General features: G+C 43.2%; 2 protein-coding genes across 5 annotated transcripts; one reads left to right on the top strand and one right to left on the bottom strand.

The window, feature by feature from the left end:
• Nucleotides 1–9,185: 9,185 nt before the first annotated feature.
• Nucleotides 9,186–60,179, top strand: LOC134344581 (F-box/LRR-repeat protein 6-like). Of its 3 annotated transcripts, none has more exons than XM_063044642.1 (10): nt 9,186–9,270; nt 12,992–13,573; nt 16,152–16,310; nt 19,524–19,587; nt 35,396–35,527; nt 44,827–44,934; nt 47,869–47,982; nt 50,839–51,070; nt 52,752–52,992; nt 56,431–60,179. In XM_063044642.1, the coding sequence occupies exons 2-10, from the start codon at nt 13,086–13,088 to the stop codon at nt 56,579–56,581; spliced, it is 1,689 nt and encodes a 562-aa protein (XP_062900712.1). In that variant the 5' UTR covers nt 9,186–9,270; nt 12,992–13,085; the 3' UTR covers nt 56,582–60,179. The 3 variants fall into 3 exon arrangements, with proteins under 3 accessions (XP_062900712.1, XP_062900713.1, XP_062900714.1); XM_063044643.1 differs by having other exon boundaries at nt 9,188–9,236; XM_063044644.1 differs by having other exon boundaries at nt 9,194–9,275.
• A 61-nt stretch (nt 60,180–60,240) lies between these two features.
• Nucleotides 60,241–102,593, bottom strand: LOC134344580 (sphingomyelin phosphodiesterase 5-like). 2 transcript variants are annotated; one of them, XM_063044640.1, is made up of 8 exons: nt 102,458–102,593; nt 96,990–98,276; nt 86,798–86,873; nt 83,999–84,139; nt 78,250–78,339; nt 77,044–77,107; nt 72,951–73,110; nt 60,241–64,359 (listed from the first exon to the last, which is right to left on the bottom strand). In XM_063044640.1, exons 2-8 carry the CDS (start codon nt 98,118–98,120, stop codon nt 64,237–64,239), a joined length of 1,785 nt encoding a protein of 594 aa, XP_062900710.1. In that variant the 5' UTR covers nt 98,121–98,276; nt 102,458–102,593; the 3' UTR covers nt 60,241–64,236. The 2 variants fall into 2 exon arrangements, with proteins under 2 accessions (XP_062900710.1, XP_062900711.1); XM_063044641.1 differs by lacking the exons at nt 60,241–64,359; nt 72,951–73,110; nt 77,044–77,107 and adding an exon at nt 77,120–78,169.
• Nucleotides 102,594–121,741: the final 19,148 nt, after the last annotated feature.

Below are 121,741 nucleotides of genomic sequence, written 5' to 3'. Positions count from 1 at the left end.
AGAAGATCGAGGGCTTGTGAAGTGTTGTGGATGTAGGTGGGAAAGGACTGAACCTTCTCTGTCCAGCAAGCTGCAGAAAGGAGGAATGACAAATCACAGGCTGTAATGAAAGATCTTTAAGAAAAAAATCTCTGTCATCTTTGGCGCAGGTGTGACCTGTACAAAAAGGACGGGTTACACTTAAATCCTAGGGGGACCAATATCCTGGCAGGGAGATTAGCGGGGGCTACTGAGGTGACTTTAAACTAGAATGGTTGGGGGGTGGGAATCAAATTAAAGAGGCTAGGTGTGAGGAGGTTAGTTCACAACAGAGGGATGGGAACCAGTGCAGAGAGACAGAGGGGTGTAAAGTGAGCGTAGAAGCAAAAAGTACAAAGGGGAAAAGTAAAAGTGGCAGGCCGACAAATCCAGGGCAAGCATTAAAAAGGGCTAAGAGAGTTGTAAAAGAGCGCCTGAAGGCTTTATGTGTCAATGCAAGGAGCATTCGTAATAAGGTGGATGAATTGAAAGTGCAGATTGTTATTAATGATTATGATATAGTTGGGATCACAGAGACATGGCTCCAGGGTGACCAGGGATGGGAGCTCAACGTTCAGGGATATTCAATATTCAGGAGGGATAGACATGAAGGAAGGGGAGGTGGGGTGGCGTTGCTGGTTAAAAAAGAGATTAACGCAATAGAAAGGAAGGACATAAGCCGGGAAGATGTGGAATCGATATGGGTAGAGCTGCATAACACTAAGGGGCAGAAGACGCTGGTGGGAGTTGTGTACAGGCCACCTAACAGTAGTAGTGAGGTCGGAGATGGTATTAAACAGGAAATTAGAAATGTGTGCAATAAAGGAACAGCAGTTATAATGGGTGACTTCAATCTACATGTAGACTGGATGAACCAAATTGGTAAAGGTGCTGAGGAAGAGGATTTCTTGGAATGTATGCGGGATGGTTTTTTGAACCAACATGTCGAGGAACCGACTAGAGAGCAGGCTATTCTAGACTGGGTTTTGAGCAATGAGGAAGGGTTAATTAGCGATCTTGTCGTGAGAGGCCCCTTGGGTAAGAGTGACCATAATATGGTGGAATTCTTCATTAACATGGAGAGTGACATAGTTAATTCAGAAACAAAGGTTCTGAACTTAAAGAGGGGTAACTTTGAAGGTATGAGTCGTGAATTAGCTAAGATAGACTGGCAAATGACACTTAAAGGATTGACGGTGGATATGCAATGGCAGGCATTTAAAGGTTGCATGGATGAACTACAACAATTGTTCATCCCAGTTTGGCAAAAGAATAAATCAAGGAAGGTAGTGCACCCGTGGCTGACAAGAGAAATTAGGGATAGTATCAATTCCAAAGAAGTAGCATACAAATTAGCCAGAGAAAGTGGCTCACCTGAGGACTGGGAGAAATTCAGAGTTCAGCAGAGGAGGACAAAGGGCTTAATTAGGAAGGGGAAAAAAGATTATGAGAGAAAACTGGCAGAGAACATAAAAACGGACTGTAAAAGCTTTTATAGATATGTAAAAAGGAAAAGACTGATAAAGACAAATGTTTCTGTCTTCACTAAGGAGGACATAAATAATCTTCCAGAAATAGTAAGGGACAGAGGGTCCAGTGAGATGGAGGAACTGAGCGAAATACATGTTAGTAGGGAAGTGGTGTTAGGTAAATTGAAGGGATTGAAGGCAGATAAATCCCCAGAGCCAGATGGTCTGCATCCCAGAGTGCTTAAGGAAGTAGCCCAAGAAATAGTGGATGCATTAGTGATAATTTTTCAAAACTCGTTAGATTCTGGACTAGTTCCTGAGGATTGGAGGGTGGCTAATGTAACCCCACTTTTTAAAAAAGGAGGGAGAGAGAAACCGGGGAATTATAGGCCGGTTAGCCTAACGTCGGTGGTGGGGAAACTGCTGGAGTCAGTTATCAAGGATGTGATAACAGCACATTTGGAAAGCGGTGAAATGATCGGACAAAGTCAGCATGGATTTGTGAAAGGAAAATCATGTCTGACGAATCTCATAGAATTTTTTGAGGATGTAACTAGTAGAGTGGATAGGGGAGAACCAGTGGATGTGGTATATTTGGATTTTCAAAAGGCTTTTGACAAGGTCCCACACAGGAGATTAGTGTGCAAACTTAAAGCACACGGTATTGGGGGTAAGGTATTGGTGTGGGCGGAGAATTGGTTAGCAGACAGGAAGCAAAGAGTGGGAATAAACGGGACCTTTTCAGAATGGCAGGCGGTGACTAGTGGGGTACCGCAAGGCTCAGTGCTGGGACCCCAGTTGTTTACAATATATATTAATGACTTGGATGAGGGAATTAAATGCAGCATCTCCAAGTTTGCGGATGACACGAAGCTGGGTGGCAGTGTTAGCAGTGGGGAGGATGCTAAGAGGATGCAGGGTGACTTGGATAGGTTGGGTGAGTGGGCAAACTCATGGCAGATGCAATTTAATGTGGATAAATGTGAAGTTATCCACTTTGGTGGCAAAAATAGGAAAACAGATTATTATCTGAATGGTGGCCGATTAGGAAAAGGGGAGGTGCAACGAGACCTGGGTGTCATTATACACCAGTCATTGAAAGTGGGCATGCAGGTACAGCAGGTGGTGAAAAAGGCGAACGGTATGCTGGCATTTATAGCGAGAGGATTCGAGTACAGGAGCAGGGAGGTACTACTGCAGTTGTACAAGGCCTTGGTGAGACCACACCTGGAGTATTGTGTGCAGTTTTGGTCCCCTAATCTGAGGAAAGACATCTTTGCCATAGAGGGAGTACAAAGAAGGTTCACCAGATTGATTCCTGGGATGGCAGGTCTTTCATATGAAGAAAGACTGGATGAACTGGGCTTGTACTCGTTGGAATTTAGAAGATTGAGGGGGGTTCTGATTGAAACGTATAAGATCCTAAAGGGATTGGACAGGCTAGATGCGGGAAGATTGTTCCCGATGTTGGGGAGGTCCAGAACGAGGGGTCACAGTTTGAGGATAGAGGGGAAGCCTTTTAGGACCGAGATTAGGAAAAACTTCTTCACACAGAGAGTGGTGAATCTGTGGAATTCTCTGCCACAGCAAACTGTTGAGGCCAGTTCATTAGCTATGTTTAAAAGGAAGTTAGATATGGCCCTTGTGGCTACAGGGGTCAGGGGGTATGGAGGGAAGGCTGGGTTCTGAGTTGGATGATCAGCCATGATCATAATAAATGGCGGTGCAGGCTCGAAGGGCCGAATGGCCTACTCCTGCACCTATTTTCTATGTTTCTATGTTTCTATCTTGACTTGTTCATACCAACCAATATATATATTCAAGCTAATCCCATTTCTCATCACTTTTTAAAAGTATGTTTTTAAAATAAATAACTGTTAGTAATTCCATGGGGAGGACATACAGAGACTCATTACAGAGGACGCTGAGATTGAATTCCGGTGCCCCAGGGTGTAATAGTATTGCGCTAATAACTACACGAGTCTACATCCCTCTAAATTCCTGACATCTGTATACCTGTCCACATCGTTCTTAAATGTACCTAATGTCTTTGCCTCATCCACTGACTCTGGTAACTGGTTCTACAAGACGTTCTGTAAATTCATATTAATACACACAAAATGCTGAAGGAACTCACAGGTCAGGCAGCATCCATGGAGAGGAATAAACAGCCGATGTTTCAGGCGGAGACCCTTCATCGGATTGGAAAGGAAGGGGAAAGGAACCAGAATAAATGAGTAGATGGGTGGAAAAGGTAAAGGGCTGGAGAGGAAGGAATCTGATAGGAGAGGAGAATGGACCATGGGAGAAAGGGAAGGAGGAGGGGACCCAGAGGGAGATGGGGAGAATAGAATGGGTGAGAAGGGAACCAGAATGGGGAATGGAAAAATAGTGCAGGTGGAGGAAGGAGAAATTCACCTCCCAGCTTCTTACTTCATCCCTCCTCCTCCACCCACCTACCTTACCCCTCACCCGGCTTCTTCCGGTCAGCCAGCCTGTCCTCCTTCCCCTCCACCCACCTTATTATTCTGGCTTCTTTCCCCTTCCATTCCAATGCTGACGAAGGGTCTCGGCCTGAAACACTGACTGTTCATTCCTCTCCGTACCTGCTGAGTTTCTCCAGCATAGTCTGTGTCATTATATCTACAGTACTACCTCTTGTATAACAAAAAAGTTTCCCCTCAGGTTCTTATTAATCGGTTTTCCTCTAACTTTAAAACTATGTTTTTGATTAGCCAACCCTGGAAAAAACAGAATGCTCACCCTATCTATGTCCCTCCTGATTTTTTTTTATACCTCTTTGTGATCACCCCTCAGTCTTATGCTCCGAGGAGTAAAGGCCCAGCCTATCTAAGCTCTCCCTATAATTCAGTCCCTCTTGTACAGGAAACATCTTTTAAAATCTTTTTGTGAACTCTTTCCAGCTTAATAATTCTTTCCTCTAAAAGGGTGACCAAAACTGAGGCTTCACCAAATTCTTCAATTGCAACATAACCTGCCAATTTCTATATTCATTTATTGTCATAGAAAACTTCAGCACAGAAACAGGCCCTTCTGCCCATCCAGTCTATGCTGAACCATTTAAATTTCCTCGACCCATCGACCTGCACTCGGACCATAGGCCTCCATACCCCTCCCAACTACCTACCTATCTAAACCTCTTAAATGATGAAATCAAAGTCACATCCACCACTTGTGCTGCCAGCTCATTCCACACTCTCACTACCTCTGAGTGAAGAAGTTTCCCCTCATGTTCCCCTTAAACATTTTACCTTTCACTCTTAACCCATGACCTCTAGTTGTAGTCTCACCAATTTTATTCTATTTTTATTCATTTTTAGATATACACGTCGTTGGATTCTGATGTTTTTCATCCAAGGTTCTTTGAAGTTTTATGTCTCTTTCTCATAAGACAGAGGCATAAAACTGCAATTGCCTGCAAGAAAATGAATCTCGAGATTGGTATATGCTGACATATATGTACTTTGATGAAAAATTTACTTTGAACTTTGAACTTCTTTCTTCACAATTATTTTATTGTGCTAATAGAACAAAGGGAATCAGAAATGTAGAGAGTCGAAGTCCAGTAGCTAAGAACAAAATAGAAAAAGAAAACATGTTTAGCCGTTCTTATACCCATTGATAAGAAATATTCCATTCAAATTTGTAAATAGGAGTTAGTCAATCTGATAGTCCCTGTCCAAATAATTCAATACCAGAGAAGCTTCTAGAATCATTCAAAGAACTGTAACCACTGGGGGACACGCTGAACAATTGCATATGCAACTATGACCACTAGGAAACATAGCATGTACAAAGAGTTTATTTATTCAGAGATACAGCATGGAGTAAGCTCTTCTGGCCACTCTGACTTCTTCCACGAAGCCTATGTCTAATCCAATTTACTACCTCATCTTGAATGCCCAGCGACTGTGTACATACATCTATTGATGCTTCTGGACACATCTTCAGTGATGTTCCTGGAATCATCGGGTGTTTCGGGTCTTTCAACATCATACAACCTCCTCCAGGTGACCCAGCCGGGGCTGATCAGACCCCAGCTTGTGTCCAGATGGCTAGCTACTTATGACTCCATGGCTCCCCTCTTTTGAGCCACAGCCATCTTGAGGCCCTCTCTGCTGCATTCAGCATTTTGGGCGTCAAGGGAGAGGGGAAGAGGAGAGCCATCCGCAGTACCACCGATGCGGCAGAGAGGGCCTCAACACGGCTGTGGCTCAAAAGAGGGGAGCCATGGAGTCATAAGTAGCTAGCCATCTGGACAGAAGCTGGGGTCTGATCAGCCTATGTCTAATCCAATTTACTACCTCATCTTGAATGCCCAGCGACTGAACCTTCTTGACCAGCCTCCCGTGTGGGAACTTGTCAAGTATCTGGTACTAAATTCCATGTAGACAACATCCACTGCCTTGCTGTCATCTAATTTCCTGGTAACTTCCTTGAAAAACTCTGTAAGATTGGTTAGATATGAACTGCCATGCACGAAGCCATGCCGACTATCCTTAATCAGTCCACGTCTATGCAAATAGTCATATATCTTGTCCCCTAAAATGACTTCCAATAACTTTCTCACAACTGATGTCAGTTAAATTTTAGAGCTTTTCTTAAACTATGGAACAACATTGGCTATCCTCCAATCCTCTGACAGATCCACACCTGTCACTCAGGATGATTTAAATACCCAATCAAAACTTTTCCATGGACGGCTTCCAGACCGTTCGGGCTGATCGGAAGTGCACTGAGATCCGTAAGTGTAAAGGAGTTGGGGGTTTACTGTTCTGGTTAACAATGGATGGTGCAATCCTGGTCATATTTTGATCGAGGAACGTGTTTGTAGACCGGATATTGAACTTTTTGCTGATGGACTCCAGCCATATTCCACCCAGATACAACACTGGGCGTCACGGGAGGTTGTTCCTGCCTGTGGCCATCGAACTTTGCAGCTCCTCCTGTGGAGGGTCAGACACCCTGAGCCAATAGGCTGGTCCTGGACTTATTTCCATCTGGCATGGTTTGCATATTGTTGTTTGATTGTTGGTGGTTTTTGTATTGCTATATTTATGCTCTATTCTTGGTTGGTGCACTGTAACGAAACCCAATTTCCCTCGGGATCAATAAAGTATATCTATCTATCTATCTATATCTCTGCTAGGGTGCTGGTAATTTCTGCACTTGCCTCCTGCAGGTTCTGAGGGAAGATCTTGTCAGGCCCTGGGGATTTATCCACCCTAATTTGCCTGAAAACACTTCCTCCTCTATAGACTCCATGCAGCTGGTGCCGCTTTGCCTCACTTAGGTGTCCAACTCCTGAGTAAATACAGATGCAAAAAATTAATTTATGATCTCCCCATCTCTTTGGGCTCCATGCATGGATTACCACTCTGGTCTTCCAGAGGACCAGTTTTGTCCTTTGCAATCCTTTTGCTCTTGACATAACTGTAGAAACCCTTAGATTCTCCTTCACCTTGTCTGCTGGGGGAAACCTCATCAGGAATTACTTTCCCGATTTCTTTCTTAAGTGTTCTCTTGTATTTTTTGTACTCCATAAACATCTCATTTGTTCCTACTTGCCTGCACCTGCAATGCACCTCCCTTTTTTCTCTTAACTAGGGCCTCAATATCTTTTGAAAACCAAGGTTCCCTACACCTGTTTTATTCTGACAGGCGCATACAAGTTTTGTGGTCTTAAGTTTTCACTTTTGAAGGCCTCCCTCTCACCAAGTACACCTTTGCCAGAAAACAGCCTGTCCCAATCCACATTTGCCAGATCCTTCCTGACAGCATCAAAATTGTCCTTTGTCCAATTTAGAATCTCACCTGCGGACCAGACCTATTTTTTCCCATATTTGTTTTGAAACTAATGGCATTGTGATCATTAGATGCAAAGCGTTCCCCTACACAAACTCCCTGTCATTCCCTAATAGCAGATCAAGTATCTCACACTCTCAGGACTTCTACGCACTGATGAAGGAAACTTTCCTGAGCACATATGGCAAACTCTATCCAGTTAGTGCTTTTACAGTATGGGAGTCCCAGTCAATATGCGGAAAGTTAAAATCACCTAATATAACAACCTTATTATTCTTGCAACAGTCTGTGACCTCTTTACAAATCTGTTCTTCTAAATCCCTCAGACTGTTGGGTGGTCTGTAATATAGCCTATTAACATGGTCATAACCAATTTCCCCCGGGATTAATAAAGTATGACTATGACTATACTTGTCTTATTTCTCATTTCCACCCTTAACACCTCACTGGACAAGTTCTCCAGCACTGCCGTGACACTTCCCCTGGCTAGTACTGCTACCACTCCCCCTTTAATCCCTCCTGTCTGTCGCATCTGAAACAACTGAACCCCAGAATATTGAGCCATCAGTCCTGCCCTACTAGTAACCAAGTCTCACTAATGGCCACAATGTCATAATTCCAGGTGTTGATCCATGCACTGAGCTCATCTGCCTTCCCTACGGTACTTCTTGCATTGAAGTATGTGCGGCTTAGGACTGTAGTTGCACCATGCTCAACCTTTTGATTCCTGACTTAGTCTGATGTATTATCAACATCTGTCTCCCCAGCCTCTCCACTATCTGTTCTGGCACTCTGGTTCCCATTCCCCTGCAACTCCTCTTCATAATTGTATCACTTTGTTGGGAGCACCAGATCCATAATATCATAATTCAAATTTAAGTTCAATTTCAATTTATTGTTATTCAACTGTACACCTGTATACTGACAAACAAAACAACATTCCTCCAGACCAAACTGTACACCATACATATCATTCACACATAAAGTTCTATAACCACAAATAAATTAACAAACAATAAGGCACGTGTATATGCAATTCAAAAAGTGAACAGTATAATGTTACTTGCGTTTTATTTATATGTGATGTGGCAGAGAATTCAGTAGTCTCATGGCTAGGAGGAAGAAGCTGTTTCCCATCCCTTACAGTCCTTGTCCAATGCTACTGTACCTCCTGCCTGATGGTAAGGGTTCAAAGAGACTGTTGGAGGGATTCCATAATTTCATGCAACATTTATGTTTGTAATCTAGCGTGCTGCTGCTGCTGCTGCAAAAAGCTATTTGTCATGGTATTTATACCTTGGGTATGTGTGTTTATGACAATAAACGAACTGGGAGATTCTCATTTGATGCCCCCCCCCCAATAATGAGAACTGGATGTTGCTATTACAAATTTAGGACAGCTAGAATCCGTTACCAAATCTCTAAAGAGTATTAAGTACAATGAAACAATAAATTAAATAGTAAAGTTTTAATAATTTACAGCCGAGATGATAAAAAAATGCCTCTAGCAGTGGCGGTTTATGCAAATGAGCAGTGCAATAAAAAAAATAAACGTCAGAGTTTTGCTTTGTGTCACGCATGTAACGCAAATTGAAAATAACACATATTTTTTAAAAGCATCTTCAAAATTAAAAATCTGCCAGTTTGAAAAGGAAGTCGCTTGCCCCCTCCCCTTTTCAAGATTACTGTTCGAGGAGGCGTCGCAGGTGTCAACCCCACTTGATTGCGAGCGGCGCCGGCGTCTTGTGATTGACGTGAGCGTTGGACCAATAGATGTGCAGGACCGTAGTTCCCTCTTCGTGGAGCTGTGGTGGACAGAGCCAATTGGCTTGAGGTGTGGGCGGATCCTAGCGCCAGCTATCAGGTTAGTGTGAGAGGCGGCTTGCGGCGGGAAGTATGGCGGCGTCTGAGGGAATGAGCGGAGTGAGTGCGGGATGAGAGGGACGGCGGTCGGAGGGTGAGGTTCGGACGGCAGCGGAGGAGGAGGAGCGCGGCGGCGGTAGTCTTAGAGAAGTGGGCGGTGCCTGTAAAGTCAAGTCTTTGTTGCCATGGTTACTGCTTCCGACTTCGGCCCAGCTGGGAGTCGTCGTCCCGTGACCTCTCACCCCCCCCCATATCACTTCATTCACCCGTGACCCTCTCACTCTCCACTTCTTGAATCAGGTTTAATGTCACTGGCATATGTTGTCTTACTGCAGCAGTGCATTGCAATACATTGCAAAGAAAGACGGAAAAGTAGGGAGGTAGTTCATTGCCTATTCAGAAGTGCGATGGCATTGGGGAAGAGGGCACGTCCTGGGTGCTGGGAGTCCTTAATCATGGATGCTGCCTTTCTGAGGCATCACCTTTTGAATCAGAATTCAGAATCAGGTTTAATATCACCAGCACATGTCGTGAAATTTGTTAATTTTACGGCAGTAGTACAATGTTATATGTGATAAATGTAACAAAAACAATTACAGTGAGTACATATGTATATTAAATAGTTAAACAGAAATAAGTAGTAGTGAGGTAGTACTCTTGATAGAGCTGGCTGAGTTTACCACTTTATATAGCCTTTTCCAATCTTGTTCAGCTAGTTCCACACTCTCTATCCTCTAAGTGAATTAGTTCCTCCTCAGGTTTCCTTTAAACATTTCACCTTTTACTCTTAACCCATGACCTCTAGTTGTAGTCTCATCTAACCTTGGACAAAGCCTGCTTGCATATACCCTATCTATAATCCCTCATAATTTTGTATACTTCTATCAAATCTCCTTTCGTTCTCTTACACTGTTGGAAATAAAGCTGTAACCTATTCAATCTTTCCTTATAACTCAGGTCCTCAAGTCCCAGCAACATCCATGTAAATTTTCCCCGAATTCTTTCAATCTTGTTGATATTTTCTCTGTAGGTAGGTGACCAGAACTGCACACAATACTCCAAATTAGGCCTCACCAACATCTTATTTCTTTGTGACACTCAGTGGCCATAAGTACACCTGTACACCTGCACACCTGCACGTTAATGCTAATATCTAATTGGCCAATCATGTGGCAACAACTCAATGAATGAAAGTGCACAGACATGGTCAAGAGGTTCAGTTGTTGTTCAGACCGAACTTCAGAATGGGAAAGAAATGTGATCTAAGTGACTTTGACCATGGAATGATTGTTGGTGCCAGACGGGGTGGTTTGAGTAACTCAGAAACTGTTGATCTCCTGGGATTTTCACACATAACATTCTCCAGAGTTTATAGAGAATGGTCTGAAAAACCAAAAAGCATACAGTGAACGGCAGTTCTGTAAGTGAAAATGCTTTGTTAATGATAGAGGTCAGAGGAGAACGGCTAGACTGGTTCAAACTGACTGTGAGGCAATAGTAACTCAAATAATCACGTGTTACCACAGTGGCATGCGGCAGTCTGCTGGAGAAGTTCAGTTGGTTGAACAGTATCTGTGGCTAGGGGATTGGTGAGGAATTGGGTCGAGACATCACCAATTCCTCACCACCCCTCCCCCTCCCCCCACTGGGATGCTGCTTGACCTGCTAAGTTCCTCCAGCAGATTGTTTGTTGCTCCGGGTTCCAGCACCCGTTGTTTCTAGCGTATCCAGTAAATTCTTTAGTGGTTGGGAGCTCTTTTGCTGATGGTGTGGAATGGGCCCTTCAAGCCACACCACCTCTTTAACTCCCACAATCCCAATTGAACCCGAAACTAATCACTTGGCAAGTTACAATGACCATTTAACCTACCCAGTATGTCTTTGGACTGAGGAAGGACACTTGGGGAGAACCCACACATTCCATATGTGGGACGTACAGAGACTGCGTATGGATGATGCTGGATTTGAACGTTGAACTCCGACACCCTGAGCTGCCAGAGCTTTGTGCTAATCGCTACACCACTGTGGCATCCAAGTATACTGAGTATATTTCTGTATGTGTGTAGTCTTCTGTTGCTATAGTACATCCACTTTGAGGTTCAATGAGTTGCGTGTTTGGAGACACTCTTCAGCACACCACTGTTGTAATGCGTGGTTATTTCAGTTACTGTTGCCTTCCTGTCGGCTTGAACCAGTCTGGCCATTTGCCGGGCAAGACACACTAAACATTCAGTAAACCCTTCAAGTTATACTCTGTTACTACTATTTGTGCACAAGGCCCTCTCTTCCTGCAGCATACTTCCACTTCCCGTGGTACCATCTGTGATTTGGCTCACAGTGACCCAAAGAGCAAAAGGAGAGCGGTTGCTTTCGGTGTGCTAGATTTAAACTCCAATGAAGCCACGGGGGAGTGGCTTTTGATGATCAAGTAACATGGACACTCACTGCAACAGCATTGTAGTTGGCACATATACTGTGGGCCGAAGGGCCGTTCTATATACAGGTGTCCCCCACTTTTCGAATATTCGCTTTACGAAACCTCGCTGTCACGAAAGACCTACATTAGTTACCTGTTTTCGCTAAGAGAAGGTGTTTTCACTGTTAGGAAAAAAGGCAGCGCGCGAAAAAACCAGCGCACGCCCCAAGCAGCCAAGCTGCTCCCCCGGAATGGCATTCTAGCCGGCATTGCTTAAACATGTGCCTGTGAGCAGCCATTAGCAAGATGAGTTCTAAGGTATCGGAAAAGCCTAAAAGAGCTCGTAAGGGTGTTACACTTAGCGTAAAACTGGACATAATTAAGTGTTTCGATCGTGGTGAACGAAGTAAGGACAAAGTGAGTTTGGCTTGTGGAAGCTGACGAAGATGATGTTGAAGAGGTTTTGGCATCCCATGACCAAGAACTGATAGATGAAGAGCTGATGCAATTGGAAGAAGAAAGGATAACAATCGAAACCGAATGCAGTAGCGAACGGACCAAAAGTGAAGTCGTCCAGGAACTGAAAATGAAGCAACTGCATGAGATTTTCGCTGCAATGATTGCAGAAAAGTACGACTTTAATTTTGAAAGGGTACGTAGGTTTAGGGCATATTTGCAGGATGGTTTGAGTGCTTACAAAGAACTGTATGATAGAAAAATGTGCGAGGCTAAGCAGTCAAGCATACTGTCGTTTTTCAAACCTTCCACATCAACCACAGCAGACAACAAACCTCGACCTTCGACATCGAGGCAGGAAGAAGATGACCTGCCTGGCCTGATGTATGCAGACAACGATGAGATGACACTCCAGTGTCCCACCACCCTAACCCCCGGGACATGGACCGATACATTGCTGCAGAGAATGCAGTGGTAGCCGGGACGGACCCAACACATCTCTAAGGAAAAAGCAGAAATAAACAAGCTAATTAATTAGGTGCCACCCGGCACGTAAATGTCGGCCCAGATCAAAGGTGATTGCCGATTTTCGCTACGGAGAACAGTGCAGCAATGACCGTAGAAAAGTATGTCTACTTTATATAGGCTGTGTGTTTATCATATCATTACTGCTTTTACTATATGTTACTGTTATTTTAGGTTTTATGTGTTACTTGGCATGATTTGGTAGGTTTTTTTTGGGTCTGTGAACGCTCACAAATTTTTCCCATATAAATAAATGGTAATTGCTTCTTCACTTTACGACATTCCAGCTTACGAACCGTTTCATAGCAACGCTCTACCTTTGGATGGTGGGGGAAACGTGTACTATTTTACCTCACTGCCACAGGTGAGATTTCAGTCAGCAAACGGTGAAATGATGATTTTATTTTTCTTTCTCTAGTGACACTGTGACGTTCCTCTTTGTGCTTTTACTGTTGGATAAGGACTCGTCCAGCCAAAGCATTTCATGAGGAGGACTGAGAGGGGACACCCTGATGGAAGGCTCTTCGTCTCCCCACACCTCCAGGCAGGCATCTCGCAAACGGGAACGGAGTGTGGAAAGCCGGGGTGGATCACGCAGCCGGGTGACGGCCAAGCCAGCGAAGAAGATGCGGCGGACAGCGCAGTGGAATGCCGCTAACTACACGGTCCATGAGACCGACAGTGACATGCTCCTGATCATTTCCAATGAGGGCAAGGTGCAGAGGAGGCCCAGGCCCAGAAAGCCAAGGGGCAAGAGGAACAACTGCCGGCTCAGCAAGAAGCCCAGTGCTCATGCGGCGAATCCCTCTCTGCCCAAAACGAAGATGAGGGGCACCAGCTCCGAACGTGCTGAAGGTCAGCACAGCGCAACAGATCCAGAAGCAAAGGGCCAGAAAGAAGAGGAGGTTGACCGGTGGGGCCAAAAGCTTCCGATTGAAGTGTTGGTTCATATCTTCCATTACGCGGTGTCATCCGGTGGAGCTGTACCATTTCTCTGCAGGTGAGGGGCCAAGGTGGGAGAGGGTGCAGAGGAGATTTACTGGGTTGCTGCCTAGATTAGAAAGCATGTCTTATAAGGATAGGCTGAGTGAACTAGGGCTTTTCTCTTAGAGTGAGGTGACTTGATAGAGGTGTATAAGATGATAAGAGGCATAAATTGAGTGGATAACCAGAGATTTTTTTCTCAGGGCCAAAATGGTGAATATGAGATGGCGTAGTTTTAAAGTGATTGGAAGGAAGTATCGGGGTAGTTCAGAGGTAGGCTTTTTACTTGGAGTGGTAGATGCATGGATATGTGGGTGGCAGTAGAGGCAGATGCATTAGAAATGTTTAGAGTGTAGAGAAAATTTGCAAAGATGTTGCCAGGACTTGAGGACCTGAGTTATGGGGAAAGGTTAAACAGGTTAGGACTTTATTCTCCAGAGCAGGGGTGGCCAACCCTTTGACATTCCATGCGTCAATTTTTTCACGCATGAGTTCAGATGCGATATTTTCACGCACGAGGTCAGATGCGATATTTTCACGCACGAGGTCAGATGCGATTTTTTTTCACGCACGAGGTCAGATGCGATTTTTTTTCACGTACGAGTTTAGATGCGATTTTTATTCACGCATGAATTCAGATGCGATATTTTCATGCACGAGGGTACAAGAGTTGTATGGCGCATCTGAACTCATGAGTGAAAAAATTGACGTGTGGAATGTAAAAGGTTGGCCACCCCTGCTCTAGAGCGTAGGAGAATGAGGGGAGATTTGATAGAGGTATACAAAATTATGAGTGTTATAGATGGGGTAAATGTAAGCAGGCTGTTTGCACTGAGGTTGGGTGAGACTAGAATTAGAGGTTAAGGGTGAAAGGTGAAATGTTTAAGGGGAACGTGAGGAGGAACTTCACACAGAAGGTGGTGAAAGTGTGGAACAAACTGCCAGTGCAAGTGGTAGATGTGGGTTCAAACTCAACACCTAAGAGAAATTTGGATAAGTACATGATTGGGAGGGGGATGGATGGTTATAGTCTGGGTCCAGGTCGATGGACTAGGCAGATTAGTTTGGCATGGACTAGGTGGGCTGAATGGCCCATTTCTGTGCTGTAGTGTTATATGACTCTGACTCTCAACTCTTAGGTACATGGATGACATAAAAATGGAGGATTATTGGGAGGGAAGGGTTAGATTGATCTTAGCACAACATTGTGGGCCAAAGGGTCTGTACTGTGGTATACTGTTCTATGTTCTGTGTTGAGGTATTGATGTGAATGTGTGGTGACTAGTGGCATGTGAGCGTAGGGCTGATGAAAGTGGGATTTGGAGATGGATGGACACAGGAATGGAGGGTGGGGTGGCAACTAGTTCCCATGGGAGGTGGATGGTGATGAGTGCAGAATTTAGACAAGGACAGGAATTTTGTCCCAATGTCTGTGCTAATCATTAAACAGCCATTGATGCCAATCCCACACCCAATCCTATTTCATTCTCCCTGCACTCCCATTAGCTCCCCTTCGATTCCACCACTCACCTACAGTATACATTGGGGACCTCACTCCATTCGCCAAAAGCAGAAATTGCTGGTGACCAACCATTTTAATTCCTATCCCTATTCCTGTTCTGACGTGTGCCACAATGAGGCCACTCTCAGGGTGGAGGAGGTCTGGAGCCTCCAACCTGATGGCATGAACATCAATTTCTCCTTCTGTAATTTTTTTTCCATATTTTTTTCTTTTCCCCTCTCCCTTCCCTCTTCTATACCCAACTCTGGCCCCTTACCTCTTCTCACCTACCTATCACCTCCTCCTTCCCTTTCTCCTGTGGTCCACTGTCCTCTCCTATCAGATTTCTGCTTCTCCAGTTCTTCACCTTTCCCACCCACTGGGCTTCATCTATTACCTTCTAGCTTGTCCTCCCTTCTCTCCCTGCCACCTTCTTATTCTGGCGTCTTCCCCCTTCCTTTTCAGTCCTGATGAAGGGTCTTAGCCCAAAATGTCACATATGTTCATTTCCATAGATGTTTCCTGCTGAGTTCCTCCAGCATTTGGTGTGTGGTGCTCCAGGTTTATACTAGTTGATTAACCCTTTGGGTGTTCTGTACTGTCAGTGAACTTGGGAGTACTCTGGATTTGGGAGGTGGGAGGATCATGAGAGAGCTCGAGGTTGGATGTTGGAGGTGGGATAATGATTTTAAATTTTTGTTTCATACAGTTGGATAGAACAAGAATGAGAGTGACAGACTGGATATATGCGGCATGGTAGTGTGGTTAGCGCAGTGCTTTACAGCGCCAGCAGTCGGGATTCGGTTCCCATCACTGTCTGCAAGGAGCTTGTACATTCTCCGTGTGACTGTGTGTTTCCTCTAGGTGTTCCACTTCCCTTCCCCATTCCAAAGATGTACAGGTTAGAGTTAGTAAGCTATGGGCATGCTCTGTTGGCACTGGAAGTGTGCGACATTTGTAGGCCACACCTTTTCCTTGGACTGTGTTAGCTGTTTCAATGCATTTCGATTTACATGTGACAGTTAAAGCTGATCTCTATCTTTTGGCTGAGGTGTTCTTTTGACCTGATCTTTCATCCTGCATTTTGAAACAGAGTGGCTCGAGTGTGTCAGCTGTGGAATGGAGCCGCTGAGAACCCCAGACTGTGGCGCAGGGTTACCATCTCTCACTGCTGGGCCAGTCCTGGAAAGAAACTGCAGCCTGTGGTTCAGCGAAAAATCCAGAACACATTAAGCTGGCTGACAGAGAACAGGTTTGTTAAGGCGAAAGGGTCCAGTGTTGTCATTAGTGGGGTCGACAGGACTGGTTGGGATTGTCAGAGCTGATGTATTTTCAGCCGGGGGGCATAAGTGAGGGCTCTGATGTACCATGAACAGAGATGAAATGGTCTGTCTCTGAATGGACTTAAACTTCAGGAGAAGATCTGCAAGTCTGCAGAGTAATCGAGTCATACCCCACGAGGGTATAGAGGATGTCTTTAAAGGGCAATGCGGCATCAGTCATTTAGGACCGCCGTCTCCCAGGACATGCCTTCTTCTCATTCCTACCATCAGGGAGGAGGTACAGGAGCCTGAAGACACATATTCGATGTTTCAGGAACAGCTTCTTCTCTGCCATCCAGTTTCTGAATGGACAGTGAACACAAACTCACTATTTTTTTCTTTTTCCTTTGCTCCCTTTTTGTATTACTTAATTTGTTTTATGTACAGTATATATTTCATATTGTAATTTATTATGTATTGCATTGTGCTGCTGCCGCAAAACAACATATTTCACAAACACAAAATAATCTGTAGATGCTGGGATCAAAGCAACACTCACAACACGCTGGAGGAACTCAACAGGTTGGGCAGCATCTGTGGAAACGATGAGTCGACGCTTTGGGCTGGAACCCTTCGTCAGGACTGTAGAGGGAAGGGGCAGAGGCCCTATAAAGAAGGTGGAAGGAGGGTGGGAAGGAGAAGGCTGGTAGGTTCCAGGTGAAAAACCAGTAAGGGGAAAGATAAAGGGGTGGGGGAGGGGAGGCAGGGAGGGGGTAGGCAGGAAAGGTGAAGAAGGAATGGGAAATTACAATGGGTAGTAGAAGGAGGCGGAACCATGAGGGAAGTGATAGGCAGCTGGGGGAGGGGGCAGAGTGAAATAGGGATAGGGGAAGGGAGGGGGAGGGAATTACCGGAAGTTGAAGAATTCTATGTTGATACCAAGGGGCTGGGGACTACCTAGACGGTATATGAGGTGTTGCTCCTCTAATCTGAGTTTAGCCTCATCATGGCAGTAGAGGAGACCAGGTGTCATGAGGCTAAACTCAGGTTGGAGGAACAACACCTCATATACCGTCTAGGTAGTCTCCAGCCCCTTGGTATGAACATAAAATTCTCCAACTTCCGGTAATTCCCTTCCCCTCCCTTCCCCATCCCTATTTCACTCTGCCCCCTCCCCCAGCTGCCTATCACCTCCCTCATGGTTTCGCCTCCTTCTACTACCTATTGTGTTTTCTCTGATTCCTCCTTCACCTTTCCTCCCCCACCCCTTTATCTTCCCCCTTACTGGTTTTTCACCTGGAACCTACCAGCCTTCTCCTTCCCAACCTCCCCCCACCTTCTTTATAGGGCCTCTGCTCCTTCCCTCTTCAGTCCTGACGAAGGGTTCCGGCCCGAAACGTCGACTCATCGTTTCCATGGATGCTGCTGGACCTGCTGAGTTCCTCCAGTGTGTTGTGAACATATTTCACAACATATATATGTGATATTAAACCTGATTCTGAAAGCCATAGGACACAGGAGCAGAATTGGCCATTCAGCCCATCCAGCCTTGTCCGCCATTCCATCATGGCTGATCATTCCATCCCTCTCAATCGCATTCGCCTTCCTTCTCACCTTAACCTTTGACATCCTTACTGATCAAGATCCTATCAGCCTCCACTTTAATATACTCTGTGCAATGACTTGGCCTCAGCAGCTGTCAGTGGAAATGCAGATTCACCACCCTCTGGCTAAAGAAATTCGCCCTCATCTCTGTTCTAAACTCCCCACCATAGGAAACATCCTCTCACATCCAGTCTATGTAGGGCTTTCAATATTTGGTAAGTTTCAGTTAGATTCCCCCTCATTCTTCTAAACTCCAGTGAGTACCGACCCAGAGCCCTCAAACATTCATACGGTATTTTAAACATAATCCTATGGCCCACTGGGTCTGCACCTATTTTTATATTTTTACCTGCACCTGTTTTATTCTCTCCTTATTCCTATCAACCCTCTTACCTAGATTCTACCTCTGTAAGTAAGTAATGGCTCAGTCTGTCTAAGTAGACAATGGATGCGCCCGGTTTAGGACTCTACTGGGTGTGGAACAGTGTCGGCTGTGGCTGAATAAGCCGATTCTTGAGCGGCAGTCCTTGGCGCAGCTGCTGCACACGAAGGCCTCCCGTGTTGGTTTTGCTGCTTTGCAGCAGCACCGGAGTGACATCTCCGGGGCGCAGACCTGGGCGATGAAACTGGAGATCCTGGGCTGCCCAGACATCAAGATCCCCCTCTCAGCCTCGCAGATGTGGTCCAAAGGAATGGGAAGCTTGGCTACAGGAGCTGCCGGGTGGTGACGTGATACGTCATCCAACCGCCTTAGGGGCTCCACTCCGGATTTGTGTAGGGTTTACTCCTTAGCCTTCTCTTCTCCCGAAGATACCCACAAGGCAATGGGATCGGTTACCCTGGATAGGGGCCCATACCGGGTACTATCAGCTGGAGCCAGCTGAGCCCAGGACCCATGTAATTCAGGGTCGTCACGCCCTGTAGTAGCACATATGGAGCCACTACCCACTACCCACATTGTGTAAGAGACACAATAGCAAAGGTCGTTTGGCCCACTGAGTCCTTGCCGATCCATTTTTTGATTCTCCCTGCCCAAGATTCCACCACTCGCCAATCACCCCACCAACCTCCATGTCTTTGGGATGCAGCCTGGCACATCATGGAAACTAGCCTCCCTCCATGGACTTGCTGATTTGATAAAGCGGCTAGCATAATCAATGACCAACCCCCCCCCCCTCGGCAGACATTCTCTCTTCTTCCCTTTCCCATTGGGCAGAAGATGCAAAAACCTGGAAACACGTACCACCAAGCTCAAGGACAGCTTCTATCCCACTGTTATAAGCTATGGAGGCCAATTTATTGGGTATATTTAAGGCAGAGGTTCATGGGTACCTAACTAGTAAAGGCATCAAAGGTTACGGGGAGAAGGCAGGATTGAAAGGGAAAATAAATGGCAGAATGGCCTAATTCTGCTCCTACGTCTGGCGGAGTGATAGCTTGCTGTGCTACCCAAGTTGATAAGAAACATGCGGTGAAACGAGTTTAATGTGTAGATAGTTATTGGTTCTCTGAATTCGGGTTCCTTTCCTGCTATAGAGGAAGGGAACAGAGAGAGAAGTTGCCAACTGATCTGTGTTGATGTGCTTGTTTACACACAGGTTTTCACAACTTCGTGAGTTCTCTCTCTGCCACTGGAACAACCTAGTGAGTTACACCCTGAAGGTAAGCCAGTAACTTCCTCTCCTGTCACATCAGCAGCACCACTTTGTTTCAGTTCGGCTCCTTAGAACTTATTATTAAAGTACCTATATGTCATCATAATTTTTTTTATTGAGATAAAACATGGAACAGTCCCTTCATTGAAAAACCCGCACGTGACAGAAATGGACAAACAACCAGTGTGCAAAACACAATAAGTTGTGCGAATCTGAAATAAAAGAAAAAACAAATGAGCAATAAATATTAAGAATATAAGTTGTATAGTCCTTAAAACTGAGTTCATGGGTTGTGGGAAAAGTTCAATGTTGGGGTAAGTGAAATTGAGTTGAAGTTAACCTCTCTGGTTCAAGAGCCTGGTGGCTGAGGGGTAATAACTGTTCCTGAACCTGGTGGTGTGGGTTCTAAGGCTCCTGTACCACCTTACTGATGGTAGCAGACCATGACCTCAGAATCAGAATCAGTTTTAATATCACAGGCATATGTCATGAAATTTGTTAATTTCGTGGCAGCAGTACAGTGCAATATGTGATAAATATTGCAAATAAAAACAATTACAGTAAGTGTATATACAGTGCCTATAAAAACTATTCATCCCCCTTGGAAGTCTTCATGTTTTATTGTTTTAGAACATTGAATCTCCGTGGATTTAGTTTGGCTTTTTTGACACTGATCAACAGAAAAAGACACTTGCGTTTCAAAGGGAAAACAGATCTCTACAAAGTGATTTAAATTAATTACAAATATAAAACACAAAATAATTGATTGCATAAGTATTCACCTCTTTTAGTATGCCACACCAAATCATCACTGGTGCAGCCAATTGGTTTTAGGAGTCAATTAATTAGTTAAATGGAGATCATTGTGTGCAGTCAAGGTGTTTCAATTGATTGTAGTAAAAATACACCTGTATCTGGAAGGTCCAACTGCTGGTGAGGCAGTATCCTAAGAAAAACCATACCACGAAGGCAAAAGGAACACTTGAAGCAACTCCACAAAAAGTTTATAAGAAGCACAAGTCAGGAAATTGATACAAGAAAATTTCCAAGTCACTGAATTTCTCTTGAAGTACAGTTAATTCTATCATCAAGAAATGGAAAGAATATGGCACAGCTGTAAATCTGCCTAGAGCAGGCCATCCTCAAAAACTGGGTGACTGTGCAAGAGGGGTACTGGTGAGGGAGGCCACCAAGAGATCTATGACAACTCTGGTGGAGTTACAAGCTTCTATGGTTGAGATGGGAGAGTCTGCACCTACAACTGTTGGTCGTGTGCTCATCCAGTCACAGCTTTATGGGAGAGTGGCAAACGGAAAGCTACTGTTGAAAGAAACTCACATGAAATCTCAGCTAGAGTTTGCCAGAAGGCTTGTGGGAGTCTGAAGTCAGCTGGAAGAAAGTTCTATGATCTGATTAAACCAAATTTGAGCTTTATGGTCATCAGACTTGCCATTTTAATAGTAAGATTCTTGGCAGTGTGGAGGATCAGCGAGATCTTGGGGTCCGTGTCCATAGAACTCTCAAAGATGCTGCGCAGGTTGACAGTGTTGTTAAGAAGGTATATGTTGTGTTGGCCTTCATCAACTGTGGGATTGAGTTTAAGAGCCGTGAGGTAATGTTACAGCTATACAAAACCTTAGTTAGACCCCACTTAGAGTACTGTGTTCAGTTCTGGTCACCTCCTTGCAGGAGGGATGTGGATACTGTAGACAGAGAGTGTAGAGAACATTTACAAGGATGTTGCCTGGATTGGAGAGCATGCCTTATGAGAATGGGTTGAGTGAACTTGTCCTTGTAGCGACGGAGGATGAGAGGTGACCTGATAGAGACGTATAAGATGACGAGAGGCATTGATCGTGTGGGTAGCCAGAGGCTTTTTCCCAGGGCTGAAATGGCTAACACGAGGAGGCATAGTTTTAAGTTGCTTAGAAGTAGGTACAAGGGGGATGTCAGAGGTAAGTTTTTCCACACACACAGTGGTGGGTGTGTAGAATGCACTGCCAGCGACGGTTGTAGGGGTGGATACAATAGGGTCTTTTGAAAGACTCTCGGATAGATAAATGGAGTTTAGAAAAATAGAGGGCTATGCAGAAGGGAAATTGTAGGCAGTTTCAAGAGTAGGTTACATGGTCGGCACAATATTATGGGCCAAAGAGCCTGTAACGTGCAGTAGATTTCTATGTTCTTGTTCATGCTAGAATCATTCCTGTCATACACATGCTCGTAGCTTGTTAAGCAGCCTCATGTGTGGCACCTTGTCAAAGGCCTTCTGAACATCTAACTACACAACATGAACAGTGAAGACATGCAGAACATTTATTCAGTTCATCCCCTATTACTATCATTTCAGCATTGTTTTCCAGCAGTCCGATATCCACTCTCACCTCTCTTTTACACTTTATGTATCTGAAGAAATATTTAGTATCCTCTTTAATATTATTGGCTGGCTTACTTTTGTATTCCATCTTTACCTGTTATTGCCACCAAAGGTACATCTACTAAATACTGACTTGAAAGAGGTGAATACTTATGCAATCAATTATTTTGTGTTTTATATTTGCAATTAATTTAGATCGCTTTGTAGAAATCTGCTTTCACTTTGACACAAAGGTGTCTTTCTCTGTTGATCAGTGTCAAGAAAGCCAGATTAAATCCACTATGATTCAATGTTGTAAAACTAAAACATGAAAACTTCCAAGGGGGTGTGAATAGTTTTTATAGGTACTGTATGTATATTAAATAGTTAAATTAAATAAGTAATGCAAAAACAGAAATTTTAATAAGTAGTGTGGTAGTGTTCGTGGGTTCAATGTCCATTCAGGAATCAGATGACAGAGGGGAAAAAGCTGTTATACCACCAGGTTCAGGAACAGCTACTACTCCTCAACAATCAGGCTTTTGAACGAAAGGAGGTAACTACACTCATTTAAGGACTCTTTTGTCTTCTTATTTCATGCTTATTATTTATTGCTATTTATTCATATCTGCACTTACGCAGTTTGTTGTCCATTGACCCTGTTCACAGTTACTGTTCTATAGATTTGCTAAGTATGCTCACAGAAAGAGAATCTCAGGTTGTATTCCGGTGGCCCAATCAGCGGCAGGAGCAGGCCACAGCGACGTGGTTTGTCACAGGTCAGCAACGCTTGTTTAAAGGGGGAGCTTTGTGGTATTCAGGGTCATTCTGGTGGCACAATCAGTGGCAGGAGCAGGCCACAGCAGCAAGGTTTCTCGCAGTTTAAAAGTACAAAAGGGATGGCCATTGTTGGGGCAGAGTAGGCCAGTGGTGAGAGTAGGAGTGTCAGGCTTTGGCTCAAAGAGGCATTGGCTCTGGGTAAGCTTCTGTTAAGGTTCCCTTTTTTCTCTCTCGTTGTATCTAGTGTGGTAAATGGCTGTTGTGTGTTCTCCATACTGGATATTGGTGAGACTGTGTTAAGTATCTGGAGCAGCAGCTGGATGTCCTTCAGCTTGTACAGTGGAGTGGGGAGATAACTGATCGGAGGTACAGAGAAGTAGTCACCCCTAAGTTGCAGGAGGTGAGTAGCTGGGTGATTGTCAGCAGAAATGGAAATGTAAATAGGCAGTTAGTGCAGAGCACCCCTGTGGCTATTCCCCTCAAAAGTAAGTATACTGTTGTGGGGTATGACCTCCTAGGGGAATGCCACTGCAGGTTACTGGTACTGAGCATGGGTCTGTGACACAGAAGGGAAGGAGGGAGAAAAGGGGTGCGGTAGTGATAGGGGAGTCAATAGTCAGTGGAACAGACAGGAGATTCTGTGGACGTGTATGGGATACCCGAATGGTATGTTGCCTCCCAGGTGCCAGGGCCAGGGATGTCTCAGATCGCGTCCACAACGTTTTGGAGGGGGAGGGAGGGCAGCCAGATATCTTGGTACATACTGGTACCAATGATATAGGAAGGAAAAGCAAAGGGGTCCTGAAAAGAGAATTTGGAGAGCCAGGCAGAAAGGTAGCCAGCGACATGCTAAAGGTAGATAAGGGTAGAGAAGGGATAATTTGGCAGAATAATGTGTGGCTGAGATGCTGGTGCAGTGGGACAGGGCTTCAGGTTCTTGGATCATTGGGATCTCCTGGGGGAGGTATGACCTGTCGAAAGTGATGGGTTGCACTTGAACCCAAGGGGGACCGATATTCTCACGGGCAAATTTGCTAGAGCTGTTGGGGAGGGTTTTATCTAATCTGACGGGGGGGGGTGGAACTGGAGTGAAGGGACTCAGGATAAGAAGGATGGTAAAAAAGCAAAGATTGCTGTCAGACTTAAGATAGGGCAGGTAGATGATAGGACAAAATTGTAGCTAGCAGAGTGAGTACCAGTGCATTAGGGATGCAGAATCAAGAAGGGTAGCAAATACAGTACTCAAAGTGTTGTATCTCAATGCACGGAGTATAAGAATTTAGGTGGATGATCCAGTTACAGTATTACAAATTGTCAGGTATGATGTGGACATCACTGAATTGTGGTTAAAGGGAGCAGAATAGCCAAAGTTACACGTTGTATCGGAGGGATAGGAAGGTAGGCAGAGGGGATGGCATGGCTCTGCTGGTAAAGAATGGCATCAAATCAGTAGAAAGATGTAACATAGGATCAGAAGACGTTGAATCCTTGTAGGTTGAGTTAAGAAACTGCTACGGTAAAATGACCCTCATGGCAGTTATGTACAAGCCTCCCAATAGTAGCTGGGATCTGCACCACAGATTACAACAAGAAATTGAAAAGGCATGTCAAAAGGGCAATGTTACGATAGTCATGGGAAATTTCAACATGCAGGTCGATTGGGAGAATCAGGTTGGTAATGGATCTTGAGAGTGAGTTTGTTGAATGTCTATGAGATGACTTTTTAGAGCAGTTTGTCATTGAGCCTACTAGGAGATCAGCTATACTGGTTTGGGTGTTATGTAATTAACCGGAAGTGATTAGGGAGCTTAAGGTAAAAGAACCCTGAAGCGACAGTGATCACAATATGATAGAGTTCAACTTGAAATTTGATAGGGAGAAAGTGAAGTCTGACGTAGCAGTTGAGTAAAGAAAATTACAGGGGTATGAAAGAGGAGTTGGCCAAAGTAAATTGGAAGGAGCTGCTGGCAGGGATGTCAGCAGAGCAGCACTGGCGTGAGTTTTTGGGAAAAATGAAGAAGGTGCAGGATAGATGAATTTCAAAAACAAAGAAATACTCAAATGCCAATATAGTACAACGGTGGCTGACAAGGGAGGTCAAAGCTAATGTAAAAGCAAGAGGGATTGCATACAGCAAAGCAAAATTAGCAAGTAGACAGAGGATTGGAAAGCTTTTTAAAAACCTACAGAGGGAAACTAAAAGAATCATTAGGAGGGAAAAGTTGAAATATGAAAGCAAGCTAGAAAATTCAAAAATCTGAGATGCAAAGGGACTTGGGAGTCTGTGCAGAGCACCGTAAAGGTTAACTTGCAGGTTTCAGTTGGTGGTGAGGAAGGCAAATGCAATGTTAGTATACATTTCAAGAGGTCTAGAATACAAAAGCAAGATGTGGTGCTGAGGACTCACCTTGAGTACTGTGAACAGTTTGGGGCTCCTCATCTAAGAAATGATGTCCTGGCATTGGAGAGGGTTCAGAGGAGGTTCACAAGGACGATTCTGGGAATAAAAGTGTTATTTTACAAGGAAAGTTTGATGGCTCTGGGTCTGTACTTGCTGGCATTTAGAAGGATGAGGGGGATCTCATTGAAACCTTTGGAATGTTGAAAGGCCTAGACAGACTGGATGTGGAAAGGATGTTTCCCATGGTGGGGGACTCTAGGACAAGAGGGCATAGGCTCAGGATAGAGGGGGGTCCATTTAAAACAGTGCTGCAGAGAAATTTCTTGAGCCAGAGGGCGGTGAAGTTGTGGAATTTGTTACCGCAGGTAGCTGGGGAGGCCAGATTGTTGGGTGTATTTAAGGCAGAGCTTGATAGGTTCGTGATTGGACACAGCATTTATGACTACGGGAAGAAGGCCGGGAAGTGGGGCTGAGGAGGGGGAAGAAAAGGATCAGCCGTGACTGAATGGTGGAACAAACTCGATGGGCCAAATGGCCTATTTGTGCTCTTATGTCTTATAGTATGTGATGGCATATATTAACTCTGATAGTAAATTTTACTTTGAACTTTGAATTTTGTTCCTGAATCATTGATTGTGTGCATTCAGGCTTCTGTACCTCCTTCCTGATGGTAGCAATGAGAAGAGAGCATGTCCTGGGTGGTGGGAATCCTTAATTATGGATACTGTCTTTCTGAGGCAGCGTCCTTAAAGATGTCTTGGATACTATGCAGGCTAGTACCCATGATGGAGCTGACTAATTTTACAGCTCTCTGCAGTTTACTTCGATTTTCATTTTTAAATCTTTTTTATTAATTATTATTGAAGATCAATGAAAAAAAAATTAAAGTAATCAAGTCAACATGTCAATATGTACAATAAGAAATTAAATTACCAAATAGCTGATTAACAAAGCTAAACAATATATCAATAATAAGTGTTGAGAATGTTTTTTGGAAAAAAGAAAGAAAAAAGAACCCCCACGAACTAAAACAAAAAAAACCCTGCTAACGAAAATAAACGAAAAGAAAAAAAACTCATTGGGAGCACAACCCCGGAGCTATACGCCATATAAGCTTCCATAAAAGAAAAACATCAATCTGTCAACTCAAATCTATTTAAACAAGAATCAGAAGGAAACCATCTTAATTAACTCAAATCAGATGATTGAAGCGGGCAAAAGAACTCCACCTTTTCTCAAAGTCAAATCGAGGATCAAAAGTTCAACTTCTGATTTTCTCCAAGCTAAGACCTGAGGGAACCATTGTATCAAAGTGGGAGCAGAGGCATCTTTCCATTTCAATAAAGTAGCCCTTCTGGCCAATAATGTAACAAATGCAATTACAGGTTGGTCTGATATAGAAATACCATGAATATATTGATGGATTATACTGAACAAAACTGTGAATTTATTAGGTTGTAAATTAATTTTTAAAGCTTTAGAAATTGTAGAGAAAATAGATTTCCAAAACTGTTTCAATACAGAACACGACCAAAACATAGGTGTCAATGTAGCTGTCTCGGGTTTACATCTATCACACTAACTATCAACATTAGGAAACATTTTAGACAGTCTCTCCTTTGTCAAAGAGTAACGATGTACAATTTTAAATTGAATTAAAGAGTGACTGGCACAAATCGAAGAAGAATTAACCAACTTCAAAATTCACAACCAATCCTCTGTTATCAAGGTCATGTTAAGCTCTCTTTCCCAATCTTGCTTAATCTTAAGTGAAGGGTAATTATACTGTTGTAACAGTAAATTATAAATTTTCCCAATAAAACCTTTCACTAAAGGATTCATTTTTAACATAATGTCTACCAGGTCAGAATCCTGTATATATGGAAAATTACTTAAATATTCTTGTAAGAAATGTCTGACCTGAAGATATTGCAAGAAATGTGAGTACAAGAGAGAGTAACACACATCAAAATTGCTGGTGAATGCAGCAGGCCAGGCAGCATCCCTAGGAAGAGGTACAGTCGACGTTTCGGGCCGAGATGTCGACTGTACCTCTTCCTGGAGATGCTGCCTGGCCTGCTGTGGTCACCAGCAACTTTGATGTGTGTTGCTTGAATTTCCAACATCTACAGAATTCCTCGTGTTCACGAGAGAGAGTATTTAGTTACTAATTTCTCAAAAGACATCAATTGGCCTTCTTGGAACAGATCCATGAAGAAATAGACTCCTTTATTCCTCCAAAGAAAAAAGGCAGGATCACTTAATGAGGGTTTAAATAAATAATTTCGATAAATTAAACCAAGAAGGTTAAATTTTTTGAGATTAAAAAAATTACGTAACTGGTACCAAATTCGTAACAACTTGCTCAATCATAGGATATAAATTTAGATTAGAAATTCTGGCCAGTTGTACAGGTGAAGAAGCTCCTAATAACGAGGTTAAGTAAAATTGTCTCACAGCTTTCAATTCCAAATCAGCCAAAGGTGGTCGTTCATTTTTATCAACGCAATATAGCCAGGGACACATATAAAGTATATTAACAGCCCAATAGTACATTCTTAAATTGGGCAGAGCAAGACCTCCATCCTTTTTTAATTTTTGTAAATGATATTTTCCAAATAAAAGATGAAGTAATAGAATCAACCTGATCAAAAAATTTCTTAGTTAAAAAAATAGGAATATTTTGAAATACATAAAAATTTTGGTAAAATCATCATTTTAACTGCATGAATTTGGCTAGCTAATGAAAGTGTAAATGGATTCCATCTACAAAATAATTGCTTCATAAAATCCACTAAAGGAGCCAAGTTAGCTCTATAAAGGTCTCTGTGATTTTTAGTGATGATAATACATAAATATTTAAGGGAGTCCGTAACTTTAAAAGGAATGTCATCATATATAGAAGCAGAATCATTTAGAGGAAATAATTCACTTTTATGAAGGTTTAATTTATATCCCGAAAACTTTCCAAATTCATTTAATAATTTCAATAAACTATGAATGGATTCTTCAGGATTTGAAACATAAACTAAAAGATCATCAGCATAAAGGGAGATCTTATGAATAGTCCCATTTATGGAAATTCCATGGATATCTTTAGCTTCACGAAGTGCAATGGCCAAGGGTTCCGGCTCCGAATTAAGTAACAGTGGACTTAACAGACATCCTTGTCTCGTACCCCGCGAGAGTCGAAAAAAAGGAGATCCGCAATTATTAGTAATAACAGTAGCAATAGGGCTTTTATATATCATTCTAATCCACTTATTAAAGTTAGTGCCAGAGTAGAATTTCTCTAAAAGGTTCAATAAATATTTCCATTCAACTCTCAAATGCCTTTTCAGCATCAAGAGAAACAACATATTGGGGAGTCTTAGAAAGGGGTGAGTATATAACATTTAACAGTCTCCGAGTATTAGAGAAGGAATAACGGCCTTTTATAAAACCTGTTTGGTCCTGAGAGATAATTTTAGCTGGAATATTCTCCAGTCGATTAGCCATTATTTTTGAAAGAATTTTAGCATCCACATTTAATAATGAAATAGGTCTATATGAAGCGTAGTCAGTAGGGTCTTTATCTTTCTTAAGAATTAAAGAAATAGAAGCTTCATAAAATGTGGGAGGTAACTCTCCTATCAAAAAAGACTCTTTGTGTTTCCAACATGTATGGAGAAAGCAATTTTTCAAATTTTTTATAAAATCCTACAGAATAATCATCAAATCCAGGAGCTTTACCACATTGCATTGAAAGAATAGCTTTCTGAATTTCTTTTTCAGTAATAGGAGTATCAAGAGTTTATTGATCTTCAAAAGAAATTCTAGGAAAATCAATCTTTTGCCAAAAGGCAAACACGAGGAAATCTGCAGATGGTGGAATTTCAAGAAACACACATAAAAGTTGCTGGTGAACGCAGTCCTGACGAAGGGTCTCGGCCAGATGCTGCCTGGCCTGCTGCGTTCACCAGCAACTTTTATGTGTGTTTTTTGTAAAAAGGCATTCATCTTAGAAGGATCAACTAGAAACTGAGATTTATAAACTTCAATGTAAAAGTCTTGAAAAATTTTATTAATGTCTTCATAATTTCAAGCTAAACTACTGTCTCCCTTACAAATTTTTAAAATTTGTCTTTTAGCTCTAGCTGTTTTTAATTAAGATGCTCATAGCTTATTTTCCAAGATTGGACTCATAAGCCACTTGAGAGCCCATAAGTAGATCAACAGAACGAAGACCATCATCCTCAACCTCGAGGGATAACCACGACGAATAGCTTATTATTTTTATCTCCAAACACATAAAATTGACTTTTCAATTTAAGCAAATTTCTTTCAATAGGATAAGTTAATAGTAAATTATATTGTGATGAGTTCAACCCTTTGTTTAAATAAATCAGTGTTAGGAGAGATTGCATAAATATTATCCAAATCTTTAATTTGTTTTGAAATCTTATCTAACTCTATTTTTGTCTGTTTCTTAAGCTTAGCTAAATAGGAGATTATCTGACCTCACAAATATGCTTTAAATGTATCCCATATAATCAATTTCGACACATCTCCCGTATTGTTAAAAAGAAAAAAATCTTTTATCTGAGTCTCAATAAATTTGACAAAGTCCAAACTTTGTAATAAATTTTCTGGAAAACGCCAAGGCAGGCTTGCAATACCAACATCATTCAATTCAAAAGCTAAGCTTAAAGGCTCATGATCCGAAACAATCATAGCATCATATTCGCATTTCTGGACTTCGGACAAAAATCAGAAATCAGCTATAAAATAATCGATTCTCAAATATTTTTTGTGAACATGTGAATAAAAGGAATAATCTCTGTCATTAGGATGTAGATGTCTCCAAATTTTGACCAGACCATAACCGATTAAAAAAGAGTTAATAAGTGATGCTGAATAACTTGGAAGCCGCTGATTGGTTGAACTCTTGTCAATCAAAGGATTTAAACAACAGTTAAAATCACCACTCATTAACAACATATATTCATTTAAATCTGGCAATAAACCAAATACGTTTTTAAAAAAAAGGATCATGTACATTAGATTAACCAGGACAATTTTTCTATTACAAATTGTTCCTTTGACAATTAAAAATCTACCATTAGTATCTGACACAATGTCTTCTTGGATAAATAAAATATTAGGTTTATTAAAAATAGATACTCCCTTTGTTTTATTTTGACGAGTAGCATGATATTGAAGGCACTTCCACATTTAAAAAAAACTATTTTGATCGCCCATTCTGATATGCGTTTCTTGCACAAAGTCAGAATGCCCTCCACGGTACATCTGTACTGGATGGTGAAGTTGCAGTGAGGGAATCTGAAATTGGTGGGGTTGGTAAGTCATGGGCATGCTCTGATCTTGCTGGAGATGTGGTGACACTTGCTGGATGCCCCCAGCACGTGCTCGGACTATGTTGGCCATTGATGCAAATGACACATTTCAGGTACTAGGATGAGCTTTATTTGTCACATGTACATTGAAACAGTGAAATGCGATACTTGCATTTGATGTACGTTTCAATGTACATGTGATAGACAAATGAAACTAATCTTGAAATATAGATGTGTTGTTGAGAATTAACTTTGAGTTCATTGTCAAATGTACATGCCTGTACAGGTGCAATAAAAAACAGAACAGCACCACAGTCACATAGCATCACATAAAGAGTGCTTACAATTAAATCATAAACTGCTCAATTTTTAGAAGAAAGAACTCAATTAAAACAAAAAGAAGTCCTTTTTATTGCAAAGTGGTCAGTATTGTAATGATTAGGCTTGAGCTAGATGTTTAAGAACCGAATGGTCTAAAGGAATTAGCTGTTCTTGAACCTACGGGAAGGGTTTGTCTGATGGAGAGCACTTGGTAAATGCACTCCGTACATATGCACATTTATAAACATACAAACATTACTTTGTCATGCTGTTGTTAAGGTGCTGAGAGTGCGCACCTCAGTGTCTCCCCCCCCCCAGTATATTCTAGTAAAGGGTTGGCTTTATGGTGCCCTTCCCACCATACACTGTGGAATATTCTATTTCTTTGGTAATGGGGATATGAAAATATGTATATGTTGTTTGTATACTGTATTTAAGGTAGCTACTTCTTATTTTGTAATATGATTGTAACTACATTGTGGGTGCATCATATTTTAATTCAAAGTTCAAAGTAAAATTTATTTCAGAGCACATTCAATCCTGAGATTCTTTCTCTGCAGGCATACTTAGCAAACCTATAGAATGGTATCTGAGTGTAGTTATTCCCTTGCAAGTCCTGAGGTGCTTCTACCTTCTACCTGATGGCAGTAGTGAGAAAAGAGCATGGTCTGGGTGGTGAGGATCTTTGATGATAGATGCTGCTTTTCTATGGCAGCGTTTCATGTAGATGTGCTCAATGGTTGGGAGGGTTTTACCCATGATGTACTGGGCTGAATCCACTACCTTTTGTAGGATTTTCTGCTGAATTAAAGATGGTATGTCCCTGTGTCTAAAAAAAATAACGGAGCTGATTGCTGTCAGTAGCTGGAAGAGATCGAGCTGCTAGGAGTTCACACTGAAAATAGTATGGAGCTATTCTGGTAGATATCTTTTGTAAATATTGGCAGATTTCTTTTCGTGATTTTTATAAGTTTGATTTTTTTTTTGATGCACCAAGTAAACACCCTGGCACAAAAGTGCTAAGCAACTCCAGCCATCTTTTCTTTAGTCAAAACCCACATATACGTAACAGTTTGTGTTCAGTTCTAGTTGCTTCATCGTAGGAAGGATGTGGAAGCTTTAGAGAGGGTACAGAAGAGATTTACCAGAATACTGCCTGGGTTAGAGAACTTGTCTTATGAAAATAGATTGACTGAGAAAGGGTGATGAATCTGTGGAATTTGTTGCCACTGACAGCTGTGCAGGCCAGTTCATTGGGTTTATTTAAAGCAGAGGTTGATAGGTTCTTGATCAGTCAGGGTGTCAAAGGTTATGGGCAGAAGGCAGCAGAATGAGGTTGAGAGGGATAATAAATCAGCCATTATGGACTGCTAGAGCAGATTCGATGGGCCGATTGGCCTAATTCTTCATCTGTGTCTTATGTTTGTACTGTTAAATGTACCAAATGTACCTTCCTCTGCCAACACCCCAGCAGTGTGTTCCACGCATCTGCCACTCTTTGTAACCACAAACAACAGAAAGTTTGCAGATGCTGGAAATCCAAAGTAATACACACATAATGCTGGAGGAACTCAGCAGGGCTAGGCAGCATCTATGGAAAAAAGTGAACAGTTACAGTTTCAGGCCGAGAATATGAAGGGTCTCAGCCAAAAGGTTGACTGTTCACTCATTTCCTTAGATGCTGCCTGGCCTGCTGAGTTCCTCCAGCATTCTGTGTGTGTCACTCCCTGTGTAAGAAACCTACCTCTGACATCCATCCTATACCTTAAAATTGTGCCCCCTGATATTAGCCATTTCTACCCTAGGAAAAAGTATGTGGGTGCCCACTTGACTTATACTTCTTGTATATTTGAAGTTTTCTCTTGTTGTACCTCAATACGCTGTTAAGTGAATTGATCTGTATGAACAGTACGCAGGATACGTTTTTTACTGTACCGTACCTTGGATGTGTTCAGTAAGTGGAAGGCCTTCAAAGGCGAAATTCTGAGAGTGCAGAGTTTGCATGTTCCTGCCAGGATTAAAGGCAAAGTTAACAGGCACAGGGAACCTTGGTTTTCAAGGGATATTGGCGATCTGGTTAAGAAAGAGAGGTGTATAGCAGGTATAGGCAACAAAGAACAAATGAGGAAGAGTATAGAAAATGTAAGAAAATACGAAAGAAGGAAATCAGGAAGGCAAAAAGAAGACATGAGGTTGCTTTGGCAGATAGTGTGAAGGTAAACCAGAAGGGTTTCTACAAGTATATTAAGAGTAAAAGGATAGTAAGGGATAAAATTAGTCCCCTAGAAGATCAGAGTGGTCGTCTATGTGTGGAGCCTCATGAGATGGGGGGATCTTAAACAGTTTTTTGGCATCAGTATTTACTCAGGAAACTGGCATAGCGTATATGGAAGGAAGGGAAACAAGCAGTAGTGTCATAGAACATATAGAGATTAAAGAGGAGGAGGTGCTTGCTGCCTTACAGCGAATAAAGGTAGATAAATCCCCCGGGCCTGACATGATATTTCCTTGGACCTTGAGAGAGACTAGTGTAGAAATTGCAGGGGCCCTGGCAGGAATATTTAAAATGTCCTTAGCCACGGGTGCGGTGCCGGAGGATTGGCAGGTAGCTCATGTTGTTCCGTTGTTTAAAAAAGGCTCCAAAAGTAAACTGGGTAATTACAGGCTGGTAAGCCTGACATCAGTAGTAGGTAAATTATTGGAAGGTGTTCTGAGAGATCAGATATACAAGTATTTGGACAGCCAAGGGCTGATTAAGGATAGTCAGCATGGCTTTGTGTGTGTTTAACGAATCTTGTAGAGTTTTTCGAGGAGGTTACCAAGAAGGTAGATGAAGGAAAGGTTGTGGATGTTGTCTACATGGACTTTAGTAAGGCCTTTGACAAGGTCCCACATGGGAGGTTAGTTCAGAAGGTTCAGACACTAGGTAAGCATGGAAAGGTCTGTGTGGGAGAAGACAGAGAGTGGTAGTGGATGATTGCTTCTCAGACTGGAGGCCTGTGACTAGTGGTATGCCTCAGGGATCTGTGCTGGGACCATTGTTGTTTGTTGTCTATATCAATGATCTAGATGATAATATGGTAAATTGGATCAGCAAGTTTGCCGATGACACTAAGATTGGAAGCGTTGTGGACAGCGAAGAAGGCTTTCAAAGTTTGTAGAGGGATCTGGACCAACTGGAAAAATGGGCCAGAAAATGGCAGATGGAATTTAATGCAGACAAGTGTGAGGTGTTGCATTTTGGAAGGACAAATCAGGGTAGGACATACACAGTAAATGGTAGGGCACTGAGGAGTGTGGAGAAACGAAGAGATCTGGGAGTTCAGATGCATAATTCCCTGAAAGTGGCGTCACAGGTAGACAGGGTTGTAAAGAAGGCTTTTGGCATCCTGGCATTCATAAATCAAAGTATTGAGTATAGGAGTTGGGATGTTATGGTGTGGTTGTATAAGACATTGGTGAGGCCAAATTTGGAGTATTGTGTGCAGTTCTGCTCACCTAACTATAGGAAGGATATCAGTAAGATTGAAAGAGTGCAGAGAAGATTTACTAGGATGTTACTGGGTCTTCAGGAGTTGAGTTACTGGGAAAGATTGAACAGGTTAGGACCTTATTCCTTGGAGTGTAGAAGAATGAGGGGGGATTTGATAGAGGTTTACAAAATTATGAGGGGTATAGACAGAGTAAATGTGAGTAGGCTCTTTCCACTTAGATTAGGAGAGATAAATACGAGAGGACATGGCTTTAGGGTGAAAGGGGAAAGGTTTAGGGGGAACATTAAGGGGAACTTCTTCACTCAGAGAGTGGTGGGAGTGTGGAACGAGCTGCCATCTGATGTGGTAAATGCGAGCTCACTCTTAAGTTTTAAGAATAAATTGGATAGATACATGGATGGGAGAGGTTTGGAGGGTTATGGACTGGGTGCAGGTCAATGGGACTAGTGGAATAAAGTTTCGGCACAGACTAGAAGGGCCGAATGGCCTTTTTTCTGTGCTGTAGTGTTCTATGATTCTATGGAAACTGTGACAATAATAAACCAAGTTACCAATTTAAATTTCCTTCCATTCTTTTTGTTCCAAGGAGACAGGACCAGCTTCTCCAGTCTGATGTTGTCACTGAAATCTCTCGTTCATGGAGACTCCAGTAAATCTGTTTTATGCACTCTAATTCTGTTTGATTTGAGAGCAGTGTTGAGTTCAATGTAAATTTATTTTCAATGTACTTGTCCTATCCTGAGAGTCATTTTCTTGCAGGCATTCACAGTAGAACAAAGAATACAATCAATCTATTTACATCGGACATGTTATGTATTTATATTGATTGTGTTTTTTTATCCTATTGAGTTATTTTTGTTCTGCATCGGATCCAGAGTAACAATTACTTCATTCTTCTTTACATTTGTCTACTGGAAATGACATTAAACATTTCGAATCTGAAAGTACAATCGAATCAATGAAAAATTACACACAAAGGCAGACAAACAACTAATGCACAAAAGACAAAGTGCAAGTACTAATAATAAATAAATAAATAAACAAGCAATGCTGATAACATGAGTTGTACTTAAGATGTAGAGACTAAGTTATTCCATTGTTCTTAGAATATCACCATCTCTCCCCAGGCTGTCGCTGAGTCCTGTCCTCACTTAACCTCCTTGCGACTGACCAACTGTAATGGTGTCTCATCCGATGTCTTTGAAGCGCTGGCTACCCATTCCCAGAAGCTGGAAAGTCTGAATCTACAGCATTCAGTGGTAAGACGTTTGAAAGTTTTTGCAGCTGAGTTGTGAATGAATTCCCCGGTTATTTATTTAGAGATACAGTGCAAAACAGGTCCTTCCACCCAATGAACCATGCCACTTAGCAAGCTATAGACCATAAGATCTAGGAGCAGAGTTAGGCTGTTCGGCCCATCGAGTCTGCCCTGCCATTCAATTATGGGCTGATCCAATTCTTCCAGTTATCCCCCCTCCATTGCCTTCTCCCCATACCCTTTGATGCCTTGGCTAATCAAGAACATATCTATCTCTGCCTTAAATACACCCAATGACTTGGTCTCCACAGCCTCTCTTGGCAACAAATTCCACAGATTTACCACCCTCTGACTAAAGTAATTTCTCTGCATCACTGTTTTAAATGGATGTCCTTCAATCCTGAAGTTAAGCCCTCTTGTCCTAGACTCCCCTACCATGGGAAATAACTTTGTCATATCTAATCTGTTCAGGTCCTTTAACGTTCGGAATGTTTCTATGAGATCCCCCCTCATTCTCCTGAACTCCAGGGAGTACAGCCCAAGAGCTGCTAGACATGCCTCATAAGGTATCCCTTTCATTCCTGGAATCATTCTCGTGAATCTTCTCTGAACCTTCTCCAATGTCAGTATATCCTTTCTAAAATAAGCAGCCCAAAACTGCATACAATACTCCAAGTGTGGTCTCATGAGTGCCTTATAGAGCCTCAATATCACATCCCTGCTCTTATATTCTCTACCTCTAGAAATGAATGCCAACATTGCATTCGCCTTCTTCACAACCAACTCAACCTGGAGGTTAACCTTTAGAGTATCCTGCACAAGGACTCCCAAGCCCCTTTGTATGTCTGCATTTTGAATTCTCTCCCCATCTAAATAATAGTTTGCCTGTTTGTTTCTTCCATCAAAGTGCATGACCATACACTTTCCAATGCTGTATTTCATTTGCCACTTCTTTGCCCTTACCCCTAAACTATCTAAGTCTCTCTGTTTCTTCAAGACTACCTGCTCCTCCACCTATCTTTGCATCATCGGCAAATTTAGCCACAAATCCATTAATCCCATAGTCCAAATCATTGACATACATCGTAAAAAGCAGCAGTCCCAACATCGACCCCTGTGGAACTCCATTGGTAACCGGCAGCCAGCCAGAATAGGATCCTTTTATTCCCACTGTCTGTTTTCTGCCGATCAGCCAATGCTCCTCCCATGTTAGTAACTTCCCTGTAATTCCATGGGCTCTTATCTTGCTAAGCAGCCTCAAGTGTGGCACCTTGTCAAAGGCCTTCTGAAAATCCAAGTACACCACATCTACTGCATCTCCTTTCTCTACCCTGCTTGTAATTTCGTCAAAAAATTGTAGTAGGTTTGTAAGGCAGGATTTTCCTTTCAGGAAACCATGCTGGCTTTGGCCTATCTTGTCATGTGCCTCCAGGTACTCCATAATCTCATCCCTCACAATCGATTCCAACAACCTTCCAACCACTGATGTCAGGCTAACAGATCTAAGGTTACTCTCTGCTGCCTCCCACCCTTCTTAAATAGCAGAGTAACATTTGCAATTTTCCAGTCGTCCGGTACAATGCCAGAATCTATTCGATTCTTGAAAGATCATTGTTAATGCCTGTGCAATCTTTGCAGCTACTTCCTTCAGAATCCATCAGGTCCAGGAGATTTATCCACCCTCAGACCATTAAGCTTCCTGAGCACTTTCTCAGTCGTAATTTTCACTGCACATACTTCACTTCCCTGACACTCCTGAATGTCTGGTATACTGCAGATATCTTCCACTGGGAAGACTGTTGCAAAATATGCATTCAGTTCCTTTGTGTCTCTCATTACAATATCTCCAGCATCATTTTCTAATTGGTCCTATATCTACCCTTGACTCTCTTTTACCCTTTATATACTTCAAAAAGCTTTCAGTATCTTCTTTGATATTAGTTGCCAGCTTCCTTTCCTAATTCATCTTTTCCTTCCGAATGATCTCCTTAGTGTCCTTCTGCAAGTTTTTAAAAGCTTCCCAATCCTCTATCTTCCCACTAGCTTTGGCTTCCTTGTATGCCGTCTCTTTTGCTTTTACTTTGGCTCTGACTTCACTTGTCAGCCATGATAGTGTCCTCCTTCCATTTGAAAATTTCTTCTTATTTGGGATATTTCTGTCTTGCACTTCCTTCATTTTTCACAGAAACTCCAGCCATTGCTGCTCTGCTGTCCTTCCTGCTAGGTCACCCAGAGCTTTCGGGACAATAAATGTTATATTTTACTGAAACAATAACAGAAATTCCTCCTTAGAACACCTGGAGAATAAAGATGCATACGTAAGCCTCCTTTTCATTGACTACAGCTCTGCCTTTATTACCATCATTCCAAATAAACTGATTCCTAAGCTCCGGAACCTGGGCCTTAGCACTCAGATCTGCAGCTGGATCTTCAACTTCCTCCCAGACAGGACCCAGGCTGTAAAAATAGGAGACAAGCTCTCCTCTACAATCACTCTGAGCACCAGTGCCCCACAAGTCTGTGTACTCAGCCCCCTGCTGTACTCACTGTTCACCCATGATTGTGTAGCCAAGTTTCCATCAAACTCAATATATAAGTTTGCTGATGACATAACAATTGTAGGCCGTATCTCGGGTAATGATGAGTTTGAGTACAGAGAGGAAATTAAGAACCTGGTGGCATGGTGCGAAGACAATAACCTATCCCTCAATGTCAGCAAGACGAAGGAATTGGTTGTTGACTTCAGGAGGAGTAGCGGACTGCATGACCCAATTTGCATTGGTGGTGCCCAAGTGGAACAGGTCAAAAGCTTTAAGTTCCTCGGGGTCAATATCACAAATGACCTGACTTGGTCCAACCAAGCAGAGTTCACTGCCGAGAAGGCCCACCAGCACCTTCCTGAGAAAACTAAAGAAATTTGGCCTGTCCCCTAAAACCCTCACTAAGTTTTATAGATGCACCGTAGAAAGCATTCTTCTAGGGTGCATCACAACCTGGTATGGAAGCTGTCCTGTCTAAGACCGAAAGAAGCTGCAGAAGATCGTGAACATGGCACAGCACATCACACAAACCAATCTTCCGTCCTTGGACTCACTTTACACCGCACGCTGTCGGAGCAGTGCTGCCAGGCTAATCAAGGACACGACCCACCCAGCCAACACACTTTTCGTCCCTCTTCCCTCCGGGAGAAGGTTCAGGAGCTTGAAGACTCGTACGGCCAGATTTGGGAACAGCTTCTTTCCAACTGTGATAAGATTGCTGAACGGATCCTGACCTGGAACTGGGCCGTACCCTCCAAATATCCGGACCTGCCTCTCGGTTTTTTTGCACTACATTACTTCTCATTTTTCTATTTTCTATTTATGACTTATAATTTAAATTTTTAATATTTACTAATTTCTACTATTTTTAATATTTAATATTTGTAATCCAGGGAGCGGGAAGTGCAGAATCAAATATCGCAGTGATGATTGTACGTTCTAGTATCAATTGTTTGGCGACAATAAAGTATAAATAGTTGGAGGTATTTCATATATAGAATGAGGCAATTTGACCCATTGAGTCAATGCCAGCTCTCAGAACAATCCCATTCTCCCCGCCCCTCATTTCCCTGTAACCTCTTTTCCCTCATCAAAATCCAGAAGTCAAAAGTTTATGGTGAGAAGGGAAAGGGGGCTGAGGGACGACTTCATGGCAAGGATCTTGTATATATGGAACGAGCTCCCAGAGAAAGTGGTTGAGGCAGGTACATTAGCAACAATTAAAGGACATTAAAATTACAGGGGAGGGGATGCCAGAAGTAGTCTTTTTTTTTACATGGAGTGTGTGGACGTGTGAACATGTTGCCAGGAGTGGTGGTAGAGCCAGATACATCAGAGATACTTAACAGATTCTTAGATAGGCACATTTGATAAAAAATGGAGAGCTGTGTGCGAGGGAAGGGTTAGATTGATCTTGGAGTAGGTTAAAAGGTCAGCACATTGTGGGCTGAAGGGCCAGCGCTTTACTGTTCTGTGTTCAAAAGTGCATAGATAGGAAAGGTTTAGAGCAGAGGTTCCCAGCCTGGGGTCCACGGGCGCCTTTGTTAATAGTATTGGTCCGTGGTATTAAAAAATTTGTCAACCCCATCTATTCGGGCATAGTAGTTTAGTGAAAGTGGCTCCGAGGTAGTGTTTTATCCTGTGTGTGGAATGTCGGAAGACTGGGAGACCTCTCGTCTCCCAGCTGAACACATATGCTCCAGGTGCACCAAGTCGCAGCGCTGAGAGAACGTGCTAAGTAACTGGAGCTGCATCTCGATGACCTTTGACTCATACGGGAGAATGAGGAGGTGATGGACAGGAGCCTACAGGGAGGTAGTCACCCCTAGGTTGCCAGGAGACAGGTAACTGGGTGAAAGTCAGGAGAAGGAGGGGAAATACACAGCCAGTGCAGAGTACACCTGTAGCCATTCTCCTCAATAATAAGTATATAACTTCAGATATTATTGAGGGGGATGACCTGCTGGGGGGAGCCACAGTGACTGGGTGAAGAGGTGAAGAGGACTGCAGTGCTGATAGATTCCATACATAGTGAGAGGAACAGAGACGAGATTCTGTGGCTGTGATGGAGACACCTAGATGGGATGGAGCCAGGTTCAGGGATGTCTCGGATTGGCTCTAATAGCATTCTCAAGAGTGAAGGTGAGCACCCTGAAGTCTTGGTACAATGACATGGGTAGATAAGTTGAGAGGTCCTGAAGAGAGATTTTAGGAAGCTAGGTAGAAAGCTGAAAAACAGGACCTCCAGGGTAGTAATCTCTAGATTCCCGTCTGTGCCATGTGCCAGTGAGGTTAAGAATAGGATGATTTGGCAAGTGAATGCGTGGCTGAGGAACTGGTGCAGGGGGCGGGGTTCTGACTTGTGGATCATTGAGATTTCTTCTGGGGAAGATGCAATCTGTACAAAAGGGATGGGTTACAGCTGAACCCGAGGAGTCCGATACCCTTGTGGCACCTTTGCTAGAGTTGTTCAGGAGGGTTTAAACTAATTTGGCAGCAGAACGGGAACCGGAGTGATAGTGCTGAGGATGAGGTGGTTGGTTTACAAACAAAGGCAATGTGTACTGAGATTCCTAGCAAGGAGAGGCTGGTGATAGGCCAAATTGCTGTTAACAGGATGAGTTGCAATGTAAAAGGCGGACAGAATCGAAAAGGGTGAATACAGGACTGAAGGTGTTTTATCTGAATGCACGCAGTATATGGAATAAGGTAGATGAACTTGTAGCACAGTTACAGATTGACATGTATAATGTTTTAGGCATCACTGAATCATAGCTGAAAGAAGATTATAGCTGGGAACTTAATATCCAAGGATACACATTGTTTCGAAAGGATGGGCAAGAAGGCAGAGGGGGTGGCATTGCTCTGCTGGTAAAAAATCAAATCAAATCATTTGAAAGAGGTGACATAGGGTCAGAAGGTTTAAAATCTTTGTGGATAGAACTAAGGAACTACAAGGGTAAAAAGACTGTGATGGGAGTTATATGCAGACCTCAAACAGAAGTATGGATGTGGTCTACAATTTATAACGGGAGATAGAAAATGAATGCCAAGGGCAACATTACAATAGGAATGGGGGATTTCAGTATGCAAGTAGATTGGGAAAATCAGGCTGGTGCTAGATCCCAAGAGGGGGAATTTCTAGAATGCCAATGAGATGGCTTTTTAGAGCAATTGGTGATTGCTATTCTGGACTGGGTGTTGTGCAATTAACCAGTAGTGATTAGAGAGCTTGAGGTAAAAGGACTGTGAGGGGAAAGTGATCATAATATAATTGAATTCATGCTGAAATTTCAGAACGAGAAGCTAAAGTCAGATGTATCAGTATGACAGTGGAGTAAAGGAATTTACAGAGGCATGAAGGAGGAGTTGGCCAGAATTGATTGGAAAAGAACACTGGCAGGGATGATGGCAGATCAGTAATGGCTGGAATTTCTGAAAGCAATTCAGAAGGCACAGGATATGTCCATCCCAAAGAGAAAGAAGTATTCGAAAGGAAAAATGACACAACCGTGGTTAACAAGAGAACTTAAAGCCAACATAAAAGCCAAAGCGAGGGCATATAATAGAACAAAAATTAGTGGGAAGTTAGAGGATTGGGAAGCTTTTAAAAACCAACAAAAGGCAACTAAAAAGACATTAAAAAGGTAAAGATGGAATCAGAAAGTATGCTAGCCAATATTAATTAAAGAGGTTACCAAAGATTCTTCAGATGCATAAAGTGTAAACGGGTGGGAAGAGTGGATATCAGAGCGCTGGAAGAATGTTGCTGGAGAGGTAGTAATGGGGGACAAAGAAATGGTGGACAAACTGAATAATTATTTTCCATCCGTCTACACTGTGGAAGACACTAGCAGTGTGGTAGAAATTCCAGGAGTCAGGGTTCATAAAGTATGTGAAATTACCATAACTAGAGAGAAGGTTCTTGGGAAACAGAAAGGTCTGAAGGTAGATTAAGTCACCTGGACCAGATGGTATACACCAAGGGTTCTGAAAGAGTTGGCTGAAGTGATTGTGAAGGAATTACTAATGTTCTTTAAAGAATCACTAGATTCTGGAATGGTTCCGGATGACTGGAAAATTGCAACGTCACTGCACTCTTCAAGAAGGGAGGGAGGCAGAAGAAGGAAATAATAGGTCCGTTAGTCTGACCTCAGTGGTTGGGAAAATGTTGGAATTGATTGTTAAGGATTTGGTTTTGGGGTACTTGGAGCATATGATAATAAGCTGTAGTCGGCGTGGTTTCTTCAAGGGAAAACCTTGCCTGACAAATCTGTTGAATTCTTTGAAGAACTAATAAGCAGGATAGGTGTGGGCATGTGGCCAAGTGGTTAAGGCATTGGACTAGCCATCTGAAGGTCGTGAATTCGAGTCCTAGCCGAGGGAACGTGTTGTGTCCTTGAGCAAGGCACTTAATCACACATTGCTCTGCGACAACACTGATGCCAAGCTGTATGGGTCCTAATGTTCTTCCCTTGGACAACGTCGGTGTCGTGGAGAGGGGAGACTTGCAGCATGGGCAACTGCTGGTCTTCCATACAACCTTGCCCAGGCCTGCACCCTGGAGAGTGAAGACTTTCCAGGCGCAGATCCATGGTCTCGCAAGACTAACGGATGCTTTTAAAAAAGCAGGATAGACAAAGGGGAATCGATTGATGTTGTGCACCTGGATTTTTAGAAGGCCTTTAACAAGGTGCCACACGTGAGGCTGCTTAACTAGCTACAAACCCATGGTACTACAGAAAAGATTCTAGCATAGATAAGATAGTGGCTGATAGGCAGGAGGCAAAAAGTGGGAATGAAGGGAGCCTTTTCTGGTTGGCTGCTGGTGAATAGTTGTGTTCCAAAGGGATCTCTGTGGGGACTGATTCTTTTTACGTTATATGTCAATGATTTGGATGATGGAATTGATGGCTTTGTTGCAAAGTTTGCAGATGATTTGAAGATAGGTGGATGGGCAGATAGTTTTGAGGAAGAAGAGAGAGTACAGAAGGACTTAGACAGATTAGGAGAATGGGCAAAGAAATGGCAGATGGAATACAATGTTGGAAACTGTATGGTCAGGCACATTGGTAGAAGAAATGAAAGGGTTGACTGTTTTCTAAATGGAGAGAAAATACAGAAATCTGAGGTGCAAAGGGACTTGGGAGTCCAAGTGCAGGATTCCGTAAAGGTTAATTTGCAGGTTGAGTCTGTGCTGAGGAAGGCAAATGCAACGTTAGATTAGATTATGAGGACACACAGTCCTCTTTTATTGTCATTTAGTAATGCATGCATTAAGAAATGATAAAATGTTCCTCCAGAATGATATCACAAGAAACAGAAGACAAACCAAGACTAAAAAAACTGACAAAAACCACATAATTATAACATATGGTTACAACAGTGCAAAGCAATACAGTAATTTGATAAAGAACAGACCATGGGCACGGTATAAAAAAGTCTCAAAGTCTCTCGAAAGTCCCATCATCTCACGCATACAGTAGAAGGAAGAAAAACTCTTCCTGCCATGAGCTTCCAGCGCCGCAAACTTGCCGATGCAGCACCCTGGAAGCACCCGACCACAGCTGACTCTTGAGTCCATCTGAAAACTTTGAGCCTCTGACCAGCCCTCTGACACCAAGCACCATCTGTGCTGAGCGCTTCGACCCCGTTCCTGGCAACAGGCAATAGGCAAAGCCAAGGATTTGGGGCCTTCTCCTCTTGATCGCACAGTAGCAACGGCAGCAAAGCAGGCATTTCAGAAGTTTCTCCAGATGTTCCTCCATGCTTCTCACATCTGTCTCCATCAAATCAGGATTGTGCATGGTACCTATTTAACAAATACGATATCATTTCGGAGTGGCCGCGCGCACTGCATCGTGCTGCCATCTTCTCCTCCCCATGATGCAACGTTAGCATTCATTTCAAGAGGATTAGAATATGAAAGCCAGGATATAATGCTGAGACTTCATAAAGCACTGGTAAGGCCTCACTTGGGGTATTGTGGCAGTTCTGAGCCCCTTATCTTAGAAAGGATGTGCTGAAACTGCAGAGGATTCAAAGGAAGTTCATGATAATGGTTCCAGGATTGAATGGCTTGTCATATGAAGAGTGTTTGATGGCTCTGGGCCTGTATTCACTAGAATTCAGAAGAATGGGGGTGACCCCATTGAAATCTACCGAACAGTGAAAGGCTTTGATAGAGTGGATGTGTTAAGGATATTTCCGATGGTGGGAGAGTCTAAGACCAGAGAACACAGCCTCAGAATAGAGGGGTGTCTGTTTAGAACGGAGACGAGGAGGAATTTCTTCAGACGGAGTGGTGATTCTATAGAATTCTTCGCCATAGGCAGCTCTGGAGACCAAGTCTTCATGTATATTTGAGGCAGAGTCTGATAGATTCTTGATTGGTCAATGCATGAAGGGATACAGGGAAGCAGGAGATTGATGCTGAAAGGGAAAATGGATCAGCTATGATGAAATGGTGGAGCAGACTTTATGGGCCAAGTGGCCGAATTCTGTTCCTATATCTTATGGTGTTATGCAAATTGTGCTATGATGAGGACAGAGTTAAATTGGGGGTCGCTGGCACTGTGGCTCAAATGGCCGGAAGGGCATGTTCTGAGGGATGTGGAAGCCAAGACGTGAACTAAAATTGAAGTACAATTAGCCATGATCTCATTGATCTTCTGATCCTAGGTCTTACAAACGTAAAGAGGGGTTGACAGGTCCTGATTGATTGACTTTTGACTTGACTAACTCTGACCTTTCTTTGCAGGTTGACACAGCAGCAGTAGTCAGTTTTCTGGAGGCAGCAGGTTCAAACCTCAGACAGCTCTGTGTGACGTACAGCAGTCGCCTGCACACCATCTTCAATGCCATTATGGTAAGATTAACTGGTGCTCAGGGGGTGGGCAATGGGATGGAGATGCGGGATCCTATTATAATTGGGTTGTGGCATGGGAAGGGATGACCTGAGAGGACACTGGGGTCTCCTGTCTCTCCCCGCCCACCCCCCCCCATTTGTGACATTTACTAGGAGTGTTGCAGGTGAAGGGCCCAAAGTATTGTTGAGGTTCTCCACCACCCATCCCACAATCTCTTTGACCCACTACCATCAGGAAGGAGGTACAGGAGCATCAGGATTAGTGCTGCCATGCTGCCAGACTGGGTAACTGCTTCTTTCCTCAGGCTGAGAGACTAATGAATACCCTGCCACCACTGAGCTTTTGTCACTAGGACAGAGAGTGGTTTACTGATTACTGTTTACTTGTGCTGCATACTACAGTCATTTTAAATTATATTTGCACTTATTTATGGTAATATTTTGTATGCTATGTGTGTGTGTTTGTGTGTGAAATGTTTTGTGGGTACACCATGGTCGCGATGCCTCAAAAAGGTGGCATCCATCATTAAAGAGCCCCATCACCCAGCATATACCCTCTTCTCATTACTACCATTAGGAAGGAGGTACAGGAGCCTTAAGAAACACACTCAATGTTTTAGGGTCAGCTTCTTCTCCTCCACTATCAGATTTCTGAACAGTCCATGAGCAATACCTCAACATTACCTATAAATATTCTTCTTATGATTTACAGTATACAGTATTTTATGTATTGCACTGTACTGCTAACCACAAAACAAATTTCACAACATGTGTCAGTGATAATAAACCTGGTTCTAGAATACCGTATCCAACTCTGGTCACCTGCTGTTAGGAAATTTGTGAATGTTCTGTAGCGACCTCCAAGCCACACTCCATCCTGATCTGGAGATAACATTACCATTCCTTCAGTGTCACTGGGTCAAAGTCCTGGACCTCCCTCCCTAACAGCAGTGTGGGTGTATTCACATCTCAGGGACTGCAACAATTCAAGAAGGCCACTCACCTCCTTGAAGGCAACCAGGGACAGGTAATTAAACGCTGGCTCAACCTGTGAAGCCCACATCTCTTCAAGATTCAAGTTCAAGTTTAATTGTAATTTATGTCTATAGCCAAACAAAACAGCATTTCTCTGGAACCTAGATGCAAAGCATAGTACCAACAGTCACACAGCAGAAGGCACATATTGCACATGTAATTACATTATCAGTAAATCATACAGTTACACAAAAACATATATAGCCCAAGCCCCTGGGTGTCATGGCCTGTCGAATGATGGTGCATGGGATGTTGTCCTGGAGCCACGTTTCCGCAAGAACAGCCCACAGCAGTTGCACGTGTCACACACGTGCAGCTGCAGATGAATGCAGTTCACTGAGCCAACCCTGGAGGGCAGCACTGACAGGAGGGGCCAGCCCCCAACCCAGCACAATTTCAAAGTTATTTATTGTAATTTTTCATTATGAGTGCAAAGGAAAACAAAATAATTGTTACTCCAGATCTGATGCAGCATATTTTTAAAAAAAGCATAAAACACAGATATAAGTGTAAAAACAATCCTAAAAACTTATGTACAAGTTTGATTGTCGCCAAATATATGAGCTTGTTCCTTTTATTGTTTGCACTATTTATTTATTTTTGTTATTTATATATTTTTAAATGTTTTTACACTGTACTGCTGTTCCAAACCAATAAATTTCACATCGGATAAGACTTAGGAGCAGAACTAGGCCATTTGGCCCATCGCAGGTGCTGTGGCATTCCATCATGGCTGATTTATTATCCCTCTCAACCCCGTTCTCCTGCTTTCTCCTCATAACCTCTGAGTCAAGGCATCAAGAGCCTACCAACCTCTGCTTTACTTAAGCCCCAACACCCCTACTGGGGCAGAGGCCACTGACAGTAGCTCGCCAGAGTCCTCTGTCCTGCCTCTTGGTTTATCCTTCCTGTCCCAGGGATGGTGTCTTTCGAGCTTCTGCTGGTGTTTCAGTAGCATTGCTTTTCCCCCCACAGGATGGGTTTGCTGGCCCCATGCCCAACCCTCCTCCTTTTGCGGTCGGCTTGGGACAGTCGTGGTGGAGTTCGCTTCGACTTTAAATATACCCAATTATTAGGCCTCTACAGCCATCTGTGGCAATGAATTCCACAGACTCATTACCCTCTGACTAAAGAAATTCCTCCTCATCTCTGTACTAAGTAGATGTCCCTCTATATTGAGGTTGTGCCCTTAAGTCCTACACTCCCCCATTATAGGAAACGTGTTAGTGATAATAATCTGATTCTGATATATAGAATCTTATTCAAATGACTTCAGAGGAGAATTTCATTTATATGATCAGTTCAAAGTAAACTTATTATCAAAGTACATATATATATATATATATATATATATATATATCATCATATACGACCCTGAGATTAATTTTCTTGCAGGCATTCACAGTAGATACAAAGAAAAAAAATAATATATATCAAAAATGTGAGATGAGAAGTCCTTGAAAGTGAGTCCATAGGTTGAAGGGACAGTTCACTATTGGCATGAGTGAAGTTATCCCCTTTGGTTCAAGAGCTTTATTGATGGTTGAGGGGTAATAACTGTTCCTGAACTTGTGGTGAAGATCCTGAGGTTCCTGTAACTCCTTCCTGATGGCAGCAGCAAGAAGAGAGCATGTCCTGGATGGTAGGGGTCCCTGATGATGGATGGTGGTTCCCTGCGATAGCGCTCTGTGGAGACGTGCTCAGTGGTGGCAAGGGCTTTACCTGTGATGGACTGTCTTTGTAGAGTTACTCGAGTCGAGTTTTGATATAGGTGACATCCAAGCTTCCAATTAGCTGACTGTCACCATGTTCTGTTTGATGTCTGTACGCAGCTGGTTGGTATTTGGTCCAGTTTGCTAACAGTTTCATTCACCTAATCTGTGTGCTCCTGTCTCCTAGGCTGGCTGCTGCACTGAACTCAGACTACTGGAGGTCAACACCGAGATCAAGCAGACTAACCCCTACTTCCAGTTTTGCATTGAGATGCTACAGGCTGGCTGCCCCAAACTACAGGTACCTGGGGTGTCGTGGGTGATGGCACTGTAATGTAGCGGTTAGTGTAATGTAATTACAATGCTCGTGACTCGGGTTCAATTCCCACTGCTGTCTGTATGGAGTTTCTGTAGCAGTGTGGGTTTCCTCCCATGTTCTAAAGACTTGTGGGTTAGTGGGTTAATTAGTCACAGGAGTGTAATTGGGTGGTGTGGGCTTGTGTTAAGGTGCTTTATTTCTAAATGAAAATGAAATTACTGCCTGTCTATTGAGCTCTCTTTCAGTGACCCTTCATTCATAAAGAATACCCTTGCCTGTCCATTCACATTCCACCTGCAAAGGCTGAGGGGAGACCTATAGAAACAAAAGATTCTGCAAGTGCTAGAAATCTTGAGCAATACAAAGGATATGCTGGAGGAACTCAGCAGGTCAGGCAGTATCTATGGAGGGGAATACAAAGATAACATTTTGGCTGAGACCCCCCTCATCTGATGAAACGTTGATCATTTATTCTGCTCTGTTGATGCTGCCTGACCCTTTGAGTTCCTCCAGCATTTTGCGTGTGTTGGAAGTTACAACAATTACAAGGGGTATACAGTATATATAGGGTAGACATCCTCCCCCCGCCCCTGCATAGAAATGTCAAATACCACCAGTTCAGGAACAGTTATTAGCCCTCAACCATCAGGCTGTTGATCCGAAGGGGATAACTTCACTCGACTTCACTCACCCCATCATTGAACTATTCCCAATATCTGTGGACTCACTTTCAAGGATTCTTCACCTCATATTCTCAATATTTATTGCTTATTTATTTATATTATTATTTATTACTATTACTTAAAAAAAATTTTGTGTTTGTTGTCTTGTGTGCAATTTTTCATTGATTCTATCGTGTTTCTTTGTATTTACTGTGAAGTGCCTGCAAGAAAATGAATCTCATGGTTATATATGGTGACATAAATGAAATTTGATAATAAATTTACTTTGAACTTTTCTATGGCTTTAAGGGTGAGAGGGGCAATTTAAAGGAGATATATAGAGTTATATTTTTTTACTCAGATAGAGGGTGCCTGGAAGTGGCTGCCGAGGGTGGTGGGGGAAGCAGGTACGGTAGTGGTGATTTAGACAGGCACACAAACCAGGTAAGAATGGAGAGATACTGAGCACATGCAGGCAGATAGAAGATAGACCGGTATTTCATAGTACTGGTCCTCCACCAGAAACATTTAATTGGCATCATTGGCTGTAAGGCTTGTACCCATGCTATGCTATCCTGTGCTGTAGAAAGGCATAGAGTCACAAAGCATGGGAGCAGGCCATTCAGCCCACCATGTGGACTAGTGGGCATCCATCTGTTAGTACCATCTTCCAACACTCGGCTCGTAGCCTGGGTAATTCAGGTGCTCAAGCCCTGCACTATGTAGAAGTCACCATCTATATTAGCTTGTCTCTCTACGATGCTGTAAGACCATAAATAAGTCTCATGAGCAGAATTAGGTAATTCAGCCCATCGAGTCTATTCTGCCATTCATTCATGGCTGATTTATTTTCCCTCTCAAACCCAGTCTCTTGCCTTCTCCCCGTAACCTTTGACACCCTGAATAATTAAGTAACTATCAACTTCCACTTTAAATATACCCAATGACTTAACCTACATAGCCTTCTGTGGTAGTGAATCCACAGGTTGACCACACTCTGGCTAAAGAAATTCCACCTCTTCTCTGTTCTGAAGGGTCTTCCCTCTTCCCTGAGCGTGCCCTGGACCGTTCCACCTCTGGAAACATCCTCTGCACTTTCACTCCATCAAGGCCTTTCAATACGATGGGTTTCAATGAGATCCCTCCCCTAATTATTTCAAATCCCAGCAAGTACAGGTCCAAAGTCTTCAAACACTTCTTGTACATTAACTCATTCATTACTGAGATAATTCTCGTGAACCTGCTCTGGAGCCCCTCCAGTGCCAGCACATCCTTTCTCAGATAAGGGGCCCAAAACTGACCTCAGGATTACACCCTTACTTTTATATTCTAGTCCTCTTGAAATGAATGCTAACATTGTATTTGCCTTCCTCACCACCTATTCAACCTGCAAGTAAACCTTTAGGGAAACCTGCACAAGGAATCCCAAGTCTCTTCACACCTTTGATTTTTCAATTTTCTTTCCAGTTAGAAAATAGTCTACACCTTTGTTCCTTCTATCAAAGTGCATGGCCATACACTTCCCTGCCCTATATTCCATCTGCCACGTATTTGCCCATTCTCCTAATCTGTCTAGGTCCTTCTGCAGGCTCCCTGCTTCCTCAACACTACTTGCCCCTGTGCCTATCTTGGTATCGTCCACAAATTTGGCCACAAAGTGATCAATTCCGTCATACAGTTTAACATATAATACGAAAAGAAGCAGTTCTAGCACAGACCTCTGTGGAACACCACAAGTCAATGGCAGCCAACCAGAAAAGGCCCCCTTTATTCCCACTCTTTGCATCCTGCCAGTCAGCCACTGCTCTATCCATGCTACTATATTTCCTGTAACACCGTTAACAGTCTCAATGACTCATTATGTTTAGTTTAATTTGGTATTGTGGTTGTCACAGCCATGACAGCTAAAGGGTTTGTGCCCATGCTGTGTTGTTCTACGTTGTAGAAAAGCATCAAATCACTGTGCATTGAAGGAGGCCATTCGGCCCATGTACTGATCAGGAGGGCACCCATTGTGTTACTGCCATTTTGCAGCACTTGGCTTGTGGTTTTCTATGCTAGGGTGACTCAGGTGCTCAAATCCTTTGTAACGTAGAAGTTACTGTCTGTGTTAACTTGCCTCTCTGCAGTAAACCAGCCACTGCCAGCCCTTAACCAATTGTGTCGTTTGGCGCAGGTTCTGAGACTGCTGAATCTGACCTGGTTCCCAAGGGCTTGCACAATGGTCGTTTCCCCTGAGGTTGGCTTCTCTGAGCTGGAGGAGCTGTGCCTGGCCACCTCGTCCTTCTCGCTGGTCACAGATGAGGTTCTGGTAAAGCTGCTGCACCTGTCGACCAAGCTGCGGACCTTGGACCTCCGAGGTTGCTATCGGATCACATCGGGGTCACTACAGCTTCTGCCCTGCCAAGGTAAGGAGAACTGTCTCTCTCTCCTCATCCTCTGTTTGATTCCTCTCTGAGGATTTGTGTGTCATGAGAGACCTTTATAAAAATGTAAGAAACAATTATTTGGTCTCAAATATGTCAAATCGTCAGTGAGTGCACTGAGGTAAAACAATAACAGTTCAGCATAAAGAGTCATGGTTCCAGAACACATTCCACACTATCAGGAAAGCTCACCGACTTTCTGAGGAGGCTGACGAGAGCTGCAGTATGCACATCTATACTCACGTCATTCTCCAGATGCATCATTGTGTGGTGTGGAAACTGCACTGCTGCAGGCAGAAGGGTTCTGCAACCAGTAGTCAAAACTGCCCAGCGCATCACTGGCACCATCAAGGGCATGTATATAGAAAGGGTTAGTAACTTCATGAAGGCTCCCACCCACCCTGCTCATGGACTGTTTGTCCCACTCCCATCAGGGACGAAGCTACGCAGCATCCACGCCAGGACCACTAGACTCAAAAACAGTTACTTTCCCCAAGCAGTAAAGCCAATCAACACCTCCACTCACCAATCCACCCCTCCACACCCCCCGATCACCACTACTTTATCATATCCTGTTGTCACTCACCTTGTTTACAGACAGTGCTGTGTCTGGCACAATTTTATGGGCATGCATTTAATCTATGTATTTATATTTATTGTAGTTTTTTTATTATTGTGTTCTTTATCTTAGAGTTTTTTCATGTGTGTAATGGAAATGACATTAAACAATCTGGAATCTTGAAAAGCTACAGGGAAAAGCAGGTAAACAATAAAGCCAAGAGATCACAACGAGGTAGATTGTGAGGTCAATTGTCTATATCTTATTGTACAAGGGAGTCCATTCAGGACAGTGGGATAGAAGCTGTCCTTGAGCCTGTTGGTATGTGCTTTCAGGCTAGTGGAAGAGGGGAGAAGAGGGAATGCCTGGAGTGGGTGGTGTCTTTCATTATGCTGGCAGCAAGAAGTGCGGACAGAGTCCACGGAAGGGAGGCTGCTTTCCATGATATGCTCAGCTGTATCCACAACTCTCTGCACTTTCTTGCAGCCATGGGCTCAAGACAGCTTCTACCCTGCAGTATTAAGACTATTAAATGGTTGCATAGTGCGATAAGATGAACTCTTGACCTCAATCTATTTCGTTATGGTCTTGCACCTTATTGTCTAGCTGCACTGCACTTCCTCTAAATGCAAGACTTATTCTGCATTCTGTTGCTGTTTTCCATTGTTCTCCCTCAAGGCACTGTGTAACTAAATGATCTGCATGAACAGGAGACAAGCTTTCACTGTACCTCAGTACATGTGGCAATAATAAACCAATTCCAGTACAGGTGGGGAGAGCAATCATATGGAAAGTTGGATCTTGCTGAATGGTGGAACAGACTTGAAGGGCTGAATGGCCTATCCCTGACAATCTTATAGTATCTGAAGCTAATGAGCCAAAAAGATTTCTTATGAAGCTCAGCAGGTCAGGCAGCACGTATGGAAAGGAGTCAACAGTCAACGTTTTGGGCCAAGACCCTTCCCGAAATGTTGACTATTCCTCTCCTTAGATGTTGCTTGACCTGCTGAGTTCCTCCAGCATATTGTGTTTGTTGCGCTGGGTTTCCAGCATCTATAAAACCTCTTGGGTTCTTACGAAGCTGTCTGCTTGCTCCATCACCAGACCTCTCGCGGTTGTTCCTGGGGCTATACTGCAGCACCACCACGCTACTGCTGGCTAAGCAGGGCTCACAGCAAATAGCTCTGAAGTGGAGACACTCTTTGGAGGAGCTGGACATCACTGGTCAGTGCTACAAAGAGAAGGACCTTGAGCTGGCCATGGGGATCCTGGCAGGGACTGAGGGCAATGTCATCCTGCGCTCTCTCAACCTGGCTGGGACAAAAGTCACCCTGGATGCTATCAGGTACTCATCAGTGTGATCTCACCCTTGCTATCTTGTGCATCTGAAGTGTGAACAGACCAATTAATATCACATAGACTACAGAACACCACAGCACACTACAGGCCCTTCAGCCCATGATGTGGTGTGGCTTTTTAATGTGCTTTTTAAGATCAATCTAATCCTTCCATATAGCCCTCCATTTTTAAACATAGAACATAGAAGAGTACAACACAGGAAAAGGCACTTCAGCCCACAATGTTTTGCCAAACCAGCTAAAAAAACAAATCAAAAACGCCTAAACACTAATCCCTCCATCTTCCTCGTATCCCATGTGCCTATCCAAACATCTCTTAGAAGTCTCTAATGTATTTGCTTCTGCCACCATACCAGGCAGCACATTCCAGGCATCTACCACTCTGAGTAAAAAATCTTACCCCTCACATCCGGTTTGAAACTACCCCCCTCACCTTCAAGGCATGTCCTCTAGTATTAGACATTTCAATTCTGAGAAACAGATGCTCTCTTTCTACTCTATTTAAGTCTCTTATAATCTTATAAACCTCTATCAGATCTCCTCTCAGCCTCTGCCGCTCCAGAGAAAACAACCCAAGTTTATCCAGCCTCTCAAGGTAGCACATGCCCTCTAAACCAGGCAACATCCTGGTAAACATCGTCTACACCCTTTCCAAAGCCTCAACATCCTTCCTATAGTGGGGCGAACAGAATTGTATGCAATACTCCATGTGGCCTATCCAGAGTTTTATAAAGTTACAACATAACCTCTTGACTTTTGAACTCAGTGCCTTGACTAATAGAAGCAAGCGTTCCATAAGCCGCCTTAATCACTGTAATTGACCTGTGTAGCTTAATTCTATATTCTCACTGTGTAGGACCTGTTCCCCCTTTCTGCCAATGTAATTGGTGCCATTATGCTCTGGCTGTTCACCCTCCCCATTGAGAATAACCTGCAGGTGCTCTGATATGTCCTGGACCCTAGCACCCAGGAGGCAGCACACCATCTTGGTGTTTCTTTTGAAGCCACAGAATCTCCTTTCTGTCCCCCTAACTAGTGAGTCCGCTGTAACTACTGCACTGCCTGACTTGACACTTCTCTGTTAAGCCTCAGAGCCGGCTACACACCCACCAGCCTGGCTGCTGCTGCTGTGCCCCAATGCATGTGTCTTTCCCCCACCCCCACCCCCTTGCAGTATCCAAATAGGTATACTTGTTGCTGAGGGCAATGCCCACAGGGAATCTCTGCACAAACTTCTTAATCCTGTTACTCCTCATGGTGGTTACCCATCTACTGTCTGAAGACTGTACTCTGAGTGTGACTACCTCTTCAAGAGTCTCATCTGTAATATCTTCAGCCTCCCAAATCATCCCAAGAACATCTAACTCCCGATCCAGCTCTTTGGCCCAGTCAGTTAGGCACCGAAGTTGGGTGCACTTCCTGTAGGTGTAGTCATCAGGGAAACTGTCAGGTATCCTGAATACCCACATCTAACAGGAGAAGCATTGCATCCTGACTCCTCTATACTAAAGAAAAGGCTATCTCTTCTTATCTGTGCCTCCGCCCGTGTACGCCAAAAACTGTTAAGCCAAAGCCTTCTTATCACTGGCATACTGGCATTTCTGCTTGACCCTTGATTTTATTTGCAGCTGAGTTTTGGCCTCCGACACCAACACTTACCACGGCTGCACTGCCAAGAAAGACCGGCCTTACCCGAATATGCTCTTTTTATACTCTTTTTCTCTCTATCTCTCCTGACTTCTGTAGGGCTCTGACACCGACACTCACACTCAATGCGCCTGAGCCACCAACATTTTTTTTCTTTCATTCATGTGGCTATCTTAGAGGCTCTTAAATTCCCAAATGTATCTGCCTCTACCATCACCCCACCACCCCTGGCAGTGTACTCCATGCACCCACCACTCTGTTTTTAAAAAAAACTTAGCCCTGACATTCCCCAATACTTTTCTCCGATCACCTTAAAATTATGCCTCCTCACATTAGCCATGTCCACCCTGGGAAAGGGTCTCTGGCTGTCCACTCGATCTACATCTCGTATCATCTGGTACACTTTAATTAGGTCACTTCTCATCCTCATTTGCTCCAAGCTCGCTGAACCTTGCCTCGTGTGACATGCTCTCTAATCTAGACAGTATCCTAGTAAATCTCCTCTGCACCCTCTTTAAAGCTTCCACATCCTTCCTATACTGAGGCACCCAGAACTGAACACAATACTCTCAAGTGTGGTCTAATCAAAGTTCTAAGTAAATTTATTATCAAAGTACATATATATACCATATATAACCCTCAGATTCATTCTCAGTAAATCCAATAACCATAATAGATTCAATGAAAGACCACACCAACAGGATGGACAAACAGTGTTTAAAAGGCAAATACAAAAAGGAAATAATAATAAATATCGAGAACATGAGATGAAGAGTCCTTGAAAGTGAGTCATAAGTTATGGAAACAGGTCAGTGTTGGGGTGAGTGAAGTTATCTCCTCTGGTTCAAGAGCCTGATGGTTGAGGGGCAGTAACTATTTCTGAACCTGGTGGAGTGAGTCCTGAGGCTCCTGTACCACGTTCCTGATGGCAGCAGTGAGAACAGAGCATGGCCTGGGTGGCAGCAGTCCTTGATGGGTACTGCTTTCCTGCAACAGCGCTCTGTGTAGATGTACTCAGTGGTTGGGAGGGCCATACCCCTGATGGACTGGGCCATATCCACTACCTACTGTGGGATTTTCCACGCAAGGGCGTTCCATACCAGCCTGTGATGCAGCCAGTCAATATACTCTCCACTGCACATCTATGCCAAATGTTTGCAAACTTCTAAGTGGAGGTACTGCCGTGCTTTCTATGTAATGGCATTTACATACTACTTTTAATGAGATCTCCCCTCATTCTTCTAATCTCCAGCTAGTACAGCCATCAAACACTCCCAATACATTAATCCTTTCATTTCCAGGATCATTCTCCTAAACCTCCGCTGGACCCTCTTCAATGCCAGCACATCCTTTCTTAGATAAGAGGCTAAAACCGCTCACAATACTCCAAGTGCAGTCTGACCAATGCCTTATAAACCTCAGCATTACATCCTTGCTTTTTATATTCTAGTCCTCTCTTAATGAATGTTAACATTGCATTTGCCTTCTTTATGGTCTTTGGATATTTCGCTATACATGTGACAAATAAAGTTAATCTTTTCTTAACTCAGTTCAAAGGTCAAGTTTAATGTCCGAGAAATGTATACAGTATACATCCTGAAATGCTTTTTCATCATAAAAGCATTCAGTCTAATTATATCTTCCTTTCCATGCAGAATCTTTGAAAGCAGAGCCTGCCTTTAGTAGCTGTTCATTACTGCAGTTCTCTCAGGAAATTTTTGTTTGTTGCTTTAGGTCTGTGGAGAGAGGTTTGATTTTTCTTTTTCTCTGTTCTCCAGGGTGGTGGTGAGCAGCTGCTCACAACTCAGCTACCTGAACCTCACATCCTGTCGCTGTCTGCCCCGGGGCCTAAAGCGCATCTACCGAGGCCAGGATGAGATCAGCCAGTTCATCAACCGCCTGCTGAGCCGCAGCGTGGGAGAGCAGTGACCCACTGGGGACCACAGGCCGCGGGGGGAGGCTGACAGCTAAATGCTCTGCTCATGAGACACCAGGAACAGCTGCAGCCCAATGGTAGAAACAAAGGGCGGTGTAATAGGCTTGCCTTCGTAAAGCTTTTATGTCTGGCTCCTTCCTTAAAGTTCAAAGCACAATCGATAAATAAAGCAAAAAAATATATCAACTGCACTGTGCCGGGGCCTGGGACTGCTGAGATGTATTGTAGGTCAGCTAACGCGTCGTACAGATTGGAACTGACCTGGGCTGCGGTCTGCAGCATTTATTGTTCCAAACCGAGCCTGGGCTGAAGTCAGTTTGCTGCAAAATACTCAGAAGAGTTACTGATTCCTGATCTACATCTTGAGCAGACCACAGGATGTGCTCTGAGCCTGCAGTTTGAAGGTGCCTTGTGAGGGAGCTGGGCAGACGTTGCATGCAGATGCAATTCATAAAGGAAGCTTGGGCAAGTCGGATATTAAGGGGAACAGGTTTGGGCAGTTGAGGGTTTCCTGAGGCAATACGTGATCACGAACTGCAGCGTGATGGTGAGAGGTGAACTCCCGCTCTTAGATCAGGGAACTGGTTCACGCTCCATTAGTCACTAAATGTAAACTAAGCCTTGACTGTGGAGAGTAGCCACCTGTATATAGTTATAAACAGTTTGGTCTAGGCACTGAGGAGATAAAAAATCTATTGCCTTAAGGTTATTCCATTTCCTTTACATTCCCCCAACCCCAGCATCATACAGTGTTGCAGTCCACTGTCCAAGGTGCTCTGATGGTTTTCTAGGTTGTGCCTTAGCTAGGTGGGTCTTTTAATTTTACTTCCTCGTAAGGAACTTGTTGGTTGCTCTTTTTCTTGGAGCATGCCCGTAATTGCTCACTTATTAGTGTTTGTTTTTTAAGATAGTCTGTGTGGTGCCACATGATGCAGTTTCTTACTTCCATGCGTTGTGTAGAACTTGCCCCACTGTCTTCTCGTTGATATACTGATTAAGGACCTAGTCAAAGGAACTGGTTCCAAATGTCCTAATGGTTGAGTATTGGGATTCACTATTAATGTTCAGTGAAATAACATAGAAAAGCACAGCACAGCACAGGACAGGCCTTTCAGCCCACAACCTATCAGCCTACACAGCTCTTTATTTTCTATCATCCCTGTGCTTATCCAAGGGACTCTTAAATATCCCTAGTGTATCTGTCTCTTCTACCAACCCTGATCGGGCATTCCTCGGACCTACCACTCTGTTTTAAAAAAAACACAAACAAACAATCTCTGACATCCCCCTATACTTTCCTCCAGTCACCTTAAAATTAAGCCCCCTTATATTTACCATTTCTGCCTGACCTTTCTCTCAATGCCTTTAGCATCCTGTACACCTCCAGCAAGTCACTTCTCATCCTCCCTCATACCAAAGAGAAAAGCCCTACCTCATTCAACCTATCCTCATTAGACATGCTCTCTGATCCAGGCAGCATCTCTTCTGTTTTCTATCTAAAAACTCCACATCCTTTTCAGGCAACCAGAACTGAGCACAATACACAATAAGCAGGATTTTATAGAGCTGCAATATTACATCGCAACTCTTGAACTCAATCCTCCAACTAAGAAAGGCCAACACACCATATGCCTTTTAATTCAACCCTATCAACTTGTGAGGCAACTTTGAGGGATCTATGGACATTGACCACAAGATCCATGTTGAGGGAATCTGTAACACTGCTAAGACTCTTACCATTAATCCTGTACTCTGCCTTCAAGTTCAACCTTCCAAAGTGAATCACTTCACACTTTTCTGGATTGAACTCCCATCTCCAAAATTACAATATTGGAAATCTTTGATGCCAGTGTTGGATGTATCTGTATTTGTATTATATCCATGACTAATGGCCCCAAGCCCAGCAGAAAGCCTTGGAAAATGGCTCCAGCAGGAATCCTACATATTCTGGGGCTCCTTGCATACACGACAGGGACTTTTCATCAGTTAACATTGAGGGTCCAGAAACACACTTGGTGTTGCTCAGGCCAGCCTATTTTAAAACCATTGTAATTGTCACTGTAACTGAGTCGATGTCAGCTTATTGCCCCCGCTCATTTGGAACATAGGCAGTTCCCATGTAACCATCTTTCCCTCACCAAAATCTAGAGGGAAAGGTTTAAGGTGAGGGGAAAGATTTCAGTGACCTGAGAGGTGACTTCTTCACCGGGGTTGGTATGTATATGGAATGAGGTGCCAGAGGAAGTAGGTATATTAACATTTGGATAAATGTATGGATTGGAATTGTTTGGAGCAAATGTACCCACCCTAGGGTCCATGGACCCCTTGGTTACTGGGTAGGGGATCCATAGCATAATAACAGTTGGGAACTCTTGGTTTAGAAGGATGTGGGCTAAACATTGGCAAATGGAACTAGCTTGGTGTGGACACGGATTGAAGGGCCTGGTTCTGTGCTGAATTACTCTAAGAGAAACTGACAGTGCATACAATGATCTTGATTGTATGTATGAAGTAGGAATGTGCATTGTGAAATGTGATATTTCTGCACACTGGTACCAGCTCTTTGGTTTTTGACTCAGGGCTATTACTAATAACCTTGTAAAATGCTCGTTTTTTTTTAAAACCCTCTTATTGCATGGAATGGTTGTAACGTGCAGTCACGGTAATCGGTCAAAGGGTAGCCTACCCAAGGTCCCACTAGAGGCAGTGCATTTTGTTCAGTCCAGGGGGTGGTGAGCAGGTCGCTTGCATTTGTTCTGCTCATTCAAGATCTTCAGGCCCTGTATCATTCAGCCTCTACCCCCTTTGCGCTGTACAGGTACCGTCCTCCACAGGTGCAACTGGTCACCTGGTCTGGGCCACAGACCTGCTTTAACCAGGAGCTCCTTCCTTCTTGCTGAGTACATATTGAGAAACTGATGATTGCCTTTCTGTGTTGTGAAAGGGAAAGCATTGGCCTTTGCTGTGGTGCTTAAATCATGGTTTATTACAAAAAATGTGAATTTTTAACTATTGTGATGAAACGTTTGGGGGCTTTTGCCAGCTTTCGGTCTCAGGAAAAGGTGCCTTTTCTCAGCTGGGCCACAACCTTTCAGCATGGGGAGAAGTTGGATTCTCACTGCAGCTGTTGAGCTTGGCCAAGTCAGACATGTGGGTCTTTCCACTGATCTCTGTGCCCCAGCCTTCTATTGAAGGCAGGAGAGTCCAGCTGAAGCTCTTCCCACTCCTGCTGTAGCAACCCAGTCCTTTACTTGGTGGTCGTGTTCTACTGGTCAGTGTTTAATAGCAGGAGGTATAATCCCAGCAAGTAGTTTTCTACTCTGCTGGTGGTGGTGGGTGTCATGGGGAGCAACAACTCATCAGCAACTAGTAAACCAGTGCGTGGTGCTTTAACAAGCTGGCAAATGCTTTTATGTTATGAAAATATTTTTGGAATCTTAGTGGTCATAAACTACTGCTATATGCAAGTGTGGACATGCAATAAAATATTTGTTAAAGCCAATGTTTATTCTTTTTGCTGTTGCAAATGAGTATTGTGACCATAAATGATATTATAAAAGATTTAATGAGCAAATTTGTGTGATGTCATTTTGTTTATGACAATGGATCCTTAAGATTGTCACAGCTGGTGGGGAGGCTCCCAATGGCGTAAATCTCAAATAGCCTCTGATATCCAAATCCAGCGCCTGGCCTTCACGCGTGGCTTAGCTACTAAGCCTGACAGAAATGTTTCTACTGACAGGAGGAAGGGCCTTAAAACCAATCACTTCAGGCAGATGGGACTTGTCAGCTGTGGTTGACATCTATCTAAGAGGAAAACACTGATCTCAAACCTCAAGCTTCAGGAGTAAACACAGAGCAGGACCACTGGTGCCAAACTGTATCGGTCACTGCTGTTCCCTTAATGGTACATACCTGTACATCTGGGTATATAACTAGGTGCCACCATTCTTCATTACTCTCCTAACAAAGGCCATCATACCCATTGCAACATTCATGCACCTGTTAGCTCTGAAATTTGTGTTTCAAGCTACTCAGGGTCCATGGATTTTCCAGCCTGTTTAATAAATACACTGCTTTTTAGTTTTGTGCACCAAAGTAAGTATTTTATCGCACCTGCCATATTCTCAAAGTATATTATCATCAATATATATGTTAGCACTTAATACCTTGAGATTCATTTTCTTGTAAGCATTTATGGGAAAATAAACAATAGAATTTACAAAAAATACATCACCATCATCAGATGCCATGCCCAGTTTGAGTTTTGACTGCCACAGCCCACACACTCCTGTTTTGGGTCAAGTGGATCAATTCATTGGGATTCATTTCCAGTTCTCTGGCTGCTGTCTCCATCATCATTTGTCTTTGTCTTCCTCTTGCTCTCTTCCCTTCAATCTTTCCCATAATTATTGTGCATTCTAACTCCTCTTTCCTAATCACATGTCCAATGAAGTTACGTTGCCTTTTCATGATCTCATACATTATTTCTCTTTTTGAGTTTGCTCTGTTCATGACATCCTCGTTAGATATTCATTTTGTCCATGATATTCTTTGCATCCTCCTCAAAAACCACATCTCTGCTGCTACAATTTGTTTCCACATGTTACTAGATATTGTCTAATATTCTGAGCCATATAACGTAACTGGATAAATGTAACATTACAGTACTCTGAGGTGGGTTGTCATGCCTAGTTTAGTGTTGATCAGTATACTCTTCATTCTCGTAAAGGTGTCTTTTGCCATCCCTATTCTTCTTTCGATGTCCAAGTCGCACCTGTCATCTGATGTCACCCAGCTTCCTAAGTAGCAAAAGTTCTGGACTTGTTTTATGTCTTCCCTGTTTATTCTCAGCCTGCAGATAGGAGTCTCCTTCTTTTTGGATATCACCATATATTGTCTTTTTGCAATTAATAGACCCATTTTTGCACTTCCTTCAACAATTATATCAAATAAGTTTTGTAGTTCTTCCTCCATACTTGCAATTAACAGTGTCATCTGCACATCTCACATACAGTGCCTATAAAAAGTATTTGCACCCTCCCCCCAAAGTTTTTGTGTTTTATTGTTTTACAACATTGAGTGGATTTAATTTGGCTTTTTTAACACTGATCAACAGAGAAACGCTTTTTCGTGTCAAAGAGAAAACAGCACTACAAAGTGATCTAAATTAATTATCCTAATTACTTTTTATAGGTACTAAACAGACAACCCATGTGCAAAAGACAAACTGCAAATAATAACACAACATGAATTGTTAAAAAATCCTTGAAAATAAGTGTCGGTTGTGGAATCAATTCAGAGTTGTGATGAGTTAAGTTATCCACACTGGTGTACGGTAATAAGTGTTTCTGAGCCTGGTGGTGAGGGAGGCAAGGCTCCTGTACCTCCTGGATGGTTGGTTTTGCTGTGATAGACCAGTTCAATTAGTTCCATATCCCCATGTCTTGCATTTTCCTCTCCACTTATAATGACATGTCGATTTGTCTGATCAGAAAACTTAGAAACGTAACAATTGATCTGAGTAGATTAAAGGGTCAGCACAAGATTGTGGGCTGAAGGGCCTGTACAGTGCTGTTATGTTCTATTATGCTAAAGGTTAACCACCATAGCTGCCCACCCAGGAAGTTTCCAGTGTTTCTATTTTGATTCGATTAGTGAATATGAAATTAAAGCACATCAAAGCAACAAACAGAAATGGTGTCTCTCACCACTGGGTGGCACACTTTAGAACAGAAACCATAGAACAGCACAGCAGTGGAACAGACCACAAAGCCAAATTAAACTAAATCTCTTCCACTTGTGCACAAATCATATCTCTCCATTTTCTGTATGTTTGTGTTAGCAGTCTCAACACCACAACCCTGGTACCCACCAATTTTTGTGTTTTAAGATGTGTGGGGCAAGTTTTTAAGTTTCTCCCCCATTTCAACTCAAACACATTTCCTCTAGTACTTAACATTTCTTCCATGAGTAAAAGATTCTGACTACCTACTCCATGTTTCTTAATTTTACAAACTGGCATCAGGTCACTCCTTAGCCTCTGACATTCCAGAGGAAACAACACGTTTGTCAAACCTCTCATACTCTCCAATTCACACAGCATCCTAGTAAACTACTTCCATGCCCTTTCTTTCTAAAGCTCTCATTCCATCCTGTAATGAGGCAACCAGAATTGCACAATACTAAGCAAACTTTTACATCAGAAGACATAGGAGCAGAATTAGGCCATTCCATTGACTCAGCTCTGCCATTCCATGATGGCTGATTTATTATCCCTCTCAACCCCATTCTCCTGTGTTCTCCCCGTAACCTTTGACGCCCTAACTAATCAAAAACCTATCAATCTTCACTTCTGTGACAGTGGCAAAAGAAATTCCTCCTCATCTGTTTTAAAGTGATGAGCTTGTACACCTGCACCATGATTTCCTCTTATACTCAGTGTTCCAACTAGTGAAGGCAAGCATGCAATACCCCTTTACCATCCTATCCACTTGCATGATCACTTTCAGGAAGTCTTGCGTTTGACCAAAGGTCCCTCTGTATATCAATGCTGTTAAGGGTCCTGGTGCTAACTATACACTTTCCCCTTACATTTGATCTTCCACATTTGCCCAGATTAAGTTCCACTTGCCATTTCTCCACTGTAACAGATCTATCTTCTACTGTATCCTTTCGACAACATACACTATCCACCGCTCCAATCTTTGTGTTGTCTGTAAAATAACTCATCCACCCATCTACATTTTTATCCAGAGCAACACAAAGCACAATGCTGGAGGAACTCAGCAAGTCAGAGAGCATCTACAGAGGGGAATACAACAGCCTGAGACCATCCATTGAGACTGGAAAGGAAGTGGGGAATGAGTACAAGCTGGCAGGTAATAGGCAAGTCCAGGTGAGTGTGTGGGGATAGGGATGAAGTAAGGAATTGAACAGGAGAGAAGAGTGGACCATTGGAGAAAAGGAAAAGGAGGTGCACCAGAGGAAGGGAATGTATTGAACGTGTATATAGAAAAAAAACCATAATCTATCTCAGTGCTGAGAGTGTGTCAGACCAATTGGAATACATTTCTACAACTTTCCTCAACCTTCATTTATTCATTATAAAAACATTGGTGAGGGGTGTGATGACCGATAAATCCAATATAATGGAACCCGAAATGTATACCCAAATCAGCAAGATCCCTTGGAGGCAGTTCAAATGTGGGTCCGAATGTCGAGTTCTTTTGCTTGCAAACGCAAAATGGATCCGACAGAAATCTCACACTGAAGGAACTGGACAGACAGCAGCACAGAACTGACTTGTTTGGCAATAGATTTGTAACCACTGCATGGAACTGTTGGAAAAGCAAAAGACAGTTCTGGATTTCGAGTTAAGGTCTCGATTTGGGAGAGAGGAGAGGAGTTAATGGGGGAGTTAATGATGGACCCAATTTTCAGGTCACTGGTCCAAATGTTCAAAGCGCTCATACTCCAGCATCACTATCTTAATATCATGTAAACATACATCTCCGGTACGGTCAGAATCAAAGTGTCATGATTTACATTTATAATTTACATATTTAAAAATACCATTTTTAAAAGATAGTTTTGTATCTCTCTCGAAGCATTTGGCACTTATTGGGTGGTGGGGTAGTTTAGGAGGTCAAAGTTCATCGCAATTCTCGTTGCCATCCTCTGCTGTCATGGAAATGAAGAGTCTCATTCCGATTGGAAGGTGGTCCGTCAACCCAGCCAGCTGGGTAATAAAAGTAAATTCCTCCACTTCCTGTCAAAACAAATAAATTAACTCAATTACCAATCACCATAAATAAGTCAGAATCAGTGCCTCAATAATAAAGGAACGGATTTCATTATTTAGGATAATTAAGACAATAGTCATTGAATGGTCCCCAATATATTAAGATGGACCCTTGACCTCACAGTCTACCTCGTTATGATCTTGTACCTTATAGACTACCAGCACTGTACTTTCTCTGTAACTGTCATAGAGTCACAGTAATACAGAATAGAGAAAGGCCCTTACACAGCATCCTCCCCGCCTGTGTTTGACCTGTGATTAACAAGGGAAGTCAAAGACAGCAGTGAAGCAAAAGAGAGGGCACATCATATTGTAAAAATAGAAACATATATAAGGAGTTTCTTCTTTTATGTTACTGCGTAGGCTAATTAAAATAGCTTCTTTGTTATGTTAACTGCTGAGAAAGTTCTCTTGCTAGCAGCTTGTTTGGGTTATATTATTGATGAGAGAGATAACAAACCAATTGGGATAGATGTTATTCTTTCTTGTGTGTCTGTAAGCTATTGTGATGCGCGGGTTTTTGGGGAGAAGGTGAGGAGAGAGCGAGAGAGATAGATATGCTGTGAGCTGGCCGACGGGGCGGATCCCGAGCTGGAGTCTGAGGTCCAGGGTCTTCAGCGAGGAGAGGAGACGAAGACAGACTCGTGTGCAGCGTCTGGTCGACCACCATGGTTGGTCCCAGGCGGCGGGTCGAGGTGGTCAGAGGGGATCAAATGTTGAGAAGAGGACCGTTACTAGAGCTCCAACTGTTTGTGCACGAAGAGGTTGAACTTTGATAAGTTTGGCGCCTTTTACTTTCCTTTTATATTTTATCTCTATTAATTATATAGTTCCAGTAATATCTATAAATTGTAATCATTTAATCGTATTTGGTGTATTGTCTGTTATTTGGCAGGGTGGGGTACAATCACACAGCATCCACACAAACTTGATTACCCAGTTTGGCGGGGCCAAAGGCTGCTTCCCAGAGACGGCAGTGAGTTGAGTGAGCCTGAGGCTTACCGGGGGGGCGACACATAGAAAATCTACAGTACAATACAGGCCCTTCTGCCCATAATGCTGTGCTGAACATGTACTTACTTTAGAAATTACCGAGGGTTACCCATAGCCCTCTAATTTTCCAAGCTCCATGTACCTATCCAGGAGTCTCTTAAAAGGCCCTATCGTATCTGCCTCCACCACCGTTGACAGCAGCCCATTCCACGCACTCACCGCTCTCTGTGTAAAAAACTTACCCTGATATCCCCTCCGTACCTACTTCCAAGAACCTTGAAACTGTGCCCTCTCATGTTAGCCATTTCAGTCCTGGGGAAAAAGCCTCTGACTACCCACACAATCAATGCCTCTCATCATCTTATACACCTCCAACAGGTCACCTTTCATCCTCTTGTCACTCCACGGAGAAAAGGCCAAGTTCACTCAACCTATCCTCAGAAGGCATGCGCCCCAATCCAGCCAACATCCTCTGCACCCTTTCTATGGTTTCCACATCCTTCCTATAGTGAGATGACCAGAACTGAGCACAGTACTCCAAGTGAGGTCTGACCAGGGTCCTATATAGCTGTAATATTACTTCTCGTCTCTTGAACTCAATCCCACAGTCGATGAACACCAATACGCCGTATGGCTTCTTAACCACAGAGTCAACCTGCGCAGCAGCTTTGAATGTCCTATGGACTCATACCCTCATACCCCAAGATCCCTCTGATCCTCCACACTGTCAAGAGTCTTACCATTAATACTATATTCTGCCATCATATCTGACCTACCAAAATGAACCACCTCACACTTATCTGGGTTGAACTCCATCTGCCACCTCTCAGTCCAGTTTTGCATCCGATCAATATCCTGCTGTACCCTCTGACAGCCCTCCACACTATCCACAACACCCCCAACCTTTGTGTTATCAGCAAATTTACTAACCCATCTCTCCACTTCCTCATCCAGGTCATTTATAAAAAAATCACAAAGAATAGGGTTCCCAGAACAGATCCCTGAGGCACACCACTGGTCACTGACCTCCATGCACCCATCTATAACCACTCTTTGCCTTCTGTTGGCAAGCCAATTCTTGATCCACAAAGCAAGGTCCCCTTGGATCCCATGCCTCCTTACTTTCTCAATAAGCCTTGCATGGGGTACCTTGTCAAATGCCTGCCTGAAATCCATATACACTACATCTACTGCTCTATCTTCATCAATGTGTTTAGTCACATCCTCAAAAAACTTCAATCAGGCTGATTAGGCACGACCTGCCTTTCACAAAGCCATGCTGACTATTCCTAAGCATATTATGCCTCTCCAGATGTTCATAAATCCTGCCTCTCAAGATCTTCTTCATCAACTTACCAACCACTGAAGTAAGACTCACTGGTCTAACATTTCCTGGGCTATCTCTACTCCCCTTCTTGAATAAGGGAACAACATCTGCAACCCTCCAATCCTCCAGAACCTCTCCCGTCCCCATTGGTGATGCAAAGATCATTTCCAGAGGTGCAGCAATCTCCTCCCTCGTCTCCCACAGTAGCCTGGGGTATATCACATCCGGTCTAGGTGACTTATCCAACTTGATGCTTTCTAAAAGCTCCAGCACATCATCATCATCATCATCATCATCATCAGGTGCCATGACCAGTTTGAGCTTTGACTACCATGGCCCACATACTGTTGTTTCAGGTCAAGTGATCAATTCATTGGTATTCATTTCCAGTTCTCTGGCTGCTGTCTCCGTCATTGTTTGTCTTTGTCTTCCTCTTGCTTTCTTCCCTTCAATCTTTCCCATAATTATCGTGCATTCTAACTCCTCTTTCCTAATCACATGTACAATGAAGTTACATTGCCTTTTCATAATCTCATACATTATTTCTGTTTTTGTACTTGCTCTGTTCATGACATCCTCATTAGATATTCGTTTCGTCTATGATATCTTTGCATCCTCCAGCACATCCTCTTTCTTAACGTCTATATGCTCAAGCTTTTCAGTCCGCTGCAAGTCAACCCTACAATCGCCAAGGCCCTTCTCCGTAGTGAATACTGAAGCAATTTATTCATTAAGTACCTCTGCTACCTCCTCCAGTTCCGTACACTTTTCTATTGTCACTCTTGATTGGTCTTATTCTCTCATGTCTTATCCTTTTGCTCTTCACATACTTGTAGAATGCCTTGGGGTTTTCCTTAATCCTGCTCACCAAGGCCTTCTCATGTCCCCTTCTGGCTCTCCTAATTTCGTTTTTAAGCTCCTTCCTGCTAGCCTTATAATCTTCTAGATCTCTATCATTACCTAGTTTTATTGAACTTTTGGTAAGTGTTTCTATTCTTCTTGAGTAGATTTTCAACAGCATTTGTAAACCATGGTTCTTGTACCCTGCCATTCTTTCCCTGTCTCACTGGAATGTACCTATGCAGAATGCCACGCAAATATCCCCCAAACATTCTTCACATTTCTGCCGTACGTTTCCCTGAGAATATCTATTCCCAATTTATGCTTCCAAGTTTCTGTCTGATAGCTTCATATTTCTCCTTACTCCAATTAAGTGCTTTCCTAACTTGTCTGTTCCTATCCCTCTCCAATGCTATGGTAAAGAAGATAGAATTGTGATCACTATCTCCAAAATGCTCTCTCCCACTGAGAGATCTGACACCTGACCACGTTCATTTCCCAACACCAGATCAAGTACAGCCTACTCTTGTAGACTTACCTACATATTGTGTCAGGAAACCTTCCTGAACACACCTAACAAACTCCACCTCATCTAAACCCCTTGTTCTTGGGAGATGCCAATCAATATTGAGGAAATTAAAATCTCTCACCATGACAACCCTGCTATTTTTGCAGCTTTCCAGAATCTGTCTCCCTATTGGGCAGTCTATAAAAATACCCAGTAGGGTTATTGACCCCTTCCTGTTTCTAACTTCCACCCACAGAGACTTCCCCCTTTTCTGCAGCTGTGACACCATCTCTGATCAGCAGTGCCATACCCCCAACTCTTTTCCCTCCCTTTGTCCCTTCTGAAAAATCTAAAGCTTGGCACTCTAAGTAACCATTCCTACCCCTGAGCCATCCAAGTCTCTGTAATGGCCACAACATCATAGCTCCAAGTACTGATCTATGCTTTGAACTCATCCGCTTTGTTCATGATACTCCTTGCATTAAAACAGACACATCTCAGACCATCAGTCTGAGAGTATCCCCTCTCTATCACCTAACTATCCTCCCTCTCACACTGTCTACAAGCTTTCTCTATTTGTGACCTAACCACCCCTTCCTCCATCTCTTCAGTTCGGTTCCCAACCCCCAGCAATTCTAGTTTATCTCCCCAACATCCTTAGCAAACCTCCCTGCCAGGATATTGGTCCCCCTGGGACTCAAGTGCAACCCGTCCTTTTTGTACAGGTCACTCCTGCCCCAAAAGAGGTCCCAATGATCCAGAAATCTGAATCGCTGTCCCCTGCTCCAATCCCTCAGCCACGCATTTATCCTCCACCTCACTCTATTTCTATACTCACTGTCGTGTGGCACAGGCAGTAATTCCGAGATTACTACCTTTGAGGTCCTGCTTCTCAACTTCCTTCCTTACTCCCTGTAGTCTGTTTTTAGGATCTCCTCCCTTTTCCTGCCTATGTTGTTCGTACCAATATGTACCATGACCTCTGGCTGTTCACCTTCCCACTTCAGGATATCGTAAACGCGATCAGAAACATCCCAGACCCTGGCACCTTGGATGTTAATGTTGTTTATTAGGATTTTCATAAGGCCTTTGACAAATTAGTGAGAAGTTTTTAAAAACTAACAGTAAAACTTAAAAAACCATAAGGGAGAAAAGTTGAAACATTAAGGTAAGCTAGTCAATAATATAAAAGAGGATACAAAAAGTGTTTTAAATATATATAAAATAAAAGAGACGAGAGTGGATATTGGACTGCTGGAAAAATTATGCTAGAGTGGTTGTAATGGGGGAAAAACATAAGTATTTTTTCAGTCTTTACTGTGGAAGATTCTAGCAGAATGCTAAAATGCAACAGGGGCAGAAGTGATTGTCATTATTATTACCAAGAAGGTGCTTGGGAAGCTGAAAAGTCTGAAAATAGATAAGTCACCTGGACCAGATGGACTGCACCTCAGGGTTCTGGAAGAGGTAGCTGGAGAGATTGTAGAGGCATTCGTAATGATCTTTTAAAAATCATTAGATTTAGGAATGGTTCTGAAGGACTGTAATTTTGTAAATGTCACACCATTTTTTGAGGGTGGGAGGCAGCAGTAAGGAAATATTAGGCCAGTTACTCTGACTTCAGTGCTTGGAAAGGTGTTGGAGTCTATGAGAAGGATGAGGCTTCAGTGTACTTGTTGACATGATAAAATAGGCAAAGTCGGCATGGTTTTTAAAAGGGGAAATCTTGCCTGAAATTATTTGAGGAAATAATAGTCAGGATAGACAAAAGAGAATCAGTGGATGTTGTGTATTTGGATTTTCAGAAGGCCTTTGACAAGGTGCCACACATGAGGCTGCTTAACAAGATAAGAGCCCATGGTATTACTGGAAAGATTCTAACATGGATGAAACAGTGGCTGATTAGCAAGAGCAAAGAGTGGGAATAAAGGGGGCCTTTTCTGGTTGAATGCTGGTGACAGTGTGCCACAGGGGTCAGTGTTGGGATCATTTCTTTTTACATTATATGTCAATGATTTGGATGGATGATGGAATTGAAAGCTTTGTGGCTGGAATTTTGCAGATGATAGGCTGAGAGGCTGGTAGTGTTGAAGAAACAAGGTGTCTGCAGAAGGACTGACTAGGAGAACGGGCAAAGAAGTGGCAGATGAAATATAGTGCAAGGAAGTGTATGCTCATGCACTTTGTTAGAAGGAATAAAGGAATGGACTTTTCTAAATGGGGAGAAAATTCAAAATCAGAGGTGCAAAGGGACCTGTGACACCCCATACAGGATTCCCTAAAGGTTAATCCACAGGTTGAGTTGGTGGTAAGGAAGGCAAATGCAATGTTAGCATTAATTTCAAGAGGACTAGAATACAAAACCAAGAATGTAATGCTGAGGCTTTACAAGGCTTTGGTCAGGTTGCACTTAGAATATTGAGAAACGGGAGAAAATCTGGAGATGCTAGAATTCAGCAGGCCAGGCTGGAAAAGAGTAAACAGTTGATGTTCCCAGCAGAGACCCTTCACTCTAAATTCCTCCAGCATTTTGTGTGTGGGGCTTGGAATACTGATGTCAGTTTTGGGCCCATATCTAAAAAAAAAATGTGCTGGCACTGGAGAGGGTCCAAAGGAGGTTCACGAGAATGATCCCAGGAATGAAAAGATTAACATACGAGGAGCATTTGATGGCTCTGGGGCTGTTTAGAGGAATGGCGGGGGGGGGGGGGTTGGAAATCTCATTGAATCTTATCGAATATTGAAAGGCCTAGCCAGAGTGGATGTGGAGATGATGCTTCCTTCAGTGGGGAAATGTAGGACCAGAGGGCACAGCCTCAGAACTGAGGAATGTCCATTTAGTACAGAGATGAGGAAAAATGTCTTTAGTCAGAGGTTGGTGGATTTGGAGATCGCTGCCACAGACAGCTGTGGAGGCCAAGTCATCTGGGTATATTTAAAGTGAAGGTTGAATGGTTCTTGATTAGTCAAACTGTTAAAGGCTACAGGGAGCAGGCTCAAGAATGGGGTTGAGAGGGATAATAAATCAGCCATGTTGGAATAGCAGTGTGGACTCAATGGGCTGAATGGCCAAATTCTGCTGTTACATCTCATGGCCTTACTCCAGGTATGGTATCATCAATGACTTATTTAACTGCAATGTAATATCCCTCCTATTATACTTGATACCTTGACTGATGAAGGCCTACACGCTAAACATTTTCTTCAGCATCCTGCATACATGAAACAAGGTGTTCATCAAGGATCTCCTCTCCCACATTCGACTTCAGTCACATTTCCTCTTCCATGCCTGATCAGTCCTACCCTCACTAGTTGTCCTCCTGTTCTTCATGTAGGTGTAGAATGTAATAGGGTTCAGAATCAGGTTTCATATCACTGGCACGTGTATAAAATTTATACATAATATAAAATATACTACAAAAATTAAGTCAGTCATGCAAAAAGAGAGGACAAAATAGCGAGGTAGTGTTCATTGTCCATTCATTGAGGTGGCATCCAGTACTAAAGACTTTTACCATCTGGGTCTTCATCTTGTTACTAGCAACAGGGAAGTAGCACAAGAGTCTGAGGACCCTCATTAAAAGATTCAGGAACAGGAAGTTGCCGTGAATTGAGGGACTGAGTTACAGTGAAAAGTTGAATAGGTGAGGACTTCATTCCCTGGAGTGCAGGAGAATGAGGGGAGATTTGATAGAGGTGTGTAAAATTATGAGGGGCATAGATAGGGTAAATGCAAACAGGCTTATTTCACTAAGGTTGTAAGAGACTAGAACTAGAGGTCATTGGTTAAGTGTGAAAGGTGAAACTTAAGAGGGGAACTTCTTCCCTCAGAGGGTGGTGCGAGAGTGGAACAAGCTACCAGCAGAAGTGGTGGATGCAGGTTCAACTGAACAGTTAAAGTGGCTTGGAGAAGAACATGGGAGTGGGAAGGAGGGCTATGGGTCCAGATTTATGGGATTAAGCAGAATAACTTCAGCATGGACGAGATGGCCAAAAGGACCTGTTTCTGTGCTGTAGAACTCTATATACAACTCTAACAGCTTCCTCTCTGTCAGATTTCTGAAAACTTTGTTAATCCTTTTATTTTGCATAATTTGTGTGCAGGGTTCTCAGTATTGTTAAAGCTAACAAAATGGCTTCTCTGTAGTGTTATAACAAAAGGGCTTCCCGGAATGTTAAATGATGAGGTAATGGTTCTCTGTAGCTGCGATGTTTGGGTTATAACTACAGATAAGGGGGAACTAACCAATGGAAGTCATGTTATTCTATCTGTATGTGTGGGAACTGGAGTTAGTGCGCGGAGGCTTTCATCGAGGAGAAGAGAAGAGGACGGATGTGTGTGGAGAGCTCTGGTAGACCACCGCAGGTGGTTCCAGCCGAGGGTCAACGGAGTTCGGAGGAGATCCATTGGTGGAAAGGAGACCTGGTTCCGTGAGCTCCAACAAATTATTTTGTGCACAAAACTGATAAATTTACTGAGTGGTGCCTTCGTTTTATTTGTTTCTACTAACCACACCACCAAAAAGAGTTATAAAGTATGATCATTAAATCGTACATTGTGTACTGTCTGATATTTTACGTTGTGGGCTTGTACCGGGGTGCATTATGCAGCATCTACGCAAACGTGTGACACAGTTTGGTGGGCAGACGGCAGTTTCCCCTAGATGAACGTGAGTTGATAGAGCCGAGTGTTACATTTGTAATTTAAAGTACTTGTGTCTTTGCACGGTTCTGCTGTTGAAATCATTGAGGTCAGTGACTGGACAGCATACAAGACCAGTTAAGACAAATAGATAGGCGCACAAGGGTGAGAAATTTTAAAGTCTTTGAGCATGAGCTGAAGTTATGGTGATATGATTTGGTGGGCTGCTCTATGGGTCCCATACTCACGGTCATCACTTCCTTTGCAACGGTATCTTCCCGATACAGCAAGTAATCAATCCTGCGTCCACCTCCAACAGTTGAGGACTCTGGACTTTCGGAGTTGTCAATAGCACAGTTAACAGGGAATGCCAGGTATTGTTTCCTCAACTCATCGATTTCCAAGGCCCTGAAAAAGAACAAATTTGGGTGTTTTCGAGTTATTATTGTACAGAAAAAGATCCACCATGTCCAGCTGGTCAAATTCCTATCTATACTGATCATATCTCGCAGCATTTAGTTGCAGTCTGCTACGCCTTGGGGACAAGAGTTCATCTACATATTTCTTAAGTAAATTAAAACTGTGCAAAAAGCATTTTAGAATGCTACCAGGACTAGAAGGCATGAGTTAAGAGGGTAGAAAGACTGGACCTGTTATCTTCCCCAGAACAACAGAGACTGAAGGCAATCAGATACAATTAAAAAAAAACCCACAAAGGGCACAGATAAGGTGGATGGTCAGTTTTTTTCTCAGGTAAATCTAAAATTAGAGTGTGTAGGTTTAAAGTGATATGGGAAAGATTTAGATCAGGGATTCCCAACCAGGGTTCCATGGGTCCCTTGCTTAATGGTATTGGTCCATGGCATAAAAAAGTTTGGGTGAGAGGGGAAAGATTTAAAAAGTAGCTGAGGGGCAATATTTTCACAGACGTGGTGCATATCTGGAACGAGCTGCCCGAAGAAATGACAGAGGCAGCTACAATAGTGATGTTTAAAAGACATTTAGATAGGTACGTGGATAGGAAAGGTTTATGGGACTAGTTCAGTGGGTATGGGGTTGGGCTGATGGGCCTCTTTTCCATGCTCTTTAACGTTGACTGTTGACGAGCTCTCTTCCCATTACTGCCATCAGGGAGGACATACAGGAATCTGCAGACACACACATTTCCGGAAGAGCTTCTTCTGCACCACCATCAGATTTCTGAATGGACAATGAGCCCACGTACACTACCTCAATATTTTCTTCTTTTTTGTTCTCCTTTTGTACTTCATTTTTTATATTTCTTACTGTAATGTATAGTTTTATTGTATATTGTAATGTACTGCTCCTGAAAAAAATACTTCACAACGTATCCCAGTGATGTTAAACCTGATTCTGATTATAAATGATTTTAAAAGTCTCTGCCTGATTTACCTTCTCAGGCAGTGCATTCCAGATTGCAACCACCCTAAACAGAAAAAGTCTTCCTCAGACCCCCCTACACCCATTGGTTTAAGATGTCTCGGTGGTGGGAAGAAGCTTCTCACCATCCACAGTCTGTGCCCGATACCTCTGTCAGAACTGCCCCAGGTTCTCTCTGTTCCAAGGAAACCAAACGCAGCTTGTCCAGTCTCTCCTCAAAACTGAAACATTTCATGCCAGGCAACACCCTAATGTATCACCTCTGCACTTGCTACAGTGCAATCATGTTAAATTTTATTTTCAAGTTTATTTTATTTATTGACATATACCGCAGAATAGGCCCTTCAGTTCCTTCAAGCCACACTGCCCAGTGATCACCCAATTGAATCAGAGCCCAACCACAGGACAATTTGCAATGAACAATTAACCTACTACATCTTTGGACTGTGGGTGGAAACCGGAGCATCTGGAGGAAGCTCACACGGTCATGGGAGAAGGTGCAAACTCCTTATGGGCAGCAGCAGGAAATGAACCTGAGTCACCTGCTCTGTAAAGTATTGTGCTAGCCACTATGCTGCTGGGCTGCCTGGTCTGTATTCATATGTATGGTTATTGGTCATTGAACCATTAACATGAATACAGCCTTCTTCTGGGGCTAGGGTGCAAAACACAGCACCAAGTCACACAGCACGTAGTTATAGTAGTGGAAAAACATAAGAGTTTATAATATATTTGAAAAAAAAATATATATAGTATAGCCCAAGCCACTGAGCATCATGGCCTGCAGATCGATGGTACATGGATGTTGGCCTGGAGCCACGCCTTTGCAAAAACAGCCTGCAGTAGTTCTCATCTTGTGCAAGTGCACGACAGACTATCGCAACCCAGCTGCTGTCCCACCGAGTGAACAATGGAGGGCAGCTCTGAAGGGAGGCACCAGGCTCCAACCAAGTAGGGAATCCAATGGCACCTAACCAGCTTTCAGGATGAAGACATAGAACATAGAATAGTACAGCACAGTACAGGCCCTTCAGCCCACATTGTTGTGCCAAACCTCAAACCCTGCCTCCCATAAAACCTTCACCTTAAATTCCTCCATATACCTGTCTAGTAGTCCCTTAAATTTCACTAGTGTATCTGCCTCCACCACTGACTCAGGCAGTGCATTCCATGCACCAACCACTCTCTGAGTAAAAAAAACCTTCCTCTAATATCCCCATTGAACTTCCCACCCCTTACCTTAAAGCCATGTCCTCTTGTATTGAGCAGTGGTGCCCTGGGGAAGAGGCGCTGGCTATCCATTCTATCTATTCCTCTTATTATCTTGTACACCTCTATCATGTCTCCTCTCATCCTCCTTCTCTCCAAAGAGTAAAGCCCTGGCTCCTTAATCTCTGATCATAATCCATACTCTCTAAACCAGGCAGCAGCCTGGTAAATCTCCTCTGAACCCTTTCCAATGCTTCCACATCCTTCCTATAGTGAGGCAACCAGAACTGGACACAGTACTCCAAGTGTGGCCTAACCAGAGTTTTATAGAGCTGCATCATTACCTCGTGACTCTTAAACTCTATCCCTCCACTTATGAAAGCTAACACCCCATAAGCTTTCTTAACTACCCTATCTACCTGTGAGGAAACTTTCAGGGATCTGTGGACATGTACCCCCAGATCCTTCTGCTCTTCCACACTACCAAGTATCCTGCCATTTAATTCGTACTCTGCCTTGGAGTTTGTCCTTCCAAAGTGTACCACCTCACACTTCTCTGGGTTGAACTCCATCTGCCACTTCTCAGCCCACTTCTGCAACCTATCAATGTCTCTCTGCACCTCAGCTCTGGCATCTTCTTCCCTGGCAGTTGCAACAAGCAATTTCAAAGCACGAGGGCCTTCTCCGCGTAACAGCAGAGACAACCTGGCTTCCCGGCTAGCCTCGCCAATGATTTATTTACTAATACAGCATAGAAAAGGCCCTTCTGGCCCAATAAACCACACCACCCAACAACCCACCTATCGAACCCCAAGCCTAATTATAGGACAATTTATAATGACCATTTACCTACTAACCAGTATATCATTGGAATGCGGAAAGAAACCGGACCAATCGGAGGAAACCCTTGCAGTTTCACGGACAGAATGTACAAAGTCCTTACAGACGGTGCTCTCCACATTCAAAAGACATAGGGGTTAGTAGGTTAATTGGTCACATGGGTGTAATTGGGTGGTGCAGGTTCATTGGGCCAGAACGGCCTATTACCACACTGCATCTCTAAGTTGTGGGCATGCTATGTTGGCTCTGGAAGCAGGGCAACACTTGTGGGCTGCCCCCAGCACATCCTCAGACAGTGTTGGTCATTGAAATAAACGACAAATTTCATTGTATGCTGCTTCAATGTACGTGACAAATAAAGTTGAGCTTTAAGATCCCACCCTATGTGGTTGGTTCTTAACTAGTCTCTGAAGTGGTGCCATAGTAGCGTAGAGGTTAGCATGATGTTATTACAGCTTGGGATGTCTGAGTTTGAAGCTCAATCCCAGTGTCCTTGTACGAAAGTTTGTATGTCCTTTCCATGTGCGCATGGGTTTCCTCCAGGTGCTCCAGTTTCCTCCCACAGTCCAAAGACATACTGGTTAATTGGTCATTGTAAATTGTCCTGTGATTAGGCTAGGGTTAAAAAGGTGGGTTTCTGGACAGTGCAGCTTGTTGGACTAGAAGAGCCTGTTCTCTGGTATATGTCTAAATAAATAACATCCCTTTGAAAGGACAGATGGGTACTGGGTCTGACATTTCACTCGAGGGACAACACATTCACTACCACATTAGCAGCACCAGCTTATGGCTGGCCCTGAACCGATAGCCTTCTGACAGGGTGAACACATTGTACCATAGGTCACCCCGGAGCGATAGACTGGCTTTCCTCCCCCTTTTGCCAATACTCACCGCTGCAAATTCTCTGGACTGATTACTGGCTCCTCATACATCGTTCTTTGTTCTAACAGTGTACCTAGGAGACAGATGGAACAAGCCAATTGATATCATTATAAAAACAAACTGGCCTGACCACAGGTGGAGTATTGTCAACAGTCTGGGCTCTAAATTATAGGAAAGATTTGAAGGACGTGGACCAAGATGCTTCCAGCAGAAAATCTGGGACTATTTTCTTAGGAATAGCGGAGGTTGGGAAGGGCCATATAGAGATATTTAAGATCTTGAAGGAGATAAGACAGTGGACAGAGAGAAACTGTTTTCATTGGTATATCTGAGGGCACAGAGTGAAGGTGATTGCTACTTTGCTTTATGCAAATTGCTTAGAATCTGGAACGTGCAGCCAGACGTTGAAGTATGGCAGTATACTTCATTAAGAGTTTGCGAAGATTTAGTATGCCAGCTAAGACTCCAATAAATTTCTACAGATGTATAGTGGAGAGTATTCTAACTGGTTGCATCACCATCTGGTATGGAAGCCCCAATGTGCAGGATCAAAAGAGGCTACAAAGGGATGTAGACTCAGTCAGCTCCATCAGAGGCACAATTTTACCCACGAAGGACATCTTCAAAAGGCATTGCCTCAAAGTAGCAGCATACATTGTGAAGGACCTTCACCCCACCCAGGACATCCCCTCTTCTCATTGCTACCATCAGGGAGGAGGTACAGGAGCCTGAAGGCACACACTCAATGTTTCAGGACCAGCTTCTTCCCCTCAGCCATCAGATTTCAGAGCTGACAATGAGCCCTCATACATTACCTCACTATTTTTGCTTTTTTTCACTAATTTAATTTTACATACATTTCTCATTGTAATTTATAGTACGTTATGTATTGCATTGTACTGCTGCTGCAAAGCAACAAGTTTCACGACATGTGTCAGAGATAATGAACTGATTCTGAGATACAAACAACAGGAATTCCTGACGAAGGGTCTCGGCCTGAAACGTCGACTGCGCCTCTTCCTATAGATGCTGCTTGGCCTGCTGCGTTCACCAGCAACTTTGATGTATGTTGATTCTGAGATACACCAGGATGAAAGCAGTTTTTGGCTCTGTTATCAGCAAATTCCAAGAAAACCTACAGCATATAGCAATAAAACAGGATGAGGTGGGTGAGGACTCAAAGACAATTTATTTCAGAGAATAAAGAGTACAAACCTATGACCCCAGGCTTCTCTTTACCCGGTGCAATGCAGCAAGGATCTTTATACATTTTGAGGATCTGATGCTGCTGCTCCAGATGATCCTCTAAAACAAAAAAAAAGGTGCTTATTTATTCAGCAACTAGACCATTTCCATTCTAGCATAACAGTTAGCATAATGCTTACATAGTGCCAACTATAAGATCAGGATTCAATTCCCACTGCTGTCGACAAGGAGCTTGTACATTCTCCCCGTGACTGCGTGGATTTCCTCTGGATGCTCCAGTTACCTCCCACATTTCAAAGATGTACTGGTTAGGGCTAATGAATTGTGGGCATGCCGGGTTGGTGCTGGAAATGTAGTGACACTTGTTGGTTTCCCAGCACAGTCCTCGCTGACTTTTTCATTTTTCGGAAATGACGCATTTCACTGTATGTTTCCATGTACACGTGACAGTTATTACCTTTCAACCATCAGGCTCTCAAACCAGAGAGGATAACTTCACTCACCCCAACACACCGAACTGTTCCCACAACCTATAGACTCACGTTTAAGGACTCTTCATCTCACGTTCTCAATATTTATTGCTTATTTATTATTTCTTTCTTTGGTACTTGCACAGTTTGTTGCCTTTTGTACACTGCCTGATTGTCCTTCCTGAATGTGTTTTTTCATTGATGTTTCTTTGTACTTACTGTGAATGCTGCAAGAAAATGAATCTTGGGATAGTATAGGGTGACAACTGTACTTTAATAAATTTACTTGGAACTTTTGAACTTTGAAATAAAGCTAATCTTACCTTATCATTAAATAGGAACATCTGTGATGTGAAAACTGAAGGACATGCTACTGCAATATTAAACTATATGGAGATAACACTCCTGTATGTGGGAATAGCAGGGAGACATGCTGTTCTAAAGCTCATTAGGATGCCCTGCAGATCACTACTGTCCATGAAGATCTTGTTCAACTGTCACAAAATTCTGCAGGACCTCAGCAGGCCTCAGCATCATTGGAGGGAAATGATTAGTTGATGTTTTTAGGCGGATTCCTTCATCAGGACTCATTTAAGCTGTGGTAAATGCAGTGATGTGGAAACTGGGTAATGCACAGAATAACCCAGACCACAAGTCCAACATATTCCAGTTTGTGGTTGGCACTGTGAGATGTTTCTGGCTCTGAATCGGAGGCAACTGTTGCAGAATCTATGGAATACTGGAAGATGACAGTGAGTGTATCCACTATTTTTGTGGTCATTTCTTTTATAAGGATGTAGATCATTAGGCCCTAAAAATTTAATCATAAGACTACAAGACATAGGAGCAGAATTAGGCCACTTGGCCCATCAAGTCTGCTCTGCCACTCAATCATGGCTGATTCTTTTTTTTTTCTGCTCCTCAACCCCATTTCCCGGCCTTCTCCCCGTAATCTTTGATGCCATGTTCAGTCAAAAACCTATCAATCTCTGCCTTAAATACACCCAACGACCTGGCCTCCACAGCTGCACATGACAACAAATTCCACAAATTCACCACCCACTGGCTAAAGAAATTTCTCCGCAGCCCTGTTTTGAAAGGGTGCACCTCTACCCTGAGGTTGTGCCCTCTTGTCCTAGACTCTCCCACCATGGGAAACATCCTTTCTATATCTACTCTGTCTAAGCCTTTCAACATTTGAAAGGTTTCAATGAGATCCTCCTCATCCTTCTGAATTCCAGTGAGTACAGACCCACAGCCATCAAACGATCCTCGTATGATAACCTTTTTATTCCTGGAATCATCCTTGTGAACCTCTCTGGACCCCATCCAGTGGCAGCACATCTCTTCTAAGAAGATGGGATGTAATGTTGAAATTGTACAAGGCATTAGTGAGGCCAAATTTGGAGTATTGTGTACAGTTTTGGTCACCGAATTATAGGAAAGATGTCAACAAAATACAGAGAGTACAGAGAAGATTTACGAGAATGTTACCTGGGTTTCATCACCTAAGTTACACAGAAAGTTTGAACAAGTTGGGTCTCATTGTTTGGAATGTAGAAGGTTGAGGGGGGACTTGATAGAAGTATTTAAAATTATGAGGGGGATTGATAGAGTTGACTTGGATAGGCTTTTTCCATTGAGAGTGGAGGAGATTCAAACAAGAGGACATGAGTTGAGAGTTAAAGGGTAAAAGTTTAAGGGTAATATGAGGGGGAACTTCTTTACTCAGAGAGCGGTAGCTGTGTGGAACAAGCTTCCAGCAGAAGTGATTCGATGTTGTTGTTTAAAGTTAAATTGGATAGCTATATGGGCAGGAAAGGAAAGGAAAGGAGGGTTATGGGCTGAGTGCGGGTCAGTGGGAATAGGTGAGAGTAAGATTTCAGCACGGACTAGAAGGGCCGAGATGGTCTGTTTCTGTGCTGTAATTGTTATATGGTTATATGAGGAGTCCAAAACTGTTCACAATACTCAAGGTGAGGCCTCACCAGTGCCTTACCACAGCCTTGCTCTTGTATTCTGGACATCTTGAAATGAATGCGAACACTGCATTTGCCTCCCTCACCACTGACTCCATCTGCAAGTTAACCTTTAGGGTGTTCTGCATAAGGTCTCCCAGGTCCCTTTGCATCCCAGGTTTTTGGATTTTCTCCCCATTTAGAAAATAGTTTGCACATTTATTTCTACTACCAAAGTACAAGACCATGTATTTTCCAGCATAATTCATTTGCCACTTTCTTGCCCATTCTCCTAATCTGTCTAAGTCCTTTTGCATCCTACCTGTTTCCTCAACACTACCTGCCCCTCCACCAACCTTCGTTTCATCTGCAAACTTGGGAACAAAGCCATCTATTTCATCATCTAAATCTTTTATATACAGCATAAAAAGAAACGGTCCCAACACTGACCCCTGCAGGACACCACTATTCACTGGCAGCCAACCAGACAAGGATCCTTTTATTCCCACTCACTGCCTTCTTCCAATCAGCCAGTGCTCTAACCATCTTAGCAACTTTCCTGTAATACCACGGGCTCTTAACTTGGTAAGCAGCCTCATGTTTGGCACCTTGTCAAAGGCCTTCTGAAAGTCCAAATATACAAAATCCACTGCATCCCCTTTATCTGTAATCTCCTCAAAGAATTCCAACAGGTACATTAGGCAGGATTTTCCCTTAAGGAAACCATGCTGACCTTCGTCCTGTGTCACCAAGTACTCCACCACTTCGTCCTTAACAATTGACTCTAACGTCTTCCCAACCACGGAAGTCGGGTTAACTGGCCTATAATTTCCTTTCTGCTACCTTCCTCCTTTCTTAAAGAGTGGAGTAACATTTGCAATTTTCCAGTCCTCCGGCACCATGCCAGAGTCCAATGATTTTTGAAAAATCATTGCTAATGCGGCCACAATCTCTAACACTACGCCTTTCAGAACCCTAGGGTGCAGTTCATCTGGTCCAGGTGACTTACATACTTTTAGCTCTTTCAGCTTTTTGAGCACCTTCTCCCTTGTAATAGTAACAGTACCCACTTCTCTTCTGACCTCTGGCACACCGACAGTGTCTTACACAGTGAAGACTGATGCAAAATACTCATTTAGTTCATCTGCCATCTCCTTGTCCCCTGTTATTATTTCTCCTGCCTCATTTTCTAGCTGTCCTATACCTACTCTCATCTCTTTTTCCTTACATACTTGAAAAAGCATTTACTATCCACTTTGATACTACTTGCTAGCTTGCTTTCATATTTCATCTTTTTCTTTCAGATGATTCTTTTAGTTGCTGTGTAGGTTTTTAAAAACTTCCCAATCCTCTATCTTTCCACTAATTTTTGCTTTGTAGTATGCCCTTTCTTTTGGTTTTTACAATAGCTTTGACTTCCCTTGTCTGCCATGGTTGTACTATTTGACCATTTGAGTATTTCTTCATTTTTGGAATACATCTATCCTGCGCCTTCCTCATTTTTCCCAGAAACTCACTCCATTGCTGCTCTGCTGACATCCCTGCCAGCAGCTCCTTCCAATTTATTTTGGCCAACTCCTCTCTCATACCACTGTAATTTCCCTACTCCACTGAAGTACTGCTACATCAGACTTCACTTTCTCCCTATCAGATTTCAAGTTGAACTCAGTCATATTGTGATCACTGGCTCCTAAGGGTTCTTTTACCTTAAGCTCCCTAATGGCCTCTGGTTCATTACATAACATCCAATCCAGTATAACTGATCCCCTGGTAGGCTCAACGACAAACTGCTCTAAAAAGCCATCTCTTCGGCATTCAACAAATTCATTCTCCTGAGATCCGTTACCAACCTGATTTTCCCAATTTACCTGCATGTTAAAATCTCCCATGACTTTTGACACACCTTTTCTATTTCCTGTTGTAATCTGTGGTTCACATCCCAGCTGCTTTTGGGAGGCCTGTATATAACTACCACGAGGGTCATTTTACCGTAGCAGTTTCTTAACTCAACCCACAAGGATTCAACATCTTCTGATCCTGTGTCACATCTTTCTACTGATTTGATGCCATTCTTTACCAGCAGAACCATGCCACCCCCTCTGCTTTCCTTCCTACCCTTCAGATACAACGTGTAACCTTGGACATTCAGCTCCCAACTACAACCATCCTTCAGCCACGATTCAGTGATGGCCTCAACATCATGCCTGGCAATCTGTAATAGTGCAACAATAATCACCAATCTCACTAATTTCTCCGATGCTGGAATTTTACTAATGCTAATTTCTTGCAGCTGCTCCTTCGCCTGTTAATCACCACTATTTCCAGCATGGTTTCTGTGTCTCCTATTCCTCTAATTTTCAGAGATACTGCAGAGTTAACAGGCCCTTCTAGCCCAATGAGCCCGGGCTGCCCACTTACACCCACGTGACCAATTAACCTGCTAACCTGTACATCTTTGGAATGTGGAAGGAAATCAGAGCACACTAATGAAACTCACATGGTCACAGGGAGAACACAGAAAATCCTTGGGGGATAAGGACACATTTCCTTAACTTCCAACATAATTTTACTTAATTTTGATTTAGAGCAGAACAGGCCCTTCCGGCCCAACAGGTCTCATTACCAAGCCATTTAATCCTAGCTTAATCATGGGACAATTTATAATAGCCAATTAGCCAACTTAACTGGTATGTTCTTGGACTGTGGAAGGCTACTGGAGCACTCAGAGGAAACCTATGCCATTCACAGGGAGAACATACAAACTGCTTACAGACACTGTTGGAAGAGAACCGCAAACTCTGGAACGCCCCAAGCTGTAATAGTGTCACGCTAACCTCTACGCTACCACGGCACCCTTGTAATTTCTCACACCTTGGTCTCTAAATGAAAGCATCCACACTGCTTAGTGTTGATACTTTCAATGAGTTTATGTTCCTCATTACATTCTTGTTAAATTACTTCCCTTATGTTATGAGCATCTCTGTGCTTCTTCGCTGAATTCTGAAATTTTCCAAATTCGCAGGCTTACCTCTCATTTTGGCAACTTTATACACCTTTACCTTGGATTGATAACTCTAGCTAATTTCTCTTGAAAGCCATGGTGAGATAACATTTCCTGTTGCGTTGGTTGTGTGGCTCAATATAGCAAACAATTACCATATAATTACAGTATTACACACAACACTGAGCTCCGAAATGAAAACTGGCTGGGTATAGGAAAGCTTGAGTATCAAAGCTGAACTAAATGACAATACAGGTGAGATCAGAGTGTCACCTCCAGGGGCAGAGGGGTCACAATCATTTAGGATGTCTGCAGAGCCTGACACTCACCCAGAGAGCAGTTATCGAAATTGAAATCGCCACAAAGAACATCGAACACAACTTTCTCATCCTCACATTCTGTTGCACTCATGAATTCGCTGATCCAATCTGCGATATGACTGAGTTGGTTCTGACGGATGTGGTTGTCCTCTGAAATAAACAGACATGGACTTGAAGCCTGACAATCACTCATGCTACCACTTTCCTGTTTCATGCTACCATTTCCCTATGTTTAGAGAGGGTGCAGAGAAGATTTATTGGATCATTTTAACAAGGTAAAAATTCTATGGTGTTACAGGAAAGATACTGGTATGGATAGAGGAATGGCTAACAGGCAGGAGGCAGCAGGTGGGAATAAAGGGGGCCTTTTCTGGTTGGCTGTCAGTGACTAGTGGTGTTTCTCAGGGTCCAGTATTGGAACTGCTACTTTTCACATTGTTTGTCAATGATTTGGATAATGGAATTGATGGCTTTGTGGCAAAGTTTGCAAATGATATGAAGATAGGTGGAGGGGTAGGTAATGCTGAGGAAGCAATGCGATTGCAGCAGGACATAGACAAGTTGGAAGAATGGGCAGATGGAATACAGTGTTGGGTAATACGATAATGCATTTTGACAAAAGGAACAACAGTGCGGACTATTATCTAAATGGGGAAAAGGTACAAACATCAGAGGTGCAGAGGGACTTGGGTGTCCTCGTGCAAGACTCCCAGTACTGTAATTTAATTTACAGGTTGACTCTGTGGTAAAAGAGGCAAATGCAATGTTGGCATTTGTTTCAAGGGGAATAGAATATAAAAGCACAGAGATAATGCTGTGGCTTTATAAGACACTAGTCAGACCAAGGTTGTCAAGCCAAGGAGTGGTAGCGGGGCCAAGCTCCCACTACCGCGCCTCAAATGGCCTCCGACAACCAAGTCCAACTTCTGGCCTTCTCGTGTGGCTTAGCCTCTAAGCCCGGCGGAACTGTTTCTACTGACAGGAGAAGGGACGAAGGCGGGTCCTGGCGCCTTAACACCAGTGCTTCAGGTAGATGGAGCTCATCAACCTGGGAAGGCAGTCCATCTGAGAGAGGGAAAACTCTGATTTCAAACCTCCGTTGCCTTGCGGCCATACCCACTCATGGGAAAGGTTTCGGGAGTAAACCCTGAGGACAAATCCGGAGCTGGAGTCCCTAAGGCAGTCCGACGTTGCCTTCAACCTCGTTCTGGCAACTCCTGCGACAACACTGGTGCCAAGCTGTATTGGCCCTTGCCCTTCCCTTGGACAACATCGGTGTCGTGGAGAGGGGAGACTTGCTGTATGGGCAACTGCCGGTCTTCCATACAACCTTGCCCAGGCCTGCACCCTGGAGAGAACACTCCAGTGTCGCCTCACCGCGATGGCACAGAGACTTTCCAGGCACAGATCCATGGTCTCGCGAGACTAACGGATGCCATCAGTCAGACCACACTTGGAGCACCGTCAAGAGTTTTGGGTCCATTTCTTAGAAAGGACACGTTGCCATTGGAGAGAGTCCACAGGAGGTTCACAAGGATGATTCCAGGCATGAAGAGGTTAAATTATGGCATTTGGCAGCTTTGGGTCTGTACTCACTGGAATTTAGAAGAATGCAGGGGGATCTCTTTAAAACCTACTGAATGTTGAAAGAACTAGACAGGGTGAACGTGGGAAGGACATTTCCTATGGTGGGGTATCCGGAACTAAAGGGCACAGTCTCAAAATTGATGGATGACCCTTTAGAACGGAGGTAAGGAGGAATTTTTTTTAACCAGAGTGGAGAATCTGTGGAATGCTCTGCCACAGACTGCAGCGGAGGCCAAGACCGTGGGAATATTTAAGGCAGAAGTTGATAGTTTACTGATTGGTTAGGGCATCAAAAGGACATGGCAAGAAGGCAGGTGTATGAGGTTGATTGGGATCCGGGATCAGCCATGATGAAATGCTGGAGAAGTGTGTGTATATTTTACACACAAACACAATGTTAAGTGCCTGGAACATACTGCCAGTTGTGGCGGCAAAGGCAGATACGTTAGTATATTTAGGAGACTCTTAGATAGGCACCGGAAAAATGAAAGGTTTTGGTCTGTTTAGGAGAGGAGGATTAGATCGATCACGGAATAGGTTAAGAGGTCGACACAACATCATGGGCTGAAGGGTCTGTGCTTTGCTGTATGGATTATTGCAGAGCAATTACAACTTGACAGCACTGTTAACAATATTCTTCACTGCTTTGCCCCTGATTGGGTGAAGATTGAATGAGCAGCAGCAACAAACTGGATCAGGAGTGTCATCCTTTTCATGGACAGCATATATTTTGAGTCTGATTAGCACGACAATGCCTCCCCACTCTACAACATAATGGACACTGTACTTGATTATGGAGGCACCTACAAGAAAAATAACAATGAGATTCAAAGTGGATGGAACAAGCTGCTAGCGGAAATGGTGGATGCGGGTTCGATTGAGACTTCCAAGAGAAATTTGGGTAAGTACATGGATGGGAGGGTGATGCCCAGGTGTGGGTTGATGGGACCAGGCAGAATAAGTTTGTCATGGACTAGACAGACCGAAGAGCCTGTTTCTGTACTGTAGTGTTCTATGACTGATTACATGACATTACACTGATTACACCACATTTTATGTTCTGCATGAGCATTCTCCAACTTTATCATCATCTAATCCCATCAGGCAAGTAGCCACATCGCTCTTGATTATGAACCCTTTTACACCCAGTTACACTGTACAGAACAGGCCCTTTGGTCCGTCATGTCCACCTGCACTAATCCCACACACTATACACGTTACCTGCTGTGGCATGTAGGTGGGTGCAGCTGACATACCCCACAATCCGATGGCCTTTTTGGGTCAATCCAACTTCAACCTGAGAGGAACAGTTTTGGAGAGTTGTTTATTCTTATTTATCTCCAACTAAAATGAGACCACTAGACATAGGATCAGAATTAGGCCATTTGGCCCATTGAGCATCTTCTCTACCTTCCTCTCATGCCTGATTTATTATCCCTCTCAACCCCATTTTCCTGTTTCTTCCCCCAGAATCTGATGCCCTGGTCAATCAGGAATATGTCAACTTCCGTTCTAAATATACCCAATGATTTGGCCCCCACAGCAATGAATTCCAGAGACTCACTACCTCCTGGTTAAAGGAAACCCTCCTCACTTGAGATTCAGGAACAGTTACAATAAGGGATTTAGGAAAACACATATTCATTCATACATACTACATATCATTCATATATTCAAGTCATTGGGTATAGTTAACGCAGAGGTTGTGGCCGAGAGGGAAATGGATCAGTCATGATAAAATGGCAGAGCAGAATTGATGGGCCAAATAGTCTAATTCTGCTCCGACATCTTTTGGTCTTATACAAGTTTAGAAAGCAGAAAGAGTGGGAACAGAGGTTTGGAAGGTTAAAAAAAAAACAGGAATAGAGGCCTGTGCACAGGAATTTGGCCAAATGAAGATGTTGGGGTGGGGAAGGGGAGCAAGAATGGATGCAATGTGCATAACATTCAATGGCAGAAGAAATTCAGAGCGCTCATACCATAGTTGACCAGCGATGGCCTAAACAATGCCAACTTGTAGAAAAGAGCAAAAATCAATTTCTCTAGCTTCCGGTAGCCACTCTCCTCAGTTCTGCCCCTACCTCCACTTTGTTTTCCCTCACCTCTAGTTCCTTAATCCCATCTCACTCCACACAGCTGCCTATCATATACCTTCTTCTCTTTATTCCATGGTCAACCCTCCTCTCCAGATTCCGTATTCAGTCTTTTACCTCTTCTGCCTAGCACATAATTTCCTCCCCCATGACGTTCCTACTTTCCCCCTTCACCACCAGCTCAGGGCCCTCCCCTCCCCTTTCATTCTGGCTCGAGCTCCCTTTGCAGTCTTGATGAAGGGTCTCAGCCTGAAACATCGACTGTCCAGTTCCCTCCAAGGATGTTGCCTAATCTGCCGAGTTCTAAGTTCAGAGTAAGCTTATTATCAAAATATGTATATGTTACATTATACTACCTGGAGATTACTTTTCTTGCAGGCATTTACAGGGGAAAAATGCAACAGAATTTACGAAAAACAGCAAACAATATGCAAAAGACAAACTGCAAATAAAAAATATTGAGAAAAGGAGCTGTAAAGAGTCCTTGAAAGTCTGAAGGTCCCATAATCAGAGTTCCTCCAGTGTTGTGTTACAATGTCAAAACACATGATCAAAGTATGTATACAAGCTTGAGATTTGTCTCCTTACAGGCAGCCACAAAATGAAGAAACTCAATAGAACCCATTAAAAAAATGTGCAGAAAATAAAGCAAATCATGCAAATACGGCACACGCGGCCACTTCGGTGATGATGTCTGTTATGTCAAGTAGGGGACCGTGCACAATTTTGATTTGATGGAGACAGACGTGAGAGCACAGCGGAACATCTGGAAAACTTCTGAAATGCCCGCTTCGCTGCCACTGCTACTGTGTGGTAACGGGAATCTTCGGAGCTGAAGGTCCCAAAATCCTCGGCTTTATGTGTTTCAGTGGCCAGGGAGAGGCCGAAGGCACTCAGCAGAGGATGGCGCTCGGGAGGCTGTATCGGAGAGGCTGGTCGGAAGCTCGAAGTTTTCAGACAGATGGACTCAGTGTCGGCTGGGGTCAGCTGCTTCCAAGGTATCGGCAAGTTGACAGTGCCTGGAGGTTTACGGCAGGGAGTTTCTCCCTTTTGCCGCCGCTATCGGGGACTCAGGAGTCGATCGACTAGGGGACTTTGAGACTTTTTTTTTACCATGCCCGTGGTCTGTTCTTTATCAAATTATGGTATTGCTTTGCACTGCTGTAACTATATGTTATAATTATGTGTTAGTCTTGGTCTGTCCTGCTTCTGTGAGATCACTCCAGAGAAACATTGTATCATTTCTTAATGCATGTATGCATTTCTAAATGACAATAAAAGAGGACTGAGTGTTCTCATAATCTAAAATAGCAAAAGCAAGCGAACAACTGAAGTTCACAAAAGCCAGTCTGCAGGCACAAAGCCAGTCATCACTGCAGCTGACTCAGGAGCCCATAAGTTGCAGGCCACAACCTCAGTTCAGCATAGAGACGAGTACGCCACATTTCTTGTGTCTCCATCAATCAAGTGATCTTTTCAAAATTTTAAAATATTATCTACTGATACAGCATGGTAACAGGCCCTTCTGGCTCAAAAAGCCCACACCTCCCAATTATAACCTACCAACTTGCATGTCTTTGAGGGGAAACTGACGCAACCAAAGTGAACACGAGGTCATGAGGAGAACATACAAACTCTTTACTGATGGTGGTGAGAATCGAATCTGTGTTGGTGGCACTGTCATATTTATGCTAATCGCTATGCTACCGTGCCATTCCTATACTATTGTTTTCTTATTCAAAAAAGGTGGAAGGAAGAGGGTAGCTACAGCTGGGCAAGCTTAAGAGTCACAGAAGTAAAGCACAGAAACAGACCCTTTGGACCATCTAGTCCATGTCGAAAATATTTAAACTGCCTACTCCCATAGTCCTCCAAACTCTTACTATCCATGTACCATTCCGAACTTCTCTTAAACGTAGAAATCGTGCTCGCATGCACCACTCTCGTTGACAGCTCATTTCACACTCTCATGACCCTTCAAGTGAAGATGTTTCCCCTCATGTCCCCCTTAAATTTCTCACCTTTCACCCTTAACCTATGGCCTCTGGTTGTAGTCCCACCCAACCTCAGTGGTAAAAGCCTGCTTGCATTTACCCTCTTTATACTTCTCAATTTTGTATACTTCTATCAAATCTCCTCTCAATCTTTTATGTTCTAAATAGTCATAGTCATACTTTATTGATCCCGGGGGAAATTGGTTTTCGTTACAGTTGCACCATAAATAATATAGTAATAAAACCATAAATAGTTAAATAGTAATATGTAAATTATGCCAGGAAATAAGTCCAGGACCAGCCTATTGGCTCAGGGTGTCTGACCCTCCAAGGGAGGAGTTGTAAAGTTTGATGGCCACAGACAGGAATGACTTCCTATGACGCTCTGTGTTGCATCTCAGTGGAATGAGTCTCTGGCTGAATGTACTCCTGTGCCCAACCAGTACATTATGTAGTGGATGGGAGACATTGTCCAAGATGGCATGCAACTTGGACAGCATCCTCTTTTCAGACACCACCGTGAGAGAGTCCAGTTCCATCCCCACAACATCATTGGCCTTACGAATGAGTTTGTTGATCCTGTTGGTGTCTGCTACCTTCAGCCTGCTGCCCCAGCACACAACAGCAAACATGATAGCACTGGCCACCACAGACTCGTAGAACATCCTCAGCATCGTCCGGTAGATGTTAAAGGACCTCAGTCTCCTCAGGAAATAGAGACGGCTTTGACCCTTCTTGTAGACAGCCTCAGTGTTCTTTGACCAGTCCAGTTTATTGTCAATTCGTATCCCCAGGTATTTGTAATCCTCCACTATGTCCACACTATAAAGAATACAGTCCTAACCTATTCAATCTTTTCTTATAACACAGGTCCTCCAGACACGGCAACATCCTTGTAAAGTTTCTCCGTACTTTCAATTTTGTTTGCATCTTTTCCATAGGTAGCTAACCAAATCTGCACATGACACCCCAAATTAGGCCTCACCATAACATCCCATTTCCTGTACTCCATATTGACTTATGAATGCCAATGTGCCAAAAGCTTTACGACTCTATCTAACTGTGATGCCACTTTCAATGAATTATGTATCTGTATTCCAAGATCCCCTTGTTCTACGACACTCAGTGCCCTACCATTCGCTGTGTAAGACCTACCCTGACTGGTCCTACTGAAGTGCAAAACCTCACACTTCTCTGTATTAAATTCCATCTGCTACTTTTCTGCTCGTTTTTCCAGCTGGTGCAGATCTCTCTGCAAGCCACAATAGCCTTTCTCACTGTACACTACACCTCCAATCTTGGTGTCATCTGCATATTTACTGATTCAGTTAACTACGTTATCATCTATATTAATGATCTGGATGACAAACAACAAAGGACCCAGCACTGATCCCTGCAGCACACTAGTCACAGGCCATCAATTAAAGGTACCCCTCTACCATCACTCTTTGGCTTCTCCCACAAAGCCAAAGACTAATCCGGTTTACTACCCATTCTGACTGCTCAGTGACTGAACCTTCCTGATAAGTTTCCCACATGGGACCTTGTCAAATGTCTTACTAAAGTCCATGTAGACAACATCCACTGCCTTGCCTTCATCCACTTTCATGGTAACTTTCTCGAAAAACTCCATAAAATAGATTGGTTAGACATGACCTACAATGCATGAAGCCATGCTGACTACCCTTAATCAGTCCATGTCTGTCCAAGCATATACTGTATATCCGATCCCTCAGAATACCTTCCAATAACCCTCCTGCAACTGATGTCAGCTCACCGGCCTATAATTTTCTGGTTTCTGTTTACAGCCTCTTTTAAACAGCGGAACAACATTGGTTATCGTCCAATCTTCTCAATCTTCACATGTTGCTAAGTAAAATTTAAAATTCTCTGTTAAGGGCCCAGCGATTTCTGCACTTTCCGCCTGTAGAGTCCGAAGTGGGACATCTTGTCAGGCCCTGGGGATTTTATCCAACCTGATCCGCATCAGAGTAGCAAACACCTCCTCACTTTGTAAACTATAAAGGGTCCATGAAGTTGATGCCTCTTTGCCTCACTTCTGTAGATTGTGTCTATCTCCTGAGTAAATACAGATGCTAAGAATCTGTAAGATTTCCCCCATCTGTTTTGGCTCCATATATGGATTACCATACTGATCGTCCAGAGGAACAATTTTGTCCCTTGCAGTCCTTTTGCTCTTAACACATCTGTAAAATCCCTTAGGATTCTCCTCCACCTTGTCTGTTAGGGCAACTTCATGCCTTCTCTTGGCTTCCCTGATTTCATTCTTAAGTGTTCCCTTGCATTTCTTGTATTCCATAAGCACCTATTTTGTTCCTGCTGGCTATACCTGCAATGCAGCTTTTTGTTTTCTAAACCAGAACCTCAATATCTCTTGAAAACCACCATTCCCTACACCTGTTAGCCTTACCTTTTATTCTGACAGACACATAAAAGCTTTGTACTCTCAACATTATTTTTGAAGGCCTCCCACTTATCAAGTACACCTTTGCCAGAAAACAGCCTGTCCCAACCCACACCTGCCAGATCATTTCTGATACCATCAAAATTGGCATTTCTCCAATTTAGAATCTCAACCTGCAGACCGGAAATGCCTTTTTGCATATTTACGTTGAAATTAATGGCATTGTGGTCACTGGATGCAAAGTATTTCCCTACACAAATTTCTGACACCTGCCCTGTCTCATTCTCCAATAGTAGATCCAGTATTGCACCCTCTCTCATTGGGACTTCTAAGTACTGAAGAAGGTAACTTTCCTTACCACATTTGACAAGCTCTATTCCGTCTGGTCCTTTGGTCCTTTAACAGTACAGTACACCCAGTCAATACATGAAAGTTAAAAATCACCTACTACAACTACCTTGTTTCTCTAAACCCCTGAATGTTGGGTGATCTGTAATATGGCTTCATTAATGTCATCATAGCTTTATTTGTCAGCTGTATCCATAACACCTCACTAGTTGAGTTCTCCAGTCTGACCTGACAGAGTACTGCTGTAACATTTTCCCTGAATAGGAACACCACCCCTCCTTTAATATCTCCCACTCTGCCAAGTCTAAAACAATAGAACCTCAGAATACTGAGCTGCCAGTCCTGCCCCTCCTGCAACAAAGTCTCACTAATGGCTACAACATCATAATTCCAGGTGTTGATCCATGCCCTGAACCTTTTTGATTCCTGACTTTTAGGGTCTTACCAACATCTGCCTCCGGAACCTCTCTACCAACTGTTCTGACACTCTGGTTCCCATCCCCCTGCAACTCTAGTTTAAATCTCACCGCGCTTCATTAGCAAACCTTCCCACCAGGATATTAGCCCCCTCCAGTTCAGATGCAAACAGTCCCTTTTGTACAGGCCCCACCTTGCTTGGAAGAGAATTCGATGATCCAGATATCTCATGCCCTCCCTCCTACGCCAACTTCTTAGCCACGTGTTAAACTGTATAATCTTTCTATTTCTAGTACGTGGCATGGATAGCAATCCTGTGATCACAACCCTGGAGATCCTGCCCTTTAACTTAGCACCTAACTCACCGAACTCCCTATGCAGACCCTCACTTGTCCTACCCATGTTGGCAGCTACATTAGCTACATGGATCATAACCTCTGGCTGTTCACCCTCCCACTTAATGATGAGGACTTAGTCAGATGTCTGGGACCCTGGCACCTGGGAGGCAACATACTTTATACTTTATTGTCACCAAACAATTGATACTAGAATGTACAATCATCACAGCGATATTTGATTCTGTGCTTCCCGCTCCCTGGATTACAAATATTAAATATTGAAAATAGTAAAATTAGTAAATATTAAAAATTTAAATTATAAATCATAAATAGAAAATAGAAAAATGGAAAGTAAGGTAGTGCCAAACAACCGAGAGGCAGGTCCGGATATTTGGAGGGTACGGCCCAGATCCGTTCAGCAGTCTTATCACAGTTGGAAAGAAGCTGTTCCCAAATCTGGCCGTACGAGTCTTCAAGCTCCTGAACCTTCTCCCGGAGGGAAGATGGACGAAAAGTGTGTTGGCTGGGTGGGTCGTGTCCTTGATTATCCTGGCAGCACTGTTCTGACAGCGTGTGGTGTAAAGTGAGTCCAAGGACGGAAGATTGGTTTGTGTGATGTGCTGTGCCATGTTCACGATCTTCTGCAGCTTCTTTCGGTCTTGGACAGGACAACTTCCATACCAGGTTGTGATGCACCCTAGAAGAATGCTTTCTACGGTGTATCTATAAAAATTAGTGAGGGTTTTAGGGCAGGCCAAATTTCTTTAGTTTTCTCAGGAAGTAAAGGCGCTGGTGGGCCTTCTTGGCGGTGAACTCTGCTTGGTTGGACCAAGTCAGGTCATTTGTGAGATTGACCCCGAGGAAGTTAAAGCTTTTGATCTGTTCCACTTGCGCACCACTGATGTAAATTGGGTCATGCGGTCCGCTACTCCTTCTGAAGTCAACAACCAAATTCTTCATCTTGCTGACGTTGAGGGATAGGTTATTGTCTTCATACCATCCGGGAATCTTTCTCTCCCACAGCACTTTGTGTCTGTTCCCCTAACTAGCTAATACCCTATCACCATTGCACGCCTCTTCTGCCCCCTTCCCTTCTGAGCCACAAGGGCAGACTCAGTGTCAGAGACCTGACTGCTGTGACTTTCCTCCGTTAGGTCAATCCCCCTAACAGTATCCAAAGTGGTATATCTATTGTTGAGGGGAATGGTCACAGGAATACTCTGCACTGGCTCTTTAAACCCTTTCTCCTTTCTGACTGTCACCCAGTTTCCTGTGTCACGCACCTTGGGTGTAAATACCTCCCTAGACAGTATGTTCTATCTATCACCCTTTTAGATTCCTGAATGATCTGGAGTTCATCCACTTCCAGCTCCAACTCCTATTTTTCCCTTTCAGGGTTCTTTTGAAGACCCTGACCTGAAGTTACACTCTGACTTCGATTCTTTGTGGGATTGGGACCTGCTCTTGGGGTCTCATGATGGGCTGTTATTTGATATACCAAGGACGTGGCCTAGAAGATTAACACACCTTTGGAGTTTCAGGGTTTCGTGGCTCTGGAGGCAGGCGGACTAGAGGTAGGTGTCTCTGTAGGAAATCAGTGTGTCATGGGAGACAGAAGATTGAAAGCAGCAAGCTGGCTGCTGGCGGTGCACTCACAGACCCAGGTTCTTTGGGCAGAGAGCTCGGAAAAAGCAGTGCAACAGACATTTAACATCATAAATCAATGAGTTGTTGGTTATGTCTCCCCTCTCACTGTGAAATGGAGACATCTCTTTCTCCAAGTAGTCTTTGGGGTACTGCAAGTCTGTGTCTTCACTGATGCTTTGCTGCTCGTTGGGGGGGTACCAATGTTTTTTTTTGCTGGAGGGGGAAGAGGGGATCATTGCTTTGCTGCCACTTATGTGTGGGAGGGGGAGTTGGAGGGGGCTTTGGGGTTCTAACATTTGACTGTCATCCATTCTTTGGTGCACTCCTCTGTTTTCATGGATGGTTGTGAAGAAAAGTATTTCAGGATGTATATTGTATACAGTTCTCTGACATTAAATGTACCTTTGAAACTCCTTAACTCAGATTTTTAGAAGCTACAGCTGCATGCACTTTATTCAATTCTTGTAGTCAGCAGGGACACTTGAAATAGCCCTACGCGTCAGTTGTGTTTTTTTTTGTACAGACCTGGATCTCCAGACATCTATGCCACAAGAGCTAAGGAACAATTCCGATTGAGGTTGTTGGCAACATCGGATGCTCGTCAACTCTGGCAGGGTTTGCAAGACATTACTTCCTGCAAAGCAAAACCTAATATCAAGTGTGTAAGTCTCCTCTGCACTCTTTCTAAAGTTCCAAATCCTTCCTATAATGAGCCAACCAAAACTGAACACAATATTCCAAGTGTTTTATAGAACATTACTGTGTGGCTTTGAACTCAATCCCCTTACCAGTGAGGGCCAACACACCATGCACCTTCTTGACTGACCTATCAACTTGCACAGCAACTTTGAAAGATCTATGGACCGTGAACCCTAAGATCCCTCTGTTCCTCCCCACAGCCAAGAATCCTGTCATTGGCCCTGTACTCTGTCTTCAAGTTCCTGAAGGTAAAGCCAGTGTTGGGACTAAATGGTACACCTTTTCAGTCTTCATTTTTTAATTTGTTATATTGTGGACACCACACTACCAAGTCTGAGTTATTAAATTCCAAACTGAAAGGGAAAATATAAGCAATCCATACTCCAACTAAAGATCTTGAAACAGAAGGGGAAAACTAAAGATTCCTTAAAGACTTGATATCCAACATGTCCTTCCAGCATAAAGAAGCAGAAATATCTAAAAGGATACAAAATACTGAGGGCACTTTAGCATAAAAGGAAGTCAGCTACGATTCAGTTGCTAGGTTCTTCAGCCAATTAGACATAGGAACACTTTCATGCTATGCAGACTTCCTCAGTATTGTAATAAAGGATCAGCCTAGAATTTGTACTCAAGTGTCTGGATTGGGGTATAAACTGACATCATCCAAAGTCAAAGTAAATTTATTATGAAAGTACATACATGACACAATATACTACATCAAGATTCATTTGCTTGCAGGCATTTACAGGAAAATAAAGAAAAACAATAGAATTTATGAAAAAAATATATACGAAGTCTGACAAACTAATGTATAAAAGAAAATAAATTGTGGAACTAACAAAGTAAATACTGAGAACATGAGATGTAGATCCTTGAAAGTGAGTCCATATGTTGTGGAATCAGTTCAGTGTTGAGGTCAGTGAAGTTATCCATGCTGGTTCAGGAGCCTGATAACTACTCCTGAACCTGGTGGTGTGAAACCTAAGGCTCCTGTACCTCCTGCCCGAATGTAGCAGCGAGAAGAGAGCATGGCCTGGGTGGTGAGGTCCTTGACAACGGATGCTGCTTTCCTGCGACAGCACTCCTTGTAAACGTGCTCAATGGTAGGGAGGGCTTTGCCTGTGATGGACTGAGCTGTATCCACCCTTTCTGTAGATTTTTCCCCATTCCTGGGCATTGGTGTTCCATAACAGGTCATGATGCAACCAGTCAGGATAGAAGACACGCTGAATCTACACAAAGAAGAGGTACTGTCATGCATTGCTTGTGATGGCACTTGCAAGCTGGTCCCAAGACAGATTTTCTGATATGGTAATACTAAGGAATTTAAAGTTCCTGCCCGTCTATCACCAATCCCCCGACTCTAATGTAAGAGAGCATTTTGCTGAGCTAAGACAGGCCCCTGACAACCAGATGTTAACATGCATGAGACAATTAATGCTTCCTTACCTTAACACACAAGAGACCTTTAGCAGCCAGGGCATCTTCTCCCCGTGACCTGGGAAAGCAGTAATACTCTGCATGAAGGATGGGATAGCGGCTAGCAAAGAAGATCCCACTGTTGAGGAATTTGAACTCACAGCAGCCATGGAAGCCGTACACGCCGACGTCATAGAGAACATGTGCAAATGCCGGCTGAAGAAGCTGCTTCAGCTTGGCTGCTGCCCGTTTCTCAAAGACTTCCAGTAGGCAGACAAAGGCTGTATCAGCAGGAAACAGTGGAGATATTTCCGCCACCAGATCTTCTTTCCTATTCTGCTTCTTTCGAGGTCTGCTGTGGCATGTTGCAAAGGCAGGAGGTGGAGCAGGTTGCTTGCTGGGTTGGTCACCTGTCAGCTCCTCCACGGTTTCTGACGGGCTGCTTGCTTCCACGGCTGAAGTACGCACATTGATTTGACCTGGACTCATGTTCTCGACTTCGCTGCTCTCCTCTGAGCTATCAATGTAGTGCAGGCTGTTCAAGACTGGAAGCAGTTCCCCAGGCCCCTGTGTGCGGTTGACACTGTGTGAGTTAGGCATGTCTCTGACTGGAGTCAAAGAGCTCCTCCTGCTCTGAGAGCTGGCAGTCATGCTCGTTGGAGAATCCACGCACACCTTAATCCTTGGCCGACCTACAGATTCACAGATGTGAGTGGCGATCTGAGTAGCTCTCCTTTGGGTCCTAGCCAGATTATTAAATCGGGCTAGACTATTGGGCAGAAAGCACAAGTTTGCTTCAAGAAAACTGAACCCCCTTCCCTCTCCGTAACCGGACCATTGTTTCTCAGCACTGACCACTGGTTTCTTCACGTAAGAATAACTGAATGGCCTTCTGACTGTCTGTAGAGGAGCCCAGACAATGAACCCAATTAGTGCCAGAGGCATGCAGATTACCAGCAGAGTCAGGCATAGGAGGAAACTAAAGAAAGCCTTCAATGGCCAGAGATAGCATTCCTGTTCCTGAAGTTTCTCAGGAGTCGTTGGCACACAGATAGCAATCATATGATCCAGGGACCAAAAACAAGGGAAGATCAGGGCCCAAGCTGCAGAATGTAGGCCATGAACACAGGCATTCGGGAAAGGAGACTCACGTAGAACCATATTTACAAATTTACATTTAACCTTCTCAATTAATGCTATGGTCTGAACAAATAACTTTGACTGTGTCCAGTCTGCCAGTCATTTTCATTTTGTGACATCTTCAATTGGAGGAGACTTGTCACTGCGCAACAAATTCTCTGTGTGCCCTCTTGTAACCTGGAACAAAACCAAAGTTCAAAGTGAATTTATTATCAAAGTACATATATGTCACTATATACAACCCTGAGATTCATTTTCTTGCAGGCATAGTCAATAAATCCAAGAAACATAATAGAATCAATGAAAGACCTCACCCAACACAATAGACAGACAACTAATTTGCAAAAGATAACGGTGGAAGAAAAATTAAATTTTGTTGTCAAAATTGACTAGCTAAGTATTGCCCGAGATTTGGGTCATGAGAGTGACAGAGCAAGACACAGATGTTGTCTTGCTTGTGCTAGCTAGCAATAGATCATGCCAATAATGAGGTATTGCTAACCTCTGTCCAAGACTGTCTGGCTAACAGAGGAACTGAATATAGATGTGCAATTCTAATCTTTCTAATCTAATGTACCACGCAGAAACATTTGTGAACTGGCTGATACCTAATGAATGCTTCTTGAAATCGCTGACTAAATATAATTAGCTGTTGGCCTTTGCCCAAAATTTACTGTATAGATTAGAGATGTAATCTGACATTGGTGGAGTCGTAACGCAATGGATACCCGTGATCACGTATTAAAGGGTTAACCATATATCGAGGTCCGTGTCTTTATTTCAGTTTGATAATGGGGTGAATTCTCTTATAGTAAAATATGGTAAAACAAGGTAGATTCCTTGTCAATAACAAACTGTGCAAATACAAAAAAAATGTAATAATAATAAATAATAAGTTCAGTGAATGGGGTGAGTGAAGTTGAGTGAAAGTCATCCCTTTCAGATGAGACTCTTATTTAATTTTAAGAAATCCACACGTTACACAAATATTCCAAACACAATACTGGAAACAATAACCTGCAAGGCTGATCAGTACCTCTGCCCTCTAACACATTCCTCCACATCCCCAACTACCACTACTTGATCATTTCCTTTCAATCACCTTGTATACAGAAAGTATCTTATAGATTTATATTTATTGTATTTTCTTTATTACTGTGTTCTTTACCTTATGTGTTTTTATGCTGCATCAGATCCAGAGTAACAATTATTTTGTTCTCCTTTACAGTTGTATGCTGGAAATGATATTAAATAATCTTGAGTCTTCGAGTTGATGTATAGCATTCTCAGAATGATCAGATGTTTTGAGAAAAGTTAACTGAAGAATAACTATTGGATAGGACACCAGACGCAACTCCCAATTTTTTTTTGGGAATTAGATCATGGATTAAATCCACTTGAAGGAATAATTAGGGTGTTGGATGAAAGTCCCACTCCAAGAGGACACCTCTTATAAATCATAGGTCAATTTACTGAGTACAGGAGTTGGATATCATGTTGGTGGGGTCTAATTTCGAATATTGTGTTCTTCTGGTCACCTACCTACAGGAAAGATATCAATAAGATTGAAAGAGTGCAGAGAAAATTTACAAGGACATTGCCAGGACTTGAGAACCTGACTTGTAGGGTAAGGTTTACTAGGTTAGAACTTTATTTTGTCAAGTGCAAGAGAATGAGGGGAGATCTGATAGAGGTTTCCAAAATTACGAGTATAGATATGGTAAATGCAAGAAGGCTTTTTCCATTGAGGTTGAGTGAGATTTGAACTAGAGATCATAGGTTAAGGGTGAAAGGTGAACTGTTTAAGGGGAAATTCTTCACTTAGAGGGTGGTGAACAAGCTGCCAGTGGAAGTGGATGAGAGTTTGATTGCAACATTTAAGAGAAGTTTGAATAAATACATGGACGGGAGGGGTGTGGGTCAATGGCACTAGCTAGAATACCAGTTCAGCATGGGCAAGATGGACTGAAGGGCCTGTTTCTGTGCTGTTGTGCTCTATGACTGTAAATAAAAAATAAATCACTAGCAGGACAAAGGGAAGAAATTGCATGAGAGCATATCTACAGGTTCTCCTTCAAGGTATATAGCATCCTGATCCCTGTCCTTAAATGTTACTAGGAATAATTCCTGGAATTTCCTCATCAACAGTACTGCAGTTGTGCCTTCACAAGCAGAAATGAGTCATCACTGCCTTAAGAGCAATAAGAGATCTGCAACAGATGCGGGCCTCGCCAGTAATAACCGGATCTTGAAAAATTAATGGCACTAAGTTTAGGCAATAATGTAACCACAGGGTGTGACCACTGTTTATAAACTTCCTGAATTAAGGTATAACATCAGACCTGCTGATTCATTAAGCACATCTGAATGGATCTGTGTAGGCTGTAGGGAGGATCCCAAAATAGACCATAGTCTGGAATTGAACACTACAGCACGATACAGGCCCTTTTAACCTACTCTAAATCAAACTAACCCTTCCCTCCTACAGAAACCTCCATTCTTCTTAAATATACATAGCTATATACGATTCTCTTAAATGTCCTTGTAGCGACGGAGAATGAGAGGTGTCCTGATAGAGGTGTATAAGATGATGAGAGGCATCTATCGTGTGGATAGCCAGAGGCTTTTTCCCCAGGGATGAAATGGCTAACTCAAGGGGGCATAGTTTTAAGGTGCTTGGAAATAGGTACCGAGGGGATGTCAGGGGTAAGTTTTTCCACACAGAGCGTGGTGGGTGCGTGGAATGCACTGCTGGCAGCGGAAGCGGTCTTTTAAGAGACTCTTAGATAGGTACATGGAGCTTAGAAAAATAGAGGGCTTGGGGAACTCTAGGCAGTTTCTAGAGTAGGTTACGTGGCTGGCACAACACTGTGGGCCAAGGGGTCTGTAATGTGCTGTAGATTTCTATGTTCTATGTCCTGAATGCACCTGTCTCTACTACCAGCCCTAGCAGCACCTTCCACAGATCTCTGTTAAACTTTAGCCCTCTCATTAAATGCACATCCTCAACCTTGACATTTCTACCCTGGGGGAAAAGATTCTGTTTCCGCAAGATAGACAGATACCGTCTATGCAAGTTCCAGTTTGTCATCTGACTGTACATGGAAACAACAAACAAAACAACCTTCCTCCAGACCACAGTGCACAAACAAAACAAATCACAAATAGTATACAAACCAAAATATTATCACAGACTTAATAAAATACAATTCAAAATGCATGTAGTATGTAGCACAGGTACAATAAACAGCTCACCATCCTAGTGATGTGACCTCGCTAGTGGCTAGGTTAGTCAAAGTCTCACAGCCTGAGGGAAGAAGTTGTTCCCCAGTCTGGCAGCCCTAGTCCTGATCCTCCTTCCTGGACAGTAGTGGGTTAGAGAGATTGTGGGATGGGTGGCAGGGATCTCGCGCCTTTCGTATACAACACTCCTGGTAAATGTCACAAATAGTGGGGAGGGAGACTCCGACGATCCTCCCGGTGTTTTTTTTTATCTCTGCAGAATGTGCCTCTCACAATTTTATAAACCTCTATTAGCCTCTGACACGCTAGAGAAAAGAATCCAAGTTTGGGACAGCTGGCCTCTTTCTGTGCAATAACCAATCAATGGCTAGTGAATATTTCTCAGTGAAGGATTGAGCACTCTCTGCTAGTTCATGCCTGAGTAACCACCCTCAGCCACTCATTACGCTGACACACAGGATGGCCATGGATTCCTGGACAGGTTAGGCAAAATCTATTTACATATCAATCACACACTTAAATAGGATATTCAAATTAGTACTTAAACCAGAAAACACAACAAAAGGATTAGATGTGATCTGAATCAGCTAGGGGAGGCTAGACTGGGAGTCTGGCCCCTCATTAACTCTCCTTCCATACCCACATGCCTCACATATTCCTCTCAGCCACAACCCCACCTCCTCCTCCTCGGACCCCCACACACCCCCTTAGCTCTCATCTCCCCACCCTCCAACACACAAACCCACACCTGCCTCAGCTCCCACCTCACCTCCATACCCTACAATTCCTCTACACCCCCCAGTACTCACCTCCACAATTCCTAGACACCCCTCACGCTCATCCTATCTCCACACCCTTCTCTCCCCCTACCCATCTTCCAGATATCTCTCAGCTCTAATCCTACCCATCTCCCAGACACCCTTCAGCCCTCACTTCGCCTTCACACCTCCCCCCACCCACAACCTCCATCTACCTTCCTCAACCCTCACCCTGCACACCCCCACCCACAACTTCCACACACCTCCCTCAGCCCACACTCCGCCTCCACACCACTCACCGCCCCCCACTGACTTCCCACCCTCAGCCCCCATCAATCGGCCAGTAAAACGACTCACCTGGAGCCGCATTTCTCACGGGGCGAACCAGTAGCAGCGGCTCCCTTCCCGCACCCTCGTCCAGCCCGCAGGCCTCCACGATGACAACCCAACCCCGCAGCCGCCGCCGTAAACCTGCCTGTCACCTGGTCTCGCGCTGTCCCCTCCACAACTCCTGAGGGCGCCACCTGTCCGACGTCATTGCGCACACTCGACGTAGCCCCGCCCACAGGCAGGTGCCGCTTTGGAAACGGCGCGAACGTACCGGTGGGCGGGATCGAAGCGGAGAGCGGCCGACCTCGCGTCGTCCGAGCGGTTAAATCCATCCTTTCGTGGCTAACCAGAAAACTAGGCAAAAGGAGAGAGAAAAAAAAACATTATCAAGATTAAGCCTGAGGATGAGGAGAAACTACAGAATTTAGCAAAGGATTTACAAAGATGCTGCTGGGACTGAGTCATAGGGAAAGGTTGAATCGGTTAAGGCTTTATTCCTGCAGTGTAGGAGAATGGCGGGAGATTTAATTGAAGTCTACGAAATTATGAAGGGTAAATGCAAACGAGATAAAAGCTGCAGGTGCTGGAAATCCAAGCAACACACAGAAAATGCTGGAGGAGCGCAGCAGGCCAGGTATCATCTATGGAAAAGAGTACTGTACATCGACGTTTTGGGCCGGGATGTTTCAGCAGGACTGGAGAAAAAAAAGTTAGGTGGGGAGAGGGGAGAAAGAAACACGAGATGATGGGTGAAAGGAGGTGGGGAGGGAAGAAGGTGAAGTAAAGAGCTGGGATGTTGATCGGTTGAAGAGATTAGGGCTGGAGAAGGGGAATCCGATAGGAGAGGAAAGAAGGCCATGGACTAAAGGGGGAAGGAGTACCAGATGGGGGTGATGGGCAGGTAAGGAGATAAAGTGAGAGAGGGAAATATACACCTCCATCCCCCACCAGGAAGGCCTCAATGCTCTCAGTTTCTTTCTGGACACCAGACCCAACCAGTTCCTCTCCACCACCACTCTCCTCCGCCTAGAAGAACTTGTCCTCACTCTCAATAATTTCTCCTTTGGCTCCTCCCACTTCCTTCAAACAGAAGTGGGTCCTTTTTTCGGTTACGTGGAACAGTCTGTGTCCCAAGCCTACACTGCTGTCACTTTCCAACTTTTCCATTGCTACATCAATGACTGCATTGGTGCTGCTTCCTGCACCCATGCGGAGCTCATCGACTTCATCAACTTTGCCTCCAACTTCCATCCTATCCTCAGATTTACCTGGTCCATTTCTGACACCTCCCTCCCCTTTCTTGATCTCTATTTCTGGAGAGAGTTCATCTACTGATGTCTGTTATAAACCCACGGACTCTCACAGCTACCTAGACTGTACCTCCTCTCACCCTGTTACTTGTAAAAACATCATCCTTTTCTCTCAATTCCTCCATCTCTGCCACATCTACTCTCAGGGTGAGACTCTTCATTCCAGAACAAAGGAGATGTCCGTCTTCAAAGAAAGGGGCTTCCCTTCCTCCACCATCAATGCTGCCCTCAACCGGTTCTTTTCCATTTCGTGCACATCTATCCTCAGCCCTCCAGGGATAAGGATCCACTTGTCCTCACCAGCCTTCACATCCAGCACGTAATTCACTGTAACTTCCGCCATCTCCAATGGGATCCCACCACCAAACACATTTTCCCATACTCGTCCCCCAACCAATTTTCATCCCTCCCCACTGCCCTTCTGGCACTTATCCTTGCAATTGGAACATGTGATACATTTGCCCCTATACCTCCTCCCTCACTACCATTCAGGGCCCCAAGCAGTCTTTCCAGATGAGTGCTCCCGGTGAGACCCAACATAAATTGGGAGACTGCTTCACCGAGCACCTATGCTCCATTTGCTAGAAAAAGCAGGATCTCCCACTGGCCACCCATTTTAATTCCACTTCCCAATCCCCTTTCTGACATGTCAGTTCATGGCTTCCTCTACTGTTGTGATGAGGCCACACGCAGGTTGGAGGAGCAACTCATTTTCCATCTGGGTAGCCTCCAACCTGATGGCATGAACATCGATTTCTTGAACTTTCAATAATCCCCCACCATACCCTTCACCATTCCCCATTTCCTTTTCCTTCTCATCTATCTCCTTACCTCCCTATCATTTCTCTCTGGTGCTCCTCCCCCTTTTCTTTCTTCCATGGTCTTCTGTCACCTCCTATCAGATTCCCCTTTCTCCAGCCCTTTATCTCTTTCACCAATCAACTTACCATCTCTTTACTTCACCGCTCTCCCGCCTTGTGTTTCTTCCTCCCCTCTTCCACCATCTAACTGCCTCCTCATCTTTTTTTCTCTAGTTCTGATGAAGGGTCTTGGCCGGAAATGTGGACTATATCCTTTTTCATAGATGGTGCCTGGCCTGCTGAGTTCCTCCAGCATCTTGAGAGTAAATGCAAATAGATTTTTTTCCACTGAGGTCGGGTGAGACTAATCTAGAGGTCATAGGTTAAGGATAAAAGGGGAAGCTTCTTCACTTTGAGGATGGTGAGAGTGTGGAACTAGCTGTCAGTGGACGTGGTGGATGCTATTGGCTTCAACATTTCAGAGAAGTTTGGATAAGGTATGGAGGGCTATGGTCCAGGTAGGCAGAATAACAGACTAGATGGACCAAAGGTCCTGTTTATGTGCTTTAATGCTATTTGACTATTGGCAAAGAAATTACGAAGGAAAGGGAAGAAAATATGTAGAAAGGAAAAAAAACTTGGAAACATTAAAGCAGGTCTATGGATTAAGACATGACACTGCAGACACTACAGCAACACTCAAAGTGTGGAGGAACTCAGTGGTCCAGCATCTGTGGAGGTAAATGCACAGCGTTGTGACCATTCATCTGGACAGATGAAGGTTCTTGCCACTGTTCCTCTAAGCTGCGTGGATGCGCCACCACACAGTAACTGAAATGCTCCCACACATGTAGCCTTTGTTGCCACGTAACTGGAAAAAAGACAGATGTCAATAAGTTTACAAAACATGAAAGATTTTCTTTGCTGTTCTGCATTTCATTATATTGTTCAATTAATACATAAAATCAAAAGTATGTGATTTTTCAATTTTCATTTTGAATATTAATAATATACACATTACAAAACAAAACCTTTTATAGTACCATGCAGTTTTCAGGCAGCATAAAAATTTCCTGCACAAAGCATTGGTTGATCTGCACAGCTGGAAAATAATTAGAGGGAATATTGGTTTTGACCCAAAATGCTGACTGTCCATTTCCCTCCATAGATGCTGCCTGACTGCTGAGTTCCTCCAGTGTGTGTTGCTCTTAAGGACTGTGACAAGTCTATTGGATATAAGAAAATTGTAGGTAAAATATATTTTTTATTTGTCCTTATAGAAAAGTCTTTTTACTGCGGTGGGAAAATCTTGGATTTTTGAATGTTTACTTGCTATTTTGAATGTTTTGCAGCTTGGCCCTAGAGGATCACTGTCTCATTCAGCTGTATCTATATGGTTTGAATGATAATTAAACTTGATTTGAGAGGGGGAAAAGATTTAAAGTGGATTTGAGGAGTAAGTTCTTCAGAGTTGTGCGTATATTGAGTGAGCTACCAGAGGAAATGGTTATGGCAGGTATAATTACAGCATTTAAGAGACATTTGGATAAGTAGACAGAAAGGAAATGTTTTGAGGGCTATGGGCCAAACACATGCAAATGGAATTAGTTCAGTTAGGCATCTTGGTTGGTGTGGATGGATTGGGCCAACTCTCATCCCAACGCCTCCAGGAACCAGTAGAGAGAAACTGGTCAAGATGCTGAAAGGTATCAGCAGTAGCACTTGATGCAGCATTGAAAGTTATTGCAGAAAATGATAGCTTGATTTTATGGGAATCAGTTTATTATGGTCACATGTACCAAGATACAGTGGAAAACTTGTCTTTTATACTGTTCATACTAATCAAATCATTACACAGTGCATTGGGATTGTCCAAGATAAAACAGTAACAGAATGCAAAATAGAGTATAACAGCTACAGAGAAAGTGCAGTGCAGGTAAACAATAAGGTGCAAGATCATAACGAGGTAGATTGTGGTGCCAAGAGTTTAGCTTAGACTCAGGGGTCTGTTCAGGAGTCTAATAACAGCAGTATAAGAGTGGTCTTTGAGCCTGGTGGCACGTGCTTTCAGGATTTTGTATCTTCTGCCCAGCGGGAAAGGGTAGAAGTGAGAATGCCTGGGTGGGATTTTCTTTAATTATGCTGACTGCTTTTTTGAGTCAGCGAGAAGTGTAGAGGGGAGTCCAGACCTTTGTGCATCCAGAAGGAATGCTTTCTATGGTACATCAATAAAATTGGTAAGAGTTGATGGTGACATGCTGAATTCCTTTAGATAGATGGGAAAGTAAGTTGTGTTGGGGACATTACAAAGCTACAAAGATTAACTCTATGGGCAAAGATCTGGTATATGCAGTATAACATGAGAAAGTGAGAAATTGTCCAATTTGGCAGGAAAAGTTTAAAAAAAAGCTTATTAGCTGAATGATGAGAGGTTACATGTCTCTGAGATGTAGAGGGAGTTCGGTGTCCCGGTGCATGGTTTGCAACTAATTCCCATTTGCCCCACTGACATCTGCCTGGTAGAACGACTTAACATAATCAACTTCTCCTTTGATCCCTCTCACTTCCTACAATTCGAAGGTGTACTTACGTGGGCCCCAGCTAAGTCTGTCTTTTTGTTTGCTATGTGAAACAGTACTTTTTCCAGTACCACTCCCCAACTTTTACCCATAAATTTTGTCCAAAGTTGTTTCAAAAATCCGAACTTATCCATCTCTTTTCTGATTAATATAATTTTCCAGTCTGAGCAGTATCTTTGTAAAACTCCTCTACTTGTTCTCCAGTTTAAGATTTTTCACTCTGCAATTTTATTTTATTTTCAAGTTTTAATTTAGGCTCTCTCGGAGATTAGAACAAAGCATTATGGATGTCAATATATTGGCATAAATACAACAGATTTATTAAATAAGTTGTATCCAATACATCCAAGCAATGCTTAACAAAAACAATAGTTACTTTCTGTTCCTTGAAATGTTGGTGGCACATCCATGAATGAATGTTCCTCTTTTTATATCTTATGTCCTGTTGACTGCATGTTCTCTTCCTGCTTTCTGCTGCCCAACCTTTATTGATGTGCAATAGAGAGCATACTGACATACCAAGTGACAGTGTGGTAGTCTAGCTGCAGCAAGACAGATCACAAGGCACTCCAGTTAGTGATTAAGACACCTCAGCACGTCACTGGGACTCAACTACCAGACCTGCAGGCAATCTACAACTCTCGATGCCTACGGTGCGCCCGTATGATCAACTCATCCCATCCTGGACACAGTCTGTTCAATCTCCTGCCATCAGGTAGGAGATATAGAAACATCTTAGCCAAGACAGTAAGACTGAAAAACAGCTTCTTCCCGAGAGCCATTGTGCAGCTGAATAATGCTACACCCCAGCTTGCCAGTGGCCTATGAGTGTTATGGACTATCAAAGTAACTTGTTGCATGTAAATATGGGAGTTTTTTAAAATTAAGCCATACTGCATGTATTGCAATTATCTGTTTTACATGGACTGGATTAGCACTGTGATCTTGTTGTCTCGAGCAATAACAATAAAGTTCTATTCTATTCTGGTTGTCCATTCTCTTGCTGGTGTGTGGCTCCATACTTAAAACAGTCGTCCCTCAGTATCCGCGGGGGATTGGTTCCAGGACCTCCCACGGATACCAAAATCCGCGGATGCTCAAGTCCCTTATATAAAATGGCGTAGTATTTGCATATAACCTACGCACATCCTCCCGTATACTTTAAATGATCTCTAGATTACTTATACCTAATACAATATAAATGCTATGTTAATAGTTGTTATACTGTATTGTTTAGGGAATAATGACAAGAAAAAAAGGTCTGTGCATGTTCAGTACAGATGCAACCATCGTAGCTCTTCTGGGAATGCTGATGCTGCCTCGGCATCAGTCGATGCTGATTCTCCCGTGATCTTTAAGTTCTTGAGGCTGCAGTGCTTTACATAGCCAGCCAGCCATCCCTTACTAGCCTTAAACTCCTTCCTCTCGCTCACAACTCAAGTAGCGAACGAACGAGACGCGAGGCGAACAATGCTGAAACAACAAGTGCTGGAGAGAGACTGAGGATCTGTGAAATGGTGGGAGGCTACAGCAAGGTATGCCTACACATCACTTCATTCGCGTGGATTCAGCGTAGGGCTCGGCACGCGGCAAATTCAAGTTTTGCTTTTTGGAACTTACTGGAAATTTTTTTTCGAATATTTTTGATCCGTGGTTTGTTGAATTCGCGCATGCGGAACCAGCGGATATGGAGGGCCAACTGTATTGTTTTTGTTTGATCTGATTTCCTGAACTATGAAAAGAATTTGGAGAGCTTGGTACTCTCCATGTACATTCCCAAACCAAAAACTGTGGATGAACCAGGAGATACGTCACCTGCTGAAGGTTAGATTCAATATGTTCAATAGGTACATTTAATGTCAGAGAAATGTATACAATATACATTCTGAAATTCTTTTTCTTCGCAACCTCCCTCCTCCCATGCACAAGCAGCAGCAAGGCAATGACCCCCCTCCCCCACCAGCAAAAAAGCCCAAAAAACTCATCCGTGCGGCAAAGCATCAATAAAGATACAGACTTGCAGTACCCGAAAAACTACTCGTTCACCCGGTGTTTCGACATACCACAAACTCTGCCTTTCCCTAATAAGGGAAATAGGGGTGTCCCCTTTTCACAGTGAAAGGGGAGACATCACAAAGAACGCGCTGATTTATGATGTTAAACATCTGTTGCATCGCTTTTTCTGAGCTCTGCGCCCAGAGAATTGGCTCTGGACACACAGCTCCTGATGTGCATTGTTTTCCCACGACGTCTGAGTTGGGGGAACCAGCCTTGATTTAACCCACCTCCAGAGCCTCAAAAATCTGGCACCCTGAAGGCGCACCAGTCTTCCAGGGCATGTCCTTGGCATGTCAAAAAGCGGCTGGTCGTGAGGCCCTGAGATTGAGCCCCATTCCCGCAAAGAACAGAAGTCAGGTCAGGGTCTTCAAAAGAGAAAAAAGAGATATCAAAGGTAGAAATAGAGCTGCTTCCGAAGATGCAAGCAAAGGAGTGGCCGTTTACCGTCACCTTAACTTTGCTCTGACCTCCGATCTCTGGCATTCAAGTAGGGCAACCCAGGTTTGTACCAGAAAGCCAGGTATGACTTATGGAGGGTTATTTCAAGGGCAAAGAGACAATTTTGAATGAGGTTGGAGGCAATATCGGAATCATGGCAACTCTGGCAGGGTTTACAAGATATCGTTTCCTACAAAGAGAAACCCAATAGCATGAATGGCAGTGATGCTTCACTACCAGATGAACTCAACATCTTCTATGCCTACTTTGAAAGGGAGAATGTAGCTGCAACTGTGTAGATCCCTGTTGTACCTAGTGACGCTGTGATCTCTATCTTGGAGGCTGATGTTAGGCTGTCTTTAAAGAGGGTGAACCCTCACAAGGTGGAAGGTCCCAGTGGAGTAGCTGGTAAGGCTCTGAAAACATGTGCAACCAACTGGCAGGAGTATTCAAGGACATTTTCATCCTCTCACTGCTGTCGGCAGAAGTTCCCACTTGCTTCAAAAAGGCAGCAATTATACCAGTGCCTAAGAAGAATAATGTGAGCTACCTTAAGGACTATTGCCCAGTAGCACTCACATCGACAGTGATGAAATGCTTTGAGTGGTTGGTCATGACTAGACTGAACTCCTGCCTCAGCAAGGACGTGAACCCATTGCAATTTGCCTATCACCACAATAGGTCAACGGCAGACGTAATCTCAATGGCTCTCCACACGGCCTTAGAGATGGCGTACAGGAGTGAGATACACCAACTAGTGGAGTGGTGTTGCAGCAACATCCTTGCACTCATCGTCAGTAAGACGGAAGCTGATTGTGGACTTCAGGAAGGGTAAGACACATACCAATCCTCATAGAGGGATCAGAAGTGGAGAGAGTGAGCAGCTTCAAGTTCCTGGGTGTCAAGATCTCTGAGGACCGAACCTGGTCGCAATATATAGATGCAGCTATAAAGAAAGCAAGACAGTGACTATACTTAATTAGGAGTTTGAAGAGATTTAGTATATCAACAAAAACATGCAAAAATTTCTATAGATGTACCATGGAGAGCATTCTGAGAAGCTGCATCACTGTCTGGAATTGGGTGGGGTTGCTACTGCACAGGACCGAAGGAAGCTGCAGAGGGCTGTAAATTTAGTTGTCTCCATCTTCAAGGAGTAGTGACTCAGAAAGACAGTGTCTATTATTAAGGACCCCCAGCACCCAGAGCATGCCCTTTTCTCATCGTTACCATCAGATAGATATAGAAGCCTGAAGGCACACACTCAGCAATTCAGGAACATCTTCTTCCCCTCTGCCGATTTCTAAATGGATACTGAACCCATGAACACTGCCTCACTTTTTAAATATATATTATTTCTGTTTTTGCATGATTTTTAATCTATTCAACATACGTATACTGTTATTTATTTATTTTTCCTACTGTATATTGTCGCCAAACGATACTAGAACGTACAATCATCACAGCGATATTTGATTCTGCGCTTTCCGCTCCCTGGATTACAAATATTAAATATTAAAAATAGTAAAAATTAGTGAATATTAAAAATTTAAATTATAAATCATAAATAGAAACTAGAAAAATGGAAAGTAAGGTAGTGAAAAAAAACCGAGAGGCAGGTCCGGATATTTGGAGGGTATGGCCCAGATCCGGGTCAGGATCCGTTCAGCAGTCTTATCACAGTTGGAAAGAAGCTGTTCCCAAATCTGGCCGTACGAGTCTTTAAGCTCTTGAACCTTCTCCCGGAGGAAAGAGGGACGAAAAGTGTGTTGGCTGGGTGGGTCGTGTCCTTGATTATCCTGGCAGCACTGCTCCGACAGCATGCGGGTATAGTGAGTCCAAAGACGGAAGATTGGTTTGTGTGATGTGCTGCGCTGTGTTCACGATCTTCTGTAGCTTCTTCCGGTCTTGGACAGGACAACTTCCATACCAGGTTGTGATGCACCCTAGAAGAATGCTTTCTACGGGGCATCTATAAAAATCAGTGAGGGTTTTAGGGAACAGGCCAAATTTCTTTAGTTTTCTCAAGAAGTAAAGGCGCTGGTGGGCCTTCTTGGCAGTGAACTCTGCTTGGTTGGACCAAGTCAGGTCATTTGTGATATTGACCCCGAGGAAGTTAAAGCTTTTGACCTGTTCCACTTGCGCACCACTGATGTAAATTGGGTCGTGCGGTCCGCTACTCCTTCTAAAGTCAACAACCAATTCCTTCGACGTTGAGGGATAGGTTATTGTCTTCGCACCATGCCGTTATGTATTATGTATTGCATTGAACTGCTACTGCTAAGTTAACAAATTTCATGACACGCTGGTGATAATAAACCTGATTCTGATTCTGATTTCATGTCTTAAGTACTGGTCAGGTTTCCTCATGCTATCCTCTCAAAATGTTCATAGACAAGAATAGAGACAACCCGAAGAGAGTTAAAGATTTATACCCAGGTAATTATTGTGTGCAGGTCTGGTCACCTACCTACAGGAAAGATATCAATAAGATTAAAAGAGTACAGAGAAAGATTACAGGATTTGCTAGGACTCAAGAGCCTGAGTTATAGAGTAAAGTTGAATATTATAGGTTAGGACTTTATTCCTTGGAGCGTAGGAGGATGAGGGGAGATTTGATGAGGGTATGGATAGGATAAATGCTAGCAGACTTTTTATATTGAGGTTGAGTGAGACTAGAACTAGATGTCATAGGTTAAGGGCGAAAGGTTAAAGGTTTAAGAGAAACTTATGGGGGGACTTCTTCACTGAGAGGACAGTGTAAGAGTGGAATGAGCTGCTGTAGCGCTCTGTGACTATATCAAGATGGTTTCGGAAACTTCCCATTTGGGAATAAAAATATACATTTTATCTCATTTCATTCAGGAACTATGGAAAAGTTCACTGTCTTTACAGTCCTTTCTTCAGTACTTAATTTGTTAGAAGTTCATTTTCTTTGCTTAATTGACACTTCATTCTTTGTTATGCAACCAAAGCCCAGAATGCAGTTTTTACTTGCAATCAGATTTTTAAAGTGACAAATAAATTAAAATGTGTTAAATCCTTCTCTCTGTCAGTTCAACATCTTTTGCCCAATTTACAATTAAGCTACAGCACAGAGACAGGCCATTTGGTCCATCTAGTCCATGCTGACCTGTTATTTTACTTCGTCCCATCCACCTACACCTGGACCATAGTCTCCCATCCATGTACTTATCCAAATTTCTTTTAAATGTTGCAATCAAACATGCATGCATAGAGTGGATGATAGTGGTGTAGAGGGCTATGGTCCTGGTGCAGGACAATGGGAGTGGGCAGCTTAAATGGTTTGGCATGGACGAGATGCACCAAAGGGCCTTTTTCTGTACTGTACTTTTCAATGACCCTATGACTCTACCTCCACTGGCAGTTCATTCCACACTCTCACTTCCCTTAGAGTGAAGAAGTTCCCCTTAAATATTTCACCTTTCACTCTTAACCCATGTCCTCTAGTTCTAATATCACTCAACCTCAGCATAAAATACCTTCTAGCATTTACCCTATCTATACCGCTCATAATTTTGTATAACTCTATCATATCTCCCCTCATTCTCTAGGGAATAAAGTATTAACCTATTCACCCTTTCCCTATAACTCAGATCCTTAAGTCCCAGCAACTTCTTTGTAAATTTTCTCTGCACTCTTCCAATCTTATTGATGACTTTCCTGTAGGTGATACACAATACTTCAAGTCCGACGTCACCAAAGTTTTATTCAACTTCAGTGTAACATCACAACTCCTATACTCAGCCCTCTGACTTATGAAGCCGAATGTGCCAACAACTCTCTTTATAACTTGTACTCCATGGTCCCTCTATTCTACAGCACTCCTCAGGTGCCTACTGATACCTGTGAAGTCCTAGCTGAATTTGACATTCCAAATGCAATGCTTCACACTTATCCAAATTAAACACTGTTTGCTATTCCTCGGCCCAATTTCACAGCTGATTAGATCCCTCTTGAATTGAATAAGTATATGAAGGAAATAATTACAGGTTGAGTACCCCTTACCCGAAATGCTTGTGGCTGTAAGCGTTTCAGATTTTGGAATTTATAATATATAATAATGTATCTTGGAATCGCCATAATTTCTGACTCTAAACTTATGTGCTTCCGGTAAGCCTTACATTTAAGAGAAAACCTGCAGGTGCTTGAAATGCAAGCAAACACACAAAATGCAGGTCCTGATGAAGGGTCTTGGCCTGAAACATTGACAGTTTACTCTTTACCATAGGTGCCGCCTGACCTGCTGAGTTCATCCAGCATTTTGTAAATGTCAATAGACAATAGGTGCAGGAGTAGGCCATTCCGCCCTTCGAGCCAGCACCGCCATTCACTGTGATCATGGCTGATCATCCACTAACAGTATCCAGTTCCTGCCTTATCCCCATAACCTTTGATACCACTATCTTTAAGAGCTCTATCCATCTCTTTCTTGAAAGCATCCAGAGACTTGGCCTCCACAGCCTTCTGGGGTGGAGCATTCCATATATCCACCACTCTCTGGGTGAAAAAGTTTTTCCTCAACTCTGTTCTAAATGGCCTACCCCTAATTCTTAAACTGTGGCCTCTGGTTCTGTACTCACCATCAGCGGGAACATGCTTCCTGCCTGCAGCATGTCCAATCCCTTAATAATCTTATATGTTTCAATAAGATCCCCTCTCAGCCTTCTAAATTCCAGTGTATACAAGCCCAGTCGTTCCAATCTTTCCACATATGACAGTCCCGCCTTCCCGGGAATTAACCTTGTGAACCTACGCTGCACTCCCTCAATAGCAAGAATGTCCTTCCTCAAATTTGGAGACCAAAACTGCACACAATACTCCAGGTGTGGTCTCACCAGGGCCCTGTACAGCTGCAGAAGGACCTCTTTGCTCTTATACTCAATTCCCCTTGTTATGAAGGCCAGCATGTCGTTTGCCTTGTGTTTATTAATCATACATACATAGACAATAAAAATTATTATATACCACTAATGAAATTATTACATACCATTAATGTAATGAAACTATAGTTTGTGTAGGGTAACAATAGCAGCACAGCTATTCAGGAGGAAACCTGAATCAGCTGTTGAGCAACAACAAACAAAGGCAGGCTTTCAGTCTCCACCTACAATGTTGTGTTTTGGTGGAAAGGTTACAGTACACTGGATTTGTAATATACTTTTTTTTAAAGAGTTAATGTAAGGTATAAAAACAATCAGCATTGCAGACTTGTTCTGGTGTTAGATTTTCATCAGTGACTATCTTTGCAAATTCATCTCTGCTGCTTTGTGATCAGCTTATAAGGTTTATCTTAATTTTTTTAAAAATCTTTAAAAATTTTGCAACCAGCCTACTGAATATTCAAAATTACCTTCATGATCAGCATACTGTTAAGTAACTTATGCACACTCTGACACTCTTTCAATCCACGATTAAGATCTTCATTTTTCAATTTCTGCAGTGTTTTTTTTTCTATTTTTCATTAACTCCTGTTTGTTACACTGGAACCTTCCCAGTGACTTGTAGAATTTTCCATTTGTGATATTATGACAGCACTCAAAAGAATTTGCGGATTTTGGAGTTTTCTGTGTTTTGGAATTTTGGATGGACCATGAGACCATAGGAGCAGAATTAGGCCATCTGGCCCATTGAGTCTGCTCTGCCATTCAATCATGGCTGATCCTTTTTTTCTGTCTCCTCATCAACCCCAGTTCCTGGCCTTTCCCCCATAATCTTTGATGCCATGTTCAATCAAGAACCTTTTCATCTCTGCCTTAAATACACCAACGACCTGGCCTCCACAGCTGCATGTGGCAACAAATTCCACAAATTCACCACCCTTTGGCTAAAGAAATTCCTCCACATCTCTGTTTTGAAAGAGCGCCCCTCGATCCTGGGGTTATGCCCTCTTGTCCTAGACTCTCCCACCATGGGAAACATCCTTTCCACATCTACTCTGTCTAGGCCTTTCAACATTCGAAAGGTTTCCATGAGATCCCCCCCTCATCCTTCTGAATTCCAGCGAGTACAGACCCAGAGCCATCAAACGTTCCTCGTATGATGACCCTTTCATTCCTGGAATCATCCTTGTGAATCACCTCTGGACCCTCTCCAATGCCAGCACATCTTTTCTACGATGAGGGGCCCAAAACTGTTCACAATACTCAAGGTGAGGCCTCAGCATCCCATCCCCGCTCTTATATTCTTGACCTCTTGAAATGAATGCTAACATGGCATTTGCCTTTCTCACTACCAACTCAAGCTGCAAGTTAAACTTCAAGGTCTTATGCACAAGGACTCCCAAGTCCCTCTGCATCTCAGATTTCTGGATTTTCTCCCTGTTTAGAAAATAGTCCGCACGTTTATTTCTACTACCAAAGTGCATGGCCATGCATTTTCCAACTTTGTATTTCATTTGCTACTTACTTGCCCATTCTCCTAATCCAGGGGTCCCCAACCTTTTTTGCACCGCGGACCGGTTTAATATTGACAATATTCTTGCGGACCGGCCGACCGGGGTGCAGGGGGACGGGGTGTTCAAGTAGGGTTAAACTCACCTCAGCATGTCTTTTACAGTTAGGGTTGCCAACTTTCTCACTCCCAAATAAGGGACAAAAGTAGCAGTCAAATCCCGGGACACTTTACCCCAGGGAAGACTACCATGACCATGAAGCCTTGCGCGGGCACCTGTGTGCGCATGTGATGTGTGCATGCACGTACGTGCCGATTTTTTTCACACAAATCGGTTTTGCCTTCATCTTCCCGACTATACTGTACATACATTATTTCTACTTTATATAGGCTGTGTATTTATCATATCATTCCTGCTTTTACTATATGTTAGTGTTATTTGTTTTCGGTTTTATGTGTTATTTGATATGATTTGTTAGGTTATTTTTTGGGTCTGGGAACTCTCAAAAATTTTTCCCATATAAATTAATGGTGATTGCTTCTTCGCTTCACGCCATTTCGGCATGGAAGGTTTCATAGGAATGCTCTACTTTAGCGGGGGAAATACGGGACAAACCAATTTAGCCCAATATACGGGATGTCCCGGCAAATACAGGACAGTTGGCAACCCTATGTTCAAGTTCAACAGTGCATGACAGGGAATGAGGAAAAGTGCAGCTGACTCGTATCGTTTCCTGCGGCCCTGTACCGGTCCGCATCCAGTGGTTGGGGACCGCTGTCCTAATCTGTCTAAGTCCTTTTGCATCTTACCTGTTTCCTCAACACTGCCTGTCCCTCCACCAGTCTTTGTATCATCTGCAAACTTGGCAACAAAGCCATCTATTCCATCATCTAAATCATTTATATACAGCATAAAAAGAAGTGGTTCCAACACCGACCCTTATGGAACACCACTAGTCACTGGCAACCAACCAGAAAAGGAACTTTTATTCCCTCTTGCTGCCTCATATCAATCAGTCAATGCTCTAACCATGTTAGTAATTTTCCTGTAATACCATGGGCTCTTAACTTGGTAAGCAGCCTCATGTGTGGCACTTTGTCAAAGGCCTTTTGAAAGTTCAAGTATACAACATCCACTGCATAAGTGATACTCAACCTGCAGTAGGACTGATGGGATTGTTCTAGATCTGGAATAGATTTGAGCGGAATATAATATACCTATGATTCCTTCCTCATTGAGGTATAGGGTCCTTAGTGATTGTGGTGCGTGGAATATGAAGATTGATGTTTGTAGTGATACTCAGTCTTTCCTGGGTTGAGCACTCCCATTCCTCCTGGCTCACAATTAATGCACCTAAGGACTTTCTGAACCCTTGTCACTTGGCTGACATGTGTGAAGCTCAAAGGAAGGATAAAATGTTAAGTGTGTATTGTCATTAATCTTTTAACTTTAACAAAAGCTTTAAGTTCCTCAGGGTCAATATCACAAATGACCTGACTTGGTCCAACCAAGCAGAGTCCACTGTCAAGAAGGCCCACCAGCGCCTTTACTTCCTGAGAAAACTAAAGAAATTTGGCCTGTCCCCTAAAACCCTTACTAATTTTTATAGATGCACCGTAGAAAGCATTCTTCTGGGGTGCATCGCAACCTGGTATGGAAGTTGTTCTGTCTAAGACCGGAAGAAGCTGCAGAAGATCGTGAACATGGCGCAGCACATCACACAAACCAATCTTCCATCCTTGGACTCACTTTACACCACACGCTGTCGGAGCAGTGCTGCCAGGATAATCAAGGACACAACCCACCCAGCCAACACACTTTTCGTCCCTCTTCCCTCCGGGAGAAGGTTCAGGAGCTTGAAGACTCGTACGGCCAGATTTGGGAACAGCTTCTTTCCAACTGTGATAAGACTGCTGAACGGATCCTGACCCGGATCTGGGCCGTACCCTCCAAATATCTGGACCTGGCTCTCGGTTGTTTGGCACTACCTTACTTTCCATTTTTCTATTTTCTATTTATGATTTATAATTTAAATTTTTAGTATTTACTATCGATTTGTAATCCAGGGAGCGGGAAGCACAGAATCAAATATCGCTGTGATGATTGTACGTTCTAGTATCAATTGGCGACAATAAAGTAGAAAGTAAGTATAAAGTAACTTTACTCCTGGGAGAGTTGGTCACCTACCTCTATTTCTACTGCCTTTGTTAAGATTGGAATTGGTTATTCCAATGCAAACTAGACTTACATTTTCAATAATTTGTGTATATTGGGTATATTTAAAGCAGAGGTTGATGAGTTCTTGATTAGTAAAGTTATTGGGAGAAGGCAGGAGAATGAGGTTGAGAGGAATAATAAACAGCCATGATGGAATGGTGGAGAAGACTCCACCATTAGGCTGTATGGCCTAATTCTGCTCCCATGTCTTATAGTCTTATGGTTTTATTTTACCTTCCATTCAATCCAAGTCCACCTTAAAAATTCCTTGTAAACTCTGGAAGAACTGGCCCTGCCTATAAATTAAGGAATAATTAATGGGAAGAACAGAGAATGTTCAGATCACAGGAAGAAAGCAATATTCAATAAACAAATAACTATTAAGAATAGGTGACTGGTAATGTTGCAAAATCAAAAAAGGATCAAGCTGCATTTAAAAAAATGTAAGATTTTAATCAACTTCTAACTGAAGTAAGAACAGAATGAAGTTTCTCTTGATCGTTGAATAAAACTACCAATGGGACTTCTTCCTAACATTTTTTATAACTTTTTCTGACACCTCTCCTACCTACTAAATGCAGGTACCAGTGAACTAAAATGTATTGATGGCAGAAACAGCCCACTTACATCATCTCTTCACTTACATCACCTCTCCGCTTACATCACTAGTCTCTTCCTATGTCACAAAGCTTTCGAATTGATGACCCACAGTTGTCCATTTGTGTCTTTATTAAATGCTTATGCTCAGTAAATAGAAACCAGAGGGAAGGAGCAGGAGGAGCAGCAGTAGCAGGAGGAGGAGGAGGAAGTTATGGAATCACCAACTAAAGGAAGATGTCCATCTGATTCATATTCTGGTTAGTCTGTGTAAATTGTAGCAGCTTTTGGTAGGTTATTTTTAGTGAGCCATTTCTAGATCCACATGTAGAAGTTGCAGGAAGGCAAAGGTTAAGGTAATGTCCTGGCAAGGATTGTTTACAGATAGCATGCAGTCAACATGAGCAAGAGAGGCCTTTGAAGAGAAGTCTTTGAAGAGCATACCTTCCCTTTGCACATCAGGGGACAGGAGCTATTTCGCATACCAAGACAAGATAAGGATGTACTTGAAGGATCAAGATGCACACCAACCAAGGGACAAAATAACACACACAAAATGCTGAAGGAACTCAGCAGGTCAGGCAGCACCTATGGAAAAGAGTCAACATTTTGGGCTGAGACCCTTCTTCAGGACTCAGAAGGAAAGAATAAGATGCTTGAATAAAAAGGTGGGGAGATGGGAAACGGGCTAGCTGGAAGGTGAAAGGTGAAGCCAGTGGGTGGAAAAGGTAAAGGGTTGGAGAAGAAAAAAAATAAGGGAGGACAACAGGGAAAGGGAAGGAGGAGGGGACCCAGGGGAAGTGAAAAGAAGTGAAAGGTTGCGGGGGGGGGGGGTGGTGGAATTTGTTCACCGGAAAGAAATATTGATATTCATGCCATCAGATGGAGTATAAGGTGTTGCCCTTCCACCCTGAGGGTGGCCTTGTCTTGGTACAAGAGGAGGCCATGGATTGACACGTCAGAACGGGAATTGAAATTAAAATGTTTGCCCACTGGAAAGCCCCACTTGTGGCATTTGGTACGGAAGTACTGGAGAAGGGGTCAATTACTTTACTAACTTCAAAGTAATATTGGTTGTTAGCTTGCAGTTTCTATTGACTTTTAACTTCTGTATTATAAATGGGAATTAATCTTACAAGTAAGGAATTTGAACATACACATGATCAATTATATGTATTCGCTGGTCAATTCTGTATAAAAATTGTTTTTTTTTGTTCAAACTGGAACAGTTGATGATGCTACCATGGCACCCATAGTATTATGCAGATAATTATATACAGTGCCGATAAAAAAGTATTCAAAGTATTCACCCCCCCCCAGAAGTTTTCATGTTTTATTGTTTTATAGCATCGAATCACAAGATTTAATTTGCTTTTTTTGACATGGATCAACAGAAAAAGACTCTTTCATATCAAAGTGAAAACAGATCTCTACTAAGTGATCTAAATTAATTACAAATATAAAACACAAGATAATTTATTGTATAAGTATTCACACACCATTATCATCACCGGTGCAGCCAATTGGTAGAGATCTATTTTCACTTTGGCATGAAAGTGCCTTTTTTTGTTGATCTGTGTCAAAAAAAAAGCCAAATTAAATCCACAGTGATTCAATGTTGTAAAGCGATAAAACATGAAAACTCCAAGGGGGGCGTGAATGCTTTTTATAGGTACTGTATATATATTTGAAATTTAGAAGACTATGGATGACTAATAATTTCAGATTGCAATTGATAGATTTTTAGAAGCTTTGGCAATCAAAGAATATGGGGATTATATGGGAATGTGGAGTTGTGGTAGAACATCTTGCACACGCTTTTCAATGTGGAGTTAACATGAAAAGCTGAAAGGTCTATTTCTTTTCCTTTTGGTCATAGACTATCTGTAGTGATTATTTCATCAATCTAACTGGATAGGTGAATTATTAATTTTAATGTTCATTAGGGTATAGAACATAGAATAGTACAGCACAGTACAGGCCCTTCGGCCCACAATGTTGTGCCAACCCTCAAACCCTGCCTCCCATATAAGCCCCCACCTTAGATTCCTCCATATACCTGTCTAGTAGTCTCTTAAACCTCACTAGTGTATCTGCCTCCACCACTGACTCAGGCAGTGCATTCCACGCACCAACCACTCTCTGAATAAAAAACCTTCCTCTAATATCCCCCTTGAACTTCCCACCCCTTACCTTAAAGCCATGTCCTCTTGTATTGAGCAGTGGTGCCCTGGGGAAGAGGCGCTGGCTATCCACTCTATCTATTCCTCTTATTATCTTGTACACCTCTATCATGTCTCCTCTCATCCTCCTTCTCTCCAAAGAGTAAAGCCCTAGCTCCCTTAATCTCTGATCATAATGCATACTTTCTAAACCAGGCAGCATCCTGGTAAATCTCCTCTGTACCCTTTCCAATGCTTCCACATCCTTCCTATAGTGAGGTGACATTAGGGTGTGGGCACGTAGCCAAGTGGTTAAGGCATTGGACTAGCTACCTGAAGGTCGTGAGTTCGAGCTCCAGCCGAGGGAACGTGTTGTGTCCTTGAGCAAGGCACTTAATCACACATTGCTCTGCGACGACACTGGTGCCAAGCTGTATGGGTCCCAATGCCCTTCCCTTGGACAACATCGGTGTTGTGGAGAGAGGAGACTTACAGCATGGGCAACTGCTGGTCTTCCATACAACCTTGCCCAGGCCTGCACCCTGGAGAGTGAAGACTTTCCAGGCGCAGATCCATGGTCTCGCGAGACTAACGGATGCCTTTATTTAGGGTATCATAGACAAGACATTTAAAACTGGGATCAAGAGAAGTTCTTTAACAAAAGGCCATGAAATAGAGTACTGAAGCTAGTGGTGGATTATGTCAGTAAAATAGGTCAGAAATATTATTCATGGG

The sequence above is a fragment of the Mobula hypostoma genome, chromosome 3 (genome assembly GCF_963921235.1).
Source record: "Mobula hypostoma chromosome 3, sMobHyp1.1, whole genome shotgun sequence".
In the NCBI taxonomy this organism is placed as follows: Eukaryota; Metazoa; Chordata; class Chondrichthyes; order Myliobatiformes; family Myliobatidae; genus Mobula; species Mobula hypostoma.
Note: the sequence above shows the minus strand (reverse complement) of the source record. Positions and strands in the feature narration are given on the sequence as shown.

Excerpts from the sequence above, each read along its gene's own strand:
- LOC134344581 (XM_063044642.1), top strand. The coding sequence starts at position 13,086 with ATGGAAGGCTCTTCGTCTCCCCACACCTCCAGGCAGGCATCTCGCAAA. Across the intron at positions 44,935-47,868 it reads CCATCTTCAATGCCATTATG|GCTGGCTGCTGCACTGAACT; the intron begins GTAAGATTAACT and ends CCTGTCTCCTAG. Across the intron at positions 52,993-56,430 it reads GTCACCCTGGATGCTATCAG|GGTGGTGGTGAGCAGCTGCT; the intron begins GTACTCATCAGT and ends TCTGTTCTCCAG.
- LOC134344580 (XM_063044640.1), bottom strand. The coding sequence starts at position 98,120 with ATGGTTCTACGTGAGTCTCCTTTCCCGAATGCCTGTGTTCATGGCCTA. Across the intron at positions 84,140-86,797 it reads CCACCTACATGCCACAGCAG|AGGACAACCACATCCGTCAG; the intron begins GTAACGTGTATA and ends TGTTTATTTCAG. Across the intron at positions 77,108-78,249 it reads AGAGAAGCCTGGGGTCATAG|GTACACTGTTAGAACAAAGA; the intron begins GTTTGTACTCTT and ends TCTGTCTCCTAG.